General features: G+C 37.3%; 6 protein-coding genes across 6 annotated transcripts in view; 2 read left to right on the forward strand and 4 right to left on the reverse strand.

Moving 5' to 3' along the window:
• LOC138323479 (sphingosine kinase 1-like) overlaps positions 1-587 on the reverse strand; it is an 18,321-nt gene extending 17,734 nt beyond the window's left edge. Inside the window, exon 1 of the mRNA XM_069268124.1 lies at positions 1-587. This exon is cut by the window's left edge and continues 102 nt beyond it. Within this exon, the coding sequence (XP_069124225.1) occupies positions 1-304 (304 nt within the window). The 5' untranslated portion in view covers positions 305-587.
• Positions 588-38,427: 37,840 nt separating this feature from the next.
• On the reverse strand, positions 38,428-50,240 carry LOC138324371 (uncharacterized). The gene is made up of 4 exons (XM_069269443.1): positions 49,199-50,240; positions 39,559-39,996; positions 38,946-39,161; positions 38,428-38,679 (listed from the first exon to the last, which is right to left on the reverse strand). The coding sequence occupies exons 2-4, from the start codon at positions 39,988-39,990 to the stop codon at positions 38,428-38,430; spliced, it is 900 nt and encodes a 299-aa protein (XP_069125544.1). The 5' UTR covers positions 39,991-39,996; positions 49,199-50,240.
• Positions 50,241-52,624: 2,384 nt separating this feature from the next.
• On the reverse strand, positions 52,625-77,000 carry LOC138324372 (annexin A7-like). The gene is made up of 7 exons (XM_069269444.1): positions 76,868-77,000; positions 75,012-75,253; positions 74,534-74,647; positions 74,087-74,224; positions 73,379-73,675; positions 56,352-56,433; positions 52,625-52,887 (listed from the first exon to the last, which is right to left on the reverse strand). Exons 2-7 carry the CDS (start codon positions 75,219-75,221, stop codon positions 52,625-52,627), a joined length of 1,104 nt encoding a protein of 367 aa, XP_069125545.1. The 5' UTR covers positions 75,222-75,253; positions 76,868-77,000.
• A 344-nt stretch (positions 77,001-77,344) lies between these two features.
• Positions 77,345-83,334, forward strand: LOC138323480 (B9 domain-containing protein 1-like). The gene is made up of 6 exons (XM_069268126.1): positions 77,345-77,479; positions 80,287-80,355; positions 80,756-80,867; positions 81,406-81,502; positions 81,808-81,938; positions 82,578-83,334. Exons 1-6 carry the CDS (start codon positions 77,426-77,428, stop codon positions 82,733-82,735), a joined length of 621 nt encoding a protein of 206 aa, XP_069124227.1. The 5' UTR covers positions 77,345-77,425; the 3' UTR covers positions 82,736-83,334.
• A 966-nt stretch (positions 83,335-84,300) lies between these two features.
• LOC138323481 (octopamine receptor beta-2R-like) lies at positions 84,301-102,116 on the reverse strand. Its single transcript, XM_069268127.1, has 5 exons — positions 101,852-102,116; positions 100,737-100,958; positions 94,894-95,036; positions 85,404-85,594; positions 84,301-84,765 (listed from the first exon to the last, which is right to left on the reverse strand). Exons 1-5 carry the CDS (start codon positions 102,114-102,116, stop codon positions 84,630-84,632), a joined length of 957 nt encoding a protein of 318 aa, XP_069124228.1. The 3' UTR covers positions 84,301-84,629.
• A 9,367-nt stretch (positions 102,117-111,483) lies between these two features.
• LOC138324373 (bombesin receptor subtype-3-like) lies at positions 111,484-120,399 on the forward strand. Its single transcript, XM_069269445.1, has 4 exons — positions 111,484-111,532; positions 111,867-112,009; positions 119,079-119,269; positions 119,935-120,399. The coding sequence occupies exons 1-4, from the start codon at positions 111,484-111,486 to the stop codon at positions 120,068-120,070; spliced, it is 519 nt and encodes a 172-aa protein (XP_069125546.1). The 3' UTR covers positions 120,071-120,399.
• Positions 120,400-121,896: the final 1,497 nt, after the last annotated feature.

Genomic DNA, 121,896 nt, shown 5'->3' on the forward strand with positions numbered 1-121,896 from the left:
CAAACGTGACCGCCTTGCGGGCCCGGGTCTTTTTGGACGGTCTACACGTTTTATGACGAGAGGGATATCCATATACAGTGAAATATGTCACAGGACTATCAGACGTTTTGGATTTTCGACACAGACAGCCTGTGATATCACCTATGTCGATGCTTTTGGCCGTATTTTCCCCACTAATTTCGTCCTTAATGTTCCTGTAAGTGATCCTCTGGCGCGATAATGACACACGAACTGTATAATCCTTTTTCGGGTACAAGGAGAATGTACCCGTGAGGAGAATATCGGCACCTCCAACTGCACACATCTCCCCGTACACACGTACCGTCCTAATCTTGTCGAGCGGCAGGTGTAACGCCGCGACAGGATTAACGTCTCATAAGCATTCGACACGTGCCTTACCTCACAGTTTCTCAGAAAGAAGGATATACCGGCATATTAAAAAGTCATATTGACCAGAGTCTACACACAACCAACACCCTTTTCACGGTACAGCACGTTCAACTTACACACACACTGTAATATTGCGAAACATTACCACAATAGAATCACTAGCTCGGATCAGCTTGTTCTGGGTCAATGGAACATACCGTCTTAATTTGTATGATGTCGGTACATCGTCACACGTATACGCATTATATATCATATTTCATTATTTCGATACAGGTTTACAAGTCATGCTGACGAGTAAATTTTACCTGTGATGTACTTGATTCACGTATACGTGCGCTGTCGATGTGTCAATGTAGCAAATATTATAGCAATACTGTAGACATTCTCCACTATTCACCCTTCTTCATTAGTTTTATCAATTAGATGTATTCCTAATGTGAATTTGCAAATGTTGTGTTTAATGCGTTCCGCCATGTCAAATTGTTACATGTGTGTAAATAAAGAAATCTTAAACACAACGTGCATTCTCATTACTTATCATTACTTATATGTATTTATCCGTGGAACTCCATAAGCATGCTACCAGTCATTTTCGACGCGCTGGGCCGAGAGTTGAGTTAAATATCAAACAATGCAACTAACCCCTTGAAAATTTTATTTTAATATTATTTTAATATTATGATATCATCATTCAAAGCCGATGAAAAAAGTTGAAAACGTATTTTATTTACCAAAAGGATTTGTCACAAGTTACAACTTATGAAACATGCACATCAAAACACCTTCGATACTCCAGGGGTGACTATCTCATAGTAAACCTGATTGAAGTAAAATAAGAAGGGATTTAGGAAAAAGAGTCGATTTAAATTATGAGAAAAGCTTTGATCTAATATCATAATCAAGAGCATTCTCAAGAGAAAAAGGAAGAAAAGACAGATTTGTGATTGAAAGCTTGAAATTAGGAAATTTATAGTTGTGACCATAAGTATTTGAGAATAGCTACAGTTTATATCAACATGGGCCCATCAGAGTGCCCGTAAGACCATTTTTAACGTTTTAGATGTGTAGATGAAAATATATAAAATCATATTCTACATAGTGTATCATAAGGAATATTTTACCCTTATGAAACCAATGATTATTTGTAAATACATTGAACTTTCAAAGATATAATTTAATAGGTAGAACTTGAGAAGAAGTTCAAAATGTGTTTTCAAGATGGCGGCTGTGACGCCATCTTGGATTTCGGATCGACCCGAAAAATAACAACACTTTGTCGGGACCATGTCAGGATCATTTCATGCAAGTTTCAGCCAAATCGCACCGGTAGAACTTGAGAAGAAGTTCAAAATGTGTTTTCAAGATGGCGGCTGTGGCGGCCATCTTGGATTTCGGATCGACCCGAAAAATAACAACACTTTGTCGGGACCATGTCAGGATCATTTCATGCAAGTTTCAGCCAAATCGCACTGGTAGAACTTGAGAAGAAGTTCAAAATGTGTTTTCAAGATGGCGGCTGTGGCGGCCATCTTGGATTTCGGATCGACCCGAAAAATAACAACACTTTGTCGGGACCATGTCAGGATCATTTCATGCAAGTTTCAGCCAAATCGCACCGGTAGAACTTGAGAAGAAGTTCAAAATGTGTTTTCAAGATGGCGGCTGTGGCGGCCATCTTGGATTTCGGATCGACCCGAAAAATAACAACACTTTGTCGGGACCATGTCAGGATCATTTCATGCAAGTTTCAGCCAAATCGCACCGGTAGAACTTGAGAAGAAGTTCAAAATGTGTTTTCAAGATGGCGGCTGTGGCGGCCATCTTGGATTTCGGATCGACCCGAAAAATAACAACACTTTGTCGGGACCATGTCAGGATCATTTCATGCAAGTTTCAGCCAAATCGCACCGGTAGAACTTGAGAAGAAGTTCAAAATGTGTTTTCAAGATGGCGGCTGTGGCGGCCATCTTGGATTTCGGATCGACCCGAAAAATAACAACACTTTGTCGGGACCATGTCAGGATCATTTCATGCAAGTTTCAGCCAAATCGCACCGGTAGAACTTGAGAAGAAGTTCAAAATGTGTTTTCAAGATGGCGGCTGTGGCGGCCATCTTGGATTTCGGATCGACCCGAAAAATAACAACACTTTGTCGGGACCATGTCAGGATCATTTCATGCAAGTTTCAGCCAAATCGCAACGGTAGAACTTGAGAAGAAGTTCAAAATGTGTTTTCAAGATGGCGGCTGTGGCGGCCATCTTGGATTTCGGATCGACCCCCGAAAAATAACAACACTTTGTCGGGACCATGTCAGGATCATTTCATGCAAGTTTCAGCCAAATCGCACCGGTAGAACTTGAGAAGAAGTTCAAAATGTGTTTTCAAGATGGCGGCTGTGGCGGCCATCTTGGATTTCGGATCGACCCGAAAAATAACAACACTTTGTCGGGACCATGTCAGGATCATTTCATGCAAGTTTCAGCCAAATCGCACCGGTAGAACTTGAGAAGAAGTTCAAAATGTGTTTTCAAGATGGCGGCTGTGGCGGCCATCTTGGATTTCGGATCGACCCGAAAAATAACAACACTTTGTCGGGACCATGTCAGGATCATTTCATGCAAGTTTCAGCCAAATCGCACCGGTAGAACTTGAGAAGAAGTTCAAAATGTGTTTTCAAGATGGCGGCTGTGGCGGCCATCTTGGATTTCGGATCGACCCGAAAAATAACAACACTTTGTCGGGACCATGTCAGGATCATTTCATGCAAGTTTCAGCCAAATCGCACCGGTAGAACTTGAGAAGAAGTTCAAAATGTGTTTTCAAGATGGCGGCTGTGGCGGCCATCTTGGATTTCGGATCGACCCCAAAAAAATAACAAGACTTTGACGGGACCATGTCAGGATCATTTCATGCAAGTTTCAGCCAAATCGCACCGGTAGAACTTGAGAAGAAGTTCAAAATGTGTTTTCAAGATGGCGGCTGTGGCGGCCATCTTGGATTTCGGATCGACCCGAAAAATAACAACACTTTGTCGGACCATGTCAGGATCATTTCATGCAAGTTTCAGCCAAATCGCACCGGTAGAACTTGAGAAGAAGTTCAAAATGTGTTTTCAAGATGGCGGCTGTGGCGGCCATCTTGGATTTCGGATCGACCCGAAAAATAACAACACTTTGTCGGGACCATGTCAGGATCATTTCATGCAAGTTTCAGCCAAATCGCACCGGTAGAACTTGAGAAGAAGTTCAAAATGTGTTTTCAAGATGGCGCATGTGGCGGCCATCTTGGATTTCGGATGCGATCACCCGAAAAATCCAAATATAACAACACTTTGTCGGGACCATGTCAGGATCATTTCATGCAAGTTTCAGCCAAAAATCCACCTGGTAGAACTTGAGAAGAAGTTCAAAATGTTTTCAAGATGGCGGCTGTGGCGGCCATTAAAATCTGATGGCAAAAGTAACAACACTTTGTCGGGACCATCAGGATCATTTCATGGTGTTTCACTTTGTCATGGTCATTGAGGAAGTTCAAAATGTGTTTTCAATGGCGGCTTTGGCGGCCATCAAATTTGGATTTCGGATCGACCTGTTTGCAAAAAATAACAACACTTTGTCGGGACCATGTCAGGATCATGTCAGGATCATTTCATGCAAGTTTCAGCCAAATCGCACCGGTAGAACTTGAAGAAAAGTCTTTTTCAAAATGTGTTTTCAACTTTGTCGGGAATGTCAGGATCATTTCATGCAAGTTTGGCGGCCATCTCAAAATGTGTTTTCAAGATGGCGGCTGCCATCTTGGCGGCCATCTTGGATTTCGGATCGACCCGAAAAAAAATAACAACACTTTGTCGGGACCATGTCAGGATCATTTCATGCAAGTTTCAGCCAAATCGCACCGGTAGAACTTGAGAAGAAGTTCAAAATGTGTTTTCAAGATGGCGGCTGTGGCGGCCATCTTGGATTTCGGATCGACCCGAAAAAAAATAACAACACTTTGTCGGGACCATGTCAGGATCATTTCATGCAAGTTTCAGCCAAATCGCACTGGTAGAACTTGAGAAGAAGTTCAAAATGTGTTTTCAAGATGGCGGCTGTGGCGGCCATCTTGGATTTCGGATCGACCCGAAAAATAACAACACTTTGTCGGGACCATGTCAGGATCATTTCATGCAAGTTTCAGCCAAATCGCACCGGTAGAACTTGAGAAGAAGTTCAAAATGTGTTTTCAAGATGGCGGCTGTGGCGGCCATCTTGGATTTCGGATCGACCCGAAAAATAACAACACTTTGTCGGGACCATGTCAGGATCATTTCATGCAAGTTTCAGCCAAATCGCACCGGTAGAACTTGAGAAGAAGTTCAAAATGTGTTTTCAAGATGGCGGCTGTGGCGGCCATCTTGGATTTCGGATCGACCCGAAAAATAACAACACTTTGTCGGGACCATGTCAGGATCATTTCATGCAAGTTTTCAGCCAAATCGCACCGTAGAACTTGAGAAGAAGTTCAAAATGTGTTTTCAAGATGGCGGCTGTGGCGGCCATCTTGGATTTCGGATCGACCCGAAAAATAACAACACTTTGTCGGGACCATGTCAGGATCATTTCATGCAAGTTTCAGCCAAATCGCACCGGTAGAACTTGAGAAGAAGTTCAAAATGTGTTTTCAAGATGGCGGCTGTGGCGGCCATCTTGGATTTTCGGATCGACCGAAAAAAATAACAACACTTTGTCGGGACCATGTCAGGATCTTTTTATGCAAGTTTCAGCTAAATCACACTGGTAGAACTTGAGAAGAAGTTCAAAATGTATTTTCAAAGTGGCGGCTGTGGCGGCCATCTTGGATTTCGGATCGACAAGAAAAGTAACAACACTTTGTCGGGACCATGTCAGGATCATTTCATGCAAGTTTCAGCCAAATCGCACTGTAGGTAGAACTTGAGAAGAAGTTCAAAAAATTCCATGTGTTTTCAAGATGGGCTGTGGCGGCCATCTTGGATTGGATTTCGGATCGACCCGAAAAATAACAACACTTTGTCGGGACCATGTCAGGATCATTTCATGCAAGCAATTTTTCAGCCAAATCGCACGGTAGAACTTGAGAAGAAGTTCAAAATGTGTTTTCAAGATGGCGGCTGTGGCGGCCATCTTGGATTTCGGATCGATCGGACCAAAAAAATAAACAACACTTTGTCGGGACCATGTCAGGATCATTTCATGCAAGTTTCAGCCAAAATCGCACGGTAGAACTTGAGAAAAGTTCAAAATTTGTTTTCAAATTCTGCATCAAATGGCCCCTGTGGCGGCCCTTGGATCATTTTTCAATGTAAAAATAACAACACTTTGTCGGGACCAATCAGGATCATTTCATGCAAGTTTCAGCCAAATCGCACCGGTAGAATGAGAAGAAGTTCAAAACTTAAAGAAGAAGTTCAAAATGTTTTTTCAAAATGGCGGTCCCTGTGGCGGCCATCTTGGATTTCGGATCGACCCAAAAAAATAACAACACTTTGTCGGGACCATGTCAGGATCATTTCATGCAAGTTTCAGCCAAATCGCACCGGTTAGTAGAACTTGAGAAGAAGTTCAAAAAAATGTGTTTTCAAGATGGCGGCTGTGGCGGCCATCTTGGATTTCGGATCGACCCGAAAAATAACAACACTTTGTCGGGACCATGTCAGGATCATTTCATGCAAGTTTCAGCCAAATCGCACCGGTAGAACTTGAGAAGAAGTTCAAAATGTGTTTTCAAGATGGCGGCTGTGGCGGCCATCTTGGATTTCGGATCGACCAAAAAAATAACAACACTTTGTCGGGACCATGTCAGGATCATTTCATGCAAGTTTCAGCCAAATCGCACTGGTAGAACTTGAGAAGAAGTTCAAAATGTGTTTTCAAGATGGCGGCTGTGGCGGCCATCTTGGATTTCGGATCGACCCGAAAAATAACAACACTTTGTCGGGACCATGTCAGGATCATTTCATGCAAGTTTCAGCCAAATCGCACTGGTAGAACTTGAGAAGAAGTTCAAAATGTGTTTTCAAGATGGCGGCTGTGGCGGCCATCTTGGATTTCGGATCGACCCGAAAAATAACAACACTTTGTCGGGACCATGTCAGGATCATTTCATGCAAGTTTCAGCCAAATCGCACCGGTAGAAAGATCGAGAAGAAGTTCAAAATGTGTTTTCAAGATGGCGGCTGTGGCGGCCATCTTGGATTTCGGATCGACCCGAAAAATAACAACACTTTGTCGGGACCATGTCAGGATCATTTTTCATGCAAGTTTCAGCCAAATCGCACTGGTAGAACTTGAGAAGAAGTTCAAAATGTGTTTTCAAGATGGCGGCTGTGGCGGCCATCTTGGATTTCGGATCGACCCGAAAAAATAACAACACTTTGTCGGGACCATGTCAGGATCATTTCATGCAAGTTTCAGCCAAATCGCACCGGTAGAACTTGAGAAGAAGTTCAAAATGTGTTTTCAAGATGGCGGCTGTGGCGGCCATCTTGGATTTCGGATCGACCCGAAAAATAACAACACTTTGTCGGGACCATGTCAGGATCATTTCATGCAAGTTTTCAGCCAAATCGCACCTGGTAGAACTTGAGAAGAAGTTCAAAATGTGTTTTCAAGATGGCGGCTGTGGCGGCCATCTTGGATTTCGGATCGACCCGAAAAATAACAACACTTTGTCGGGACCATGTCAGGATCATTTCATGCAAGTTTCAGCCAAATCGCACCGGTAGAACTTGAGAAGAAGTTCAAAATGTGTTTTCAAGATGGCGGCTGTGGCGGCCATCTTGGATTTCGGATCGACCCGAAAAATAACAACACTTTGTCGGGACCATGTCAGGATCATTTCATGCAAGTTTCAGCCAAATCGCACCAGTAGAACTTGAGAAGAAGTTCAAAATGTGTTTTCAAGATGGCGGCTGTGGCGGCCATCTTGGATTTCGGATCGACCCGAAAAATAACAACACTTTTTGTCGGGACCATGTCAGGATCATTTCATGCAAGTTTCAGCCAAATCGCACCGGTAGAACTTGAGAAGAAGTTCAAAATGTGTTTTCAAGATGGCGGCTGTGGCGGCCATCTTGGATTTCGGATCGACCCGAAAAAATAACAACACTTTGTCGGGACCATGTCAGGATCATTTCATGCAAGTTTCAGCCAAATCGCACCGGTAGAACTTGAGAAGAAGTTCAAAATGTGTTTTCAAGATGGCGGCTGTGGCGGCCATCTTGGATTTCGGATCGACCGAAAAATAACAACACACACTTTGTCGGGACCATGTCAGGATCATTTCATGCAAGTTTCAGCCAAATCGCACCGGTAGAACTTGAGAAGAAGTTCAAAATGTGTTTTCAAGATGGCGGCTGTGGCGGCCATCTTGGATTTCGGATCGACCCGAAAAATAACAACACTTTGTCGGGACCATGTCAGGATCATTTCATGCAAGTTTTCAGCCAAATCGCACCGGTAGAACTTGAGAAGAAGTTCAAAATGTGTTTTCAAGATGGCGGCTGTGGCGGCCATCTTGGATTTCGGATCGACCCGAAAAAATAACAACACTTTGTCGGGACCATGTCAGGATCATTTCATGCAAGTTTTCAGCCAAATCGCACCGGTAGAACTTGAGAAGAAGTTCAAAAATGTGTTTTTCAAGATGGCGGCTGTGGCGGCCATCTTGGATTTCGGATCGACCCGAAAAATAACAACACTTTGTCGGGACCATGTCAGGATCATTTCATGCAAGTTTCAGCCAAATCGCACCGGTAGTAATTGAGAAGAAGTTTCAAAATGATTTGAAAATTTTCAAGAATGGCCAAATCCACGGCAAGTTCAAAATGTGTGGCGGCCATCTTGGATTTCGGATCGAACCCAAAAAATAAAACACTTACGTTGGGACCATATCAAGATCATTTCATGGCAAGTTTCATCCAAATCGCACCGGTAGAACTTGAGAAGAAGTTCAAAATGTGTTTTCATCAAGATGGCGGCCTGTGCGGCCATCTTATTTTCGGATCGAACCTAAAAAAATAACAACACTTTGTCAGGACCCATGTCAGGATCATTTTCATGCAAGTTTCAGCCAAATCGCACCGGTAAAACTTGAGAAGAAGTTCAAAATGTGTTTTTCAAGATGGCGGCTGTGGCGGTCCATCTTGGATTTCGGATCGTGACCCGAAAAATAACAACACTTTTTGGGACCATGTCAGGATCATTTCATGCAAGATTTCAGCCAAATCGCACCTTGGTAAACTTGAGAAGAAGTTCAAAATGTGTTTTCAAGATGGCGGCTGTGGCGGCCATCTTGGATTTTCAGATCGACCCGAAAAATAACAACACTTTGTCATGGGACCATTCAGGATCATTTCATGCAAGTTTTCAGTTTCATCCAAATCGCACCTGGTAGAACTTGAGAAAAGAAGTTCAAAATGTGTTTTCAAGATGGCGGCTGTGCGGCCATCTTGGATTTTCGTATCGACCCGCAAAAATAACAACACATTGTCGGGACCATGTCAGGATCATTTCATCAAGTTTCAGTCAAATCGCACCTGGTAGAAACTTGAGAAGAAGTTCAAAAAGTTCAAAATGGGTTTTCAAAATGGCGCCTGTGGCGCCATCTTGGATTTCGGATTCGACCTGAAAAAAAATAACAACACTATGTCGGGACAATGTCAATCATTTCATGCAAGTTTCTAGCCAAATCGCATTGTTAGAACTTGAGAAGAAGTTCAAAATGTGTTTTCAAGATGGCGGCTGTGGCGGCCATCTTGGAATTCGGATCGACCCGAAATAACAACACTTTGTGGGGACCATGTCAGGATCATTTCATGCAAGTTTCAGCCAAATCGCACCGGTAGAACTTGAGAAGAAGTTCAAAATGTGTTTTCAAGATGGCGGCTGTGGCGGCCATCTTGGATTTCGGATCGACCCGAAAAATAACAACACTTTGTCGGGACCATGTCAGGATCATTTCATGCAAGTTTCAGCCAAATCGCACCGGTAGAACTTGAGAAGAAGTTCAAAATGTGTTTTCAAGATGGCGGCTGTGGCGGCCATCTTGGATTTCGGATCGACCCGAAAAATAACAACACTTTGTCGGGACCATGTCAGGATCATTTCATGCAAGTTTCAGCCAAATCGCACCGGTAGAACTTGAGAAGAAGTTCAAAATGTGTTTTCAAGATGGCGGCTGTGGCGGCCATCTTGGATTTCGGATCGACCCGAAAAATAACAACACTTTGTCGGGACCATGTCAGGATCATTTCATGCAAGTTTCAGCCAAATCGCACCGGTAGAACTTGAGAAGAAGTTCAAAATGTGTTTTTCAAGATGGCGGCTGTGGCGGCCATCTTGGATTTCGGATCGACCCGAAAAAATAACAACACTTTGTCCGGACCATGTCAGGATCATTTCATGCAAGATTTCAGCCAAATCGCATCTGGTAGAAAACTTGAGAAGAAGTTCAAAATGTGTTTTCAAGATGGCGGCTGTGGCGGCCATCTTGGATTTCGGATCGACCCGAAAAATAACAACACTTTGTCGGGACCATGTCAGGATCATTTCATGCAAGTTTCAGCCAAATCGCACCGGTAGAACTTGAGAAGAAGTTCAAAATGTTTTTTTCAAGATGGCGGCTGTGGCGGCCATCTTGGATTTCGGATCGACCCGAAAAATAACAACACTTTGTCGGGACCATGTCAGGATCATTTCATGCAAGTTTCAGCCAAATCGCACCGGTAGAACTTGAGAAGAAGTTCAAAATGTGTTTTCAAGATGGCGGCTGTGGCGCCATCTTGGATTTCGGATCGACCCGAAAAAATAACAACACTTTGTCGGGACCATGTCAGGATCATTTCATGCAAGTTTCAGCCAAATCGCACCGGTAGAACTTGAGAAGAAGTTCAAAATGTGTTTTCAAGATGGCGGCTGTGGCGGCCATCTTGGATTTCGGATCGACCCGAAAAATAACAACACTTTGTCGGGACCATGTCAGGATCATTTCATGCAAGTTTCAGCCAAATCGCACCGGTAGAACTTGAGAAGAAGTTCAAAATGTGTTTTCAAGATGGCGGCTGTGGCGGCCATCTTGGATTTCGGATCGACCAAAAAATAACAACACTTTGTCGGGACCATGTCAGGATCATTTCATGCAAGTTTCAGCCAAATCGCACTGGTAGAACTTGAGAAGAAGTTCAAAATGTGTTTTCAAGATGGCGGCTGTGGCGGCCATCTTGGATTTCGGATCGACCCGAAAAATAACAACACTTTGTCGGGACCATGTCAGGATCATTTCATGCAAGTTTCAGCCAAATCGCACCGGTAGAACTTGAGAAGAAGTTCAAAATGTGTTTTCAAGATGGCGGCTGTGGCGGCCATCTTGGATTTCGGATCGACCCGAAAAATAACAACACTTTGTCGGGACCATGTCAGGATCATTTCATGCAAGTTTCAGCCAAATCGCACCGGTAGAACTTGAGAAGAAGTTCAAAATGTGTTTTCAAGATGGCGGCTGTGGCGGCCATCTTGGATTTCGGATCGACCCGAAAAAAATAACAACACTTTGTCGGGACCATGTCAGGATCATTTCATGCAAGTTTCAGCCAAATCGCACCGGTAGAACTTGAGAAGAAGTTCAAAATGTGTTTTCAAGATGGCGGCTGTGGCGGCCATCTTGGATTTCGGATCGACCCGAAAAATAACAACACTTTGTCGGGACCATGTCAGGATCATTTCATGCAAGTTTCAGCCAAATCGCACCAGTAGAACTTGAGAAGAAGTTCAAAATGTTTTTTTCAAGATGGCGGCTGTGGCGGCCATCTTGGATTTTGGATCGACCCGAAAAATAACAAAACACTTTGTCGGGACCATGTCAGGATAATTTCATGCAAGTTTCAGCCAAATCGCACAGTAGAACTTGAGAAGAAGTTAAAAATGTGTTTTCAAGATGGCGGCTGTGGCAGCCATCTTGGATTTCGGATCGACCCGAAAAATAACAACACTTTGTCGGGACCATGTCAGGATCATTTCATGCAAGTTTCAGCCAAATCGCACCGGTAGAACTTGAGAAGAAGTTCAAAATGTGTTTTCAAGATGGCGGCTGTGGCGGCCATCTTGGATTTCGGATCGACCCGAAAAATAACAACACTTTGTCGGGACCATGTCAGGATCATTTCATGCAAGTTTCAGCCAAATCGCACCGTGTAGAACTTGAGAAGAAGTTCAAAATGTGTTTTCAAGATGGCGGCTGTGGCGGCCATCTTGGATTTCGGATCGGACCCGAAAAATAACAACACTTTGTCGGGACCATGTCAGGATCATTTCATGCAAGTTTCAGCCAAATCGCACCGGTAGAACTTGAGAAGAAGTTCAAAATGTGTTTTCAAGATGGCGGCTGTGGCGGCCATCTTGGATTTCGGATCGACCCGAAAAATAACAACACTTTGTCGGGACCATGTCAGGATCATTTCATGCAAGTTTCAGCCAAATCGCACCGGTAGAACTTGAGAAGAAGTTCAAAATGTGTTTTCAAGATGGCGGCTGGTGGCGGCCATCTTGATTTCGGATCGACCCGAAAAAAAAAATAACAACACTTTGTCGGGACCATGTCAGGATCATTTTTCATGCAAGTTTCAGTCAAATCGCACCTGGTAGAACTTGAAGAAAAGTTCAAAATGTGTTTTTCAAGATGGCGGCTGTGGCGGCCATCTTGGATTTTCGGATCGATGACCCGAAAAATAACAACACTTTGTCGGGACCATGTCAGGATCATTTCATGCAAGTTTCAGCCCAAATCGCACCGGTAGAACTTGAGAAAGAAGTTCAAAATGTTTTTTTCAAGATGGCGGCTGTGGCGGCCATCTCTGGATTTCGGATCGACCCGAAAAATAACAACACTTTGTCGGGACCATGTCAGGATCATTTCATGCAAGTTTCAGCCAAATCGCACCGGTAGAACTTGAGAAGAAGTTCAAAATGTGTTTTCAAGATGGCGGCTGTGGCGGCCATCTTTGATTTCGGATCGACCCGAAAAATAACAACACTTTGTCGGGACCATGTCAGGATTCATTTCATGCATGTTTCAGCCAAATCGCACCGGTAGAACTTGAGAAGAAGTTCAAAATGTGTTTTCAAAGATGGCGGCTGTGGCGGCCATCATGGATTTCGGATCGACCCGAAAAATAACAACACTTTGTCGGGACCATGTCAGGATCATTTTCATGCAAGTTTCAGCCAAATCGCACCGGTAGAACTTGAGAAGAAGTTCAAAATGTGTTTTCAAGATGGCGGCTGTGGCGGCCATCTTGGATTTCAGGATCGAACCGGAAAAATAACAACACTTGTCGGGACCAATGTCAGGATCATTTCATGCAAGTTTCAGCCAAATCGCACCGGTAGAACTTGAGAAGAAGTTCAAAAATGTTTTTTCAAGATGGCGGCTGTGGCGGCCATCTTGGATTTCGGATCGATCCCGAAAAAAATTTACAACACTTTGTCGGGACCATGTCAGATCATTTCATGCAAGTTTCAGCCAAATCGCACCGGTAGAACTTGAGAAGAAGTTCAAAATGTGTTTTCAAGATGGCGGCTGTGGCGGCCATCTTGGATTTCGGATCGACCCGAAAAATAACAACACTTTGTCGGGACCATGTCAGGATCATTTCATGCAAGTTTCAGCCAAATCGCACTGGTAGAACTTGAGAAGAAGTTCAAAAATGTGTTTTCAAGATGGCGGCTGTGGCGGCCATCTTGGATTTCGGATCGACCCGAAAAATAACAACACTTTGTCGGGACCATGTCAGGATCATTTCATGCAAGTTTCAGCCAAATCGCACCGGTAGAACTTGAGAAGAAGTTCAAAATGTGTTTTCAAGATGGCGGCTGTGGCGGCCATCTTGGATTTCGGATCGACCCGAAAAATAACAACACTTTGTCGGGACCATGTCAGGATCATTTCATGCAAGTTTTCAGCCAAATCGCACACCGGTAGAACTTGAGAAGAAGTTTCAAAATGTGGTTTTCAAGATGGCGGCTGGGGCGGCCATCTTGGATTTCGGGATCGACCCGAAAAATAACAACACTTGGTTTTGTCGGGACCATGTCGGATCATTTCATGCAAGTTTCAGTCAAATCGCACCGTGTAGAACTTGAGAAGAAGTTCAAAATGTGTTTTCAAGATGGCGGCTGGTGGCGGCCATCTCTTGGATTTCGGATCGACCCGAAAAATAACAACACTTTGTCGGGAACCATGTCAGGATCATTTCATGCAAGTTTCAGCCAAATCGCACCAGGTAGGAACTTGAGAGAAGTTCAAAATTGTTATTCAAATCGCGCTGTATTGTTGGGGGGTGGGGTGGTCATCTTGTGATTTCAGAGCGAACCGAAAAATTAACAACACTTTGTCGGACCATGTCAGGATCATTTCATGCAAGTTTCAGTCAAATCGCACAAATAGAAAACTTGGATCGACCCAAAAAATAACAACACTTTGTCAACGGGACCATGTCAGGATCATTTCATGCAAGTTTCAGCCAAATCGCACCGGTAGAACTTGAGAAGAAGTTCAAAATGTGTTTTCAAGATGGCGGCTGTGGCGGCCATCTTGGATTTCGGATCGACCCGAAAAATAACAACACTTTGTCGGGACCATGTCAGGATCATTTCATGCAAGTTTCAGTCCAAAATCGCACTGGTAGAACTTGAGAAGAAGTTCAAAATGTGTTTTCAAGATGGCGGCTGTGGCGGCCATCTTGGATTTCGGATCGACCCGAAAAATAACAACACTTTGTCGGGACCATGTCAGGATCATTTCATGCAAGTTTCAGCCAAATCGCACTGGTAGAACTTGAGAAGAAGTTCAAAATGTGTTTTCAAGATGGCGGCTGTGGCGGCCATCTTGGATTTCGGATCGACCCAAAAAATAACAACACTTTGTCGGGACCATGTCAGGATCATTTCATGCAAGTTTCAGCCAAATCGCACTGGTAGAACTTGAGAAGAAGTTCAAAATGTGTTTTCAAGATGGCGGCTGTGGCAGCCATCTTGGATTTCGGATCGACCCAAAAAATAACAACACTTTGTTGGGACCATATCAGAATCATTTCATGCAAGTTTCAGCCAAATTGCACTGGTAGAACTTGAGAAGAAGTTCAAAATGTGTTTTCAAGATGGCGGGCTGTGGTGGCCATCTTCGATTTCGGATCAACCCGAAAAAATAACAAAACTTTGTCGGGACCATGTCAGGATCATTTCATGCAAGTTTCAGCCAAATCGCACCGTAGAACTTGAGAAGAAGTTCAAAATGTGTTTTCAAGATGGCGGCTGTGGCGGCCATCTTGGATTTCGGATCGACCCGAAAAATAACAACACTTTGTCGGGACCATGTCAGGATCATTTCATGCAAGTTTCAGCCAAATCGCACCGGTAGAACTTGAGAAGAAGTTCAAAATGTGTTTTCAAGATGGCGGCTGTGGCGGCCATCTTGGATTTCGGATCGACCCGAAAAATATAAACACTTTGTCGGGACCATGTCAGGATCATTTCATGCAAGTTTCAGCCAAATCACACCGGTAGAACTTGAGAAGAAGTTCAAAATGTTCAAAATGTGTTTTCAAGATGGCGGCTGTGGCGGCCATCTTGGATTTCGGATCGACCCGTTAAAATAACAACACTTTGTCGGGACCATGTCAGGATCATTTCATGCAAGTTTCAGCCAAATCGCACCGGTAGAACTTGAGAAGAAGTTCAAAATGTGTTTTCAAGATGGCGGCTGTGGCGGCCATCTTGGATTTCGGATCGACCCGAAAAATAACAACACTTTGTCGGGACCATGTCAGGATCATTTCATGCAAGTTTCAGCCAAATCGCACTGGTAGAACTTGAGAAGAAGTTCAAAATGTGTTTTCAAGATGGCGGCTGTGGCGGCCATCTTGGATTTCGGATCGACCCGAAAAATAACAACACTTTGTCGGGACCATGTCAGGATCATTTCATGCAAGTTTCAGCCAAATCGCACTGGTAGAACTTGAGAAGAAGTTCAAAATGTGTTTTCAAGATGGCGGCTGTGGCGGCCATCTTGGATTTCGGATCGACCCGAAAAATAACAACACTTTGTCGGGACCATGTCAGGATCATTTCATGCAAGTTTCAGCCAAATCGCACAGGTAGAACTTGAGGAGAAGTTCAAAATGTGTTTTCAAGATGGCGGCTGTGGCGGCCATCTTGGATTTCGGATCGACCCAAAAAATAACAACACTTTGTCGGGACCATTCAGGATCATTTCATGCAAGTTTCAGCCAAATCGCATTGGTAGAACTTGACGAAGAAGTTCAAAAAATGTTTTTTCAAGATGGCGGCTGTGGCGGCCATCTTGGATTTCGATCGACCCGAAAAATAACAACACTTTGTCGGGACCATGTCAGGATCATTTCATGCAAGTTTCAGCCAAATCGCACTGGTAGAACTTGAGAAGAAGTTCAAAATGTGTTTTCAAGATGGCGGCTGTGGCGGCCATCTTGGATTTCGGATCAACCCAAAAATAACAACACTTTGTTTGTCAGGATCATTTCATGTAAGTTTCAGCTAAAATGGCACTGGTAGAACTTGAGAAGAAGCTCAAAATGTGAAAAGTTAACGCAACGGCGGACGGCGCACGGCGGACGACGACGGACGAAACATGATGACTATAGGTCATCCTGACCCTTCGGGTCAGATGACCTAAAAATATGATCCATTCAACATTTTGCTTTCCAATTTTTTTTTTTTTTTTTTTGTTTAAATGCCATTTCACAATGGAAGTAAGTCATACAACAATCTGATTAAAATACAGATCCTTATTATCACTACGTTAGATAAGAGGATCCTAGAACATCCCATTAGAGGTCACGTCAAGATGACCTTTTCAAATTGGCACTTCCAGAATCTTGACTGGGGACGAAATAGTTTGAAAAAGCTGTCCAAATTATTTTCGTGTATGTAGCCATCTCGCCCGAAGTGCACAACAACAATGCTTATATTGCATATGTATACTGGGGCGAAAAGACATTTTCAAATAATGTTGTTAGGTGTAGAAACTGAAATGCACAGTTTTTACACTAAGTACACGTGGTATAAAGGTCATCTGGACGTGACCCCTTATGGGATATTGTCAGATCCTCCATTGAACGGAGTGGTTATAAGGATCTGTGTTTTAATCAGATTGGTCACACAATGGTAGCATATGGGATTGAATTTGGGGACAAAAGGTCAACTACATAGGACATCTTACTAAAATTAGATTTTTAAGAAAAATTGTTTCAAGACGATAACTTGAGAAAAAATCAACGAATTTTAAGCAAATTTCACACAATGGTATCATAAGGGAAATACAGCTGGAAATTGAAATTGGGATCATAAGGTCGACTATAAAGGTCAATGTTGCTAAAAATAGATTGTTTAAAACATTTTCGTTTCTAAACGTTAACTTGAGAACACATCAAAATGATTTGTTCAAACTTCATATTATGATATCATAACTAAGCAATAATAACTTGCCATACATTAGAAAATGCTTGCAATACTTTTATAGGCTTGCTTATTAATGGACATTCCATCCTCTATTCTTCATTTTGTCTCATTGTGCAACGTACGTCCGTCCGTCAACATTTCCTTTAAAAACTAGAGTTATATATTATGTTTTTATTTTTATTAATTATTGTCCTATTAACAGCCAGGTTCATGTAAGGACGGCCTCGCATGTATGCAGTGTGCAGCTTGTACATGTAAGTAGTGTAAGTTCTACATGGAAGGTAGACAACGCGAGATCGCGACAACATGACGGCGACAGAGATATATTATCTCCTATATTCTTTAGCGTCGCCGTTGAGTTGTTGTCGCATAAATTATCAATCTGATTAAAAACAGATCCTTATTATCATTACGTTGAATAAGAGGATCCTAGAACATCCCATTAGGGGTCACGTGAAGATGACCTTTTGAAATGGCCAATTAAATTGGCACTGCCAGAATCTTGACGGGGGACGAAATAGTTTGAAACAGCTGTCCAAATTATTTTCGTGTATGTAGCCATCTCGCCCGAAGTGCACAACAAAGCTAATTGTATATGTATACTGGGGCGAAAAGACAATTTCAATTGATGTTGTAAGGTGTAGAAACTGCATTTGCTCTGAAGTACACGTGGTATAAAGGTCATCTGGACGTGACCCCTTATGGGATATTGTCAGATCCTCTATTGAATGGAGTGGTTATAAGGATCTGTGTTTTAATCAGATTAATAAATTATGGACATGTGTATTAAAAACACAAGCGTCTATTTGAACTTGATATTTGATCAAAATTGCTTCCAGCGTAGAAAGTAAGCATTCTATAATTTAGCATGGCAAAAAATGATAAGCTCAAAGGCAAAAATATATCAAGTAATTGCATACTATTTTCTTATAAGAAAAACAAAATCATCTCATTGTCATTGATCTACAATAGCAATTAATTTAAAGCAGACTTTACTGTCATACATACTGTCATACATATATATTTACACTTGCTAGGCTTGATCACATATACGTAAGTACTAGCCGATATTGTTTATCATAACTGCATGGTAACTTTGAACTTGCGTATGAAAATATTCTATGCAACGTAAAGGGGCTACTTTTTTTTAAAGAAACACATGGCTTTGTTTACATTTTGACGTAACATTACGTGTATATTGCTGTTTTTCATAGAATTTGGGGAAAATGTAAACAATACATATATGTTTTATATTTATATATGATACAAACATTTTTAAAATTAACAATTGTATAAAGAAACGGAAAAAATATCTCGGTACCGGGGCGACGTGCAGCGCTTTCATTTTGTTAAAATTTTTGTTTGTTTGTTTGATTTATTAACGTCCTATTCGACATTTCTAACCACGCTTCAGACACGGACTCCGAGACCAACTTCGACTGTTTCAGGGGTCATCTCAAAATGATTAAATGGGGATTGTATTTGCTCGGACGTCGTCGAAGACATTGAACCTATATTATCACCTTTTGAAACATTATTAAACCGATTGGTATGTGGATATGATTGGCGTAATGGTTACCGTACTTGTTACCCAAACAAAGTTCCCGGTCGGGTGTTCGAAGCACGGAAAGGAAAATTTCCTTTTTTTTTTTTTTATTTTTTTTTTCAAAGTTGCACGAGACATGAACATCATTTCCGATAGTAAGACGCTTAATACGATCTAATGACGAATACATTATTATTGTTTGCATAATTTTATATCATAACTATACAGCGCATATTATCGCCTTTTTTAAAACACATTTAAATTGAATTTTTATCAACATATTTGTATTGTTTCCTCATAACCCAAGTAACTTGACAAACCGTTAAATTATTCCCACCAATGTTGTCATCATTTACGATATACATGTACTGTCATTGTACATTCAAATTATAAAATGAATTTTATCAAAAGTATGCCATTGCAAACAGGAATCATATGTAAAATGGAACTGAGTACAACATTTCAAACTTCTAACAAACCCTTTCCCAGTAGAACAAATATTGTATTATGGAAAATAACATGATCACTTTTCATATCGGTAATTAAAAATAGTTCCAACGCACAGAATTGTTTTCTTCAATTTTATTTATTCAATCGCTATCAGAGCTAGATGACTCTTCAATACCAAAGACTTGAAGCAGTTTCGGAACCTTTTTGGTAATGAACTTGTTATACGCCTTTTGGTTTTTCATCATTATAGAGACTAATGAATCTTTCTTTTCTTTTTTCCTTTTTTTCGGAATCTCTTCGTCTGATGGGAGTAAATCCACCATACGGTCCCGTTTATTAGTGGCTGATTTCCGACTGGTATCAGGGCATGAGGGTCCGGCAGTTGGGTTGCTATCCTCATGTGCGATTCCATCCCCTGGTTCCTTGGTCTTTTCAGTCACATGCTGTGACTTCAACTTTTTAATTTCCTTTATTTCAGTCCTGAAATTTAAATTGTATCGTTAGTATAAAGTAGATGTACAGGCAACGTAATCAATCTACATGCATATAGCTACATATATGTACATGAAACAAAAGAAAATTGAAAATATGTATTTTCATTCTATACTATATACATGTATTATAAGTATGTATTTTTTTAATTGACATGATTATCTTCGTCCTGTTGTTGGTACATTGAACTACATCCGGTTCTGAGCTACTCAAAGTTTCGTCTTTTGTTTTTATTACTGATGCTCAGGGAACGCAACCGATTGTATAGCAATGTACATTTGTATTTTATAGACATTCACATGAGTTTAATTTTGTCAGCTTAATTTTTTCCGTCTGGGGAAATAGTATGATTTGCGGTTACTTTTATTAAGATTAAATTATATTTGTGCATGTGTTAATGTGCTTTTACCTGATTTCAGCGTCATCATTTGGTTCTTTCATTAGCTTTGATAACTTTGTGGAAAGTCTACTTTTCAATTGACTTGTTGTAGCAGTGTCGTACAACTCGCGAGCTGATACTGGAAGCTGATTTTTGTTATCAATTATTTCGGAGATAATTTCAGCCCAAGAACAAGGATGTATTTGATAGGCTCGGAGAAGTAGTAGAATTTCCTGTCTTCCAAAAGGTACATTTTTTGACGTTCGCTTGCTTAAAATCGTGTCACCTGCAAGAATAGACAAGATATAAATGTATATGAAAGACGTTGGCACACATACATGTACATGTACATACGTACATGTAATATAATTTTTGTTTATGAATTTTTATTTGATTTCTTTCTTTCCTTTAGTTTAAACAGTCTATGTTCTTCACATCATTAAGTATGCTATATTATATATAAGTGTACTTGTGATTTGTATACCCGTCACCTATCCGTATAATTCACGTAACAACACGTGTATCAGTACGTGACACAGACGTGTGTTGCACGAGCGATTAAGAAGTTTTATACGTTGATCTAAACATCATTTGAAAGTCACTGTTTGTCATTCTTTGGCGAGAATATACCTTTTCCTACTTAAAATGTAAGTATATCCCGTTATTACCACAAAAGGAAAACATATACATGTATTTTAAGGAGACATATACTTACTCATGTTAACTGCTCGTACTCGAAATCTCGCATGGGTTGTCCGGTAAGTATGGAAGCTTGAAAATGCCGAAAATCACCTCTCGTTTTTCTTTGAATAATATGCAAATATAAGATGTATACTGCTGCATATTGCGCAATAGCGGCAAAGCTCTAGCATCTACATAAGCCATATATTCCATACGAAGCTTTTATTAACATAATAAGAAGAGGTTAGATTTACATAATTAACATCAATTGGGGGTATCTGCATTAGATAGTTTACGTTACACTCGGAAAATCGTTTATCAACAACGATAGACTGCACAGGATTGAGAAGATATTTTATGGTGATCAGTTAAACATTGCTATTTCAACATTAAAGGGACATTTCAATGAGGCTAATTCTGTTATTGACTGACTTGTCCCTTTTATAGAGTCATAATGTCCACGTTTTGGCTGCCATTTATACCCTTATAAATTTCAATTTGGCTTGGTTCGTTTATGTATTATAAGTGACAAGTAAATGTAGATATTAAAATGTATCCTGCTGGAGATCAGATTGTGGACACCGATAATGAATGGCATTGTTCATGGATGCTTTTGCTTGATTTCAGCAAATGGATCCAGGAAGGGGAAGGGCTTTGCTTGCTATTATATCTGTACCACCACCAGATGTAGATTTTAGACAACTTTTGGTTGCCTTGCTGTTCCTCATCAACCAAATGCCCCCGGATCCCTATCACAAACATAAGAAATAGGCTATTTGGTAACATTGAAAACACTGGCAGGGAAGAGATGTATTTAGTATATTTGCTGACCATCCATATGAATTTTTTCAGTCGACCGGGGAAACGCCAGAAACTTTAATAGATATTCTTAATAATATTGCACATGCTTTGCGAAGAGAAACCCGGGAGCACACACTTTCACCTCGTAACCGTGTAATGTTATTTATGATTTGGCTAAGATCGTATCCATCATTATCACAGGGGGCCAACTCAATGAAAATGGATGTTGTCATACATTTTTTTTTTTTTTTTTTGTATTTGGTGGATGGACTGATGAGTATATATGACAGTCATGTGATTTTTTTCAAAAAATACGAGATTTGGAAAATTATTAAAAAATCGGGATATTTACTATAAAACAGAGAAAGGGACGACAGTCGCCATATTGGATTTTTTACCCCCACCCCGATTAAAGTTAATTTTTTCGCAATAGTATACCTTTTTTCCCAGTGTCATAGTCACGCATCAGTCCTCCGATAATCCATGATCACACACAAACCATGCAAATGCATATATAAACGATGTCTATATAGTCAAACGCAATATTTTAATCCAAAATTACCGGCGCTTTCTGACTTGTGACATCGAAAGCAACGTTCTAGTGAAGAGGCGATTATAGAGTGACTTCCCCTGCAGTGTAATTCAATCGGTTTAATCAGAGATATTCCGATACGTTTGTTTTCGCGGAAAATTTGAATATTAAAACGTATCGGAATGCCTCTGACTAAACCCATTGAATGACATTGCAAGGGAAGTCACTCTAATCGCTCTTCACTAGAACGTTGCTTTCGATGTCACAAGTCAGAAAGCGCCGGTAATTTTGGATTAAAATATTGCGTTTGACTATATAGACATCGTTTATATGCATTTGCATGGTTTGTGTGTGATCATGTATTATCGGAGGACTGATGCGTGACTATGACTCTGGGAAAAAAGGTATACTGTTGTGAAAAAATTAACTTTAATCGAGGTGGGGGTAAAAAATCCAATATGGCGACTGTCGTCCCTTTCTCTGTTTTGTAGTAAATATCCCGATTTTTTAATAATTTTTCAAATCCCATATTTTCCGAAAAAAATTCACATGACTGTCATATATACTCATCAGTTCCATCCACCAAACACAAAAAAATGTATGACAATATCCATTTTCATTGAGTTGGCCCCCTGTGATCATTATCAGTGTTGTCTCTTTTATTTGATGTGTCATGCGCGACGATTGGAAACGAACTTAAAAAAATGCGATGTATCATGTGGGACGTCTTTGCGGACCAGGTTGCATGGCCAACTTTACAAGAATGGAACAGTATGAGAGGAACTTGGTCCGAGTTACCAGATGCCGTAGGTGCCATAGACGGCACATCACATCGAATATATAGACCTGGTGTTGAGCCACAGGCCCTATACTATAGTGGTCACAGGCACTGCCATTGTATCCACACGATAGTTATCATAGATAATAATAACATTCTTCGGTTTGTTAAGAAGTGGGTTTCCTGGTCACCAAAATGACGCTCAAATTTTGAAATTTTTTACCAAATATAGGTGCAAACATGGAGCTGGATTTTCCGAATGATTGTGTAATACTTGGAGACAAATTTTTTCCAAACAGATACCCATTTATCACACCATACAAACAACAGCAGATGTTGCAAAGAAATGTTAGACAGCGTCGAAAATGCCAACGTTTCAATAATATTTTGAGTAAATACAGAGTTAGAGTAGAACATGCCATACGCAGTATGAAAATCTACCGTATTATCGGAATGCTGTGGCGCCATCCAAGAGCGTATATCTCAACAATTGTTGAAATCTGTGCCGCTTTTGCAGTCAGACGCCAAAGATTATTCCAATAAAGGCAGCAGCTTGATTTTACGACTACATGACTTCTTGTTATTAGATTAAGAGAAAGCATGTAAAATTTCTTGAAAATATATAGCACTCCTAACTCGCCGTATATGCCGATCGGTTGACACATAACGTATAGAAACGATGTTAATAATGTCTATTAAGAAAAGCTAGAAACGGAGTTGAAGAGACTCGAAAATCTACAAGTGATTGAGAGACTCAACGAACCTACGGATTGGGTGTCAAGTCTGGTTGTCAATAAAATACACATTTGTATAGACCCCAAACCCCTTAAAGGGTTTGTGACACAAAAAGTGATAAGTTGTCTACAGATTGGGCCCCCTTTAAGTTCACCGAAATACCCCACTTCATGGGGATGGAAAATACACACACTGAGATACCAGGCTATACATAGGGCCATCTGGGCAGCTGACCGATATGCAAAAATTTATTGCGATAACGAGGCTGTCAGCCAGCACACGTCACTGGTTCACCGACTGGCTCACCGCTGCTGATGAGACAGACACCAATAGAGCTTAACACTTAAACTTACAGTTATCTTATCACTTAAACTTACAGAAATAATTACAGGCTGTCATTATAAATTTAGTGTGGTGCAATGTGCTGCTTATGGCTGCTATAACAATCGCAGAAATAAAATAAGTTTTATAAACAAGTTCTTTCGCTTCCCCCAAAGAAGAAGAGTATTCAAAATACATGGTTGCACAACATAAGTGTCAAGTTTGAGCTGACAGAAAATCATCATTTGTGTAAATGGGGATAAGATAAGATAACTGTGGAGGCATTAAATTACTTCAGGGTCAATTTAATTCATGTTTGAAAAGGTGACCTATCATCTATGACCTGATAATGGTATTTATTGTACATTAATATTATAATTAGTCAGCCCTGTTTGTTAGTAAACATTATACATTGAATGTGCTTGTTTCAAATGTGTGTTTGCTGGTATCAACTTAAGGACAATTCATCATCACCATTGCCAGCTACTTAATTACTCATACGAATGCTTCAGTACTCATTATTAAATAAATAATTGCATAATATCAGTAATAGTATCTGGCTGTATAGTCATATGAATACATTATATCGAGAAGAGGATTGATGTAATGTATATAAATATTGCAACAAAAGTAACATTTCGTTAATAGTAAATACATCAATAGGAAAAATTAATAAGAATATAAACAATGTTTTTTATTGAAAACTGTGGAATTTATCTCACGACAGCAGACCGTAGATTCCGATTCCGTAACCATTGGATCACAGAAACCACATGAACACCTGTTGAAAATAAAAAATATAACTAAATATGCATCCACAACATAAAATGGAAAAAAATGACTTTTGGTAATTGAACCATGTAATTATCTTTGTCTCATAGTTGTAACCAATGTCATTATTATACATTCTTCTGTTGTTAAGAATATAATCCTCATTTATTGCATTCTTCAATTGTTTATTGACATAGTAATAAAGTGTATTACACATTGTTATCATTGGTGTTTATTAAAAAAGAGATTTTATTGAGATACATATATATTTGTAATATGTAAAATTAGTGTAGTAATGATATAAGTCGTAAGTCACTGCTATCAATCACACAAATGCATTTAGGTTAATGCATTTATAATGTAATAAAAGGAGAAATTAATTGTTCTCAATGGATGATCTTAATGTAAAAAAATTCATTATGTAAGATATATTACAGATTATATTCACTTATTAAAAAGAAATTATTTGATGAATAATTAAAATAATGATAGGTGCTGTGTTTAATTTGTCAACCGATCCTCTTGATTACCTTCTTGGTTTTCTTGATCAGCATCTGAAACATCTGGGGATGTTACCCCCTTCTCCGTAGAAAGAGAATTATCATTGTTCATCAAAGGTTCAAACTGGTATGGGATAATGTCAGGAACAAAATCAAAAGCAGGGTACCACTGTCATTGTTTTACACTGCAGATATTTTAAAAAATACTAGAAGACTCTGTAGTTTTTCTCTATAAATATACAGTATTTACCTCAGACAGCAGAGCATGGTGAAACGAATGACGCGTTGGTACCACGTGACCGGCTAGCTCATTAAAGTTTTCTCAGCCGCACCAATTTACCCCTACTGCCCTTAAAGTAGATAAACAGCTTTGCGGAGTGCTTGCTGTGAAACGTGTGTTAGCCATCATTGATGGGGTCAAACTATCAGAAAATCTATAAAAAGATTTTTGTGTCACAAACCCTTTAACAAAGCCCTTAAGAGGAGTTTCTACCCATTGCCAGTGATAGAAGATGTTCTGCCAAAACTCGGGAACGCAAAAAATATTCACAGTGTGTGATATTAAGAACGGATTCTGTTATGTTGTCCTTGATGAGAAGTCGAGCAAACTTACAACCTTTGAAACTCCATTAGGTCGTTTCTGTTGGTTACGAATGCCCTTTGGTATTTCCCCTGCACCGGAACTCTTTCAGCAACGTGTAGGTGCCTTGGTGAGGGATACACATGGTGTAGAACCAGTGTTTGATGACATTCTCGTATACGGAGAAGGTAGCAAGGATCAACAGGCAGTAGAAGACCATGACTGTAAACTTGAGAAACTACTTCAGAGATGCATTGAGAAGGGTATGAAGCTGACCCCTAATAAATTCACGCTCTGGACTAAAGAAATACCCTACATTGGTCACCTACTTACTTTAGAAGGCCTCAAGCCTGATCCAGGAAAAGTCGCAGCAATACAAAATATGCCAAGTTCGACTGACGTCAAAGGAGTGCAAAGGCTTATGTGAGTTGTCAATTATCTGTCAAAGTTTCTCAGCAACCTGAGTGACATGTGTAAACTTTTTCGTCAACTTGTCAACAAAGAAGTAGAGTTTGTGTGGACGCACCAACATGAAGACCTCTACAGAAAATTAAGGACGCTGCTTCTTCAGCTCCTATTTTGAGATACTTTGATCCAAAAGTTTGCACTACAGTACAGTGTGATGCCTCTCAAACCGGCCTCGGTGCGGTATTGATGCAGAACAGCCAACCAGTCGCTTATGCCAGTCGAAGTCTTACAAAGACCGAACAGAACTATGCGCAAATTGAGAAAGAGCTTCTCTCTGTCGTTTTCGGGATGGAACGATTCCATCAGTATACCTATGATAGCAAGGCCATTGTCGAAAGTGACCACAAAACCCTGGAGATCATATCAAAGAAACATCTGGTAACTGCTCCTAAAAGGCTTCAGCGAATGATTCTAAGGCTGCAAAGATACGACTTGGACATCTGCTACAAACCAGGAAAGCTTCTATACATTGCAGACACTCTTTCGCGAGCATATGAGAAACATATTTCTACTGAAACCGAACAGTGCGCTGATGAAGTCTTTGAAATTCTAAGCTCAATTGAACGTGAAATTGAGGACATAGACATGGTGGACTGTGCCTATGACGGATCAGAAAAAAATCTGAAATACAGTATGAAACGGCAAAAGGGTCGTGACCTGCAACTCCTGAAATAGGTCACACTGGAAGGCTGGCCTGATAACAAGGACGAAGTCTCTCAGGAGACCAAACCGCATTTTTACATACGCGACGAACTTTCTATCCAGAATGGTATTGTCTATCGAGGCTCAAGGGCAGTAATACCAAAAAATTTCAGACAGAGTGTCATGGCGTAACTGCATGCAAATTCCCATATTGGTGTTGAGGGCTGTCTGAGGTGAGCGCGTGAACTTATGTTTTGGCCATTAATGAACTCCGAAGTACAGGACTACATCCGTAAGTGCGATACATGCAATACATTCAGTCACAAGCAAACAAAGGAACCCCTATTACAACATGATACACCACCACGACATTGGACAAAGCTTGGTGTTGACATGTTCACGTTCAGTGAACAGAACTACCTTGTTACTGTGGACTACTACAGTAATTTCATTGAAGTGGACAGGTTGGACGAAAGCACGTCGTCTCAGTCAGTAATTCACTGTATGAAAACACAATTTTCCCGCCATGGGATTCCAGGCACAGTAGTATCTGTCAACGTTCCACAATTTTGCTCAGCGAAATTAAAAGAATTCTCTAGGAAGTAGGAATTTATGCATGTTACTTCGAGTCCCGGTCACGCGCAGTCGAATGGGAAAACAGAGAATGCTGTCAAAACAGCAAAAAACCTCACGAAGAAAGCCAAACATGCAGGTACTGACCCATTCATGGCATTTCTCGACTTGAGAAATACTCCTACACAAGGAACGAACACAAGTCCTGTACAAAGGCTTATGAACAGGCGAACTAAAACCATTCTGTCATTTTCCGAAACTCAGTTAAAACCAACAGTCGCTGACGCGGAAATGGTAAAAAAAGACATGTGTGTGAACGAAAATGTCAGAAAAAGAACTACAATGTCGGTTCGCGTGGTCTTCCAAAACTTCACCCAGGAGACCAAATACGACTTAAGCCATTCGCAAAAAACCAAGTTTGGAAACGCGGCATAGTCTAAAAACAAGTTGGGATTCGATCGTACAATGTCCATATGGATGATGGTTCTTCCCCTCGCAGGAACCGGAAACACCATAGGTCCACTAAGGAACCACCTCTGGTTCATGATTATGAACCATCACCACTGCAGGATGATCAAATTCTGTCAAATCCAAGGGGAGATAACTCTTGTAGACTTGGAAACACCTCTGGACCACCGAAACCTCCAGAGCCAACGAAACCTGTGGAACCACATCAGCAACTAATCCAGAAGGAAACTGCTCAAGCACCAATTGTGGTTACTTGAAGTGGACGCGTCTCCAAACCACCAGTCCGAATGGATATGTAAATAGTGGTGTTATGTGTACAGAAATTGGACAACAAAGTTAAAGCTGTGCACCGACACAACTCGTGTGTTTAAGAACTTGTTAAATTGCATTGTTGTAGTCATAAGGAATATGATGAACTGGTTAACATTTGGTTACATCGATAAATCTTCGAATAATCATTCGTTCAATAATTTTAGTTTTTAAAAAAAGGAAATGTAACATTATCACTTATAATTATCCGTAATTTCTAGTCAGTCATACGCTCCGGCGTTTATACTCTTGATATATGTAAAACACTTAAGTGATCAAGATCATGATCAGGTTGTGTAGTCAAGCGTTTATGCCATGCTGTCCAAATAAAGCACAGTTAAAAGGATGAGCTCTTGTCCGTCTCATTGGACCCATATCATCGATCGACATCTTGATACAAATTCGACTGTCTAGAATCTCTGGAGGTACTCACCCTGGTAACAGAGCCCACACCCTGTGTGTCAATTATGGTGACAGTTTTGAAACCAGACAAACTTAGAATTAGTATAAACCCAAAAGATAAATCCAAAATTACTCACTGTTGTCGACGCACCCAACGGGTTTTGGTATGTGGAACTCGATGACGAGAGCTCCATGCTGACAATGTTTAATTCCCCCTTTGACCGTTATCGCTGGCTCTGCTTACCATTTGGAATCTCCGTGGCCCCTGAGGAATTCCAGCGCCGACAGAACCAAGCCTTCGAAGGCTTACCCGGCGTCCGTAGTATCGTCGACGACATATTGATCTACGGAGAAGGAGACAGTGAGCGGAGGCCATTATCGACAAAAAGCTGTGTGCTTTACTAGAACGGTGCCATGAAAAAGACATAAAGTTAAACAAAGACAAACTCGCAAGCGAGAAGTGAAATTCATAGGTCACTTTATCACCGCGGATGGCCTGAAGCCAGACCCTGAAAAAGTGAAGGCCGTGTCCGAGATGCCTAATCCGACAGATGTCGCCGGAGTCCGTCGCTTTATCGGATTTGTGAACTACCTAAGTAAGTTCGTGCCCGGCCTGAGTGACAAATGTGAACCGTTTCGAAAAATGAAACTTCAGAACGCTGAATGGTGTTGGATGGCCGTTCATGAGAAAGCAATGAAAAAAATCAAAGATCTTTTGAAATCCGACCTGTCCTAAGGTACTAAGAGCTAACCATACAATGTGATCATGCAAAATGGTCAACCTATTGCCTACGCAAGCCGCGCGCTAACGGATGTCGAAACGAGATATGCTCAAATCGAGAAAGAGCTGCTAGCAGTCGTGTTTCGGCTAGAAAAGTTTCATCAGTATGCGTACGGACGATTCGTGAAGTACAAAGCGATCACAAGCCACTGGAAATGATCATCAAGAAATCCATCTTGTGTGCTCCAAAGCGACTACAACGCATGCTTCTATGATTACAGACGTACGATTTCGACATCGTGTATCACCCGGGAAAGAAAATGTACCTTGCAGACACACTCAACCGAGCCTACCTGCCACAAACAGGTGAAGAAAGCGCGTCTACGTTTTTCAAGAACGTTGAATCTATAAACATGACCCAGTTTTTAAGCGAAACCTTATTTCAACATACGATATGAACCATCTGTGCAAAACGGTATCATCTTCCCAGGCGAGCGTGCAGTTATCCCGATATCACTACGACCCGATGTGAGAGCAAAAATACACTCGTCACATATCGGCATCGAGGGCTGTCTACGCAGAGCTCGGGAAATAGTGTACTGGCCAGGTATGAACGCAGAGATACGGGACTACATCGAAAGATGTGACATGTGTTGGACATTTGACGATAAAAAGTCTAAAGAAACGCTTGTGTCACACGAAATACCCGACAGACCATAGGCTAAACTAGGATCGGACTTATTCACGTTCAATAACAAAGAGTATCTCGTCACGTTGGACTACTACTCCAACTACTGGGAAGTCGACTATCTCGAGGATACACGAACGCCGACAGTGGTACACGCACTACGAGGACAGTTTGCGAGATACGGACTCCGGACACTCTCATCACGGACAACGGCCCGCAATTCAGCTCCGACGCATTCAGACATTTTGCAAAGGATGGGTGTTTCGAACATATAACATCGTCGCCTTCATATCCTCAAAGCAAAAAAAAATCGGAACAAGCCGTGAAAACAGCGAAACGTCTTATGCAACGCGCGGTATCGTCGAAAACTGATTCGTATCTAGCACTGCTAGATTTCCGCAACACCATCCCAACAGATGGGAACTAGTCCTGTCCAACGACTATTAAACAGGAGAACTAAGACACTACTCCCGACGAATGGTAGTTTGCTGAGACCTAAAGTCCCTGAAACTGCCACTGTATCAAAACAGTTAAAGGGCATGAAGGAACGCCAGGCGACATACTATAATAAAGGTGCTCAAGACTTAAAAACCGCTAGAAAATGGACAAATCGTTAGGACTGCACCTAATGACAGAAAAGGCCAATGGAAAAAGGGTGTCGCCCAGGAAAAAGTCAACATCAGGTCATATGATTTCGCTACAAACGATGGGAGAATATACTGCCGCAACCGTCGTCATCTACGGTTGTCTATGGAGACCAGCGTTAACCCTCACGACCAGGAGAGAGACTTTGTTGAGCTAAATAATTCCGGCGCAGGACACTCCTGTTATACCGTCAGACGCGTCTTTGGTACCATTAAATGTGCCTGTGGTCCCATTCGAGAAACCACAACAGGACAAACTAACAATCAGCTCACCAAAACGAACTGTGACTAGCAAAGAAAGGCAAATCAATCAGCCATCTAGGTTTCTAGACTTTGAGTGTGGTACATAAACAGACAGTGACTGTGACACGAGTCAAACATGTATTAGTATTTCCGAAAAGCTCCTAACAATACCATTACATGAACTTAAAGTGTTATCAATTGAGTTATAATGTTTCAGGAGTTAAAATTGACTTTATTGTGTTCATATACTGTTTAATTCAATGACAGTGAAATATTGAATACAAAAAGAAGAAGTCAACACAGTGATTTTAAAAAATGTGTGTTTTAATAATGTTTTAGAGACTCAGAATGAAAAGACATCATTATTCACTTTCAAACAGATAATTACAAAGTATTCAAAGTTCTTGAATATATGAGATAGTCCAGGGGTATAGAGATCGTAAGTAATCTGAACCCTTGGAGTATCGAGGATACTCATAACAAAGACGCAATTGTAATCTTTCTGGACATTCCAAGAATTCCAATCCGTCGACTATGACATCAATCAAAGACTGTCTAAATTATTCAAAGTAGTAAACAAAAATTAAAAGAAAACTTCTACATAGAAACACTTTGCACTGTATAATGATGGGATCCTCCCCGGAAATAAATTAGCGAGACTGTGGGCTTCACGTATCCAGCACCTTATACGAGACTCAATGAATCTAATTAAAGGAAAACAGTGACACAACAGTATTATAGAGAACGCCATGTAAAACTGAACTGTAAAAAATAGTTTATCTATTAGACATTAGCGTCACTGTGGACAACATGATCACCTAAAACCCATTGTCATCTAATAAAAGGGCTAGGATCGCCGGTAACCCCTACCCAAAATGTGACAACTTTATTGAGGAGGAAACACATTTCATTCAATGCTCCATGTGTGGACTCAAATACTGCATTGCATGTACTAAGCTGTCCAAAATACTGATAGTAGTAATAGGGAAGGAGGACGGACAGAACTTCATGTGGACGTGTACTGTGTGCAAAACGAACTTTCTATCTATGCATAACATGCAGACGACCATTGAAAAGAAATTAGATGCAATAGAAAGAACAAGTAATGAGAAAATAAAAACGAAAGTCAACAAAATGAGACAACCTGGTGGAGGAAATCACCCAAAGCGTCAAAGACAAAAGAGGTACGAGGGGAAGTAAGAGAAATCGAGGACCAAAAATAAAACATGCTGAATCTAATTACATATATTTTCGATTTCCCCGAATCCTCCAAAACCACAAGTGAGAATGAAAAAGGACATAACATTATTCAAGGCTCTATGTACCTCGATTTGGGTCAAAGACATAGAAGTAAAAAGTGCTGTAAGACTGGGAAATAAGACCGACGGTAAAACTACACCCCTTAAAGTGACTTTGGACAGTAAACTTGAAAGGAAGAAAATGCTAGAAACATCAAGCAAAAAGTCCCAAGACAGCTTCTCTTTTATAGAAGTCTAAATGCATCAAACCTTTCTATCCAGGAACTATGGAAAGTGTTATCAGTACAACATTTCCATAACTACACCCATGTAGTGAGTGTTGGAGATTTCAATATCAAACATATCAACTGGTAAAATGAAACCACAGCCACAAGTGAAAATCATCCGGCCTTCAAATTCATGGAAATTATAAAAGACAACTTCCTGTACTACCACATAAACACTCAAACAAGAGTAACAAGCAATGACGAGCTATCCATTCTGGATCTGGTATTTACCAACGAGGCCAACATGATAGACAATAAACCATCAAATAAATGCACTATTAGGCAACAGTGTCATTTCCACTATAAAATCTAACTTAAGGTAATATAGTGAACCAACTACAATACCACATCCTCTAAACTAAATTACAACAAAGGACTCTATGAAAATATCATGATAAACCCGGGTAATATAGAGTTGGACACTATTTGTGTTTAGGAGACTAAGGAACGCTTTATCGATACAATCAATCAAGGAAACATACCAGAGTGTAAAGCTACTTCCAAAAAGTTTCACACGCCATGGATGGACATAAGTGCCCGCCAAGCAAATAAAATAAAACAAAAACGCCCCAAAAAAAACTGTGTCGGTTGCAGAAATGAAGAAAACAAAAGGTAATACAACCTAGCGAAAAAACAAGAAAGTCAAAGCCGAATATGAAAGGTAGCTGGCAAAAAATATCAAAACAGAGCCTAGAGAATTCTGGAGATATGTACAATCTAAAACAAAGATAATAGATACAGTCGATAGTCTGAAAGATGAGTTAGGAAATATTATCACTGATAACAGAGAAAAAGCAGAACAAATAAACATCTTTAGCAACTCAGGTTCAACATTGGTGAACGTAAATATCTACATAATCCAAGAAGGGAATACACAATGGAAAATGAGAATAAGCGAGTCCCAATTGAAGAAGTAAAGGAAGAAAAGGGCCTTGGAGTCATCATAGACAATAAGCTGAAATTATGTCACATCAAAATGTCTGTTAAAGGCCCATTACCTTTCCGGAGCAAAATAGAAAGGTTTCTTAATAAATATTAATAACATCAGAAAATGCATACCGATGACCTAAAATATGATTACGACACCAAACGTATGCAAGATTTCCTGCGTAATACATGATCAAAGTGCCGATGGCACTCAGGGATGCTGTGAATGAAGGAATTAAAGCAAAGGAATGAAGAAAGTAATTATCAGACTGGAATGAGTTTATGTATTGTATTAAATCATTTTGAGGAATCAAAATTAAATCATCAGTATTGAGCATGAAATTACTCTGGTATTTCATTTAAAATTTTGAACTGTTGCACCTGTAATGCGTTCAAAGAAATAATCACAAGAGCATTGCATACAGTTAGACAGACATCAGGCAAAACTTGAATGAAATACATGTACAAAACATTTGGTGTATAATTTTACTTTTTTTGAAAGGCGTGAATGGATTTTGCTTTTGTTTACATTTTTTCTGTTGTGAAAACATCGTTGCCGGGTTGTTAATTAATATGCCGGGACCACATCATTTAATTGATATTGACAACTTTTCAGTTTAGACAAGTTAAACTGTATAATAATTGTAGCTTGTTCAGTTGTTTGCTTTCTTTACTTGATAAACACATTTTTTTTGTTTTATGAAAGTGTTATTTAATACCATATACAATGTAACTTGTCAAACCAGATGACACTAGGTCCACCATATTTCCATCGTTAAATCAGGTCACAGATTATACAGGTTTCAATTCCTTTAAATTATGAAAAACAAATGTTATGAATCACACCAGGCAAGACAAGGACCAGTTTCAAGAAATTATGCTGTACGTCTACTTTCAATGGAATGTTTTCTCATGTACGATGAACTTGAAATAATACAAGACAGAAGACTGTTGATGATTTACCTGTTTATTATGAAAAATCAGTATGACTGAAGTATTGAAATGAGAAAATGACAAGTTCTTAAAATGTCTTTAAAAGTAATGCATGCATGTGGCCAATACAACTACCGTAACTTCATGTGGTTCACACTAGGGTATTACCAACGGGAAGCAAAATCAGGCATTTTCTTATCAATGATTATCAATGATTTTGTGAAATTATATACAGATAACTTGCACCAGCAGATTGCCTGGGGTTGTACATCGATATAATTCTTCTAATTATGAATTCAGTTGGAAGGAATTATTTAAAGACATGTTAAGTCATCAAAAGTATACATATTAATGAACATATAAGGAGGTAAGTAGCTGGGAATGTTGAATTAAAAGATAAAATAACTGTTGTACATCAGTGGCAAGAATTTTTCTCAGAACAATTTGTATAATCTTTTTCATGGTATCAACATATTAATGAACATTTAAGAAGGTAAGTAGCTGGGAATGTAAAATTAAAATAAACTTTATATTTCAATAACAAGATATCAAAAGACAATTAGATTTTCACTCTTTATCAACAACTTGTTTCAGAGTTTTGCATACACACATAAAGTAATATTCTACAGTCTAAGTTGATAAAGTATAAAAAAAACTATGAACATGATAAACATCTTTTTACATTATAAACATCTATAAAAACAACTTTCCTAAACTTAACTATGGAACCTTCATAACGTTCGACATGAAAAATATTATTCAAGAATACATGACATAAAAAAACGTGTTCTTTGGAAACATTAATTAAATGAGGTTGAAAAAGTGAGCATTTAGACAAATATGTCTTTATGACCTTAACTTTATCATTAAGTTTCTGATGATAAAATATACATTGGCAAAAGAACCAAGCTTGGTCGGTTGCTCAGGGGCATAACATAAATATATCTTTGTACCCTGAAAAACAAGCATGTTTAGTTTTGACACTGGCATGCAATATGCAGATTTAAAAAAAAATAAAAACATACAAAAAATACGCTTGAACTTGGCACATGTTTTGTTAAAATCTTTTCTTGAAGACACATAGATAAAAACATTGGTATGCAGGTAACTCAACGTCAATACATGTATAATGAAAAAGCATGAGGCATATTTGAGTTGAAGAATTGGTAAAGCTTTTATAATTAGCTTGGTTTAGATACACAGAGGCATACATAAAATGACAATATCCTGCTTTCTTTGACCTACACGAGCATTTGATGGGCAAAATAAAAACAACCTTGGCACTGTTGTTGCTAACAGGACTTATTTAAGTAGCAAAATTGGTATGTTAACAAAACAATAATCAACATATAAAACACAACATTGTTATCTTGGCACAGTATCCTTCCCTGATGTAAATTAAGCAGACATAAATACATTCTATATTTGACTCTTTATCAAAAATTTTCTTTTAGATATTCAAACATAAATATATATAAACATAAAATAAATTGTCTACAAAAACACCCTTCCTAAACTTCACTGTGAAACATAATTTAACAGAAAAATGTTCTTAAAGAACACACTGCCATACAACATTAATTCAATGTGGTTGAAAAAAAACATTTATGAAAATTTGCATTTAGACAAATATGTCTTTATGACCTTAAACTTTATTATAAGTTTAAGATACTAAAATATACATTGGCAAAAGAGCCGTGCTTGGTCGGTTGCTCAGGGGCATACCATAAATATATCTTTGTACCCTGAAGTACAATCTTGTTTAGGTTTGACACTTGCATGAAATATGCAGAAAAAATGTTTAACAAAAACTGAAGTCTAAACTTGGCACTGGTAACACATGTACAGAAGCATACAAAAAATAACAATATCCTGAAACACAAGCTTACTTAGACTATCACTGGCATATGATGGGCAAAATAATAATCAACATATAAAACACAACATTGCTATCTTGGCACAGTATCCCTCCCTGAGGCAATCAGTATTCTTAAACAGAAGCCTATAAATGTTGCTTATATTACCAACAAACTCATCTTAGTTTACATATATTTGTATTTATCATGACACAGAGGAATTTCTTTTTACATATACTCTTAAATACAAACTTGTTTAAGTTATGATATATATTTTTTTATGTCTTTGATGACATACAGGGAAAACTCACATATACTTAAACAAAAACTTGTTTAAGTTGAGATTATATATATATATATCTCTATGAGGACATACAGGCAAAACTCGCATATACTTAAAAACACACTTGTTTAAGTTGAGATATTCACATATCCATGAGGACATACAGGCAAAATTCACATATACTTAAACAAAAACTTATTTAAGTGGAGATATCTATTGTGATATATATCGGCAGGCTTATAATGTACTTAAACACAAACTTGTTTAAGTTTAGATATCTATTGTGATATATATCGGCAGGCTTATAATGTACTTAAACACAAACTTGTTTAAGTTTAGATATCTATTGTGATATATATCAGCAGGCTTATAATGTACTTAAACACAAACTTGTTTAAGTTTAGATATCTATTGTGATATATATCGGCAGGCTTATAATGTACTTAAACACAAACTTGTTTAAGTTTAGATATCTATTGTGATATATATCGGCAGGCTTATAATGTACTTAAACACAAACTTGTTTAAGTTTAGATATCTATTGTGATATATATCAGCAGCCTTATAATGTACTTAAACACAAACTTGTTTAAGTTTAGATATCTATTGTGATATATATCGGCAGGCTTATAATGTACTTAAACACAAACTTGTTTAAGTTTAGATATCTATTGTGATATATATCGGCAGGCTTATAATGTACTTAAACACAAACTTGTTTAAGTTTAGATATCTATTGTGATATATATCGGCAGGCTTATAATGTACTTAAACACAAACTTGTTTAAGTTTAGATACCTATTGTGATATATATCGGCAGGCTTATAATGTACTTAAACACAAACTTGTTAATTTTAGATATCTATTGTGATATATATTGGCAGGCTTATAATGTACTTAAACACAAACTTGTTTAAGTTTAGATATCTATTGTGATATATATCGGCAGGCTTATAATGTACTTAAACACAAACTTGTTTAAGTTTAGATATCTATTGTGATATATATCAGCAGCCTTATAATGTACTTAAACACAAACTTGTTTAAGTTTAGATATCTATTGTGATATATATCGGCAGGCTTATAATGTACTTAAACACAAACTTGTTTAAGTTTAGATATCTATTGTGATATATATCGGCAGGCTTATAATGTACTTAAACACAAACTTGTTTAAGTTTAGATATCTATTGTGATATATATCAGCAGCCTTATAATGTACTTAAACACAAACTTGTTTAAGTTTAGATATCTATTGTGATATATATCGGCAGGCTTATAATGTACTTAAACACAAACTTGTTTAAGTTTAGATATCTATTGTGATATATATCAGCAGCCTTATAATGTACTTAAACACAAACTTGTTTAAGTTTAGATATCTATTGTGATATATATCGGCAGGCTTATAATGTACTTAAACACAAACTTGTTTAAGTTTAGATATCTATTGTGATATATATCGGCAGGCTTATAATGTACTTAAACACAAACTTGTTTAAGTTTAGATATCTATTGTGATATATATCAGCAGCCTTATAATGTACTTAAACACAAACTTGTTTAAGTTTAGATATCTATTGTGATATATATCGGCAGGCTTATAATGTACTTAAACACAAACTTGTTTAAGTTTAGATATCTATTGTGATATATATCGGCAGGCTTATAATGTACTTAAACACAAACTTGTTTAAGTTTAGATATCTATTGTGATATATATCGGCAGGCTTATAATGTACTTAAACACAAACTTGTTTAAGTTTAGATACCTATTGTGATATATATCGGCAGGCTTATAATGTACTTAAACACAAACTTGTTAATTTTAGATATCTATTGTGATATATATTGGCAGGCTTATAATGTACTTAAACACAAACTTGTTTAAGTTTAGATATCTATTGTGATATATATCGGCAGGCTTATAATGTACTTAAACACAAACTTGTTTAAGTTTAGATACCTATTGTGATATATATCGGCAGGCTTATAATGTACTTAAACACAAACTTGTTAATTTTAGATATCTATTGTGATATATATTGGCAGGCTTATAATGTACTTAAACACAAACTTGTTTAAGTTTAGATATCTATTGTGATATATATTGGCAGGCTTATAATGAACTTAAACACAAACTGGTTTAAGTTTAGACATATATCTATTATGAAATACTGGTTAACTTATAAATAAAGTACTTAAAGCATAAACTTTCAGGTCAGATATCAGCCAGGACACCAATTTGCCCACATCATTGTCTAGATCTGTTGATCATGACATCAATTTCAATTTAACAATGTCTGTTCCCTTGATAATGCATTCTGCCTTTAGTTCAGGGCACAGGTTGTCAAGTTTTTTCATGAGTTCATCGTTAGTGGCCGAGTCAGTGTTGTTTAGGAGGACACTTTTCTGCATGATGAGTTCCTCATCCCCATCTCCGTCCGGAATGAGGATGACATTTTCTTCTTGAAGTTCATATGCTATGAATGTTTTCATAACAGTCTCCTCTGGGGCCTCAGTTTTCTGAAAAGAATGAGAAATAAATAGTCCATGCAATATTATAACTGATATCAGCTACTTTTTCTAATCGAACCTTGCGACATGAAAAATTCCTGGTGTTTTGTATGGAAAGGTTCATAAGAAATACCTTTTTAATTTTTCTCACAGTATTCACATTATATTCGTTAATTTGTGTACTTCTGTCAAAGCAGTTGAGTCAAGCATTTCTTGTGTTTACAAGAAATAGGTTGAATTTTCCATTTACTTTTTTGTTTGTTTGTAATATTTACCTGCAATTCCAAAAAACATGTTGTTGACAGTTGTGGCATCCCTCTGTAAGGCCGGTTGATGACATTTGAGATGTGGAGGTAGACTCCTGGATGAATAGCTGCCTCAGCATGTTCTCGCCACAAACTGACTTTGATAGATGCAGAGGCATCCTGTAACACAAGGTGGCGAATGGCTGTGGGCACATTCTTTATTTTAACACTTTCCCTCATTGAAGCCTGAAAGAAAGTTAAAATTTTGTTCATAAGGATAATATTTGTGATAATAACATTGGTTCTAGTTTTTTTCTTTCAATTAACAAGTTTTAAAGGTCGAAGGTAGAATTACTCACAATTCAGAAGAGGTAGGGAGTGTATGCAGTAGTACTATTATGAAATATTATAAAAACATCTTTAGCACCTAGCAAGGGTTGCCAGAAACAATTATACATGTACAGTCAGTACTCACTAACTTCGTTTTGATCATGATCAGTGCAAGTGTGCATGATTTTAATAAGTACTAAGTAAGCTACAGAAGGTTTTGATATCATTCTATCAATTATTTATATATTGCATACAATAATAGCAATATATACGTTTATATACAATGAACATTTGAAAAATAACTAGACATTACCTGGGTTACTCGCCCTTGAATAGTCAATCTTTTCCCTTCTGGTGAGGATCCAGCAGCCTTAATTGGCACCACATCTGGTGCCCTGTTATCTACAAGCTTTGTAGCCTCCTCTGCCAGATTCTGCGGAACCTCCATTTGGCCAGTCCTGAAAACCTTACTGAATTTTGTAAGCACGATGTTGTCTTCGCCCTTGTCTATGAAGTTTCTTAGAAGAACCGCTGATCCAACGGAAAAATGTTGGAATTTTGTAGAGTCATAGCAAGTTGCCTTCCAGGCCTTTTGTTGATCGGCCAGCCCCACGACCAACATCCTTCCAGCCTCCCCTTTTTGGTTTGTATACTCTACAACCGGGTTAATGTGGCATACAGCAAGCCTCAGGCTCTTGCTGTAAGGGCCGGCCTGGCCTTTACTGGTGCTCGGCATTTGGTACATTGTTGTCTGTAATTAATAAAAGTTTTCAGCTTATTATTTATATCATAGAGAAAATTTCATACTACAATTTATGTTACTAGTTTTAATTATAATCTCATCATATGATATACCTGGTTACATGTTAATGGTACAACTATATTCAAGTTATTCATACAAAAGCACAATAATTTCATTATAACAAAATAAACATGTTGTACTTATATATAATCATGAACATGTCTAGATGTCTACATCAAAATGTTGAGGTTTGTGGTAAAAAAAGTTTGATATAAAAAAAAAAAAAACTACCTGATCACATTTACATGCTATGAAAGAACATTTCATCAAATATAACAAAATAGACATATTGCAATCATGAACATGTCTCTACTTCAAAATGATGAATATAGGTTTGTGGTCAGAAAAGTATGATTCAAGAGTACCTGAAGAGTCAATACAACTGCTATCCATGTTCGTGTAAATATGGTCTAGACAGGTTTTGTAGTCAGTTGTGTATGTTTGAATAAGCTGTCTACATCCGTATTTGATAAGAAGTTCATTTTTGAGAGAATGGTAATTATGTTTCATCAAATCTAAATTGAAATCACCCATGCAAATTAGTTTTGAATTGCCATTCTGTTGGAGATATCTTGCATTCAGGTATTCAAAAAATACTTTGTAACGTTGAACTGAGGAAAATTTTGGAGGGCAGTAGATGAAACAAAGGTACACAGGATTTTCAACACAATTTTGGGATAACATAAGCATATACTCTATATCACTAAACATGCCAGAGGCAGTATGCTCAATAGCCTTACTAGCGTAAACAATGAGTCCAGATGGTGTACGCTGACTTTGATGAAAATCATTTTTCGATTCAAATTTTTGGAAATTGTTAATGTTATATGTCTCTGATGAGACATCGGTTATTGAACTTGTTAATCTTGTTTCTGAGAAAGCCAATATATCGCAATATTGCATGTTATTGTCTCTGCATACATCACCGAAATGCCGTTTCAGTGAACGACAGTTGTGATAAAGAATTTTGAAACCCTCCTTGCAACTGAAAGATGGCAAACATGGGACAAGTTTAGCATCAGTACGCAGTCTTCCCATTTCTTCAAGTGCTTGATCCGACACAGAAATTTTTTCTTCGGCTAAATGGGAGATGTGAAGGTTTTCCATATTTGTAACTCTACTTAGACCAACATAATGCATATGGTCATTGCGTCTTGTTCCAAAATGAATAACTGCTCCAGACAATGTTGACCCTTGAGCTTTGTGAATAGTTTTAGCAGCAGCAAGGTGGATGGGAAATTGTCTTCTTGTTATGCTATAAGCTTTGAAATATTGAAACGAAAATTTTCGTGTTAGCTCTAATACTGGTGTCCATGTATGTAAAATTTCTCGCTTATAAAGATGTCTATATTGTAATCTTGCTTGTCTTCCAATGCTTGGATCATCAAACTGAACCCACACAATGCTACATCTGTCAGAATTTTCAATTCTGAAATCTAGTTTCTTTATTAAGCAAGGTGTTCCATTGGTTAAACCATCTTCAACATTTATATTCAAACAAATTTCTGCAGGTACATTTTCTGCAAGATGTAAGAACTTATCTAATCCCATGGTCAAACAAGAGTCATCCGGAATCTTACTTATAATTTTTTGCTGCATATCTGCACTCATATCACCTGTAACAGTGTCAATGGCTGAGACAATGGTTTTGTTTTGTGCAGGAACAGCTTGAAACATTAAATTATTGTACTCTGCAACTTCACAGCGCCGGGTATAAAGATGTGGTAATGTTGAAATTGAATTGTTGATTTTTCTTCGGCTAAATGATGCTCCAGACAATGTTGACCCTTGAGCTTTGTGAATAGTTTTAGCAGCAGCAAGGTGGATGGGAAATTGTCTTCTTGTTATGCTGAAGCTCTAATATGTCCATGTATGTAAAATTTCTCGCTTATAAAGATGCATGTTTTCATGCTTGGGCAATTACATCTGTCAGAATTTTCAATTCTGAAATCTAGTTTCTTTATTAAGCAAGGTGTTCCATTGGTTAAACCATCTTCAACATTTATATTCAAACAAATTTCTGCAGGTACATTTTCTGCAAGATGTAAGAACTTATCTAATCCCATGGTCAAACAAGAGTCATCCGGAATCTTACTTATAATTTTTTGCTGCATATCTGCACTCATATCACCTGTAACAGTGTCAATGGCTGAGACAATGGTTTTGTTTTGTGCAGGAACAGCTTGAAACATTAAATTATTGTACTCTGCAACTTCACAGCGCCGGGTATAAAGATGTGGTAATGTTGAAATTGAATTGTTGCTATGATCTGAAGAAATGATGCATGTTTTCAGGCAATTTATGTCATCTTCTGATTGGTTTCCTTCTCGCAGTCTATTCAAAAGCTCTGCAAACATAAGGTCATCTTTCTGTCTCATAATTTCAGTGAGCTCAAACATATTAAAATGATCAACCCATATGTTACATGCTATATTACCTAAGCCATGAGCATCCGCACCATTTGCAAATATCCAGGAGTCTTTCACAGGCCTTAACTGAAACAAGTCACCAACAGCCAGTACACTGATCCCTCCAAAAGGTTTCATGACACCCAAAATTTCCTGAAGTCTGAGGTTGATGAAATTGAACATTCTTTTACCAACCATTGAAATTTCATCAATAATTAAAACTTTCAAAGCATGATACTTTGTCTGGAGAGATGTAAGTTGTTGCATATCAAGTGGTTTATACTGAAGACCTCTTCCAACTGGGATACAGAAAACAGAATGAATGGTATTCCCACCAATGTTATGAGCAGCTTTGCCTGTTGGAGCACATAACATAACCTTTTTGTCATCAGGGCATTCACCAAAAATATGTCCATAAAATTTGATAAGAGCTTGAAAAATTGCTTTGACAAGAACACTTTTTCCGACACCTGCACCCCCAGAAAGAAAGGTATAAAATGGGTCAACTGATGTTTTACTCAAATGAAGAATATGATAAAAAATCTCTTTTTGTTTGAAATTCAAAGCACAGATCATTTCACAAAATGACTGATTATCAATTTCATCTGGCAGTTTGTCATCATCACCTACTTGTTTACGACTAATCCCAAAATCATCTCCAAGATCATATGAACAAGATGAATCGACTAACCCAGGGTTGAAACAACCAAACAAAGGATCTTCTTTCCTTCCCTCAATGACATCTAATTCTTCCTGATGTTGAACCTGTTGTGCAACTTCGTTACAAACATCCATTTCATCATTTTCTAATGAATTCTCTTGTATTTCCTGCACAGCTTCAAAAACCTTATTACTTTTAACATACTGTTTTTGTTTAGCATCAACGTGATCCTTTATATAATTGTATCGTTCTTCATAAGTGTTAAATGTCCCAAGAAAATCAACGCTTTCATTTCGCCAAGAGGTGAATAACATGAGAAGCTCACGGAAATAATTTTCTCTGTCATGTTCTTTGTTAAATTTGCAATAGCGCAATACTTTCTGCACTTTTCTCTTTCTTATGATGGTCCCATCATGGAAATGAAATACATCTGTCTTTTCTGAATCTTGATTACATGGTCCATTGTCATTTCCAATGGTACATTCTACTGAATCTACTCTTTCTTCATTCAAAACATCAGGCACATCATCAGCATTGTCTTCATATTCCAACTCAGGAAGTTCAGTATCAGAATTTAAGACATTTTTCTTTTTATTTGGATTTTCACTTTTAATGATATCAAACCAAGACACGAAATCTGCGTAACAGTAATTATTCAGAATCATGGGCCTTCTGATATATCGCTTAAGACAGTTGTCCGATTCAATATTTGTAGAGTTTTTGGCCATATCTTGAAGAGTAGTCATTGGCTTGATAAGAACAACTCGTTCCTCTGTCGTGTTTGTATCAACAAAAACAACTGATCTGGAAGATCTTCGCAGCGGCATTTGGAGTAGAATATATGCTGCTTCCTGAGCTCCAATTTCAACATGTGTTAAAAACTGGTTTCCAACTCTGCGGACTTGTTGACGTATATCACAATCTTTGAATTTTGCTTCCTGACAAGCTTGATACAAAAGATTGGACATTCCTCTTTGTCCTTTTGAAATATATGACACAATATATGATGCACATGCGTATGGGTCAAGTACAAATTGCACATCTAAATTGGCCTCCCAGCATTTCATTAAAACTGAGTTGTAATTGTTGATTCGAATTTCGTCAGGGTTTCTTTTTACAAAAACCTTTGGAGAGGAAATAGATGAACGAATAGCCAATATGTAGACATCATAATTCATACCTAGCATATGTAAGAACTCATCAAATGAGCAAGAACCTCCCATTCCCATTTCTTCCAAACACTTTGCTACTCTTACATATTCTGCTTTTGCAAAATCTTTCTTCGGATGAGTTTCTTCTAAAGGTAGTAGTATGCAGGTTTCTTTCATTGGAGGCAATGGGAAATTAAATCTACAAATGTCTTTGCCCTTTTTTTGACATGTTCTAGCATGACGATGTGTTTGGTAATTGACAAGATCAGGCATTGTTTGATCATTCTTACAGGTAACATGTTTATCTACAAAAGTTACTATTTCCTCCATAGAATTGTTGTCAAGAGATGGAGCTGATTTTACCCAAGCCAGCATATGAATATGTGGAGAACCTCTTTGCTGAAACTCTACTCGATAAAAATAGTCAACTATTTCACCTAATGGACTATTGGGACTTTTTAGTAGAACTTGGTGTATTAAAACATGAACTCTGTGCTCGAAATACCTAGCACAAGTAATGGGATCCATTTTAATCAGCTTGCATCTGTCTTGCCAAGACATTTCATCAACTGCCATATTCTTCAAACGGTTATCTGTGGAAAGTGTTTGAAGTGTTGTAAGAAGTGATTTCCATTTTGTTTCTGCGGCAGAGAATGAACAAAACCATGTTGGTAAACCAAGCTGACGAATCATTGCGAAAATGTCTTTCTTTGCTTTCTCCCAATATGGCGGTGATCCTCTCAGTTGTCTTAATATACGATAGCCTTCATCAAGTTTCAGTAAATTAGCAATAATGCCAGGTTGAATCAATTCTCCTGCAGTGAGTTTCTTACCTTGCATCTTACATTTCCTCATTACTAAACTAACTTTGTCTTGTATTTGTTTTATTTGTAATTTCTTAAGTTTGAAGAAGATATTTGGGATACAGTTTGCGACTCTTCTATCCATGTTTCTCAACTCCCATTTACAGATATCACTGTAATGCACAGGTACCTTTCTTTTATTATTATCTTCCCTTGTCTTACCACAGTAAATTGATGGAAATGATAAGAACTCTGCAAATATATCTTGAAACATTCCCATTGGTTTACTATTTTCTCCAGGTGCAAGTGACAAAATCGTATTGAATTCTCGAAAATCTGCTGACTGCATCATTGTGTCCAAGTTGCCTGTTTGATGTTCATTAAAATTGTCATCCTCCGTCCACTCATTTCTTGAACTAGCATCCTCAGCATCAGCAACATGACCTGTGTTATCGTGGTGATTGACAGAGAGGGAACAATCAATGTCTACAGAAAATTGTTCATTTTCTGGTATTGGGATTTCTGTTTGTTCAGCAATTGCAATATCATAAGCCTCAAATTCATCAACTTTGATATATGATTGTTTTGGTAAATGTTGGTCATGTTTTTCATTCTTTCCATTCCTAGATTCTGTCTCTGATTGAATGAAGCATCTCATTTCGTTGTCCGAAGAGATTCCTCTTTGGTTCTGTGCATTAAAATCTGTTCCTGCTAAGTTTTCTAAAACTGACCAATCTTCGGAAATGGTTATCCCTTCATTTCTAAATAACTCACTATTTTCAACAAGCCATTTTGCTGCAGCAAAAACCTTATTTGGTCTTACTCTCTCAAAAGCAATATGGTGCTTATATTCTTTTCTCCTTTTGAACTTAATTGGAATTGTCTCGCTATCATTTAATGTTCGCGGCAAAACTCTAACAGTCTCATTAACATCAGCAGGAACATTGACCACATTACCTTTTATGTTTAACTGACCACCTCTTGGCAATTCTCGAACTTGCATAAAAGGAATGCGTGGAGCAATTAAACGCTCTTCTAACTGAGTTAAGTCTTTCAATTCTTCGGGCTGTTTTGGGAATTCCATACCATTCAAAACAGAAAGGGGGGGAACTTTTCCATTCCTTACGTGCTTTAAACATGTATTACAAATCCATTCTTTCCCATCGTAGCTAATAACATGATATTTTGGGGAATAATGGGAACATCTTGCATGGTCAGGTTTGTATGAAACGACCGAATGCCTGAAAAAGGTCTGAGTACAAAGCGTACAAATATAAACTGGGCCAGATGAAACACTCTTATGGAATTGGTCAATGGTTTCACTGTTTTCATCTTTGTGTTTTCCATTGTTTATGTCACTAATAAAATTTGACTCAAGTTCTTTGTTATTTTCTCTCAAAGTGTTTTCTAAAGTGTTTACTACAATTTCATCCGTATTTTCTACGCGTCTTCTTTTGTTATTTAAACTACCACCATGACCAGCATTTCGTTTTTGAGCTTTGCCTGTTTTGTGTAAACAGGTGTGAACAGCCTCATCATTACCACATGCTTGATTTACATTTGTTGTTTTACTTTTCTGTCCATGTTTTGTTTTAAGTGTTTCATGTCTTCCCAAATGTACATTGCTATGAAAGAATGGAATGTCACACAGGGTAATACGAGGTTTTGGTGTTGGTGAAGCCGTTTTCTTTGCATCTTTTATTTCAGTTCTGCAAGCCTCATCAGGAGAGAATTTGTTACATTTTTGCTCTCTTTCATTTTTGATGCATTTGCTATTCTTCCTGATATTACCATACTTTGTCCATTGAGCTTCCTGTAAATATTTTGATGTCAAATCTGACATTGAAGTTTCAATTTCATGAATATTTGAGGCCTTGTCACAAGGAATGAATATAACCTCATGGAATGGAACACGTTTCAGGGCATTTGACAATGGCATTGTTTTTATGTTAATAGCATGAAGATCAAATTGAGTATCTGAAAGAGGTCTAGCTGACAAAGATTGAGCTAGTTTTCGTATATGTGAACAGAGGTCGGCAGTCGTTTGACAATATCCAAGAACACAGGACCCTTCACTAGACAATAAACCACTTTCACCTCGAGAATGGGAATCAAAAATGAACCATGTGTTTGTGGTTTTTTGAAAGGACAGACCAACAGCAACTCCACTAAAAATCAAGATCATATGCGAGTCAACATCACTTGGACCAGATATTGCCAATGCTAATGCAGTTTCAAATGGCACAATAGGATATTCACCTACAAAACCTTTTTCAATACATCCTGAATAACACTTTCTCACAGAATACTGAAAGCACACACCGTTAAAAACCATATACTGAGGTAATTCTGTCGGCAAAAGATATGTATATGACATTGTGTGAAAGGAATTGTGTTGTACCAGTAAACTATTTTGAATTTTTCTGTACAAATAGTCACCACCATACATGATTGAATGTAATTGATCTTTAGACATGTTTGGAACAGATGAGGTGAATGTTGATAACAGAAAGCAACAACTGTTTGGTACACATTGACGTCCTCTCGACTCCAATGAAAACATGTTGTGGGCTTGATGATGATCTGCTGATGCAATACAATGAAACAAAATGTTTCTCGACTGTGGGCCAGGATTTAGCTCAATGTCGCCTGATGATATAAGTAACAAGACAGAAAGAATGAAGGTAGTCACTAGGACGGTCCAGGTTTTTATTTGAGCTTTCCCTGTATCTGATACAGTAGCCGCATCAGCTGACTTTGTAGATGAATCTGAATGTAACTTTGTATATGTATGGTTATATTTATCACTTTGTTTGACATTGCATTTATAAAACTGCCCAACACGCCGTCTCCATGTCTCCAAATCAACACCCATGTTTCCTATGTATTTGAACGATAATATTCAAATAAGTTGAAGTCTAAATTTATTTAATAAATCCAACATCACTTAGACTAATTAGTAAATAAAACGTCTGAGCGCCCAAGTTTAGTGCAAATATCAATGTTGTGCATGAAAATAGAACTAATATATATATATACATACTAAGTAATATGTGTAAGCATACTTGTATATCTCCAGGTGTTTGATTTAGTTAACAACTTATAGAGTCTGTGGTAACTTATCGACTCTAAACAACAAAATGTACAAACACAATATCCAGTTTCAGAGAATTGTTATATAATTACTTGTGGCGTTCTACAAATTTGATTTTTATAATGCTTGAATAGCTTTTTTAACGTAGTAAATGTACATGTATATCTATGTCCCTTTGAAAATTTACATTCATAGAGATGAAATTTCAGTCACTTCAAATTCATAGTTAATATATAATTCTTATGTTGGTTCTCATCTCCATCATTCATCAATCTCCAGGTTCCCGTAGTAGTTTGTCAATATAATTCATTCATACTTTTTCTCCAAAGCATTCTTTTCAAAATATATTCAAACACCATTAATATTTTAATCAAGCCATGATCATCTCCAGGTATTTCTCCAGATATTATAATATTATATTTCACTCCAGTTTTTCATTCTAGTTCATCTCCAGAGTCAATTTCAAAGCAAATGGTACCATTCATCTCCAAGCAAAATTCCAGTTATAGCAAAGACATGTGGAAAATGCATCACAGTCACACTATGTTATGTTCAAAGCACGTTACGTTAAAATGTCATTGATGGCCCACTTTATCATAGAAAACAATAAAAGGCATTGTTCAGTGTTAGTTTCTCTGGAAGCTAAGATTTTAATGCTAAACGAAGCGGAAGAGAGAGAAAGAAGTTCCGGGTTAACTTTGTCTAGGGTCAGCGAGATATGTTTGTATACAAACACACGTGGAAATCGGCATGCTCATGATACATTACAAAAAAAAAACCTGCACAGCATTTCACTTAATCAATATTCCATGAACATTAAACAAAGAAAAAAAACCCATCTGATATCAAAATAATGAAAAATAAACAATAACAAATGAAGAAATTTCGATGTTTAAAGTTTCAGATTTTGAAAAGTGTCATGGCGGCGACGAAAAAAATTGTTACAGAAGCTGAGAACAATCTTCTTTACTTCACTTAAGTGATGACTACGTCAAATATAAGCACTTCACAATAATCATGATGTATAAACTTACCAAGATTGGGTTTTCACACAAACTTCAAATGTTGTTGGCTGTTATTTCAAGCGGAAAATCGAGTGGCGATCAGCTGATTTTGAAGTGACGTTCTGGCGGGATACAGTGGGTCTTCACAGTGCGCGTCTGTTTCCAAATATGGCAATACTCGGAACACGGAAATAACCGAACACTAATCGGGTCTTTCCGACATGCGGGCAAGATTATAATCGGGTTTTCCCGACAGAATGGACCACGGAAATGAAAACAAATTAAGAACCTGATTTTTGATAAGTTTCATTTTTAAGGGGAGAATTTAAGATGGATCATTTTTAATTTCTCTTAAATTCACAAGAACGCTAACTGCAAGAAAAAATCGCATGCAATGCATCGGACTTTAGCAAGTCTTCGTAAAATATAGGTCAATCCAGTACACGGAAATAGATTTCATTTCTCACTTTAAATTCGTCGTTTTTTGTTGCTTTCTTGTTGCTCGAACTTATATAATAATTATTATATATATATATTATCAATATATTCTGTTTTTTATGTTTATAAATGTTTATTAAGTTTTTCCTTTCATAACCGTAGTTGTAGATAGAGACAGACCTAGGGAAGAAACACGTACTGTAGGCCTACTCACTATGCGCAATAATATATCAGATATAGTTCGTCAATGCAACCAACACAAAACACTTTATAAGCTTTATAAGAACTTTCTTTTGCAGTTAACTTCCTAGAATTTGATTACATTAATCGATCAGTAGCATGAATTACGTAAAATTTAAATAAACATACACAATCCAAAATCCACCGAAAGTCTGCCGCGGAGGAAGACAGCGAAGAAGGCGTTGTTCGCGATTTTTGGGAGACTAGTGATCTCGGAGGAATACAAATGTAATAGAGTCCCAACTGAATACTTAAAACACTCCATCCATGATGTATATGTATGTACAAATTTCATGTCTGTGGTTTTGAATATTGGAGTTTTATTTTTTCATACCATCAAGTGATACATGAAATGAACAAAACAACTTTTAATTTTCACCGCGGATTGGTTTCATTGTTTGCAACAAAATATTTTAACATTTAACATTACATTATTAACGAATATTATTATAAGTGTATCTCCCCAACCTTTCACAGAAGAAAAATCTAAAAAAAATCTTTTAGTTTGAGATATATTTTCTGATATACATCTCATATTCATCACAATTGTCACAATTGTCACAGCCATGTAGTAGAGTTTTTGTGTTAAAACGCGAGTGGGGAATATTAGAGTTATGTATTTTGGTTCTGAGTGATGATTTTTGTTCATTAAATAAAGGACATATGAAAAGTTAGTGTACGACTGTTTCATCACCATGGCCATCAGAACAAATTGGAGAATCTTTCAAATGATCGCGAAATAGGTCTGAATTTAGATTGCTAGAGGAATTTCTGAGCTGGCACAGAGTAATATTCATAATTCGAGAACCTTTGTTTATAAAGGTATTTGTTATATCAGGTTCCATTTTATTAATGTTAAAAAGGAGTGTTTTAAATTGTGCAACAGTAATAACATTCGATAAGTCAAAGTTTAAAGCGAAAGAATTAAATTCTCTAAAGGTACTTGGAAAAAACCTAGTATATTAACTTAGAGTATTGCATCATGAAGATGTGAAATTTGGAGAGTGCGCAGAGGACCGGGATTTTGTTCGATATCATTACACAATAATAGAAACTTTATAAGAAATAATTTGGATGCCAAAAAGTATATCAGAATAAAATTGCTTGAATGTTCGATATGATTTGTAACTTCCATGTATATCACTTGCCTTATAGCTTGATTTACAATCCATCAACCGGTATCAAGAAAGTATGACGCTATGTGGTACGTGAAATACATGGAAGAAAATGTATTGCAAAATAGAAAGGTCATGGGGAAGAGATACACTATCAACAAAATAACATAAACAAATATATACAAAACTAAGTTTAACATGAGAAAGTTTTTTTTTTCTTACCTGTATTGGGTAGACTTAAGATTTCATTTACATATTTTTTTTTTGCAAGGTGATAATGACTATACTTTAATCTAATTGGCAGGTTATCTATATACTTAAGTAACCACATGATTAGGTGGAGAACGAGATATTATTAATCTAAAATAAAATTGCGCGTGTCAGCGTTTGAAATTTCCTGCGCGATTAACAAAAAATCAGGCGATTGCATTTTGAGAAGGTAAGATAGCTTGTGCAATGCTATCGTATAATTATATGAAACCGACCTTGACGGCATACACATGTGGTTACTATAGATACATGAAAATACACTGTAATATTTGGGATTAGTCCAAACTATAATATCATAATTATGTTTTTGTATATAACATTAGAGAAGTTAACATGCATGGTGAATAAATTTAAACATGATTTTAACAGATGATGCACTGTTGTGTAATGCAAGGGGGAGGGAATAGGCTGGGGGAGGGAAAAAGAATGTAAGAAGTAACTGTAAAACTATGCTGACACTCTTATCAGGTCAACTTTGAGGTCCCAGGATTTGGAAAAATAGCTAGAGGGCATGGTGAACTAAAGAGATGCCTAACATCATTATATCTAAAAATTAAAATTATTCCTTTAATAGGATACACAAAGCTATATATTGTATATCAATTTATAGCCTATAACTTTTTCACATGTTATATGCATTACTTTTCTTATACAAATTTAAGATATGTTAGGGCCACATATTCAACCATGCATACCATATCATACAAACCCAGAAACAATTTTAACAGAATCCATTGAAGTAAATCCCAGAGTGAAGGCACCATCACCAAATATGTTACACATATAATTCACTTTCAGTTGTTTCAAAATAAGTTAATTGCATTCCCACATACTTATATTGAACAATTCATCCATAGAAATTCACTTCAAATATCACAAAATAATAGATACAAATGTAGAACACTTTCATTATTTCCTGAAAACTTCAACAGTTGCAGGCAATTCCATTTTCTTTTCTTAATCAAATCAGTTTTTCTTGAACAATTGAAGGATCTGTGCTCAGAAGAATATGTTGCAGATGAAGGCTGTCCCATATATCATGTACATGCAGCCATAGCAAACTAACATTCAAAATGAGAGGAAGTTGCTTTCCATTGGACAATGTATTCAGATTGAGGCTCAAATTTGCCCCACTCCACCCCTCCCATATCCCCCACTCCTTTCAAATTCTTCCTGTGGGCTTGACCTATGTCCTGCTGTGGCTATGTACACAAGTACTGTTGATGGTAGCATTTGATAACTGGTTACAGAGAAGATATAATCAGAAACGGTTATTTACAAGAACTGTTTCAGAGTAAAACTGGTAAATAACTGGTATTTCCAGTTATCTAAAAACTGCATTTTGAATGGAACTTTTTCAGCAGTTAAAACAAGGTTTTCAGAAAACTGTCTTTTAACTGTACACACAACAAAACTGGTATGAAGAAATGTGAGGAAAGAAAACCGGAAAATGAATGGTAAATGAATGGAAACTGTATTTTAACTGGGATTTAACCGGAATATCACTGGTAAATTCACAGTTATTTTTGCTAAGGGACATTCCAACACATGACATACTTACTCTACCGAAACAAGTCTTAAACATCACTTTTATCTGCTGCCTTTGCTCATTTGATCGGAACGCCAGGATATCTATGATAGCTCTTTCATCAGTTCCTACAACAAAGAGGTCAATAGGGCCTGTATAAGTCATCAAAATATTCAAGTAAATACAGAAAAAACACTCTCCTTTCCAATACAACAACAAATCATGGACATGTTTGAGATCTGTTACAAAAACAAGAGATCCCATAGGGATCTTTTCTCAGCTTTTCAAACTTTTTCAAACATACTACATATAAAAATTCAGACATATTGCTTCATTACTTTCTGAGAAATAGAGGTAGCAATCTTCAACTTTCAACATCCAAGATGGCGGCCTGTTGGTCATCTTGTTCACCGATCGTTCCAAAAACACAAGATGCACAACTAGGAACCTAGGGGAACCTACCTATGAAATTTGAGACAGATCCCCTTTTTGCATTTTCTGAGAAAAAAAATGATAACAAACTTTAACTATCAAAATCCAAGATGGCTGCTTGGCAGCCATCTTGTAGACCAATCGGTCCTAAATCGCAATATGCACAACTAGGGCCCTAGGAAAACCTACATATGAAATTTGAGAATGATCCGTTTAGTACTTTCTGAGAAATAGTGGTAACAAACTTTAACTATCAAAATCCAAGATGGCTGCCTGGCGACCATCTTGTTGACCGATCAGTCCCAAAACACAATAAGCACAACTAGGGCCCTAGGCGAACCTACATATGAAATTTGAGAACAATTTCTTTTTTTACTTTCTGAGAAATAACCATAACAAAAATTGTTAATGGACAGACAGACAGAAGGAGGGACAAAAGTGATTTGAATAGCCCACCATCATCAGTGGGCTAAAAATAATTCAATCAAGTTACAGCTGAAAGGCACAAAACATCCTATTCTTTATACACATGTGTGACTTTGTCTTTTTACTCCCTTTTGAGCAGCAAAAAATGATGGAAATGATATCAATGTTGTGCATGGCTTTAATAAGTAGGGTAGAGCATGTCCATGGCCTTCCTGTGTACAACATATTACTTACCTAATCCCTTCATGGCCTTCCTGTGTACAACATATTACTTACCTTATCCCTTCATGGCCTTCCTGTGTACAACATATTACTTACCTAGTCCCTTCATGGCCTTCCTGTGTACAACATATAACTTACCTAATCCCTTCATGGCCTTCCTGTGTACAACATATTACTTACCTAATCCCCTTCATGGCCTTCCTGTGTACAACCTATTACTTACCTTATCCCTTCATGGCCTTCCTGTGTACAACATATTACTTACCTAGTCCCTTCATGGCCTTCCTGTGTACAATATAACTTACCTAATCCCTTCATGGCCTTTCTGTGTACAACATATAACTTACCTAATCCCTTCATGGCCTTCCTGTGTACAACATATATAACTTACCTAATCCCTTCATGGCCTTTCTGTGTACAATATAACTTACCTAATCCCTTCATGGCCTTCCTGTGTACAATATAACTTACCTAATCCCTTCATGGCCTTTCTGTGTACAACATATAACTTACCTAATCCCTTCATGGCCTTCCTGTGTACAACATATTACTTACCTTATCCCTTCATGGCCTTTCTGTGTACAATATAACTTACCTAATCCCTTCATGGCCTTTCTGTGTACAACATATAACTTACCTAATCCCTTCATGGCCTTCCTGTGTACAACTTATAACTTACCTAATCCCTTCATGGCCTTCCTGTGTACAACATAACTTACCTAATCCCTTCATGGCCTTCCTGTGTACAACATATAACTTACCTAATACCCCTTCATGGCCTTCCTGTGTACAACATATAACTTACCTAATCCCTTCATGGCCTTCCTGTGTACAATATAACTTACCTAATCCCTTCATGGCCTTCCTGTGTACAATATGACTTACCTAATCCCTTCATGGCCTTCCTGTGTACAACATATAACTTACCTAATCCCTTCATGGCCTTTCTGTGTACAATATAAAACTTACCTAATCCCTTCATGGCCTTTCTGTGTACAATATAACTTACCTAATCCCTTCATGGCCTTCCTGTGTACAATATAACTTACCTAAATCCCTTCATGGCCTTCCTGTGTACAATATAACTTACCTATTCCCTTCATGGCCTTTCTGTGTACAATATAACTTACCTAATCCCTTCATGGCCTTCCTGTGTACAACAAATTTCTTACTTTATCCCTTCATGGCCTTCCTGTGTACAATATAACTTACCTAATCCCTTCATGGCCTTCCTGTGTACAATATAACTTACCTAATCCCTTCATGGCCTTCCTGTGTACAATATAACTTACCTAATCCCTTCATGGCCTTCCTGTGTACAATTACCTAATCCCTTCATGGCCATCCTGTGTACAATATAACTTACCTAATCCCTTCATGGCCTTCCTGTGTACAATATAACTTACCTAATCCCTTCATGGCCTTCCTGTGTACAACATATAACTTACCTAATCCCTTCATGGCCTTCCTGTGTACAACATATAACTTACCTAATCCCTTCATGGCCTTCCTGTGTACAACATATTACTTACCTTATCCCTTCATGGCCTTCCTGTGTACAATATAACTTACCTAATCCCTCCATGGCCTTCCTGTGTACAACATATAACTTACCTAATCCCTTCATGGCCTTCCTGTGTACAACATATAACTTACCTAATCCCTTCATGGCCTTCCTGTGTACAATATAACTTACCTTATCCCTTCATGGCCTTCCTGTGTACAATATAACTTACCTAATCCCTTCATGGCCTTCCTGTGTACAACATATTACTTACCTTATCCCTTCATGGCCTTCCTGTGTACAATATAACTTACCTAATCCCTTCATGGCCTTCCTGTGTACAATATAACTTACCTAATCCCTTCATGGCCTTCCTGTGTACAATATAACTTACCTAATCCCTTCATGACCTTTCTGTGTACAATATAACTTACCTAATCCCTTCATGGCCTTCCTGTGTACAATATAACTTACCTATTCCCTTCATGGCCTTTCTGTGTACAATATAACTTACCTAATCCCTTCATGGCCTTCCTGTGTACAACAAATTTCTTACTTTATCCCTTCATGGCCTTCCTGTGTACAATATAACTTACCTAATCCCTTCATGGCCTTCCTGTGTACAATATAAACTTACCTAATCCCTTCATGGCCTTTCTGTGTACAATATAACTTACCTAATCCCTTCATGGCCTTCCTGTGTACAATATAACTTACCTAATCCCTTCATGGCCTTCCTGTGTACAACTAAATTTCTTACTTTATCCCTTCATGGCCTTCCTGTGTACAATATAACTTACCTAATCCCTTCATGGGCCTTCCTGTGTACAACAAATTTCTTACCTAATCCCTTCATGGCCTTCCGTGTGTACAATATAACTTACCTAATCCCTTCATGGCCTTTCTGTGTACAACATATAACTTACCTAATCCCTTCATGGCCTTCCTGTGTACAACATATAACTTACCTAATCCCTTCATGGCCTTCCTGTGTACAATTTAACTTACCTAATCCCTTCATGGCCTTTCTCAGTACCTGGGCATCGTTCTCAGCACTAAAATTCTTGGCTGGTTTAACTGTACCCTCAGTCTGTAAGTAAAGAATCCCTTAATTACAGTACCATATACAAACATCATCACTCTGTGTTTTTATGTATGTGGATCAGTAATAACGTTAAATAAAATCCATATCATAAATAGGTTTTGCCTATGCGCTGGTTTTTTGTGGGTTAATTATGTGAGAATAAATGTAATGCAACTTAAAAGAAAAATACCTCTCTTAATCATTTCTTTTTTTTCTGGTGGATACATGAAAACAATCAACATTTACTCCTACAGTCATTCATGGAGAAAATTTTTACAAAATGAACTAATTTTAATCAATGTGCCTTTATTGTCTTATTAGGTACTGGTAAGAAAGTTACTCCTGTAAGAATCAACCCTCGGCTCCTATAAAAATCAAGTAGATGGCTCTGGGATTATGAAACAACATTACATTTTTATATATGGTTTTGCTTAGCCATTCAAAAATTGAAGAATTTTTTTTTTCCGAAACATCATCTATGATTGGCTAGTAATGTAAATAACGCTGTTTAAACATAAACCATTTCATGATCTTGGGGCTTGGAACCAAAAGATTATCTCTCATCACATATATATACATATGTCAGCCTGACAAAGTCAGGAACATCGAGATCACTAATTAGGATCAAACCTTGTATAAATACTGACATATATCATGATTACATCAACGTCTGAGACACTCTTGTAGACTGTAGACTTCTGTTTACTACTTGGTTGGTCAAGTCTTACAAAGGTGAAATGTAAAGTTTCATTGTATTATATACACTGTAACACACCAGGTTAGCCTTTGTTATATGTCGGACGTTTTTTTTTTATTTTTTAAAATGCAAAACATTGTGATTCACAATTATCTAGACGTGTATTTAATAATTTTCATAAAATTACTGTGATATTTTTATATAAATTGTAAGGGAGTTGTAACGTTTCTTGGCCGACCAATAACATTGGTTTTTGAGTACGTGAATATGTTTGTGGTTACTGAAGGACCTGCAGAATGCAAACTTCATGTTCAACAATTTTAACATCACTCATGACCAACTTTGGCCAAAATTCATTTCATAGTTTAATGAATGCAGAGATTGGTGAAACAAAAATTGATGCAGGTGTAAATAAAAGGGAAAATACAACAGTATTTGCCATAACTAGCACCCAAGGCGCTTGAATAATTGTAATAAAGGGGGGCACTTATTAATGAGCCAAAACGTTAGTTGTAGACGAAAAAAAGTCAGCCATTTTTAAACAAAATCTTTGTGTACACATGGTACATTAATATGTTACCTACAGTAAACATGCATATGCCTTTTATCCTTTGAGACACATTATTATGCTGTGATTCACATGTAAGACTCACAAGTTCATGTAATATTAATTAGAGGGAGCAGCACTAATTACGGCAAATACAGTAACATGATTTTTTATTTTTATTTTGTGGCACTATAATTTGATGTTTACTTCTTAATCATCAAATTATCAAGAAGTTAAGTATGGACATTTGATCAGGAAGAATAATACCAATGATACTTAATTTCACCCCAAATGTTTACATTCTTAAATGATATTCTTCCTGTCACTTTATCATGTACTTAACGGTTTTAAGTAAATGTAAACTCCTTAAACCACATTTGTTATATATATAATGCTTAATATACATCAAATATGTGTACATAACAGGAATGTTAAATGACCTTGACCTCCCTATATCAGATTAGGCTATATCCTTCAGTAACTGATTCATACAGGGAAATTCATACCACATCTTTCTTCATCTTAAGTGCCCACATGTATCTGGTAATTAGCTGAGCTACTTAAATGTTTAGAGGACAGATATATCCTCTATATATGTATCAGAAAACTGGAGTAGGTTTCTACATTGATGTCATATACAGCACACACGACAACACATAACTGACTGGAATACTATATAACACTAATGAAGTACAGGGCCTGATGGCCCTGTGACATTCTAATGATATGTAGAACTTCCATTGTATGCATACTGTTACGTTATTAAGCAATGTCTTATGTTAATGTATTGCATAGTCAATTTCTCCATCTGCAGGTCTAAGTGAACATGAGTACATTGTACTGCATAAATCAACTAGAAGCCACAATGGCCGAGTGGTTAAGATGTATCAACATATTACCACCGGCCTGTACCTCTGGGTTGCCAGTTTGAATCCCATGTGGGGCATGCAGATACCAGGTACTGACCATAGCCTGGTAGTTTTTCACCTGGCACATCTTTAAATGACGCTGGATGTTAATAATTCTTATACTAATAACAATCAAACTGAATTTAACTTTCCATATAATAATTCATATACACATGATATGTATACCATATAATATCATAACCCTACAAGCACCTAGAAAGTTTGAAAATGGAGAAAATTGAAAAGGAACTTAATGAAATAAAACAAAGAAACTACATTTGATCATATATTTTTCAGTCTGTACTTAAAAACGATTTGTAATCTCTTGGTAAGTGAACATAATACATTAGTGGGAGGGGCACTTACAGGGCCAGGGGTACTCATTGGGATTATTACTGTACAAAGTATTTCCACATCACTGTCCCTAACATTCTGTCAAAATACATACATCCATACTTTCTATACAACATTCTATGTATACAGTACATTTGAATAGACCCCAGTGGACCGTGATGTAGAGCAACTGCTGTCACTGAAATTTTATCTGTCTTAGATCTCATCTGATTCCTATAAATAAACATTGTCATAACACGAAAAATAAAAGTTGTTTTGATAAGAAACTGGAGCGAGACATGTCGTATTGAGCTTTATTAACAACTGGTGACTGTAACAATACAACACTATTCACCGGCAAGTATTTAAACTGCCTGAATTTACAGGTAAAGCATTAGGGCAGTTTTAGTAAAATTCACCTGTTGTCTTGACATAGTGTAATTGAAAACTGTATAATTTATACAGGTGAATTGTATTTATGATGGCTGTACGTAAAGCCTGAATACTATCAACTATACACACAGTTCCCTCCAGATGTAGATAGTAAACCTTACCTCCATGATGAGATAATTCCAGGTGTATTTATAACACTACAGGTATCCCGACCAATAATCTGCACACTGTCAGACGTACACTCATACACCTCAGACACATTACACACTGCAGTCACACACAGAGATCCTGATTGGTCACTCCAATACATGTAAGAGGATTTCTGATTGATTCCCAAGGACAACACCCACAAATTATTATACAAAACACCATGAAAATTCTCTCTTTCATCGACTAAATCTACAAGGAAATAATACAACTGTTGGCTTATTGAGACTTGACTGCAGTAAACACAAATCACTATAATGTATATACCAGGTAGTATGGGAATCACACACCATAATGTCCTAGTGCTGTTTAAGCAAATGAAAGACTGATGAGATTTTTAAACAGGTATTGCTTTATTAATATTGTTCAGAATGAGTAACTTATGGCTATGATATAAAACATTCACCAATAAATATTGGTGTCAATTAAGTAAAGTTCTTTTTCAACCTCTATTACATCAGGACATCAATTAAAGTTGTTACATTGTGTATTTACTGTGATGTATTGAGATCATCATTAAGTTCTAATTCAATATCACTTACAGATAATTGTATGACAAATGAAGTTCTAATTCAAACTGAATAATATTGTAACAATTGAAAGGACAATTTCTGTGCATTGAACAATTATTTACAACTGAAGTTTTAATTCAAACTCAGTTACCACTTCTAACATAAATTAAATAATTTCTAATTCAACCTCAGTTACAAGCCATTAATTGTTGCCATACACTCCAAGATAGCAAACTTTCCTAGGAAAATCCTGCAAAGGCTCTCATCCTAAACCCTATATCTAAGCAAAATTCAAAGTGCCAAGGCCACTCATAGATGCTGTGAATGAAGAACTCAAACAAAGGAATAAAGAAATTGGTTTTGCATTTAAATATTGAATATAGTATACTAACAAGTGTACAGTGTTAAATTAGGGAGTTAAACAAAATATATTTACGGTATATCATATTTATTTTATGATATTTAAAGTTGATTCAAGAACAATAAGTTGAATAACTCATTTTCCTGAAGAAAATTTTATATTTAAAAAAATTAAATTATTTCTGAAATAACGATTTCAACACCAATAAAATCTGTCAGAATCTGAGCATCATTTTTTATGATTCTTTATTAATTACTAAAATTATCAATTTCATCAATATCTTTTCAAACATTTAAGAATATTTTCGGAAAAAAATATAACAATAGAAATACATTACTACCATTTCCGGGTATGTTTTGGTTCCCTTTCTAAAAAATTAACATGGGTGCTTTGACGACTTTTGACTAATAAATCGCGGCCAGATACATTTGCCAAATGAAAGGTACATTATTTCCTTACGTATAACACTCAGATTTATTTTAAATTCACAAGAACGCTAGTCGGTAACATCAAAAAAACTTCATGTAATGCATCGTACTTAAGCAAGTCTTCGAAAGACGCAGTAACTGGTTGGCGACATATTATCACGAAGAACACATTATCGTGATTTTTGCTTTGCCGACTTTTGAATAATAATAAATCATGGCCAGATATTTAAGCCAAATAAAAGGTACATTATTTGGTTACTTATAACACTCAAATTTCTTTTTAATTTATAAGAACGATAATGTCAAGAAAACTAGATGCAATGCATCGGACTTTAGCAAGTCTTCGTAAGGCTACCGTACATTACACGAGAATATAAGATCTTTTGTCACTTTTAGTTGCTCGTACATACAGTATATAGATCTATATTATCATTATATTTTGTAAGTTTATGTTGATAAATTTTGTACTTTTTCCCTTTCAATATAACGCAGTTGTCAATAAACAAAAGGCACATCTCCCAGTGACCTATTAACTTTTACTGCGCAATGATATCACCAGGTTAAAAAACTCTATGAAAGAACTTTCTTTTGCAATTATCTTCCTAACATTTCATTACATTAATCGATCAGTAGCATGAATTACGTAAAATTGAAATAGACATACACAATCCAAAATCGACTTAAAGTCTGCCGCGGAGGAAGACATCGAAAAAGGCGTTGTTCGTGATTTTTTGGACCATACATGACGCGTAGGGATACATAAATCATAGAGTCCCAACTGAACACTTAATTCATACCGTCTATAGTGCATATGTATGTACAAATTTAATGTTTGTGGTTTTGAATACTAAGGTTCGATTTATTCATACTATCAAGTAATATGTAAAATGAACAAGGACATAGTCATTCAGATCCCCCGCCAATGGAGATATCAAAGCTGAAGTAAGTTTGATTGTGGAGACTTATGTGTATGAAAAAAACCAGGAAAAAGGAAGTTGAGCTAAAGAAAGATAGAGTATAATTCAAGTAGAGCGGGGCTGCAATTGTTGAATCAGGTATACAGCCTTGACATTTATATTAGACTATATACACAAAGATGGATGGAGTTTTGCAAAGTAACATTTACCATTTACCATGATATTTTCAGCAATGTTTCCATGGTAACGGAAAAAGTGCAAAAAATGAAAACCTAAAAATAGCAAAAGGTACTACTAGACCATAAAAAGAATGTGTCTATGAAGTTTCGTGGAAATATCTCTGCTGGTTTTAGAGTTATGCTCCGGAAATGAACCTGCTACAAAAATATGATATTTTCAGCAATGTTTCTATGGTTACAGAAAAAAAACACAAAAAATGAAAACCTAAAAATAGCAAAAGCCACTACTAGACCATAAGAACAATGTGTCTATGAAGTTTCATGGAAATATCTCTGCTGGTTTTAGAGTTGTGCTCCGGAAACAATCCTTACACAAAAATCTGCCATTTTCAGCAATGTTTCCATGGTTACAAAAAAAGGACAAAAAGTGAAAACCTTAAAATAGCAAAAGGCACCACTAGACCATAAGAACAATGTGTCTATGAAGTTTCATGGAAATATCTCAGCTGGTTTTAGAGTTGTGCTCCGGAAACGATCCTTACACAAAAATCTGCCATTTTCAGCAATGTTCCATGGTTACAAAAAAAGGACAAAAAGTGAAAACCTTAAAAATAGCAAAAGGCACTACTAGACCATAAGACCAATGTGTCTATAAAGTTCCGTGGAAATATCTCTTCTGGTTTTAGAGTTATGCTCCGGAAACGAACCTGGTACAAAAATATGGTATTTTCAGCAGTATTTCCATGGTTACGGAAAAAGTGCAAAAAATGAAAACCTGAAAATAGCAAAAGGCACTACTAGACCATAAGACCAATGTGTGTATGAAGTTTCATGGAAATATCTCTACTGGTTTTAGAGTTATGCTCCGGAAACCATTCGTACGGACGGACGGACAGACAGACGGATGGACGGAAGGACGGACGGACGGACGGAACCCATTTGTATATCCCCCACCAACTTCGTTGGGAGGGGGATAACAAAACAACATTTAATTTTCATCGCGGAGTTGTTTTATTGTTTAGATGTGCACAGGCTCGCTGAGCGTACCTAAGAATGCTGTTTCACAGCATCAAAAAAAGAAGATGTTGTCGACAGAAGATTGAATGTATCAATTTAACTGTCAGCATTAATCTTTGACTTTAATTTCAAGAAAACTCGTACTCTTTTACACTTCTGTGTACTTCTGATGCCTATTGTACAGGCATACTTATCACCAAAATGTCACACATCACTTTCTTACTGGCTGTGTAATAATATCATTACATTATAAACAAGATACAAACTGGTAATATAGGCCCATTTTCCCTCTTGAAATTCTCCAAATTCCAACAATTCTTCCTTAAAATGTTTGTTAATACCCATTACAACACATGATCTTACATTAATGTAGAAATCAATGTCAGTTATGGATAAGAGTATTTCAACACATGCACCAAAATCTTAACCTGGTGATATCTAATGCTGATGCTGGCACCAAAGTCATTACATAGGGTGAGCTAGAAATTCAAGTTTGAAGTCTGCAACATTTTAAAACTATCTACTGCCATAACACACACATATACCATAATTGTATGATTTCACTGAATGACTGTTGCCTTTGGGATAATTACTTTTTTTTTTTTTTTTTTGAAATTACAAACAACAATTTTAGATGAATGAAATCTCACCAATTTCATAATTTAGTTTTGATCTAAAACAATCCGACGATGGCATTTAGAAACTAATGTTTGGTGACCATAGCATTTAGAGACCATACACAAGAGCTATCAAATCATGAGAGAAATTCTATCCAATTGGTATTTGTTTTTCTCCACGTGACCTTGACCTTCCAATATGGGACCTGTCACAATACAAGGAAACCATCTACACACCACTCCTTCCTATGATATGATAACTAACAATATGAGGAAATTATTAAAGTGCTTCCCTTCATTATCATTATTCTTAAAAAGTGTTCCATTCGTTAGTTGTATCATTTTGGTCCACTAAATAATAGTTTTGGCAAATCATAACAGTCATAAATCCCAAGATATATACATGCTGATATTCAGTGTAACGTCATGTCTTTGGATATACACTAAGAACTACTGTATTTGACCAGTTATACAAAATGTATATACCTTACAAGTAAAGGCAAGTACAAGTTATTTAAATTTTTCACCAAGGTTTTTATCTAGAAATATATACATACACCTGGCTGTTTTCCTTCCTTTACCAAGATCCTGAGTCTCTTAGTTACCAAAGTGTTTGTAAATATCTCCTTATAATTACATAATATGACCTTTTTTACCTTGAAAGTAGATCAGGACTGTTTAAATAATCCCATACCATAGGACAACACAAAACAAGAGGCCCAGAGGGCCTGTATCGCTCACCTGGTTTGTAATGCTATGTAATGTTCTGAATATAAGTTCATTGTTTCTTTTCTAAAGGAATTTGAATATTTACCTCTAATTCCCCTATTGGGCCCCACTCTTTCTGCTCCAGGGGGTCAAAGCCAAAATTTATACGAATTCTGTTTACCTCAAGGATGTTTCTGGCCAAATTTGGTTACAATCCATGCAAAACTCTAGGACAAGTAGCGATTTTTAGGATTTACCTCTATTTCACCTATTGGGCCCGCCCCTCCTGCCCCAGGGGGGTCAGGGTCCACCATTTATGCAAAATCTAATCCCCTTCCCCTAAGGAAGTTTCTGGCCTTATTTGGTTGCAATCCATGCAAAACTCTAGGACAAGTAGCAATTTATAGGATTTACCTCTATTACCCCTATTGGCCCCGCCCCTCCTGCCCCAGGGGGGTCAGGGTCACCATTTATGCAAAATCTGATCCCCTTCCCCTAAGGAAGTTTCTGGCCAAATTTGGTTGCAATCCATGCAGAACTCTAGGACAATTAGCGTTTTATAGGATTTACCTCTATTACCCCTATGGGGCCCCGCCCCTCCTGCCCCAGGGGGGTCAGGGTCACCATTTATGCAAAATCTGATCCCCTTCCCCTAAGGAAGTTTCTGGCCTTATTTGGTTGTTATCCATGCAGAACTTTAGAACAAGTAGCGATTTATATGATTTACCTCTATTACCCCTATTGGGCCCCGCCCCTCCTGCCCCAGGGGGGTCAGGGTCACCATTTATGCACAAGAGGCACAGAGGGCCTGTATCGCTCACCTGGTTTGTAATGCCAAGTAATGTTCTGAATACAGGTTCATTGTTTCTTTTCTGAAGGAATTTTAATATTAACCTCTAAATCCCCTATTGGGCCCCACCCCTCCTGCGCCCAGGGGGCCAGAGCCAAAATTTATACAAGTTCTGTTCCCCTTTCCCCAAGGATGTTTGTGGCCAAATTTGGTTACAATCCATGCAGAACTCTATGACTAGTAGCAATTTAAAGGATTTACCTCTATTTCCCCTATTGGGCCCCGCCCCTCCTGCCCCCGGGGGACCAGAGCCAAAATTTATACAAGTTCTGTTTTCCGCAAGGATGGTTGTGGCCAAATTTGGTTACAATCCATGCAGAACTCTAGGACAAGTAGCGATTTATAGAATTTGCCTCTATTTCCCCTATTGGGCCCCCCTCCTCCTGCCCCCGGAGGGTCAGATCCAAAATTTATACAAGTTCTGTTCCCCCTCCCCCAAGGATGTTTGTGGCCAAATTTGGTTACATTCCATTCAGAACTCTATGACTAGTAGCGATTTAAAGGATTTACCTCTATTTCCCCTTTTGGGCCCCGCCCCTCCTGCCCCGGGGGTCAGAGCCAAAATTTATACAAGTTCTGTTCCCCTTCCCCCAAGGATGTTTGTGGCCAAATTTGGTTACATTCCATTCAAAACTCTATGACTAGTAGCGATTTAAAGGATTTACCTCTATTTACCCTATTGGGCCCCGCCCCTCCTGCCCCCGGGGAGTCAGAGCCAAAATTTATACAAGTTCTGTTCCCCCTCCCCCAAAGATGTTTGTGGCCAAATTTGGTTACAATCCATTCAGAACTCTATGACTAGTAGCGATTTAAAGGATTTACCTCTATTTCCCCTAATGGGCCCCGCCCCTCCTGCCCACGGGGGTCAGAGCCAAAATTTATACAAGTTCTGTTCCCCCTCCCCCAAGGATGTTTGTGGCCAAATTTGGTTACATTCCATGGAGAACTCTATGACTAGTAGCGATTTAAAGGATTTACCTCTATTTCCCCTCTTGGGCCCCGCCCCTCCTGCCCCCCGGGGACCAGAGCCAAAAGTTATACAAGTTCTGTTCCCCTTCCCCCGAGGATGTTTGTGGCCAAATTTGGTTACATTCCATTCAGAACTCTACGACTAGTAGCGATTTAAAGGATTTACCTCTATTTCCCCTATTTGGCCCCGCCCCTCCTGCCCCCCGGGGTCAGAGCCAAAATTTATACAAGTTCTGTTCCCCTTCCCCCGAGGATGTTTGTGGCCAAATTTGGTTACATTCCATTCAGAACTCTACGACTAGTAGCGATTTAAAGGATTTACCTCTATTTCCCCTATTTGGCCCCGCCCCTCCTGCCCCCGGGGGGTCAGAGCCAAAATTTATACAAGTTCTGTTCCCCTTCCCCAAAGGATGTTTGTGGCCAAATTTGGTTACATTCTATTCAAAACTCTATGACTAGTAGCGATTTAAAGGATTTACCTCTATTTCCCCTATTGGGCCCCGCCCCTCCTGCCCCCGGGGGGTCAGAGCCAAAATTTATACAAGTTCTGTTCCCCCTCCCCCAAGGATGTTTGTGGCCAAATTTGGTTACAATCCATGTAGAACTCTATGACTAGTAGCGATTTAAAGGAAATGTTGACGGACAGACGGACGACGGACGGACGGACGGACGGACGGACGGACGGACGGACGGACGACGGACGACGGACGCCGCGCCATGACATAAGCTCACCGGCCCTTCGGGCCAGGTGAGCTAAAAATTGTACTGGATTGCTATGGACCTTTTATACAATAAGTCTCGTGAGAATGTGTTAAAAGGATTTTTTAAAACAATTGTCCTTTTTGATCACAGTCATTTGAAAAACTTTGGTAATCCTTCAACCCAGCATAAAGCATTAAATTTGTTAATGAGAACAAGTCAAAATAAAAATTCTTCATGATAGGTTATGAAAGTTTTAAGTGGGATATCAGGTACCGATATGCATACTATGCATCAAGTTCCAATATGGTGTTATAATTGATTTTAGATATTAATCTGCGACTTGATTCCATTGTGTTATTGTTACACCAGGGAAGTCCTAGCTCTAACTATCATCCTATATGTGTATCTGATTGGATTTCACTTCATATCCACACTCTTATCTATAAATCAATACAGCGCATGGCCTTTAAAACAGCAACAGTGATAAGTGTTAGCAGTGTGAGCACTGATAACAGTTAAACCCGCATAGGGATTGGTCAGAATATCAATGGTAGATACAGTCCATAAACAAGAGGCACAATGGGCCTGAAACACCCATCAGTAAATCCTGGCTGTAATTTCATTTCTAATCTTTGCCTTTTAAAGTGTATAGCAAAACTTGGTGGTCAAACTTGGCAAGATGACCTCTAGCTAAGAACATTTCATTTATTTATGTGGACGTGATATCCCATAACGTGATTAATCACAAAATATTACTGTGTATGATGTAAAGAATCCATGTCAGCAAGATATTGCCTTTCATTTAAAACTTATATCATTTTGAGCATGTTGCATGGTGTTTTTTTAAACAAATTGTATTACTTATTAAATGGAACACAATGGTAAAATGTGCTCAATTGGCTTATCAACAACCTTGTGAATCTACTTAGTGTACAATACATTAATCAAGACATTGTACACTATGCATGTTAAATAATTACCAGTAGTATAAAACAGGTGACCATGAACGTCAAGGTCAACGTCATATCTCAGTCCTAATATCAGTGCTCTGAACCTCTGAAGGTAATTGGGGTTCAAACAAATTTAGTGCGTTATCATTGACTCCGTGACCATTTTTTGTTTCAATGTTTGTTTTAACTGACTTATTTTCTGACAAAATATTAGGGCTCTTTTTTAATAGGAAAAAAGGTTGGTTTAAGAAATTTGTATATAAGTTTTGTACCAATGACAATAAATGAATGTAAAGGTCATAAATTTGAACAATCTTGATTCTTTGTAGTCATTTCGTAACTAAGAATTCTACCAACCTAATTTAGGTTTTAAGCTGCTTATATGACATTCAAAGAATGATGAGTCATTAATTTGAAAAAAATAAGTACAAGCCCTTATATCTCAGCATGTTGTATCCTCAATACTCCAGGGGTTACTATCACTGTCATTATGTATTCACCCTTGATCAATGTTGAAACTGAATGTATATCAGGGGGAAAAATCTGACTAATCTCAAGCCTATGCAGACTTCTTATGAAGATTACAATGGAGTGACACTCCACTTCGGAGCCAATACCTACAGTGTACCGTATTTCAGTCAATTTATTTCTGTTGATGTACATGAAAGGACCAATCTACCATATCTTATACACAAGTTTGTCACCCACAGAGCCTTCATGTTTGCTATGACATAGTCCAGGGGTAAATATCACTATAGCAATAGTAATCCTCAGAGTTTGAGGAAGAATAATTGTCATGTCTTTTAGTCATTGTCTTGCATGCCTTTTGTTTCTGAGCAGACGTCAAAACTGTTTGTATATGCGTGGAGGATAATGGACAAAACATGATAGATTTCAAGTTTAAACTCTTTTACCAATGTACAAATTTTGGTGGAAATCTGAAACATTGACTTTCAAATACTATGGGACATTTTGATGCTTACAGAGAATGGCTCTTAAGGAGTAAGGAGGTAAAAATAAAATCCTTAATAACAATGGACCAAGACAATTAAACAAACAGTCATCAGACTTCTAGGGCTGAGTGTCAAAAGAGCTAAAACAGTACAATATGTATACGCTGAACTCAAATCAAAGACATTTTGGATGAAATCCTCCAATATAACCAGAGCTAATGTAGCCGAATTGTTTCATTTGTATTTCACTGTCAACATAACATCTGCTGGGTTAGCTGTCAAACCCACATGTTTAAGTCTGTAAGTATCCATAGTTATCAAAATGCATTTCTGGTGTCTCTAGGTGCTTGACACTTTCTTTCAGTTGATTAAGATAAAATGCTCATACTTGAATGATGTTTCAGAATAAATTTGGAATGGAATCATTATTTGTATAAACAAAAACAGTAGGTTTAGTTGTTGAAATGACACAGCAATAAGCAGGATAAAGAGGATTGATATGCTGCTAAAAACCGGTTTGTAGCAGTATAATGATCCAGCTCTACTGACTCCTTTACAACACAAACCCAGTAACACATGGCATAGTGATACTGAAGATAATATGGATTCCATGAAGAACCATTCAGAAGATTAGGCAGAGCAATTAGGCAGCATTAATTTCAATCAAATCTGGACTGAAGTTTCATGAAGAAGTGGATTTCAATTTGATTCAAATGCTGTCTGTAGTACAGATCACCATAATACAGTATTTAGTGTATATGGTGATCTGTATTTTACAGTGAACTGCGTTCAAGCGTCCGGATTAGACTCCTCCCTAAAATGTTGTAACATTCTGTCACGACAGCCAATGAAAACTCTTGGAAGTTGCCTCGATTGGTTAGACTCAATGTGGTGTAGCGCAAACAATGTTGACTTCAAACACAGGGACCTGGCACAATTTTTTTTAAACTAACAGTATACATATATAAATTATTGTATCAAGGGTATGAACTCGGCGGTCGAGAAAAACAGACCTATTTTTTTAAAACCGTGATTATTTTAATAAATGGATTCTATACAGCATTGACGGATATCTTACCGCAAAGAGAAATAATTTATCTTTCCATTGAGTGCTTGATGAACAAAATTGGCCCACTTATGGGTACTGTTTACCACCACAAGAGTAGATTTTGTGAGTTTGGCTTGGTTTTTGAGGTACCCATTAGAGCCAAGACGACATTTCGACCGGACAGGGAAATGTCTACCTAGCATATTTTTCGTAAATTTCCCGATTCATCAAGCCATAACTTCGTCAATACCTGGCCAATTTTGTTCATCAAGCACTCAATGGAAAGATGAATTATTTCTCTTTAAGGCAAGATATCCGTCAATGTTGTATAGAACCTGTATATTAAAATAATCACGGTTTTTTAAAAAAATAGGTCCGTTTTTCTCGACCGCCGAGTTCATACCCTTGATTCTATGATATATATATGTATACTATTGGTTAAAAATTTTCATGCCAGGTCCCTTCGACTTCAAAGGGATATACTGATTTGACTTGGTCACACCTTTGTACCAAAGATTTGTTAGCATACACTTGGCGATAAAAGGTTTCAAACATGTTTTTGAATTCAATCGTACCATATAACCATCAAAAAACAATACCACCATATCTGGATAGCTTCGTAAAACGTTCCCTGGAACATACACGGTTTAAGCTGTATATATAAGGCCAAAAAATATGTATGTTTAGATATATGGCTCCTATTTATCAATAAAATGATTAAACATTAGTGTCTTTCACTCTAATTGGAAATTTGACGAAAAGAAGATATAAACAGCTCAGATTGGCCTAGACTAAAAACTATTAATAGGAGTATCCTTTTACTTAGGAACAGGAAAAAAAAAGGGCCGGGGCTAAAAAAAATTAGGGACGGTCGGGGGTAACCCTAAACAGACATATCTTTTTGGTCTAATTTAGATGTTACATCCAGAAGCAGACATCCTATCTCTAATTGTTAGTTGTATGAATTGTAAAAGTAATGTTTAAAAGTATGCTTGTAAATATGTAGATTTCTATTCAAACCTATAAGTTGTGCTAAACAAGAGGCCCAGAGGGCCTGTATCGCTCACCTGGTTTGTAATGTCAAGTCATGTTCTGAATACAGGTTCATTGTTTCTTTTCTGAAGGAATTTGAATATTTACATCTTATTTCCCTATTGGGCCCCGCCCCTCCTGCCCCCGGGGGGGTCAGAGCCAAAATTTATACAAGTTCTGTTCCCCTTCCCCCGAGGATATTTGTGGCCAAATTTGGTTACAATCCATGCAGAACTCTAGGACAAGTAGCGATTTATAGGATTTACCTCTATTTCCCCTATTGGGCCTCGCCCCTCTTGCCCCCGCGGGTCAGAGCCAAAATTTATACAAGTTCTGTTCCCCTTCCCCCAAGGATGTTTGTGGCCAAATTTGGTTACAATCCATGCAGAACTGTAGGACAAGTAGCGATTTATAGGATTTACCTCTATTTCCCCTATTGGGCCCCGCCCCTCCTGCCCCTGGGGGGGGTCAGAGCCAAAATTTATACAAGTTCTGTTCCCCTTCCCCCAAGGATGTTTGTGGCCAAATTTGGTTACAATCCATGCAGAACTCTAGGACAAGTAGCGTTTTATAGGATTTACCTCTATTTCCCCTATTGGGCCCCGTCCCTCCTGCCCCCAGGGGGTCAGAGCCAAAATTTATACAAGTTCTGTTCCCCTTCCCCCAAGGATGTTTGTGGCCAAATTTGGTTACAATCCATGCAGAACTCTAGGACAAGTAGCGATTTATAAGATTTACCTCTATTTCCCCTATTGGGCCCCGCCCCTCCTGCCCCCGGGGGTCAGAGCCAAAATTTATACAAGTTCTGTTCCCCTTCCCCCAAGGATGTTTGTGGCCAAATTTGGTTACAATCCATGCAGAACTCTAGGACAAGTAGCGATTTATAGGATTTACCTCTATTTCCCCTATTGGGCCCCGCCCCTCCTGCCCCCGGGGGGTCAGAGCCAAAATTTATACAAGTTCTGTTCCCCTTCCCCCGAGGATGTTTGTGGCCAAATTTGGTTACAATCCATGCAGAACTCTAGGACAAGTAGCGATTTATAGGATTTACCTCTATTTCCCCTATTGGGCCCCGCCCCTCCTGCCCCCGGGGGGTCAGAGCCAAAATTTATACAAGTTCTGTTCCCCTTCCCTCAAGGATGTTTCTGGCCAAATTTGGTTACAATCCATGCAGAACTCTAGGACAAGTAGCGTTTTATAGAATTTACCTTTATTTTCCCTATTGGGCCGCGCCCCTCCTGCCCCCGGGGGGTCAGAGCCAAAATTTATACAAGTTCTGTTCCCCTTCCCCCAAGGATGTTTGTGGCCAAATTTGGTTACAATCCATGCAGAACTCTATGACTAGTAGCGATTTAAAGGAAATGTTGACGGACGGACGACGGACGCCGCACCATGACATAAGCTCACCGGCCCTTCGGGCCAGGTGAGCTAAAAACCACTCTGTTGTAGTTCAAGAAAGCATAATATGACGTTTGGAATATACATGTACATGTATAAAGTAACAACTCTCTAGCTCATGTGATTTCAAATAAAATAGTATTGTAAAGTTGAGATATCAAATTCCAAATTTCCACTCACTTTAACCTGTGACTATGGCTATGCACATGTAGGTCATGACTATATACATGTATGTAATTCTGTTTTTATTTTACGACTTTGTACGCCAAATTGTTGCGGTATTAATGATTGAAATTGCGTAAGTTTTTGAATGTGTAACAGCTATAACAGGTAAACTCCGCCCCCAGTTAGATTATCGCTGTTACTAAACTCCGCCCACAGTTTGACTGACGCTATTCCCGAGCCGATAAGCGCGCATACCACTGGTTGACACTTTTCATGTGATTTGAGGTTTGAACGATCCGAAATTCAAATCCGGACGCTTGAACGCATTTCACTGTAATCAGACAGTGTTGATTTCGGATCAACTGAAAAATACAAGCTGTAGTTAGGACCATCTCTATACAAGTTTTGGCTCAATCCCATTGGTGGAGTTTGAGAAAAAGTTTGGAATAAATCTGATACTGGAAAACAAGGTGGTTTTTTTTTTCTTTTGCACAAAAATTTTACAAAACGGTTACTGTAGCTGACATAGCAACATTTTATGGACTGTCCTTCCTTTATATCCCGACCATAGGGACTGCAGAATTTAAACAAAAATAAACTCCTGAATATCCCCTTTTGGGCAGAAGATTTCGGAGAGAATGTTTCGGAGCCTGCTGGTTGGGAATTTAGTGTGCAGTAGTTTCAAATTTTTAATGTATGGATTGGGCAATACATGTAGATGTAAAATATGTAAAGAAATTTAGAGAAAGTCTGTGAAAGTCTGTGTCTTACACGGGGGAGAGGGGTAATGAAGATTGGAATTTTAAGAAAATGTTCGTCAATTTTTGGTGCGGAATTCAACACAAGATGCATAAATGGCACCCCTTCCAAAACGTTTAGCAGGATGGTACATCTTTAAAAAAATTTATTCACAGTTATGTGAGATGACCCTCAAAATTAGTGATAGGTGACTAGACATGAAAACTTTATTCAACCTGGACAGTAGCAAATGTTTTTCGGCTCAAGTGCAACTTAACAAAAGAATAACTTGAAAATTAAGAAAAACTAACTATCTGCTTACCTTTTGTTTAAAAGCAGCACCTCCAGCCACACCTCCTGCCATGCCTGTGTTGGAGGCAGGAGCCCCATACGGATGACTTGTAGCTGGCGCTGTGGGCGCTGAAGCTCCATAGCCTCCCGGAGCTGATCCGGAATAGGATGGGTTGGCAGGGGGCTGGTTATAGGCTTGTTGTTGGGGCTGGTTGTACCCCTGTTGTGGGGGCTGGCCGTATCCAGGTTGAGGGGGTTGGCCGTATCCCTGTTGCTGTTGGGGTTGGTATCCTGGACTTGAGCCATAGGCAGGTGCTGGGGCACTAGACTGTATTCGAGAATAGAGTCTGAATAACAATGTGATTTAAAACAGGAAACATTTACAGAGGATTTTTAAAAATGAATTGCATAGCATAAAATTTTGGTGATAACATTAGGCCTAATACCAGGTAATTTTTATTTGATTCCAATCATGACCTGATGATTCTAAAATTAATTTCAAGTGTCCATTATTACTTGTATCTTTGTGTATGTGATATTAAGGTTATAAATAAATCATTTCCAATTTTATAAATCTGTAAATAGTGATGGTAGCTTCATGAAAATTTGCAATAAAGAATTGGTTGTCATGGAATTTGTCACAAATGCAAATAATTTTACATAACTGAAAGACTCAACTACTACAAATATTGACTGCCAACCTAATACATGTATTGTGTACTGATATAAAGCACCTAACCTGATAAGGTTGCTGAGGAGGTTGACCGTAGCTAGGGACAGCAGGCTGAGGAGGAGGAGGTCCAGAGTAGTTTGAAGGAGGGCCACCAGGGTATGGCGTACCTCCGAACCCTGGTCCAGGCTGTGGAGCTGATCCACCCTGAAAAGAACAAATGTTTAGAAAAGGAATCCTTCTAACTGTACCAACTTTGGACAGGTTTCTAAAACGGCACTGTACATGATGATCTACTTGTGTTCTAAGAATGTATCATCCAAATAGCGGATGACAACATGACAGGGCAAGGTTGAAGGATCTTATTTTCTTTTGTCCAAATATTACACAGTGTCCAGTCTAAAACCCAGCCAAACAATCAAAATTCAAAAATTTGACTTCAGAAAAAGGAAAGGATAAGGTTGCTGTGCAAATATGAGAAAAATGACCAAGCTAGACATAAAACTGAAGACTTACACCAAATCCTAGGCCTCCAGGTTGTGGCTGAGCAGGGTAGCCAGGCATCCCTCCTGGGGCCCCAGACTGTCCATAAGCTGCTGCAGAGGCTGACTCAGGGGTTGGCATACCCATCTGAAATTCACATAATTACTCATCTTTAAAATTTCAAAAGAAAAAAAAATCAAAATAAATAAATAATAACTTCTAGAGACAAATGAAAAATAACATTTGGCATGCAAATTCCTAGAAATAAATTCCTTTGCTTTCAGCAAAATGATTTTCGATAATTTTTGTGGAGAGCATTGTGTACAAAAATTAAAACAGTTTTCAAAAAATATTATAACTTAAGAAAAGTCTTTTCTACCAAATACAAATACTTCTACTGACATCATTGATTTCATACTGAGCTATATTTTCACTTTGGCTATAAAAAAATTTCCTGACAACAACTGCCCCTAAAATTAATATATAACCTGTTCATAATAAAGAAACTTACACCAGGACCCCCAAAGCCAGGTTGTGGCTGTGTAAAACCTCCTCCTCCTGGCTGAGGATAGCCACCTGGTTGTGGCATCCCTCCTGGTTGTGCCATCCCCCCTGGTTGTGGCATACCACCTGGCTGAGGGTAGCCTCCACCCATCTGGGGTGGAGCATATCCGGCACCACCTGGGTATCCAGGGTTACCACCTTGATATGGGTAGCTCATATCAGTTCTTTTTCAAGTTCAGGTGAAATTATCTGAAAGAAAATCATCCAGTGTTCAATATTGTAGCTGACTTTTATTCTGTCATAATGAACAAGTGCAATAATGTTGATTTACATTTATATTATATTACCGGTTTGGGTGTTTAAAAAAAATGAAAACATGTACATTATAAGTTCCCTTATAGTTTAACAAAAAACAATTGTGTGTTATACCTTCCCAGATCATCCCTAGTTTTTGCTACCAACTCTAGAACATTTCATATAATGTCATTATGTTAATCGAGTTATAAATCCTTATTTCAAGTATCACAGAAGATCCCAGTTTGGAAATTGTCAGTCAAAGACAAGTTTGGACACCAAGCTGATTTTATCCTTTAGATATTATATAAGCCCCATACTCACTCAAACCACTTTTTAACATTAGCCATGTTGGAGCATGGAGAAAGGGGAGGCATCGCCATATGTGGCTAATAATCTATTACACAATAATTAGTGAACAGAGCTATGTGTCCAGGGATTCATTTAACAACTCAATCAATTTTGTGAACAGATACAAATACATATCAATGATTTATTAACTGATCTACAGGCTAATAGGACATGCAGATACTGCTGTTGTATTTTGAAACTTTTCAATTATAAGACATTTAATAATGCCTTTTTGTAATTTATTCAGTTTAAAAAGAATGAAATATTATTGTTAATCAAATCCTTTTTATTATTAGGTATTTTATGAATTAAATATTATTTTCAGCCAGGCACAAAATATTATCACAAATTACACAGCTAGCACTTGATAACTCTATTTGATACATGATGTATGTATTTAAATATCTTTTCCTAAATACTTGAATTTTTTTTATTTGAAGCTGAAAGTAGTGGAAACACAAATTTATTTAACCTGGAGGTTTTCCATTTCCTGAAAAATTAAAAGATATTGATGTGCAAACTGCTTTGATTTTTTTTTTTTCATTTTTTTTATTTGCAAAAAATTAATACCGGGTAAATAAATAACTTCAAGATAATAAGATAACTGAACTATGGCAAATACAACATACAATGTTATTATGCTTATATTTATAATTAACTGATTGAATATGACAATGCTTTACCATCTAATTTTATGATTTGTCATTGTAAGTGCCAGTTATAACCACTCAAGGACACTATATAACTTTTGTACTTGATTATCAGTATATCCGACTTAAAATGAAATACAACGCATTGAACTAGATAAATATCTGTAAAGTATATATTTTAATGGTTATTTTATAATTAACAGTATGTAGTGATGAGACATATTTTAAAGATTATTGAGCAATAGAAAGGTATGTTGCGTAATTATAGTTTAATGAGTGTGTACAGCATAATTATTGGTGTCCTAAAGTGAGTGTAGTAATTTTTAATAAAATCGTAAAGTAAAATATACATTGGTACTAGAGCAATTTTCTGTTCTGTTAAATTGAGTTCCTTCTCCTGACTCCTGTGATCTCGTCCATGACTTGTTGCTCGTATCCGTGTTACACCTTCGCCGTTCTGTGGCTTACACTATTGTCATCATATCATGAAGTAAATCAGTTAACAATACACTAAAGAACAAATTAAAGGCATTTAACTAAACAATACACATGTATTTTCCATCCTTACCTTGTTTAGTCTACCTGTACAGTAGTCAAGCCAGCTTCCTGTCTCTGGTGTTAGAGTTATCTCCCGTTGAATGCAGGTTTCACGGTACAAACGGTTCTGCCAGTTCTACTTAGATTTTACTAAGAAAGAGTTGCACTTATACCAGACGATTTTATGTTAGGTTTTTATAAACTTATTAGATAGCTTATAATAGATTTTGGATAATATATGCGCACTAAAGAGTGTAAATGGAAAGAATATAATTTCTACATATAAAATATCGGTTTACCCGCACAAATGAATAGAAACTAACACAGTTTCCGGTCAAATTCCGCTCCCTTTAATCAGTTTTCTGTGTTTTAAGGATTGTAGTTTGCTTGATTTCCTGCTGCTGAAGATTGTATAAGATCATTGTTCGTTGATTGTAATATTAATAAGTAGAAACTACTACAGTAAAACAGGAAACATGCATTTATCTTTTAGTTTACCTTATATAAATTCAACAATATTGAAGGAAGTATGTCTCCCCCTTTTGAGACAAACCTCCACCAGGGGGCGACTTAAGCATAAATAACAAAAATGGCGCAGACGGTATTTCTCCTTATGGCAGGTGGACAAATCGAATCAGCAGAGGTGATTATTGCCGTTAAAACGTTATATTTTCAATATTTCTGAATTATGATCAAATCTTCTCCTTTAATTACTTACCTTGATGTTTGCTAGTCTTTGAATTCTGTCATACTCGATAATAAATTGTAGGTGACAAAACGTAAACAAGCTCGCACATGTCATTATGTCAGGCACGTATGTTCTGAATTTATCGACAGAATTAGCCGGGATGTTTTGAAATGCGTGTTTCCCGATCCTCCTTATATCAATACTTCGGTTTTGGTCATGATCACTGATTTATAAATACCAATCGGTGATAAACGGTTTAATTGCCTGCGGTTGCCCATCTTGATTACCTGAACAGGTCCTGAAATCCCTACTGGGTCGCGAACAGTTACCGTGATGATGTACCAATTACCGTGATTTCTGCGCACGCTCTATCTCCCGCACAATTTTTTGAATTCTTTTAAACAGCTAAATCACGGTGGCCATGCAAGTGTTCATTCAACAAAAAATTGTTCATTTGCAGTCGATATTGCTCACAAATCTACGTTTTTCTTTTGAAATCAAAGTTTGCAACACTCAATCATAGCGGGGAATAGCTTGAAATCATGACTTACTTGCATATTTATCCTGGAATTTCATGATATCATCGTTTATTTTGTTGGTCAGTCGTTTTCAAAAATCGTCTGCATCAAAGTAGGTCAAAGTATGCAAAATAATGGGTATATATGTATATGGCAAGTAACCGATCGGGCATGTATGGATAGGATCGTAAAACAGAAGGTAGTTTTTACCTGGTGCATACGTCTTGTGTTTACATTTTTTCCAAAAAAAAAAAGAAAAAAATGTATTTAGTGAATTTCTGTAAGTTTTAGGTCGTCTACACCTTTGTTTGTCTAAATTTACTCCTGCCCGGAGCTGAATCCTGTTTTTAGTGATTCCCTGGTCACCTATCGAACGCACCTTTAGACAGTCCTTTTTTTCGTGCTACTTTCGCCGATCAGTCACTGGATCCCAAAATAACCATGTATTACGATTAAATTATTTCAATAAAAGATATTGGTCGCTTTAATGAAACACAAGCTAAGTCTTGGTGCTATAAGCATGTTTAAGCGCATTTCCTTTCTATTTTGAAATCACGGTAACTGGTCCTGTAGGTATCGTCAACTGTACCAATTAGCGGTGAAAATAAATGGGGTCTCGTCAAAAAACATATTATTGAAATTAAGTAGCGACTATTGTTACTGAAGTATCTTGGACTAAAGATAATTCATGTCGATTTTCAACGCCTTCTGTGCGTTAGTTTTGGCAAAATCCTTAAAAAATCTCGAAAAAATCACAGTAACTGGTCGCGACCCAGTAGTTAGATTGATTTCTCCACAAGAGTTGAAAAATCTAATATATTCGGACGTTTGATAGATGTCTCTCGTCGGAATCTCTACTCGAGCCTTCTAAAGTTTATTTTGGGAAACTAAGTCAGGTTGACCTGCCTCTTATAAGGGTCTATTACAGAAATAATCCAACTGCAGGGGATATTTTTCTCCCAAAGGCAAAACGCATATATATATTTGTGTAGGCTAGTGACACGTACTGAAAACAAAGAACCATCTCATTTTGCAAACAATGTCTTTTTTGATTGCTACTTTAAGCAGCCATTTTGAAATTTAAAGTCCCTACATATAATAGTATCACAAATTAAAAAAAAAATCTTCACCCATCAGTTGTGAGTTTGAGTTTGTGAAACACATGTGTTGTCAGTTACTGACTGCCAGTCACCTCTTGGTTTTGAGTTCAAAACCTACATGTTGTCGGCCAAACGTCAGGTACTGACAGCTGGTTAACATGATAGTCAGTGTTTTTAGGTCATCTGACTCAAAGGATCAGGATGACTATTGTCATCATGCATCGTCCGTCGTTGTGCACCTTGCGCCGTCCGCTGTGCATAAACTTTTCATTCAAACGACTTCTTCTCAATAACCGAAAGGCCCAGAACACTGATATTTGGCATGTAGCATGCTGGGATAAAGGGCTATCAAGTCTGTTAAAATGAATGACCTTGACCTTAATACAAGGTCACAGGGGTCAAAAAGGCTAAAGTCTTTAAACAACTTCTTCTCAAGAAGCAAAAGGCCCAGGGTACTCATTTTGGGCCTTCGGCATGCTGGGATGAAGGGCTACCAAGTTTGTTCAAATAATTGACCTTGACCTTCAAGGTCATGGGAGTCAAATAGGCTCAAATCTTTTAAACGACTTCTTGTGAATAACTAAGAGACCTAGAGACCTGATATTGGGCCAGTGACATGCTGGAATGAAGGGCTATCAAGTTTGTTCAAATGAATGACCTTGACCTTCATTCAAGATCACAGGGGTCAAATAGGTTAAAATCTTTTAATTACTATGTTGTATTGTGCCAATAGTCAGATGACTGTTAAGGCCCATGGGCCTCTTGTTTCTTGAGGATATACCTTGTATGTCACTCAATGACCATAGCTGTTAATAGGATGTTAAGCCAAGCAAACCAAATTAAAGCGAACAGGTTAACAGACTTAACTCAGTGTCTGAATAAATTGAGCTACCTGGTCATTGTCGATTGACTCATTCCAGAATGCTGAAGCATTACACTCTTTCCTCCCGTTTTCAGTCCTTGCCCAAATACTCGATAGTCATATCATAAAGCAGGTTCAGGTTTATTTAAATTTTGAAACAGGGTTTGGTCTCAGGAACCATAATTGAAATGTATTATGTTTCAGTTTACAGGTTTTGCAAAATTATTTGGATGTTATGGTAAAAAAATTATCTGCTTTATTTGTTGTTTGTTTTGTTTCCAGTTTCCTGAATTTGACGATATTTATTGTAAATACTGTTTTACATATGGATCTGACTGGTTGATAACATCAGTAAGTATGTAAAATGTTATATTTGTAGGACATTTATAATCACTCAACTGATATGAGAAGTATTTTGAATACAAAATATTAAAATCTGTAAAGCATGTAAATTCAAAATATTGGCACAAGCAATACTTACTGCACACAGAGCTAGCTAGCTACATCATATTTTTATAAACCATAATAATTTTCCAGCCTGACAGATTTTCCTTTATGAAATTCTATCGATATCTTGAATGTAAGTTTGTTGTTCATATTGGTTATAGTTATAAATTCATTTAAGTATTACATATTGCAGTTTATGTTTTGACCACACAAACAATTTGTGGTTACATTGCAAGCTTCTCGACAAATTACATTAGAAACATAAATGTTTTCCAAAGATATGCATTTTTCTCAATTATCACAGGGTTTGGAAGAAGGTATCACACAGATAACTAAGAAAAGTAAAGATGAAAGACAACAGTTTGTTTGGAACTTTCCACTGGACATTACATTCAAGAGTACAAATCCACATGGTTGTAAGTGAAATTAATTGGAACTAAAATTTGATGTCTAGATAACCTGGCTGATCACAATGAGTTACAAAGCTATAGTGGTTTCTTGTTTTTTCCTTAGGCTTCCTCCATATTAACACTATTCAAATCATCAGTGGCAAATTTATTAGGTCTTGATTACAAATGAAACGAACCACAATATTTAGAGAAATACCTACTTCAGCTGCTTCTTTAAATTTAATTTCTTGTCATTGCTGGTAAATTGTTAAAATTGAAAGAAATGCTCCATTCTATATATTGCACCTGCAATATATGTTTTAAATTAGTGCAGAATTGTTAGGCATCATTTTTGTAGCTACAGTGAGGCTACTATACCAAATTTTTAGGGCCGCATTTAGCACAGATTTGAAAGGCAATTAGTAATTGCAGACTTTTAAACTAAATTACCTATTATGATAAAACATTTTTAGGAACATATAAATCAGCACAGATTTGTAAGGCATTATATTGTAACCAAAGTGAGACTTCTGTACCACACCTATTATAATAAAATGATTTGCAGGGCCACAGCTGGTGATACACTGCTATGGAATTGATGTATTCGGACAAGATGTTGTGAGAGGTTATGGAATGTGTCATGTGCCTATCACTCCAGGAAGGTGAGATTATTGGAATCCAATTCTTTGAATTGATTACTGTTTGATATACCGTTTTTCTGTCTCCCCTTCACTGGTCGTTATACACAGGTTTGACTGTAGGTCATTAGTCAATACATTTAGTGATAATATATATTGTTGATTTCATGTCATAATTAATAAGGAGTTTTGTCACATCTTGATATGTAACAATTGTATTTCCTTAATCTATTTATCTTATTACCTTGTACATTGATCAATATGTTGTGTTTAAGTGAGATTGAGTCTCATGGCTGCAGAAATTTTATAATTAGATAATGTTTTTGCAGACATAAACGGAAAGTACCTATGTTTGTTCCTGAGTCAGCATCAGCACTTCAAAAGTTCACAGCATGGTTTCTAGGAAGACGACCAGAATTTGTAGACCCAAAAGTTGTGGCTCAAGGAGAGGGAAGAGAAGGTAATTGGATGAGATTTATTCAGGGCAAAACCAAAATGAATTACCATAGACAACAATTTATTAACATTTGTCACTGTCCAGGTTTAATGAAATTTTCAGGCCTGATTAAACGTCCTCTTATCATAATTTTGAAAAAGTTTATATGAATGAAAATTTAAATATCTACCATCTTACTAAACTTACAGGTAGGTCTGCCATTTTGTGTTGAAAAAGTTTGAAGAGTGCATAAAAATTGCACTCTTGATTATCTCCTCCTGACAATACAGACTTTTTTTTTTTTTTTTACATTTTACCTCTACATGTATTGCCTAACCCACACATTAACCTTTTATAATTGATGCTACCTAAATACCCAACTAACAGACTTTGAATCATTATCCTATCTATGAAATCTTCTGACCATAGGGGATTTCCAGGAATCTATTCTTGGTTTTGTTTCAAACATTAACTCATTCTTAACATAAAAACCAAATTTCACAGATTTATATAGCCATCTTATCTAGAAAATGACATAAGTGCACTAAACAAATTTGATTTTGAAATAGCTGTGACTTAGATTATAAAAGTTTTCATAGAGAAACAATCTTTCATTTTAGTAATATGTATTTATATTCATTTTTTTTTTCTTTTTTTTTTCAGTAACACGTGTACGATCCCAAGGTTTTGTGACAGTGTCTTTTAACATTGTTTCAAAGGATATGAAAAAGTTAGGTTACGATGTCATTCCATCAGAGGTGTCTACAACTGTTTTACCAGAAAACGTCGGCATGTCTACCAAAGGACAGACAGAAGCATAGTGTCATCTCATTCTGTTAACAAATTACAAAGGGGGGTAACTTAATGATCATGATGAAATTAAAGCAGCAGTTCGAAAAAAGTATGTACGATATAAATATCATAAAATACATTCCACATACATATTTGTTCATAGTTAAAGAACTAATATTTTGTGATTTCTATATATGCAGGGGTGGATGCAGAGACTTATTGATTCATTTTTTATTTATTGACAAAGATTATTTCAGAAAGGAAAATCGTAAATTACATCAAACTAGTACACCTTTAACAGTTCTCGTCTGTTATGTTATTTGACAAATATGTTATTGAAATGTTAATGCATGTTTCACAGAACATTTGCTAGGGATATTTATTTTTAATATGCAAAAGGAATTTTAAAATTATGACTTTTAGCATATTTGTTTGAAGCTACAAAAAGTAATATGCTGTGCTTATATTGTGTTGTTCACTGAAACCGTCCATTTTAGTCTTTATTTCTTGCATATCATGCAACGAATGTATAAACGCAACATTTATTTTATTATGAAACACATGTAAATAAAAGCTGTAGATACTATGTATTTTATATATAAATTTGTAATACAATGTTATTAATGTGTATATTGGGTTTTGGTTATTTTTTTTTTAATTTTATTCATATATTATTTATATGCATCAGATTTACTATAAGAATATTGTAGATTTTATGCTAACAAATCTTTACTCAATCTATATATCCATTAGAACTTTTCTGTAGTTATCCCCTTTTGATATTATGTGAACATGTTTTAAGTTGTGATCAGTAATCATACGTACATCACTCACCATCATCTACTTAGAGTATGCTGTGTTTTGTTGTCAGATTTCTTAAAGAACACTTTGCTATTCTCAGATAGGTAGCTAAAATCTTTTACATTAATGTTGTTTTATGCTCAGATAGGTAGTTAGGATCAACTAACCAAAAACTTTGGGTTTAATTCTAGTATGGTAGTCGATATTTACTACAAGAACGTTGTGTCATGTTTAGTTAGGTAATCAGCATATATATACTACAAGATAGTTGTGTCATGTTTAGTTAGATAATCAGCATCTACTACAAAAATGTTTTGTCATGTTTAGTTAGGTAATTGTTAGTTAGGTAATCAGCATCTACTACAAGAATGTTGTGTCATGTTTAGTTAGGTAATCAGCATATATATACTACAAGAACGTTGTGCCATGTTTAGTTAGGTAATCAGCATCTACTACAAGAATGTTGTGTCATGTTTAGACAGGTAATCAGCATATATATACTACAAGAATGTTGTGTCATTTCTGTTTAGTTAGGTAACCAGCATCTACTACAAAAACGTTTTGTCATGTTTAGTTAGGTAATCAGCATTTACTACAGTTTGTACAGTGAGAAGTTCAGAGTCTGCTTTTCCTAAAGGATCCAAATGACAAAACGTGTTGATGTAGATATTTGCATCGTGACACAGGCACATACTAGTAACGTACTTGAGAACTTGGAATTCAGATTCTTTCCGGTAATATTACTAAAAAAATATATATTCCATAATTTTCATTCTTACGAAACAAGATGAGCTTTTAATATGTTGTTCACCACCAAAAGTTACCAACATTTTGAGAATTGCAATACATATATGAATTTTGGCAGTACTGCCAAACATCATTATATTTACGTCTAGTGCTGTGAAATTTGTACAGTGTACTGTCTGGCCATAAAGTCAAGTTATGGTTTACATACACTTTCAGTTCACATTTTTACAGTGCTATTAGTAATTGTAAAATTTAATATTTGTCCATTTGAATGATTTCATAGCTTATGCTTTTAAATGGGTTAATAAAGAAAGAATAGCATTTCGAAGTTTCCGCCCAGTTATGGCACATAAAACTTTAATTTGACAGTAGATGTCATTTTGTTACATAGCAACAAGAACAACATTGTTTCACATCCTTCACTGCAAGCTTTCGGAACAGATGGATCCGTCCTGCGTAGATAAAGATGTTGATAGCGTTGTTTGTGTACACCAACATCCTAGACGAAAGTCTGTTAAATGAAATAAAAATCATCAGTTATTTCAGTCATTGTAGATATGATATATTTGATTTTAGATCTCCCATTTGTACGTGTGAAAGACTTCTCCTGTTAAAGGTAACTTCATTGAAATATAGTGTATTGAATACAGATGACTTACATAGTAGTCTATGGTTATGAATAGACCCATGTTAATATATCAACAAAATTAATACACTATGAATCGACTAAATAAACTGAATTACCTGCCTTAGTACCAATTCTCTCCGCAAGGCTGCGCTCTTAAATACTGTATTTTTGGAGCGAAGCCTAGTGGAGAGTAGAAAAACTACGGCAGGCAATCCAGTCTACCGACTAAAAAGCAAGGTATATACTGTAGTCATACATATCGTCAACATATATATCATTACATTTCAACTTATAAATGAGTGTTCAAAAATGATATTAATACACTATACTATATAAGTAATGATGCTCAAGATGCCTAATGTCACTCAGAGTTAAAATACAAAATATGCGCATAGTTGAAAAAAACTCCATTTCCCAAAGGTGAAAAAATCGTAAGGTTAAGGATCAAATTGGCGAATCACCAAAATAATAAGAAGTCCCGCCCATCGAACCCTTGCCCATGAGTCATACCACCGACTGACCTGATGTAGGGACTTATGTAGCACTGACAGGCACTACTATAAACAATGTAGATACAATGTGGAATCCAGACAAAGGCGAAGTACCCCACCAATAGACTGACCGTCAGTGTTGACCTCATCTCACGCCAAAATATGTGGTGTTTCCCGGTCTTTAGAAAGTCAGAACTGCAGCATGCTCCTATGTCCCGAATCTGAAACATTTAAAGTCTAATAACAACCACCTGTAATAAGTACTAAAAAGTTATGCATCCTAACGTGGAATACATCACTAATTGAAACTATACCATTAATTAAATGAACTCTTTTAACTCCTTATAATAACTCCTTATAATAACTAATTTCAAATCCATTTAAAGTTATATAACTGTAATTTTCGGTGAGTTCACGAATCAAGGAGAGCTTTTAAAATGTTATTCACTACCATTTACCAACATGTTGAGAATTTATTACAATACATGAAGTATAATTGGCATAACTGGATGAAGATTTTGACATGTTATTTTTCTTCAGTAATCTATTGAAAGCTATAAGGTTTGACGACTTAATCGGTGAAAATCATTGGAATGGACAGACAAGCATATATGATGACTTGTACACATTAGGTACAACACTGAATTAATGCCATGTGAAAATCTTGCTTTTTATACTTACATACCTGAAAAAATGGCTTTACATATATCCTTTAAACATGTGATATGAAATTGTAGACCAAAACACGGCTTCATGGCTGTATGTACTCATTTTATTGCACTGTAGATGTAAATGATTTTTGGAAGTTTCCAGCTCTATTTTGAACTTGTAAATAAAATTAACACCTATGCATTGAACTTATTGTAATTCTAAAATGTTGGTAATTTTTGGTGGCGAGAACATATCAAAATCTCTTCTTGATTCGTGAAAATGAAAGATACGGCACATATAACTTTAAGGCATTGTTTTTAGCTCACCTGGCCCGAAGGGCCGGTGAGCTTATGTCATGGCGCAGCGTCCGTCGTCAGTCCGTCCGTCCGTCCGTCCGTCAACATTTCCTTTAAATCGCTACTAGTCATAGAGCTCTGAATGGAATGTAACCAAATTTGGCCACAAACATCCTTTGGGGAAGGGGAACAGAACTTGTTTAAATGTTGGCTCTGGTCCCCCGGGGGCAGGAGGGGCGGGGCCCAATAGGGGAAATAGAGGTAAATCCTTTAAATCGCTACTAGTCATAGAGTTCTACATGAATTGTAACCAAATTCGGCCACAAACATCCTTGGGGGAAGGGGAACAGAACTTGTGTAAATTTTGACTCTGGTCCCCAGGGGGCAGGAGGGGCGGGGCCCAATAGGGGTAATAGAGGTAAATCCTTTAAATCGCTACTAGTCATAGAGTTCTGAATGGAATGTAACCAAATTTGGCCACAAACATCCTTGGGGAAGGGGAACAGAACTTGTATAAATGTTGGCTCTGATCCCCCAGGGTCAGGAGGGGCGGGGCCCAATTGGGGAAATAGAGGTAAATCTTTAAATCGCTACTTGTCGTAGATTTCTGAATGGAATGTAACCAAATTTGGCCACAAACATCCTTGGGGAAGGGGAACAGAACTTGTATAAATTTTGGCTCTAACCCCCCGGGGGCAGGAGAGGCGGGGCCCAATAGGGGTAATAAAGGTAAATCCTTTAAATTATTTCTCGTCATAGAGCTCTGAATGGAATGTAACCAAATTTGGCCACAAACATCCTTTGAGGAAGGGGAACAGAACTTGTTTAAATTTTGGCTCTGGTCCCCCGGGGGGGCAGGGGGGGGGCCCAATAGGGGTAATAGAGGTAAATCCTTTAAATCGCTACTAGCCGTAGAGTTCTGAATGGAATGTAACTAAATTTGGCCACAAACATCCTTGGGGGAGGGGGAACAGAACTTGTATAAATTTTGGCTCTGATCCCCCAGGGTCAGGAGGGGCGGGGCCCAATAGGGGAAATAGAGGTAAATCCTTTAAATCGCTACTTGTCGTAGAGTTCTGAATGGAATGTAAGTAAATTTGGCCACAAACATCTTTGGGGGAAGGGGAACAGAACTTGTATAAATTTTGGCTCTAACCCCCGGGGGCAGGAGGGACGGGGCCCAATAGGGGTAATAAAGGTAAAACCTTTAAATCGCTTCTCGTCATAGAGCTCTGAATGGAATGTAACCAAATTTGGCCACAAACATCCTTTGGGGAAGGGGAACAGAACTTGTTTAAATGTTGGCTCTGGTCCCCCGGGGGCAGGAGGGGCGGGGCCCAATAGGGGAAATAGAGGTAAATCCTTTAAATCGCTACTTGTCGTAGATTTCTGAATGGAATGTAACCAAATTTGGCCACAAACATCTTTGGGGGAAGGGGAACAGAACTTGTATAAATTTTGGCTCTAACCCCCCGGGGGCAGGAGAGGCGGGGCCCAATAGGGGAAATAGAGGTAAATCCTTTAAATTGCTTCTCGTCATAGAGCTCTGAATGGAATGTAACCAAATTTGGCCACAAACATCCTTTGAGGAAGGGGAACAGAACTTGTTTAAATTTTGGCTCTGGTCCCCCGGGGGCAGGAGGGGCGGGGCCCAATAGGGGAAATAGAGGTAAATCCTTTAAATCGCTACTAGTAATAGAGTTCTACATGAATTGTAACCAAATTCGGCCACAAACATCCTTGGGGGAAGGGGAACAGAACCTGTGTAAATTTTGACTCTGGTCCCCCGGGGGCAGGAGGGGCGGGGCCCAATAGGGGAAATAGAGGTAAATCCTTTAAATCGCTACTAGTCGTAGAGTTCTGAATGGAATGTAACTAAATTTGGCCACAAACATCCTTGGGGGAAGGGGAACAGAACTTGTGTAAATTTTGACTCTGGTCCCCCGGGGGCAGGAGGGGCGGGGCCCAATAGGGGTAATAGAGGTAAATCCTTTAAATCGCTACTAGTCATAGAGTTCTGAATGGAATGTAACCAAATTTGGCCACAAACATCCTCGGGGAAAGGGGAACAGAACTTGTATAAATGTTGGCTCTGATCCCCCAGGGTCAGGAGGGGCGGGGCCCAATTGGGGAAATAGAGGTAAATCCTTTAAATCGCTACTTGTCGTAGATTTCTGAATGGAATGTAACCAAATTTGGCCACAAACATCCTTGGGGAAAGGGGAACAGAACTTGTATAAATGTTGGCTCTGATCCCCCAGGGTCAGGAGGGGCGGGGCCCAATTGGGGAAATAGAGGTAAATCCTTTAAATCGCTACTTGTCGTAGATTTCTGAATGGAATGTAACCAAATTTGGCCACAAACATCCTTGGGGGAAGGGGAACAGAACTTGTATAAATTTTGGCTCTAACCCCCCGGGGGCAGGAGAGGCGGGGCCCAATAGGGGTAATAAAGGTAAATCCTTTAAATTGCTTCTCGTCATAGAGCTCTGAATGGAATGTAACCAAATTTGGCCACAAACATCCTTTGGGGAAGGGGAACAGAAATTGTTTAAATTTTGGCTCTGGTCCCCCGGGGGCAGGAGGGGCGGGGCCCAATAGGGGAAATAGAGGTAAATCCTTTAAATCTCTACTAGTAATAGAGTTCTACATGAATTGTAACCAAATTCGGCCACAAACATCCTTGGGGGAAGGGGAACAGAACCTGTGTAAATTTTGACTCTGGTGCCCCGGGGGCAGGAGGGGCGGGGCCCAATAGGGGAAATAGAGGTAAATCCTTTAAATCGCTACTAGTCATAGAGTTCTGAATGGAATGTAACCAAATTTGGCCACAAGCATCCTTTGGGGAAGGGGAACAGAACTTGTATAAATTTTGGCTCTAACCCCCGGGGGCAGGAGGGGCGGGGCCCAATAGGGGTAATGGAGGTAAATCCTTTAAATCGCTACTAGTCGTAGAGTTCTGAATGGAATGTAACTAAATTTAGCCACAAACATCCTTGGGGGAAGGGGAACAGAACTTGTATAAATTTTGGCTCTGGTGCCCCGGGGGCAGGAGGGGCGGGGCCCAATAGGGGTAATAGAGGTAAATCCTTTAAATCGCTACTAGTCATAGAGTTCTGAATGGAATGTAACCAAATTTGGCCACAAGCATCCTTTGGGGAAGGGGAACAGAACTTGTATAAATTTTGGCTCTAACCCCCCGGGGGCAGGAGGGGCGGGGCCCAATAGGGGTAATAGAGGTAAATCCTTTAAATCGCTACTAGTCATAGAGTTCTGAATGGAATGTAACCAAATTTGGCCACAAACATCCTTGGGGGAAGGGGAACAGAACTTGTATAAATTTTGGCTCTGATCCCCCGGGGGCAGGAGGGGCGGGGCCCAATAGGGGAAATAGAGGTAAATCCTTTAAATCGCTACTAGTCATAGAGTTCTGAATGGAATGTAACCAAATTTGGCCACAAGCATCCTTTGGGGAAGGGGAACAGAACTTGTATAAATTTTGGCTCTGACCCCCCGGGGGCAGGAGGGGCGGGGCCCAATAGGGGAAATAGAGGTAAATCCTTTAAATTGCTACTAGTCATAGAGTTCTACATGGATTGTAACCAAATTTGGCCACAAACATCCTTGGAGGAAGGGGAACAGAACTTGTATAAATTTTGGCTCTGGCCCCCGGGGCAGGAGGGGTGAGGCCCAATAGGGAAATAGAGGTAAATCCTATAAATCGCTACTGTCTAGAGTTCTGATGGAATGTAACCAAATTTGGCCACAAGCATCCTTGGGAAGGGGAACAGAACTTGTATAAATTTTGGCTCTGACCCCCGGGGGCGGAGGGGGGGCCAATAGGGAAATAAGTAAATCCTTAATGCTACTGTCATAGAGTTCTCAGGATTGTACCAAATTGCAAAACACTTGGGAAGGGGAACAGAACTTGTATAAATTTGACTCTGGCCCCCAGGGCAGGACGGGTGAGGCCCAATAGGGGAAATTGAGGTAAATCTATAAATCACTTCTTGTCCTAGAGTTTTGCTTGGATTGTGACCAAATTTGGCCATAAACATCCTTGGGGAAGGGGAACAGAACTTGTATAAATTTTGGCTCTGACCCCCTGGGGGCGGGAGGGGTGGGGCCCAATAGGGGATTTAGAGGTTAATATTAAAATTCCTTCAGAAAAGAAACAATGAACCTGTATGAACATTACTTGGCATTACAAACCAGGTGAGCGATACAGGCCCTCTGGGCCTCTTGTTGTTAGTGAAGCTTCTATAACAAATTACCTATTATGATAAAACATTTGAGGGCAATCTGATTAAAATGCAGATCTTTATAACCACTCCGTTCAGTAGAGGATCTGACAACATCCTATTACGGATCACGTTTTGATGACCTTTATACCAATGTACTTCAGATCAAATGCATTTTCTGCTCGTTGCTACATCAATTGACAACGCCATTTCGTCAAAACATACATATAAACTACATGTATCAGATTTGTGCTCTTTGAGCGAGATGACTACGTACATGAAAATAATTATGACAGTTTTTTTTTAAATTTCGTCCCCTGAAATTCACCTGCAATATTTTGTATGCCGCAATTTGATTGGCCATTTCCAAAGGTCACCTAGACATGACCCCTAAAGGGATGGTGTCAGGTCCTCTTATTCAACGTAGCGATAATGAGGATCTGTACTTAAATGATTTGAGGGCGAATTAGCAGAGATTAGCATGGTATTATTTTTAACTACAGTAAGGCTACTATACCAGAGTACCTATTATAATAAAACAATTGTTGTGAATAACATAAAAAAACTACACTTGATTCGTGAGTATGAAAGTTATGGCACATATAACTTTAATGTGTGCTCATAATTACCAAATATAATGTATTGTAAGGTGCCAAGTACCCATGTAACAATGACAGAAAACATGCTGAATTTCGATAGGTTCATGGGTTGTTTTTAGGTCATCAGACCCGAAGGGTCAGGATGACCTATAGTCATCGTGATTTGTCCGTCGTCGTCCGCCGTGCGCCGTCCGTCGTGCGTAAACTTTTTCCTTTAAAACGCTACTCCTCCTTAACCGCTAAGCGGATGTCATCCATATTTGGTGTGAAACATTATTTGGGAAGGATAATTATATTTTATATAAATGAGCCTGGTCCGACCCCTAGCGGCTGAGGGGTGGGGCCCCAAAAGGGCGAATTTTCTTATTCTAAGCTTTAAAAACCTACTCCTCCATCCTTCGATGGATTTCATCCATATTTGGTGTGAAACATTATTGGGCCCAGACAATCATATTTTATATAAATGAGCCTGGTCCAACCCCTAGGGGCTGAGAGTGGGGCCCAAAAAAGGCAAATTTTCTTAATTTTAGCTTTAAAATCCTACTCCTCCTTCATTCTTGGATGGATTTCATTCATATTTGGTGTGAAACATCATTGGGGACGGACAATCAATTTTTATATAAATGAGCCTGGTCCAAGCCCTAGGGGCTGAGAGGTGGGAACCCAAATTGGGAAATTTTCTTAATTTTAGCTTTAAGGTGGTAGTCTCGCATCCCCCAAAATTTTCCTGTAGTTCAATATTTTTCATATTTGATTTATGAAGTAAATATGTTGTTATGCATCTTCTGTCAAAGTTTCGAAGAAATTGAACCATCTATTTTTTCTGAATAAATATTCAAATTTGCCATTTTTGAGTAGATTTGCACATGAAAAATCAGCATTAGTCTGTACTAAATCTGCCCCGTAAATGAAAATAATTAACAAAATGTTCCACGATATATATATATTGTTTAATTGACGTGATATATATCAATCCTTTTTTTTTTAAAAATGCTTTACTTCTCGTCATAATTAATTTCTAGTGATCATTTTTGGAGGAAATTAGGTAAAAAAGACGCAAGTAAATTACCTAAAACATTCTCACCAAAATGAAAATAAATTAAAATTGTGAAGTTCAATTCTTATAGAAAAATAACAGACTAAAAAGTGACAAAGTTGCTTTTAATCAGTCAATTTTCAAGAAAATTGAACCACAATTTGTCAAGATAGAGCATTTTTAGCACCAAAAAACCTTCATTTTTGCTTGAAAAAGACGGGATTCACAATAGAGTTATCTCCCCTATTATCTATACTTTTTATACATTCACTGCTGAATTTTCTGTTACAATATAGCCTAGATGTCAATAGTTTTAGTTTTAAAATGATTAACAATGTTTTATCAATATATATTAACCATAAAATAGCAATTTAAGATTGATAGGATTATATGTGTTGTTATTTTTTAAACTAATAAAATAATTTATTCATAAATTCAAACTTCAGAAAAGGGGGTATTAATCAAATCATGATCATTCAAATGCTTGAAGAGCTTGGGACAATGTCATAACTCAAGCGTCTGTATGAAAAAATCATGATCTGTCTCCCTTAGGTGGCAGTGTACAGTAGATTTGAAAAATTCAGCAAAATAAAGTGCAGGCTTTAATTATGTACACACAGCTTTTTAACCTTAAATGACATCTATATAAAAGTATATATATTTTTAATCTACACAACATTTGCAATTGTTATGCAGAGTTCATTTTTGGACAGGTCTGCTTCTTGTGGTTTTGTGAGCCTGTAAAAACCATGGTAACCAAATTTGTTTTTTTGAAAAAATGCTAAAAATTGGGATTTTCAACCCAAAATTACACCCCCTCTAGGAGAATTTTTTTTCTTGGGCACAGTTTAAAACCAAGCATCACTGCCGTGATAGCGGAACTGAGCCTATTTCGACATAGGTATATCATTAAACTTTTGAGCAATCTTACCTCGTACCCCGGCTATCAATTTCTGCTGCTACAGTATTGAGTTTTTCCATCTGAGACGCACATTCGGATACCCTCTAAACCATTAATCTCGAACCCGTTTTGGGGAATTTCTTTATGCAAATGTGAAGCCTGCATATGATTCTCTAGATTGAATTCACCAATTTTAGGATATATACATTTTTTATTTTTTTTTATGCATATAATAAAACAGGGGCTTTCTGCTTAATAAAAATCTCACCCATGGCCATTCGGTCTTACTGTACACTGCTACCTTACCATGAGACTACATTCTTAAAATCCTTCTCCTCCTTCATCCTTGGATGGATTTCATCCATATTTGGTATGAAACATCATTGGGGAAGGACAATCATATTATAAATGAGCCTGGTCCAAGCCCTTTTCTTAATTTTAGCTTTAAAATCCTACTCCTCCTCCATCCTTAGATGAATTTTATCCATATTTGGTGTGAAACATCATTGGGGACGGACAATCATATTTTATATAAATGAGTCTGGTCTGAACCCTAGGAACTGAGGGATGGGGCCCCAAAAGGGCAAATTTTCTTAATTTTAGCTGGCCCACTTTCTGTTTTAAGGTTTCAGTCTCCGATCTCAATGAAAATTGGTCTATAGGGGTTTTAATTGATGCCGAACAACATGCAAACATTTTCGTAAAGATTTTGGTATTCCAAGATGGCCGCTGGCCCACTTCCTGTTTTAAGGTTTCAGTCTCCGATCTCATTGAAAATTGGTCTATAGGGGTTTTAATTGATGCCGAACAACATGCAAACATTTTCGTAAAGATTTTGGTATTCCAAGATGGCCGCTGGCCCACTTCCTGTTTTACGGTTTCAGTCTCCGATCTCAATGAAAATTGGTCTATAGGGGTTTTAATTGATGCCGAACAACATGCAAACATTTTCGTAAAGATTTTGGTATTCCAAGATGGCCGCTGGCCCACTTCCTGTTTTAAGGTTTCAGTCTCCGATCTCATTGAAAGTTGGTCTATAGGGGGTTTTAATTGATGTCGAATAACATGCAAACATTTTCGTAAAGATTTTGGTATTCCAAGATGGCCGTTGGCCCACTTCCTGTTTTAAGGTTTCAGTCTCCGATCTCAATGAAAATTGGTCTGTAGAGGTTTTAATTGATGCCAAACAACATGCAAACATTTTCGTAAAGATTTTGGTATTCCAAGATGGCCGCTGGCCCACTTCCTGTTTTAAGGTTTCAGTCTCCGATTGGTCTATAGTGGTTTTAATTGATTCAGAAGGGGGAACTTAAGGTAAGGACAATCATATTTTATAAAGGACCGAGGTAAGACCCATGGGGATAGTATGACCGAGGTCCAAAATGGGAGCTTTGCTGAAATTTGGCTTTAAAATCTGACTCCTCCTTATATTAATCCTTGAATGGGTTTCGACCATATTTGGATGAAGGGCTACCAAGTTTGTTCAACAAATGACATTTACCTTTTTCAGAAACTTACATATTCAACTAAGGAGTTCCTTGTATTGTTTATATTAATCGTTAACCAATACTTTATACTGTGACTTTGTTGTTTTGTGCCATGAGTCAGATGACCGTTAAGGCCCATGGGCCTCTTGTTTTTTGTTTTTTGTTTTTTTTTCATTTGCTATATTGTAGCCTGATATGTTCACAAATTACATGTAGTAATACCAATTATATATACGTCCTGACCGAGTGAGATGGAGGGAAGTTACTGATATGTATGCCTTGACACGAAACCAACACGAAACCAACTCACGTGTTTCCTGGCGATGCGGGCGATGATGCTGTATAGGACGACCATTATACTGAGGGGTATGACGCCACTGAGGAGAGTGAGCACTATACTCTGGGTCTCGGTAAAAATCAACTCGTACCGACACGCCTCTGTTTCACCGTGGTCTGGATTGGATAAAACGTAAAACCACGATAACAAAGGTATTCTTATGATTGTAACCAGCAAAACAGATGTAGAAAGTGTAAGTCATATTTAAGCACCAAATATGCAGCAAATCAATATGTGATTGGTATGTTTTCCTAAGAGTGTTGGACATGAAATCTACATCTTTAGCAGTAAAAAGGTTTTAAGTGCGTTCAAGTTATTTGGTGAATAAGTGTGTAAATGTCGTTGAAACTTTTCAATGTGGGATTATCACCTTTTTTACCTTCCCGTGCAATTATCTCTTGAAGGTTTTCATGACAAAGAATCTTTTCTAATACTATGATTTCCATTGGCTGTTTTTAACTCGTTGTTCATACTCTGGCCCATGTGGTGCTGTCTCGCGCCAAGCACTGGTTTATTTGTAAGGCGGAAGCCATCGTGGAGGGATAATTTCAAATATGAACTCATTGGAATGTGCAGTTTGACCATTGATTTGTCCTTCTACATTTGAGCTTGACACCGCTTACTCCAAATAGGCGTCCCTATCTAGAGTCATTCCTCCATGACGTCTTCCAAAGATAACAAATGGGATTTTGCGTTCTAGTAAAATCGCGAGTCAAAGGAAATTTAAGTGACAGAAAAGGGCCCTGATTTCCTTTTCCCATCGTAAATAAGATATATCATATTTGCATATAATTGATTTAAATTGAAATCATTCTGAATATCGATGGTTCATTGTACGCATCAAATGCCATTCAAAAAGAGATTATGTTTGAAATTAATTACATACCAGGTATTATTTGTATCAAAATGAAAATTACGAAAGCTCGATAACAAAATCTACATCCGTACATCCGTGCAAGTGTTCATGAATATCTGGATTTTTTTTTCTTCATTTTGAAATACCCTCATTAGGCTTTCCACCATTCTTTGTAGTAGTTTAAACAAGAGGCCTTAATAACAGTAACTCACCAAAGTGTTGACTCTTCATGACCCCAGGATTTCAGGGCCAAAGTGTGCATAGTGTCAGTATCAAACAGGTGTCCAAAAAGCTATAGATTCTATTGTGAAATAGGTCAGTTGCAGGGTCATGGAATTCGAATTATTTGTGAACAACATTAGACTCTTTCCACCACGAAGAGTATTTAAAGGTGATAAAAACAGAAGGGACATGGAAAATGAGATAATAGGCTAGAAACATTTGTATGTCCTATTTAAACATATATCAGTTTGATATTTGCTTATATTTTGTCTCTAAATAGTAAAATTAATGAAAGCAATCTTCACATCTTTCTGACGACAGATTTTTTTCTATGACTTACCTCCCTTGAGTTCCAATGATTTGTGACGTCATCTGAGACAATCAACTACCGGAAGCCGGTGTGCCGATCGCGGAACTGTCAACATGCATGTGGATTTTTAGCCACAGGTCTTAGTACTTACATAAATACACACGGAGAAAAATGTTATATTTCGACTTATTGGGTAGCGTGGTTTATCATCTACATAATGACACATTATTGACGTCATAACCTATAAAATGACGTCACTACATATAAATGATGATGTCATTAATGTCGAGTACATATCGTGTGGAGTATCATGTGAGGGGTTAAACATAACGTCATTTTTTTATGAATGAATAAGTAGTGCTTTTCTATTCAGTCCACCCTGGAGAAATACGACTGTGCATGTATGTAATTTATAGTTTACACATAAAATTAACCGGGGAGTTTTGATATACACACTGGTAATTTTATGTGCAAAATAAGATCATAGTGAAAATGGACAATTATTGCGGCCCACCTCTTTAGACCTACGTTTTGATGAAAAAAAAATCATCCGTTACAAACATACGGAGACATGAAAAATACATTTTGTACACGCAGTTTAAAAGAAAAAACAATAATTTATCTGTTTTGTAATTTGCCCCCTCATTTTCTTCGGACTGAAATGTCCTAAAAATGCGCATTTTAAAGAAAAAATGGTCCTCCTGCACATTTTCATACTTCATCTAAGGGATTCTACTACATGTATTTCAAAAAAAGTGTATACGTCTTGGAAAGACAATTAATTCATTACTATTCAAGTTGAGTTACACAACAATGTGCCGATGGTGTGAATCCGGTATGTTCAGATCGAGCAGGGTTGCATATTGATATGACGACATTAACAATTATCATTATTTCAATGCAGGTAATTTAAAATCGAAAAATACATCGTAAAACTCATCTCAGCCATTGTAAATAGTAATATTTTTTCCTTCTCGGGGGAGACCTTCGGACCCCAAAACACCAAAATATCGCGCCTTCCGCGCTTGCAAAATCATCAAAATACATCGTGAAACTCATATCTCAACCATACTAAAATTGCGTACTCATCATTTCCTATTATATTCTACATAGTACACTTGCGTATACATGTATATGTAGAAAACGAATTTTACCGATTTTTTTTATCTAAACCCCTTAATCGTCTCATAATGGTCAATAGGCTATCTGATGTGTTTATATTGATATAAACTAATTAATTCTCAAATCCCTGTGGACTGTTCGTATACTTTTAAAATTTCTTAAGGTCGACTGGTTTGTTACTTCCAAAACTTCGCGAGGGGAGATAATATAATGAAGCGGTCTTGTAAATGATTTGTGTTTTATAAGAAATATATGTTGTTTTATGGTCCTGTATTAGTTGAATTGTTAAACATGAATATCTTGTCCACGAGTACATGTCATGCATATTAGGTCATTGTATCTAGTATCTGTGTTTTTTCCCCTTTTTTTATCGGTCGTGCATGTATTGTTACTACTGTACATGTATGTTACTAGTATTCTATTTGCGTACACGGAAAGCCCGGAAATTTTGTCGAATAAATCCGTAAAACTCATTCCAGAACTTTAAAAAAATAAACTAGTCTAACCCTTTACTGTGCGATGTTCTGAAGGATTAAGTTCCAAATAGGAAATAGAGATGTGTAGTACATGTACATACATAAGGCGGGATAGGGGCACATTTGTCGCGGTATGAGAGGGTTTTAGGGAGGGTATGAAGGGTGGCGGGGTCTACTTTTATAAATATGCATTATATGTATATACATGTATAGCATGTAGTCTCATTGTTGTTTGGGTCCATTTTCTTGTAAACTTATGTTTCTTCTTGTTGATATAAACTTTAAAGTTTATGTTTAGAGTTTTCATTTACAGACTAATGTCAAGCGCCACCCTCTCAAACATGAGCTGACACACACATAGCCTACACGATGTCAAATGGCTTTTGACTGACAGAAGATAACAATTTTCTAGCCCAGATTATGACGATTAGAATCAGTAAACGATCGTTTTTATTATATCAGGGTATGTTATAGATTGTATATTATATACGGATACATTTCCACTTATCAATATAGCAACTACACGTAGCGCGACTGTTTTAAATATTTATAATCGCAAATACCGCAATACTGTCCCATTGAATTTCCCGGCTCTTGTCACAGCTGTTGGTCTCAGATGACGTCACGAATCTACGGCCACCTGGTGATATCAGGGGCGATAAGCGATGCGATCGTTCTAGACAAGGGTGTTTATGGACTTCGTTTCAAGCACATTTTATTGAAATTACGTCAAATACAACCTGTATTTTTTGTTGGAAATCATAAAGTGCATCACAGTAAACAAATATCAACACAAAAATAGCATTTTTAAAATATGTTTTTATCACCTTTAATTCAACCAGGAAGTTGAAGACCACATAATTCCTAATTATGATTGACCATTGGCTATAGAAGATGGCTGCAAACTGTTTATGATGTTGGTTCAGTGGTTGTGGAGAAGAAGTTGAGCATGTAAATTATTTACGAGCACAAGACGATTGGAATAGATTCTTGGAATACTGTGTTTCTCCCATACTTGACAGGGTTGTCCCGCGGTTGCCAGGGAAAAAATAACTCTGCCTTTTACTGGGATAGGGAAAAGAAGCTCACACGCGCAAGACAATGACGTAACATCATTAACTTATGCGGTGACTATTGTCGGCGACGTCATTGAATTTGAGGCATTGCGACGTTCCTATAATGTCTGCGCTTTGGAAATTTTTCTATATGACTGCATTTTCATACTGTTTCACTTTAGGATGTATTCTTCTGAGGTTCAAGTCCCGTTGAAGTCTCGTTTCGACAAAGATCAGAGGAGTTACGAGATTTTCAAATACAATTTATCAATATCTGTAGCAAGTTGCCAGGTGCTAATTTTGTCAAAAAAATCATTTATATTTTAAGAAGATATTTTTATACGGAGATTTTAAGAAATGGCCCATTTGTGGGCCATTTTGAAATTGGGACCTTTTTCGCTTTGAGTAGAGCCACAGTTTTACCATTTTTGACTGAAATTGTCTTTACTTTAATCATCACCGCGCCAGCATTTTTAGCTGTATCGAGCTAATTTTTGTTGTAAATATTTACTATGTTCGTGGTAATTAAAATATTGAGCATTAATGTGTGAAATGACACACTTTTGTCACTCTATTTTTACATTTAATGGTAATTTTAGCACTTTTATTTTTCACTCTAAAATACTGAAAAATAGTAAATATTCATGTGGGGCAAAACAGTAAGCTCACGGACCCCCCATTTTTCTGCCTGATTTTGAAAGAAAAACCCTTTTCCCTATTGATATGCAAAATATTGACAACAGTTTAATACCAGAACTTTTTCTATAAAAGGTCAAATTCGGCAAAAATGGCTGAAAATGGTGCATTTTGTAGCTCAAAAGTAAGGGGTAGGGATAGCATATATTGTGATTCTGAGAAAAAATATTAGTATTATTAATCAAAAATGGTATATTTTTAAAGAAGACTACTAGAAAATAAATTCTACAAACATCCATACATATCGAACACGTCATTAGGAATTATGGCTTTAATCTCTTGTGTATATGGTCAAAACGGCAAAATTCCCATAAAATTCAATATTTTGTCAACTAGGTATCTTTGAGTGACAATAGCTCAAAAACGAGCAGACGGACATCTGATTTTTCTTCCATTCTCTTTCATGGTATTAACTCCTATTTCCAAAAATCTATACGAGAAAAAAAGTTTAATACAACAAAATTTTGACTTCTCAAAAGAGTACATCCTTAAGCATTAAAGTCACTTTTTTTTCATTTTATCGGGGTATGAAAGAAAATTTGTTTGCAAACTGTGTGAATCCGCATAGCGGATTTTCACAAACGTTGAATAAAAAATGAATAGGCCAATCAGAAAGCCAAAAACAAAGAAAAAATAAATATTAGAGTGTGGAAGAAAAAGAATCTTGCACGGGCCTGTCAGGTGGACAGGGATATCTCAACCCTCGTGAAAGGGTGACGGCCAAAATCTTTCACGAGAGTTGAGATATCCCTATTCACCTGACAGACCCATGCAAGATTCTATTAGTCTCAGATGAGTAAGATGACCTTAATCTCTTCACTATGCTTAAGTTATGAAGAGTATCGTAGTGAATTAAGTTCAGTTTAAATCCGACAAATGAAACTCCTTAACTCGAAATCATTACTTAAGGAATAATTCCTATGGAGAAATTAGTGCTAAGTTAATACCTTGGGTCAGTAATGGACGTTGATGAGACTTTTGACAGATATCCATCTACTAATAAAAGTATCGGATGAGTAGATATGTGACAAATGTCACATCTTTTTGTCATATATTTCTAGCAAGAAACTTCAATTTACCTTTTTCCGATGTGGAGTAGATGGCTGTGGATGTGGCAAGAGTGGTCAGCCAGATGACACAAATAGTGACCATGGCCCTACGACTCGTCAGGTAGACATGGTACCTGAGTGGTCTGACAATGGCAATGTAACGGTTGACAGTTATGGCCACAAGATGGTAGGCTGAGTTCATCTCTATCCATTGGACGGCTGTAATCAACCCTTCACACACGACCCTCGAGGCTGTTCAGATTATAACCAAATATATGCTTAATTGTCATTTAGTCTATGCTACACCATTACATAATGTCAACAGGAAGAAAAACGATAAACAAATCCGTCCGTATACCCTATTAACATATATAATAATCGACTAAAGGTCGGTTACGTAATTTCTTCATTGTTATTACGACAACAGATACCTAACCAAGGGCAAGAGTAATTCTTATCTTACAAATGCAGATTGTTACCAAAGAAACACATGACCGTAGAATCACAAATGCAAAAACTTAGCAACAAAATGTGTAATTGTTGTCGAGAATATAAATGCAAAAAACGTGCGATAATCGTAATAGAAATGAAGATTACAAGGTAAAGTGATTGTTGGAAATCATAAAAAGTGATGTTTACCTATGCAATGTGTGCTAAATATATCGCAAATACATATGTATGAAATACAAGTCATTGTCAATGATACAGATACTTAACAAGGAAACGTGTGATTGTGTTGCCATGGATAGAGATACCTACCAAGGAAACTTGTGATTGTGTTGTCATGGATACAGATACCTACCAAGGAAACGTGTGATTGTCTTATCATGGATACAGATACCTACCAAAGAAACGCGAGATTTGTTGTCATGGATACAGATACCTACCAAGGAAACATGATATTGTGTTATCATGGATACAGATACCTACCAAAGAAACGCGAGATTCTGTTGTCATGGATACAGATACCTACCAAAGAAACATGAAATTGTGTTATCATGGATACAGATACCTACCAAGGAAACGCTAGATTGTACTGACATGGATATAGATACCTACCAAGGAAACATGAAATTGTGTTCTCATGGATACGGATACCTACCAAGGAAACATGAGATTGTTTTGTCATGGATACAGATACCTACCAAGGAAACGTGTTATTATGCTGTCACGAAGATGGCCGAGGTTGTAGATGGGATAGATAATCCCAAAAACTAGATCAGAAGCAGCAAGACTTGCTATGAAATAATTGCAAGGTTGTTGAAGGTCTCTGTGGCGAAGCACGGTGACAATAATAACACAATTCCCTCCTATAATTATCAAAGAAATGCCTAAGAATATTGTAACGTAGAAAACAAAGTAACCAAAGCTTGTCTCGCCAAACGAGTCCACGCTTACGTTACCCGACATCGAGTACACTACTTCTGACAGTTAATAACTTCCTGCAGCATTATGTGATACACTTATAGTTTTACAGATTAAACCGACAAATTATTTGCGTTTTGGTCTGGTTTTGCCTCGCGCGATAAGAACTGGTTGTCGACCGTCTACTGTAACTCCTGCTCAACCTTGCAATGTCCATCACAATGCACATGGAGAGGTACTTCATATGCAAAGTAGTGTATCCTCGTCTACAAGACCTCTGTAAACGACAAAAAACGTCAGCGCACAGCGGTGCAATTCATACTGGATTACGTTCATGACAAAACAATACTGATTTGAACATGTCAGATATCGTAACATTGACATCAGGAGAACTTATTGATTGTTGCTGAGCTCATATTTAATCTGGATTAGAGCAATAACATTGGTATTGTATCGATAGTGACTGTAGTTGAAACAGATGTTCGGATATTGGATCAAAGACCCTAACTTTGGGGTGCCGTTATTTTTGTTCTATTTATTGGGTTCCCAATATCATGATTTGTTGGCGTCAGCTTATCAATCGAATAAAAAGAAATCATTTGATGGTAAAATTTACTTTCAACATACTCTTAGTGGTCTGTATTCTCGATATTCCAGGGGTTACTATCACTGAGGTAATATCCCTCCCTGGACTATCTCATTGTAAAACTAGAGGTAGTTCAGAAGAGGAAAAAAATGATCATACACAGGCCTGCAGATACTACAGAGAGAGCGACGCCGAACTTCAAAACAACACAGTCAAGTCTACCTTTATACAATTCCTCTGGTATACATCAGATTAAAACATGGCTATGATGTCATCTTTTGTTGTCCCCAGTACTTTATTTAGACTAATGTTCAAGTACTTGTTCTGTCTGTAGATTAGTACACTTTTCACTGTACATTAGTTTACCTGTAGCTGTAGATTAGTTTCAACTAATCTACAGTTCCAGGTAAACTAATGTACAATGAAAGGTAGAGAGTGACACTACATGCAGCATTGTAAAATTGGACAGATAAATAACAAATAAATGTAATCAAATTCAACATAAATGTAATAGAAAACTTCAATAATACATATTATTACATATTTGCTGTTTTATATATTGATTCGTGGACATCGTCATAAATCCAATCACATCAACCACCACGCATAAAATTACTCCTTGTGTTGAAAATCAAGACTCTTTAGTATTTCGACAACACAGGCATTCCAACAATGATGTTTTGATTTTAAATAGAAATATGTACTTTCTTTCTTGAAAATTGAATGAATGTTTTCGGTATATTTCCCAATAATTTCAGTGTTAATTGCTTCATTTCTTGAATACATACACGTAACACATTAATCCACGTTTCCCGAATTGAATAATTTCGGTATAATTCCTTATCCAAGAATCACACAAAGCCTAATGAGCAAATTTGAAATTTTAAGCTCACTTTTCATCACTTTGCCGTTTTCACTGAATTTCAATGTAGTTTCCTTTAGAATCCACTAAATCTTGATATTATGTTTTAGGACCAATCATATTCTTCATATCATAACGTAGAGCTGTATATTCAAAATTACTACATTTCCATGGTCATCCTCCATATCTTGTGAATTTCCAACAAGTTATATCCAAGTGAATGGTCTGCCTCTGACAGCAGTTAAATTAACATATCACAAAATATACTCTCTTATTGGAAATTTGATAATCATTTTAGATAGTTTGACTTTATAAAGATCTGATCTGCACTGTCCGCCATGTTGCCTCTTGTTCTGTTCCACTCAGAATGAAGAGAACTCAAACTCGCAAAAAATTATCTGGTAATAACATTGGTATGAAATTTCATGAAAAATTCATGCAATGCATGCACGACCAGAGTAGACATATTACAACTGTGCTGACATGTTCACTTTCAAAGATGGTTGAAGGCCTTACCTGTAGCTGTAGATTAGTTACACAATAGCCATAGTTAGCACTGTTCATCAGAGTGCTATGTTTTAAGTAAGAGAAACACCTCAAACTGTAGATTAGTCAAGATAATGAACAATGCTCGGCCCTTCGGGCCTCGCATTGTCCATTATCTTGACTAATCTACAGTTTGAGGTGTTTCTCCTATACGTACAAATGCCACTGTCGACTCTGTTGCCTCCAGTTTACTATGAAATAGTCCAGGGCCCGGTTGTTCAAAATGTGATTACGCTAAGTGTTTAACGACACTTTTCAAATCAAGATTAATTCATTTCTGGTAATACAATTTTTACAAAATATTATTGGATTCTTAAGAACTTCATTCTTTACCTACAAGTAGCTGGTTTTGGTAAAAATATAATCACAAATGTTGCAGCGAACGAGAAATGAAAATTTCACTAATTATGTGATAAAGCTAATCACCGTTTGAACAACCGGGCCCTGGTGTGAATATAACATTACTGGTAGTAATAGTAACCCGTGGAGTATCGAGAATCTTTAATAGAAATATACAGGTGAATTAGTACCTGAATCGTCGCAAATTGGTTAAATTAGCGTTATTGCTACAATCAGTGTATTTATAAATCGTAAGTGCTACATTTTTTAAAAAAAAATCATGGCAGCCGGAGAAAAAGTTTGCTAGCCCTTCTCTCCATCCTCGATACTTCAGGGCTAGTTTCACTCTAGTTATTATCCATCCTTGGACTATCAGGATAAAATAACTGAACAATCACAGGCCTGCAGAAATTTCCATAAACGCTACGAATCATTTCCTGTTTTACATATATTCATCTGTTAGCTATCTTATATCCATCTAATAACCATTCCATTCTATGTGACTTAGATGTGAAATACAACACAATGACCGAATCTCGCTTAAATAGTCGGTCATTACTCAATCAAAACGCCCGATGGCCTTACTATAACGGTCACCTGCAATAGGTCCGATACAGAATGAAACAAAGATGTAAAAACACCATATATTAGCCCATTGCCCGTCACACTCCTGAAGTCAGTCGTGACTATAATGTGATCGTGTGCTTTTAAATAGTGCTTTTGAAGTTAAAAAATCAACTAATATGGTCCCATCCCTCTGGATATGAAGTTAAAATGTTATCCCAGGCAAATAATTATATCCAAGTTGACTCCTATGAAAAATGAACAAATAATGCTTAAACAGTTGATTTTCCTATATATACTATAGAACACTTGGCACTGGCCTCTGTCCTGCAGTTAGGACATTAGAATTATACCTGCTGCCCCTATTGTATGATCGTTAAGGCGACTAAATTTAGTATATAATCTATTCTCTTCTTCCTAACTAACTTTGTTCTTCCTAATGTCTCCATTGACACCGCCTCACTTTAGCCTTCTGTTGAGCGCTCGCTCCTGTGAAGTAGGCTCTGGGTTCTGTCCCCTGGCCGAGACACACCAAAGTCTATCAAAGTTGTAGTTTCTGCTCCTGCTTAGCACTCAGCGTACAGCGAGTAGGACGACTTGTTTGCCCGTTGTCAGTATAATTGACCGGGTGGGGTGCGTTGCTTGGTGTCTTCGGTGGCATGCTTTAATGATATAGCATTATAAAAAGGCAAGAGTTTCACTATACAAGAACACACATTATGAATAAACCACAGTCTTCCAAAACACGCACCGCGCACTTCATTCACGATACAAACCGCATACATGGGAGGCTCTCCTTGCTACCTGTAGCTGTCCTCGAGGTCGTTTTGCATTTCTAGGCTGACGCTTCTCTGACCCATCTCATAATTGTCTTCCGGTTCCGGATCGTCGTAGTAGCAGTAGGACAGAACTTTATTTTCTCCTTTTCACAGAACGTTTAGTCCAGATTTGAACTCAAAGTGTTAATTGTTCTTTGTGTGAAAGAGAATTTCCTGATATTCAGCCTGCCGTACTCCTTATTGGGTTTTTTGGAGTGATCTGTAGTTTTTGTTCGACTGTTACGGCTGAATAGATTGTTTTTTTTACATCCTTGCTCTTCTATATTGAGGTGTTGTTAGTCCTAACTCGATAAGTCTTTCACAATAGTATCATCAAAACTGAATCTTTTGTAAAATTATTCCTGTGTATATATGCATTACACAACAGTGCATCATCTGTTAAAATCATGTTTAAATTTATTCACCATGCATGTTAACTTCTCTAATGTTATATACAACATAATTATGATATTATAGTTTGGACTCCCAAATATTACAGTGTATTTTCATGTATCTATAGTAACCACATGTGTATGCCGTCAAGGTCGGTTTCATATAATTATAGGATAGCATTGCACAAGCTATCTTACCTTCTCAAAATGCAATCGCCTGATTTTTTGTTAATCGCGCAGGAAATTTCAAACGCTGACACGCGCAATTTTATTTTAGATTAATAATATCTCGTTCTCCACCTAATCATGTGGTTACTTAAGTATATAGACCTGCCTATTAGATTAAAGTATAGTCATTATCTCCTTGCAAAAAAAATATGTAAATGAAATCTTAAGTCTACCCAATACAGGTAAGAAAAAAACTTTCTCATGTTAAACTTACTTTTTTGTATATATTTGTTTATGTTATTTTGTTGATAGTGTATCTCTTCCCCATGACCTTTCTATTTTGCAATACATTTTCTTCCATGTATTTCATGTACCACATAGCGTCATACTTTCTTGATACCGGTTGATGGATTGTAAATCAAGCTATTGGCAAGTGATATACATGGAAGTTACAAATCATATCGAACATTCAAGCAATTTTATTCTGATATACTTTTTGGCATCCAAATTATTTCTTATAAAGTTTCTATTATTGTGTAATGATATCGAACAAAATCCCGGTTCTCTGCGCACTCTCCAAATTTCACATCTTTATGTAAGATCCCTTAGAAATAATTTAGACATAATTGATAGTGAGCTGACTGAAAATGATGTAATATGTCTTACTGAAACACACCTTGACCCGTTAATTCCGGACTCTGACCTTGTTTTAGACAGTTTTAGTAGTTTTCATCGAAGGGATAGACAGGCAGGATTTGGTGGTGGCATTATTATATATACAAGAGATACTGTAATCTGTAAGCGAAGAAGAGATTTAGAGTCAACAATATTGAAATTATTTGGTTAGAAGTTTTAGTAGATAGCCATAAGTTCTTACTAGGGTGTATATATAGACCAGAACCTGATGTAGAATACTGGCGAAGATTAGATGGCATGTTTAATATTGTTTTTGATGATAATATTACTGATGTAGTTATAACTGGTGATATAAATGTTGATATGTCAAACCTTCAGCCACACTCTCATCTAGACCGATTACTTACAAAACATAATCTAAACAGTTTTATTATAGAACCCACTCGCATTACTCCTAGATCCTACCTCTTCTTCTTCTATTGATATTGTTCTATCTAACAACAATCATCTTATACGGGATACACATGTACAAATGCTCTTGCTCCAATTTGCAGTGATGATTGTCTTATTAACTTTTGTATATCATATTCAGTATATAATACACAAATAAATGACCATGTACCACAAAAAATAGTTACAGTGCGATGGTAAGCCTTGGTTTACAAACACAATTAGATTAAAAATTAGGTAGAGGAACCGCATCCACAAAAAAAACTATTAAAGGTACAGATTAGTTTGAAATGAAACTATTGACCTAATTAGAGAAACAAAACAAAATTATTTCATGAAACTTGAATCATCGTTACATAATAATAGCTTGTCTCCAGATAAATGGTGGAAAATTGCTAAATTTTTGTTAAAAATTGATAATAAGCAAACGTCTATCCCCCCTCTAAAACATAATGAGTTTTTTCTACAACATCCTTTTGAAAAAGCGGAACACCTAAATACATACTTCTCTTCGATCTCCACTTCTAATGATCTTGATCCTCTTCCCTCTCCTCCCGAGTTTCCTTTTAAGATTGACGATATCGTATTTACTGAACAGGATATCAAAGATAATGAAAAGAAACCTGTGGGACCTGATGGGATTGTCCCAAAATTCATAAAACTATTAACACCCTCTATTTCTATTCCTCTTACCCTTCTCTGCAATAAAACTATGGAAACCAGTTGTATTTCCTTACCATGGAAAACTGCTAAAATCAATGCTAACACAAAGGGAATGGTGATTTAAATGATATTTCCAACTATCGACCCATCTCTATCACCTCTTACTTCAGTAAAATAATAGAAAAATTATTTTTTAGCATCTCTGTAATTACTTACGTGATTGTGAAGTTATCACTAAACATCAGTCTGGCTTCATTCCCGGTGATTCAACTGTGAACCAACTTCTTTCGATATACAATCATATCACTGACTCGTTAGACAATGGAAAAGAAGTTCGGTCTGTTTTCTGTGATATAAGTAAAGCCTTTGATAGAGTGTGGCATGATGGACTATTTTATAAATTAGAATCTTGTGGTTTTAAAGGGAAATTATTAGGGTGGTTTAGAAATTATCTAACTGATAAGAAGCAACGTGTTTTAACTGAAGGCATAATCTTTTCCTGTAAAAGCTGGAGTCCCCCAGGGATCTGTCTTTGGCCCTTTTTTATTTCTATTATATATTAACGACATAACTAATATTGTTACTAGTGATTGCAAATTGTTTGTAGATGACACTTCGATAAGTGAAGTAATTGATAATAACCATTTCTATGCTGTCCATACACTTTCACAAAATCTTTCGAATATATGAACCTGGGCTCTGAAAAAGTTTAATCCCACTAAAACTGAATCATTAATATTTTCAAGGAAACGAAACGTCATTCATCCCAATATATACATGTACTTTGACAATAACACGGTTCATACAGCTAGTACACATAGACATTTAGGAGTTTTACTTTCTGACGATTGTAAATGGACTCACCATATAGATAATGTATACCAGAGAGTATTTAAAAGGATAAATATTTTAAAAACATTAAAAAAAGAGTGTCACGTAAAACTCTTTTAAACATTTATAAAAGTTAGTTCAGTTTTATTCCCTAGAAGGTAAGCGATATCAAACAAGTACGATAAAAATGCAAACAAAACGTTTTATAATGGTTTGCATAATCATTACTTTGCTCCATTAGTAGTAATAGGCACCAATTGTAGCTCTAAAGACGACACCATTTTCTGTCAAAAAGTCTTTTGAGCTACAATATTGCAGCTAATCTGAGACTAATAGAATCTTGCATGGGTCTGTCAGGTGAATAGGGATATCTCAACTCTCGTGAAAGATTTTGGCCGTCAGCCTTTCACGAGGGTTGTTGAAAGATTCTTTTTCTTCCACACTCTAATATTTATTTTTTCTTTGTTTTTGGTTTTCTGATTGGCCTATTCATTTTTTGCATTCCACGATGAAACAAGAGATCCCATAGGGATCTTGGCTCCCACCAAAGAATGATCTATGTCTGACAATTGAAAGAGGGATCTTTTTCTCCGCTTTTCAAACTTTTTTTTTTCAAACATATTACCTTTTTTTGTACATATAAAATTTAAGACAGATCGCTTTAGTACTTTCTGAGAAATAGCAGTGTAACAAACTTCAACTATCAAAATCCAAGATTGGTGCCTGGCGGCCATCTTTTTCAACAATCGGTCCAAAAACGCAATATGCACAACTAGGGCGCTAGGGGAACCTACATATGAAATTTGAAACAGATCTCTTCAGTACTTTCTCTGAGAAATAGCAACAACAAACTTTAATTATCAAAATCAAAGATGGCTGCCTGGCGGCCATCTTGCTCACCGATTGGTCCCAAAATGCAATATGCAAATCAAGGGCCCTAGGGGAACTTACAAATGAAATTTGAGAAATATCCCTTAAGTACTTTCTTTTCTTTTCTTTTAACTATCAAAATCAAAGATGGCTGCCTGGTTGACTGATCTGTCCAAAAAGACAACATGTACAACTAGGACCCTAGTGGAACCTACATATGAAATTTGAGACAGATCCCTTCTGTACTTTCTGAGAAATAGCGATAACAAGAATTGTCAACGGACGGACGGACGGACCACTGACCACGGACGAAAGGCGATTTGAATAGGGCTAAAAAATCCGGGAAAACGCGCGCGGAAATCCGACGTTAACGTGACGTCACAATAGAAACGTTGCGTATTGAATCAATGGAATCGTACGTGTTTGCAAACGTTTGTGAAAATCCGCTATGCGGATTCACACAGTTTGCAAACAAAATTTTCTTTCATACCCCGATAAAATGAAAAAAGTGACTTTAATGCTTAAGGATGTACTCTTTTGAGAAGTCAATATTTTCTTGTATTAAACTTTTTTTTCTCGTATAGATTTTTGGAAATAGGAGTTCATACCATGAAAGAAAATGGAAGAAAAATCAGATGTCCGTCTGCTCGTTTTTGAGCTATTGTCACTCAAAGATAGCTAGTTGACAAAATATTGGATTTTATGGGAATTTTGCCGTTTTGACCATATACACAAGAGATTAAAGCCATAATTTCATAATGAGGTGTTTGATATTTATGGATGTTTGTAGAATTTATTTTCCAGTAGTCTTCTTTAAAAATATACCATTTTTGATTAATAATACTATTTTTTCTCAGAATCACAATATATGCTATCCCTACCCCTTACTTTTGAGCTACAAAATGCACCATTTTCAGCCATTTTTGCCGAATATGACCTTAGCATATCAATAGGGAAAAATGTTTTTCTTTCAAAATCAGGCAGAAAAATGACCCTGCAACTGACCTATTTCACAATAGAATCTATAGCTTTTTGGACACCTGTTTGATACTGACACTATGCACACTTTGGCCCTGAAATACTCATGAAGAGTCAACACTTTGGTGAGTTACTGTTTTTAAGGCCTCTTGTTTAAACTACTACAAAGAATGGTGGAAAGCCTAATGAGTGTATTTCAAAATGGAAAAAAAAATCCAGATAATTCATGAACACTTACACGGATGTACGGATGTAGATTTTGTTATCGAGCTTTCGTAATTTTCATTTTGATACAAATAATACCTGGTATGTAATTAATTTTAAACATAATCTCTTTTTGAATGGCATTTGATGCGTACAATGAACCATCGATATTCAGAATGATTTCAATTTAAATCAATTTTATGCAAATATGATATATCTTATTTACGATGGGAAAAGGAAATCAGGGCCCTTTTCTGTCTCTTAAATTTCCTTTGACTCGCGATTTTACTAGAACGCAAAATCCCATTTGTTATCTTTGGAAGACGTCATGGAGGAATGACTCTAGATAGGGACGCCTATTTGGAGTAAGCGGTGTCAAGCTCAAATGTAGAAGGACAAATCAATGGTCAAACTGCACATTCCAATGAGTTCATATTTGAAATTATCCCTCCACGATGGCTTCCGCCTTACAAATAAACCAGTGCTTGGCGCGAGACAGCACCACATGGGCCAGAGTATGAACAACGAGTTAAAAACAGCCAATGGAAATCATAGTATTAGAAAAGATTCTTTGTTATGAAAACCTTCAAGAGATAATTGCAAAATTAAAAAAAGTTTATAATCCTACATTGCAATAGTCATCACTTTTACCATAGAAGTTTCAACGACATTTACACACTTATTCACCAAATAACTTGAACGCACTTAAAAAATTTTTACTCCTAAAGATGTAGATTTCATGTCCAACACTCTCAGGAAAACATACCAATCACATATTGATTTGCTGCATATTTAGTGCTTAAATATGACTTACACTTTCTACATCTGTTTTGCTGGTTACAATCATAAGAATACCTTTATCGTGGTTTTACGTTTTATCCAATCCAGACCACGGTGAAACAGAGGCGTGTCGGTACGAGTTGATTTTTACCGAGACCCAGAGTCTAGTGCTCACTTTCCTCAGTGGCGTCATACCCCTCAGTATAATGGTCGTCCTATACAGCATCATCGCCCGCATCGCCAGGAAACACGTGAGTTGGTTTCGTGTTGGTTTCGTGTCAAGGCATACATATCAGTAACTTCCCTCCATCTCACTCGGTCAGGACGTATATATAATTGGTATTACTACATGTAATTTGTGAACATATCAGGCTACAATATAGCAAATGAAAAAAAAAAACCAAAACAAAAACAAGAGGCCCATGGGCCTTAACGGTCATCTGACTCATGGCACAAAACAACAAAGTCACAGTATAAAGTATTGGTTAACGATTAATATAAACAATACAAGGAACTCCTTAGTTGAATATGTAAGGTAAATGTCATTTGTTGAACAAACTTGCTAGCCCTTCATCCAAATATGGTCGAAACCCATTCAAGGATTAATATAAGGAGGAGTCAGATTTTAAAGCCAAATTTCAGCAAAGCTCCCATTTTGGACCTCGGTCATACTATCCCCATGGGTTTTACCTCGGTCCTTTATAAAAATATGATTGTCCTTACCTTAAGTTCCCCTTCTGAATCAATTAAAACCACTATAGACCAATTTTCATTGAGATCGGAGACTGAAACCTTAAAATAGGAAGTGGGCCAAGTGGGCCAGCGGCCATCTTGGAATACCAAAATCTTTACGAAAATGTTTGCATTTTGTTCGGCATCAATTAAAACCCCTATAGACCAATTTTCATTGAGATCGGAGACTGAAACCTTAAAACAGGAAGTGGGCCAGCGGCCATCTTGGAATACAAAAATCTTTACGAAAATGTTTGCATGTTGTTCGGCATCAATTAAAACCCCTAATAGACAAATTTTCATTGAGATCGGAGACTGTAACCTTAAAACAGGAAGTGGGCCAGCTAAAATTAAGAAAATTTGCCCTTTTGGGGCCCCATCCCTCAGTTCCTAGGGTTCAGACCAGACTCATTTATATAAAATATGATTGTCCGTCCCCAATGATGTTTCACACCAAATACGGATAAAATTCATCCAAGGATGGAGGAGGAGTATGTTTTTAAAGCTGAAATTAAGAAAATTTGCCCTTTGGGGGCCCAAACCCCTCAGCCCCTAGGGGTCGGACCAGGCTCATTTATAATATGATTGTCCTTTCCCAATGATGTTTCATACCAAATGTGGATGAAATCCATCCAAGGATGAAGGAGGAGAAGGGTTTTAAAGCTAAAATTAAGAAAATTCCCCCATTTGGGGTCCCACCTCTCAGCCCCTAGGGCTTGGACCAGGCTCATTTATATAAAAATTGATTGTCCGTCCCCAATGATGTTTCACACCAAATATGGATGAAATCCATCCAAGGATGAAGGAGGAGTAGGATTTTAAAGCTAAAATTAAGAAAATTTGCCCATTTGGGGCCCCACCCCTCAGCCCCTAGGGGTTGGACCACGCTCATTTACATCAAATATGATTATCCTTCCCCAATAATGTTTTACACTAAATATAGATGAAATCCATCCAAGGATGGAGGAGGAGTAGGATTTTAAAGCTAAAATTAAGAAAATTTGTCCTTTGGGGGCCCAACCCCTCAGCCCCTAGGGGTTGGACCACGCTCATTTATATAAAATATGATTGTCCGTCCCCAATGATGTTTCACACCAAATATGGATGAAATCCATCCAAGGATGAAGGAGGAGTAGGATTTTAAAGCTAAAATTAAGAAAATTTGCCTTTTTGGGGCCCCACCCCTAAACCCTAGGGGTCGGACCAGGCTCATTTATATAAAATATGATTATCCTTTCCCAATAATGTTTTACACTAAATATAGATGAAATCCATCCAAGAATGAAGGAGGAGGTAGGATTTAAAAGCTAAAATTAAGAAAATTTGCCTTTTTTTGGGCCCCACCCCTCAGCCCCTAGGGGTCGGACCAGGCTCATTTATATAAAATATGATTGTCCGGGCCCCAATAATGTTTCACACCAAATATGGATGAAATCCATCCAAGGATGAAGGAGGAGTAGGTTTTTTAAAGCTGAAAATAAGAAAATTTGCCCTTTTCGGGCCCCACCCCTCAGCTCCTAGGGGTCGGACCAAGCTCATTTTATATAAAATATGATTATCCTTCCCCAATTATGTTTTACACTAAATATAGATGAAATCCATCCAAGAATGAAGGAGGAGTAGGACTTCTTTAAAGCTAAAATTAAGAAAATTTGCCTTTTTTGGGCCCCACCCCTCAGCCCCTAGGGGTCGGACCAGGCTCATTTATATAAAATATGATTATCCTTCCCCAATTATGTTTTACACTAAATATAGATGAAATCCATCCAAGAATGAAGGAGGAGTAGGATTTTAAAGCTAAAATTAAGAAAATTTGCCTTTTTGGGGCCCCACCCCTAAGCCCCTAGGGGTCGGACCAGGCTCTCATTTATATATAAATATGATTATCCTTCCCCAATAATGTTTTACACTAAATATAGATGAAATCCATCCAAGAATGAAGGAGGAGTAGGATTTAAAAGCTAAAATTAAGAAAATTTGCCTTTTTTGGGCCCCACCCCTCAGCCCCTAGGGGTCGGACCAGGCTCATTTATATAAAATATGATTGTCCGGGCCCAATAATGTTTCACACCAAATATGGATGAAATCCATCCAAGGATGAAGGAGGAGTAGGTTTTTAAAGCTGAAAATAAGAAAATTTGCCCTTTTCGGGCCCCACCCCTCAGCCCCTAGGGGTCGGACCAAGCTCATTTATATAAAATATGATTATCCTTCCCCAATTATGTTTTACACTAAATATAGATGAAATCCATCCAAGAATGAAGTAGGAGTAGGACTTTAAAGCTAAAATTAAGAAAAATTTGCCTTTTTTGGGCCCCACCCCTCAGCCCCTAGGGGTCGGACCAGGCTCATTTATATAAAATATGATTATCCTTCCCCAATAATGTTTTTACACTAAATATAGATGAAATCCATCCAAGGATGAAAGGAGGAGTAGGTTTTTAAAGCTAAAATTAAGAAAATTTGCCTTTTTTTGGGCACCACCCCTCAGCCCCTAGGGGTCGGACCAGGCTCATTTATATAAAATATGATTGTCCGGGCCCAATAATGTTTCACACCAAAAATATGGATGAAATCCATCCAAGGATGGAGGAGGAGTAGGTTTTTAAAGCTGAAAATAAGAAAATTTGCCCTTTTCGGGCCCCACCCCTCAGCCCCTAGGGGTCGGACAAAGCTCATTTATATATAAAAAATATGATTATCCTTCCCCAATTATGTTTTACACTAAATATAGATGAAATCCATCCAAGAATGAAGGAGGAGTAGGACTTTAAAGCTAAAATTAAGAAAATTTGCCTTTTTGGGCCCCACCCCTCAGCCCCTAGGGGTCGGACCAGGCTCATTTATATAAAATATGATTGTCCGGGCCCAATAATGTTTCACACCAAATATGGATGAAATCCATCCAAGGATGAATGGAGGAGTAGGTTTTTAAAGCTGAAAATAAGAAATTTTTGCCCTTTTCGGGCCCCACCCCTCAGCCCCTAGGGGGTCGGACCAAGCTCACATTTATATAAAATATGATTATCCTTCCCCAATTATGTTTTACACTAAATATAGATGAAATCCATCCATAGAATGAAGGAGGAGTAGGATTTTAAAGCTATAAAATTAAGAAAATTTGCCTTTTTTGGGCCCCCACCCCTAAGCCCCTAGGGGTCGGACCAGGCTCATTTATATAAAATATGATTATCCTTCCCCAATAATGTTTTACTCACTAAATATAGATGAAAATCCATCCAAGAATGAAGGAGGAGTAGGATTTAAAAGCTAAAATTAAGAAAAATTTGCCTTTTTTGGGCCCCACCCCTCAGCCCCTAGGGGTCGGATCCAGGCTCATTTTATATAAAATATGATTGTCCGGGCCCCCAATAATGTTTCACACCAAATATGGATGAAATCCATCCAAGGATGAAGGAGGAGTAGGTTTTTAAAGCTGAAATTAAGAAAATTTGCCCTTTTCGGGCCCCACCCTCTCAGCCTCCTAGGGGTCGGCCCAGCTCATTTATATAAAATATGATAATCCTTCACCCAATTATGTTTTACACTAAATATAGATGAAATCCATCCCAAGAATGAAGGAGGAGAAGGATTTTATAAGCTAAAAAGTAAGAAAATTTGCCTTTTTTGGGCCCCACCCCTCAGCCCCTAGGGGTCCGGGACCCCAGGCTGATTTATATAAAATATGATTGTCCGGGCCCAATAATGTTTCACACCACCAAATATTGGATGAAATCCATCCAAGGATGAAGGAAGGAGAGTAGGATTTTTAAAGCTAAAATTAAGAAAATTTGCCTTTTTGGGGCCCCCACCCCTAAGCCCCTAAGGGTCGAACCAGGCTGATTTATATAAAATATGATTATCCTTCCCAATAATGTTTTACACTAAATATAGATGAAATCCATCTAAGGATGAAGGAGGAGTAGGTTTTTTAAGCTGAAATTAAGAAAAATTTGCCCGTTTCGGGCCCCACCCCTCAGCCCCTAGGGGTCGGACCAAGCTCATTTATATAATATATGATTGTCCGGGCCCAAATAATGTTTCACACCAAATATGGATGAAATCCATCCAAGGATGAAGGAGGAGGATAAAAATAAGAAAATTCGCCCTTTTGGGGCCCAACCCCTCACCCCTAGGGGTCGGACCAGGCTCAATTATAAAATATAATCCTTCCCCAAATGTTTCACAACCAAATATGGATGAAATCCATCCAAGGATGAAGTAGGAGAGTGTTTTTAAAGGAAATTAAGAAAATTTGCCCTTTGGGGGCCCATCCCCTCAGCCCCTAGGGTTCAGACCACGCTCATTTATATAAAATATGATTGTCCGTCCCCAATGATGTTTCACACCAAATATGGATGAAATCCATCCAAGGATGGAGGAGGAGTAGGATTTTAAAGCTAAAATTAAGAAAATTTGCCCTTTTGGGGCCCCACCCCTCAGCCCCTCGGGGTCGGACCAGGCTCATTTATATAAAATATGATTGTCCTTCCCCAATGATGTTTCATCACCAAATATGGATGAAATCCATCCAAGGATGAAGGAGGAAGTAGGATTTTAAAGCTAAAATTAAGAAAATTTTCCCAATTTGGGTTCCCACCCCTCAGCCCCTAGGGCTTGGACCAGGCTCATTTATATAAAAAATTGATTGTCCGTCCCCAATGATGTTTCACACCAAATATAGAATGAAATCCATCCAAGAATGAAGGAGGAGTAGGATTTTAAAGCTAAAATTAAGAAAATTTGCCTTTTTTTGGGCCCCACTCTCAGCCCCTAGGGGTTGGACCAGGCTCATTTATATAAAATATGATTGTCCTGGGCCCAATAATGTTTCACACCAAATATGGATGAAATCCATCCAAGGATGAAGGAGGAGTAGGTTTTTAAAGCTTAGAATAAGAAAATTCGCCCTTTTGGGGCCCCACCCCTCAGCCGCTAGGGGTCGGACCAGGCTCATTTATATAAAATATAATTATCCTTCCCAAATAATGTTTCACACCAAATATGGATGACATCCGCTTAGCGGTTAAGGAGGAGTAGCGTTTTAAAGGAAAAAGTTTACGCACGACGGACGGCGCACGGCGGACGACGACGGACAAATCACGATGACTATAGGTCATCCTGACCCTTCGGGTCTGATGACCTAAAAACAACCCATGAACCTATCGAAATTCAGCATGTTTTCTGTCATTGTTACATGGGTACTTGGCACCTTACAATACATTATATTTGGTAAGTATGAGCACACATTAAAGTTATATGTGCCATAACTTTCATACTCACGAATCAAGTGTAGTTTTTTTATGTTATTCACAACAATTGTTTTATTATAATAGGTACTCTGGTATAGTAGCCTTACTGTAGTTAAAAATAATACCATGCAAATCTCTGCTAATTCGCCCTCAAATCATTTAAGTACAGATCCTCATTATCGCTACGTTGAATAAGAGGACCTGACACCATCCCTTTAGGGGTCATGTCTAGGTGACCTTTGGAAATGGCCAATCAAATTGCGGCATACAAAATATTGCAGGTGAATTTCAGGGGACGAAATTTAAAAAAAAACTGTCATAATTATTTTCATGTACGTAGTCATCTCGCTCAAAGAGCACAAATCTGATACATGTAGTTTATATGTATGTTTTGGCGAAATGGCGTTGTCAATTGATGTAGCAACGAGCAGAAAATGCATTTGATCTGAAGTACATTGGTATAAAGGTCATCAAAACGTGATCCGTAATAGGATGTTGTCAGATCCTCTACTGAACGGAGTGGTTATAAAGATCTGCATTTTAATCAGATTGCCCTCAAATGTTTTATCATAATAGGTAATTTGTTATAGAAGCTTCACTAACAAAAAAATGCCTTAACGTTATATGTGCCGTATCTTTCATCTTCACGAATCAAGAAGAGATTTTGATATGTTCTCGCCACCAAAAATTACCAACATTTTAGAATTACAATAAGTTCAATGCATAGGTGTTAATTTTACAAGTTCAAAATAGAGCTGGAAACTTCCAAAAATCATTTACATCTACAGTGCAATAAAATGAGTACATACAACCATGAAGCCGTGTTTTGGTCTACAATTTCATATCGCATGTTTAAAGGAATTATGTAAAGCCATTTTTTCAGGTATGTAAAGTATAAAAAGCAAGATTTTCACATGGCATTAATTCAGTGTTGTACCTAATGTGTACAAGTCATCATATATGCTTGTCTGTCCATCCCAATGATTTTCACCGATTAAGTCGTCAAACCTTATAGCTTTCAATAGATTACTGAAGAAAAATAACATGTCAAAATCTTCATCCAGTTATGCCAATTATATTTCATGTATTGTAATGAATTCTCAACATGTTGGTAAATGGTAGTGAATAACATTTTAAAAGCTCTCCTTGATTCGTGAACTCACCGAAAATTAGTTATACAACTTTAAATGGATTTGAAATTAGTTATTATAAGGAGTTAAAAGAGTTCATTTAATTAATGGTATAGTTTCAATTAGTGATGTATTCCACGTTAGGATGCATAACTTTTTAGTACTTATTACAGGTGGTTGTTATTAGACTTTATTAAATGTTTCAGATTCGGGACATAGGAGCATGCTGCGGTTCTGACTTTCTAAAGACCGGGAAACACCACGTATTTCGGCGTGAGATGAGGTCAACACTGACGGTCAGTCTATTGGTGGGGTACTTCGCCTTTGTCTGGATTCCACATTGTATCTACATTGTTTATAGTAGTGCCTGTCAGTGCTACATAAGTCCCTACATCAGGTCAGTCGGTGGTATGACTCATGGGCAAGGGTTCGATGGGCGGGACTTCTTATTATTTTGGTGATTCGCCAATTTGATCCTTAACCTCACGATTTTTTCACCTTTGCGAAATGGAGTTTTTTTTCAACTATACGCATATTGTGTATTTTAACTCTGAGTGACATTGGGCATCTTGAGCATCATTACTTATATAGTATAGTGTATTAATATCATTTTTGAACACTCATTTATAAGTTGAAATGTAATGATATATATGTTGACGATATGTATGACTACAGTATATACCTTGCTTTTTAGTCGGTAGACTGGATTGCCTGCCGTAGTTTTTCTACTCTCCACTAGGCTTCGCTCCAAAAATACAGTATTTAAGAGCGCAGCCTTGCGGAGAGAATTGGTACTAAGGCAGGTAATTCAGTTTATTTAGTCGATTCATGCAACATTCGTTTAGGAGTCTATATAGTGTATTAATTTTGTTGATATATTAACATGGGTCTATTCATAACCATAGACTACTATGTAAGTCATCTGTATTCAATACACTATATTTCAATGAAGTTACCTTTAACATGAGAAGTCTTTCACACGTACAAATGGGAGATCTAAAATCAAATATATCATATCTACAATGACTGAAATAACTGATGATTTTTTTTTTCATTTAACAGACTTTCGTCTAGGATGTTGGTGTACACAAACAACGCTATCAACATCTTTATCTACGCAGGACGGATCCATCTGTTCCGAAAGCTTGCAGTGAAGGATGTGAAACAATGTTGTTCTTGTTGCTATGTAACAAAATGACATCTACTGTCAAATTAAAGTTTTATGTGCCATAACTGGGCGGAAACTTCGAAATGCTATTCTTTCTTTATTAACCCATTTAAAAGCATAAGCTATGAAATCATTCAAATGGACAAATATTAAATTTTACAATTACTAATAGCACTGTAAAAATGTGAACTGAAAGTGTATGTAAACCATAACTTGACTTTATGGCCAGACAGTACACTGTACAAATTTCACAGCACTAGACGTAAATATAATGATGTTTGGCAGTACTGCCAAAATTCATATATGTATTGCAATTCTCAAAATGTTGGTAACTTTTGGTGGTGAACAACATATTAAAAGCTCATCTTGTTTCGTAAGAATGAAAATTATGGAATATATTTTTTTTTTAGTAATATTACCGGAAAGAATCTGAATTCCAAGTTCTCAAGTACGTTACTAGTATGTGCCTGTGTCACGATGCAAATATCTACATCAACACGTTTTGTCAGTTGGATCCTTTAGGAAAAGCAGACTCTGAACTTCTCACTGTACAAACTGTAGTAAATGCTGATTACCTAACTAAACATGACAAAACGTTTTTGTAGTAGATGCTGGTTACCTAACTAAACATGACACAACATTCTTGTAGTATATATATGCTGATTACCTGTCTAAACATGACACAACATTCTTGTAGTAGATGCTGATTACCTAACTAAACATGGCACAACGTTCTTGTAGTATATATATGCTGATTACCTAACTAAACATGACACAACATTCTTGTAGTAGATGCTGATTACCTAACTAAACATGACACAACGTTCTTGTAGTATATATATGCTGATTACCTAACTAAACATGACACAACATTCTTGTAGTAGATGCTGATTACCTAACTAAACATGACACAACGTTCTTGTAGTAGATGCTGATTACCTAACTAAACATGACACAACATTCTTGTAGTATATATATGCTGATTACCTAACTAAACATGACACAACGTTCTTGTTGTATATATATGCTGATTACCTAACTAAACATGACACAACATTCTTGTAGTAGATGCTGATTACCTAACTAAACATGACACAACATTCTTGTAGTATATATATGCTGATTACCTAACTAAACATGACACAACGTTCTTGTAGTAGATGCTGAATACCTAACTAAACATGACACAACATTTTGTAGTATATATATGCTGATTACCTAACTAAACATGACACAACGTTCTTTTTTGTAGTATTATATGCTGATTACCTAACTAAACATGACAAAACATTTTGTAGTAGTAGATGCTGATTACCTATCTAAAACATGACACAACATATCTTGTAGTATATATATGCTGATTACCTAACTAAACATGACACAACGTTCTTGTAGTATATATATGCTGATTACCTAACTAAACATAGCACAACGTTCTTGTAGTAGATGCTGATTACCTAACTAAACATGGCACAACATTCTTGTAGTAGATGCTGATTACCTATTACTACTAACATGGCACAACGTTCTTGTAGTAGATGCTGATTACCTAACTAAACATGACACAACGTTCTTGAAGTATATATATATGCTGATTACCTAACTAAACATGACAAAACGTTTTTGCAGTATATGCTGATTACCTAACTAAACATGACAAAACGTTTTTTGTATATAGATGCTGATTACCTAACTAACCATGGCACAACATTCTTGTATATATATGCTGATTACTTTACTAAACATGGCACATCGTTCTTGTAGTCGTTATTGTAGTAAAAATATCTACTACCATACTAGAATTAAACACAAAGTTTTTGGTTAGTTGATCCTAGTCTCCCACTCTACCTATCTGA

This window comes from Argopecten irradians, chromosome 5, assembly GCF_041381155.1.
Source record: "Argopecten irradians isolate NY chromosome 5, Ai_NY, whole genome shotgun sequence".
Taxonomy (NCBI): domain Eukaryota; kingdom Metazoa; phylum Mollusca; class Bivalvia; order Pectinida; family Pectinidae; genus Argopecten; species Argopecten irradians.

Excerpts from the sequence above, each read along its gene's own strand:
- LOC138324372 (XM_069269444.1), bottom strand. The coding sequence starts at position 75,221 with ATGAGCTACCCATATCAAGGTGGTAACCCTGGATACCCAGGTGGTGCC. Across the intron at positions 74,648-75,011 it reads CTGGCTTTGGGGGTCCTGGT|ATGGGTATGCCAACCCCTGA; the intron begins GTAAGTTTCTTT and ends TGTGAATTTCAG. Across the intron at positions 52,888-56,351 it reads AAAGGCCATGAAGGGATTAG|GAACTGATGAAAGAGCTATC; the intron begins GTAAGTTAAATT and ends TCTTTGTTGTAG.
- LOC138323481 (XM_069268127.1), bottom strand. The coding sequence starts at position 102,116 with ATGTCGGGTAACGTAAGCGTGGACTCGTTTGGCGAGACAAGCTTTGGT. Across the intron at positions 85,595-94,893 it reads CCCGCATCGCCAGGAAACAC|ATTCGGGACATAGGAGCATG; the intron begins GTGAGTTGGTTT and ends TAAATGTTTCAG. Across the intron at positions 84,766-85,403 it reads TACATAAGTCCCTACATCAG|ACTTTCGTCTAGGATGTTGG; the intron begins GTCAGTCGGTGG and ends TTCATTTAACAG.
- LOC138323480 (XM_069268126.1), top strand. The coding sequence starts at position 77,426 with ATGGCGCAGACGGTATTTCTCCTTATGGCAGGTGGACAAATCGAATCA. Across the intron at positions 81,503-81,807 it reads GTGCCTATCACTCCAGGAAG|ACATAAACGGAAAGTACCTA; the intron begins GTGAGATTATTG and ends ATGTTTTTGCAG. Across the intron at positions 81,939-82,577 it reads TCAAGGAGAGGGAAGAGAAG|TAACACGTGTACGATCCCAA; the intron begins GTAATTGGATGA and ends TTTTTTTTTCAG.
- LOC138324371 (XM_069269443.1), bottom strand. The coding sequence starts at position 39,990 with ATGTACCAAATGCCGAGCACCAGTAAAGGCCAGGCCGGCCCTTACAGC. Across the intron at positions 39,162-39,558 it reads TTCAAGGGCGAGTAACCCAG|GCTTCAATGAGGGAAAGTGT; the intron begins GTAATGTCTAGT and ends ACTTTCTTTCAG. Across the intron at positions 38,680-38,945 it reads CATGTTTTTTGGAATTGCAG|AAAACTGAGGCCCCAGAGGA; the intron begins GTAAATATTACA and ends CATTCTTTTCAG.
- LOC138324373 (XM_069269445.1), top strand. The coding sequence starts at position 111,484 with ATGGGCCAGAGTATGAACAACGAGTTAAAAACAGCCAATGGAAATCAT. Across the intron at positions 111,533-111,866 it reads AACAGCCAATGGAAATCATA|ACCACGGTGAAACAGAGGCG; the intron begins GTATTAGAAAAG and ends TATCCAATCCAG. Across the intron at positions 119,270-119,934 it reads TACATAAGTCCCTACATCAG|ACTTTCGTCTAGGATGTTGG; the intron begins GTCAGTCGGTGG and ends TTCATTTAACAG.